At 53.2% G+C, this 107054-nt stretch overlaps 2 protein-coding genes across 11 annotated transcripts; one reads left to right on the top strand and one right to left on the bottom strand.

The window, feature by feature from the left end:
* Positions 1-37805: 37805 nt before the first annotated feature.
* On the bottom strand, positions 37806-59614 carry ADGRG5 (adhesion G protein-coupled receptor G5). Of its 9 annotated transcripts, none has more exons than XM_047078472.1 (14): positions 59079-59612; positions 57887-58075; positions 52976-53077; positions 52698-52776; positions 52218-52307; positions 51911-52067; positions 51231-51347; positions 50620-50733; positions 49003-49155; positions 48142-48263; positions 47628-47887; positions 42337-42454; positions 39426-39703; positions 37806-39044 (listed from the first exon to the last, which is right to left on the bottom strand). In XM_047078472.1, exons 3-14 carry the CDS (start codon positions 53037-53039, stop codon positions 38944-38946), a joined length of 1653 nt encoding a protein of 550 aa, XP_046934428.1. In that variant the 5' UTR covers positions 53040-53077; positions 57887-58075; positions 59079-59612; the 3' UTR covers positions 37806-38943. The 9 variants fall into 9 exon arrangements, with proteins under 9 accessions (XP_046934428.1, XP_046934429.1, XP_046934430.1 ...); XM_047078473.1 differs by having other exon boundaries at positions 57887-58071; XM_047078474.1 differs by having other exon boundaries at positions 57887-58053.
* A 5035-nt stretch (positions 59615-64649) lies between these two features.
* Positions 64650-87270, top strand: CCDC102A (coiled-coil domain containing 102A). Of its 2 annotated transcripts, none has more exons than XM_047078471.1 (9): positions 64650-64929; positions 72997-73735; positions 75860-76086; positions 79021-79129; positions 81602-81718; positions 82078-82287; positions 82668-82838; positions 83864-83967; positions 86173-87270. In XM_047078471.1, exons 2-9 carry the CDS (start codon positions 73151-73153, stop codon positions 86300-86302), a joined length of 1653 nt encoding a protein of 550 aa, XP_046934427.1. In that variant the 5' UTR covers positions 64650-64929; positions 72997-73150; the 3' UTR covers positions 86303-87270. The 2 variants fall into 2 exon arrangements, with proteins under 2 accessions (XP_046934427.1, XP_046934426.1); XM_047078470.1 differs by lacking the exon at positions 64650-64929 and adding an exon at positions 67678-69538.
* Positions 87271-107054: the final 19784 nt, after the last annotated feature.

The following is a 107054-nucleotide window of genomic DNA, read 5'->3' as shown; positions in this document are numbered from 1 at the left end:
TGTAAGATGCTCTGTTCTATGTGGATCATTCTCATTTCATCCCCCCCAATACCTGTGGGCTGGGTGCCACTGGTATTTTAGAGACGCAGAGTAATTCCGCGAGGAAAAGCCTGGTTTGGACTCTAAGGATTTACACCGGCAGTGTGGACAGAGGGCAGGTCTGGTGGGGCGTGGAGAACATGGAGGCAGAGGGAGGTGTTGGGGGGACACTTTGATCCAAGAAACCAGAAGCAGGGCTAGGACCCTTATCCCACACACATGAAGACAGAGGGAGAGAAGAGATGTTAGGAACTGCCTTGAAGATTGGGCGGGTGCTGGATGGGGTACAGAGCTGGCAGGCAGGGAAGAGGCTGCCCTTGGATACGGCAGAATGGGGGTGCCCCTGTGACATGTGGGGAAGCCTTCCAACAGGCCCCTGGAAACACATCGCTGGGGCTCAGGGGCTCAGGGCTGGGATCCCCTAAGCTCAGAGAAGGTCACGTGCATTACTGACTGGTGACAGAGGCCAGAGGAGGGGGAGGGAGTGCCAGAAGGTGAAGGTGCAAAAGGGTCTTCATTTTGAGGGATGGAGGAGAGGCTGGAAGCCCGGGCTCTGGGCTCAGGCCAACTAGCTTCTCCTCCCGGCTCCGCCAGCTGGGTGACTCAGGCACCGTCTCTCCAGCCATCCACCTTCTCCCCTATAGAGTGGAGACAATGCTGATAATAATTAACAAGGCCACATGCATAAAGCAACACAGCCCAGGCACGAATGAGCACCCCTGATGTGTTTGCAAGGGCTTGACTATCCAGAGCAGGCTGAACATGAAACAGACACAGGGCTGCGACCACGCGTGGCCCCCAGGACAGGGATAAGCCGGCCGAGCTCCACGGAGCCCACTGTGACAGAGCCGGGAGGAGAGGCTCTACCCTTCTCCGTCTCTCAGCCCCCAGCCAGGGCCATGTGAGTGGGCCTTAAAGACGGTGAAGAGCTGTGCCCACCTGTGGGAAGGGTCACGGGCAACCGTCACCTGCATGGCGGTGGGTTTTTATTGGACAAGAGCACTTGCAGCCCAGGCTTCTCCCTTTGCAAGCTGAGTGGCCTCGTCAAGCATTGAGCACCACGCCTGACCGTAGTAGGTGCTTGATAAATAATGGCCAATGTCGTTGCGGTTATCATAAGGTCAACACAAATGCCAAAGGCCTGGCCCTCCACAGTTTGTGAAGTCCGCTCACGTCCAGCATCTCCTCTACAAAACAGTGGAGATTGTTCCCATTTAACAGAGATGGAAACGGAGGCTCAAAAAGAGAACCTTCCCGAAGCCTCACAGAACATCAGCAGCAGAGCCAAGACTTGAACCTGGGGTCCCGGGACCCAGACCATGTGCTTTGTGGCCAGTACTCCCAGACACCTCCCTGTTCATTCCCGTGGGAAAGCCTCCTGGCCACAGGCGCGGGGGCAGCTGTAGCCCCATGATAACACCATCTCCCGTCACACCCGCCCCAGGGCCCGGCAGGGATGGCATTGCCCATGTGACTCAGCCGCCCTCACAAAGGGAGCTGTGTGCCCTGTGCCTTAGGCCTGCCTCCCCGACCCGTGCTCATCCCCTGGCTGGAGGAGGAACAGGGAGTCCGACATAGCCAAGACTCGGGGAGAGCAAGGGGCACTGTAGGCCATCAAAATGTGACAAATCTAATAGAGATTCAAGCCCAGGCTTGGGATGTAAGAGGTCGGTGCCAGCTTCCAGAGGGAAGGCAAGGCCAGGCACACAGGAGGGTAGAGACCGCCCAGGTTCCACGCCTGTTTTTCTGAGACCTTATTTGGAGCTCCAAGAACAGACTCAACCCAGCTGGCTCCCTTGGGGGTGGAGCTGAGGCACCTGCCCACATTTACCTGCATCAGATTTCAAAAGCTCTGGAGCTTGTGGTCAGGGAAAAGACACTCCCCGATTGCCAGCAGGGCTCCTGAGTCTACACCTGTCCCCAGCACTGCTCTTTTCCCACCCCTTCCCCCAGAAGTCTTGAGACGCAGAACCCATGCACCCCTACTGAGCACGGTGTGCCAGGCAAGTGACTTGTGTTTTCCTCCCACAACTCTAACAAGGAGGCCTTGCCCCATGTGCTGGAGGAGGAGACTGAGGCTCAGAGGGGAAAGGGAGCCAGCCCAAGGTCACACAGGATTTGAGCCAGGATCTAACTTCAAGGCCTGAAACTCCTCCAGTCCCTCCTTCCTGGTTCCAGTAGCATCTTGACCTCATGCGATCAAGAAGTGGCCTTGGGCCCAGCACAGACAGGCAGGCAGACAGACAGCCCCCCACCCCCACGGTCACCCTGTTCCTGTCCTGCCGGGAGGGGACCGCTACAGAAGGCAAATGCTTACAGAGTGCAGGCTGGCTGGGCATCCAGGGACCGCCCCTGCTGACCTCGCCAGGAGGCAGGCACACCTAGGTGCCCAGCGGCCTGAGACAGAAGGTAGACAGAGCTGCCACCCCCTCTTTCCAGGCATGACGGAATGTCTGACCTCACCCAGCCTCCAGTCGCAGTTGGCAAGAGGGTTGGATCCAGCCAGAACAGGCCTGGAAGGTCATTCTGGCCACACTCCCGCCTCTCAGCTTTCAGAAGCCCCTGAGCCCAGGGCAAGGATGGGCCCACCAAAGGTGGACCCCAAGCTCTCTCCCCACCCCACTTCCATGCCCGGCCAGCCCAGACCACTCTTGCCATGGGAAACAGGTGCAGGGACAGGCATGTAGAGGCCTGGATTCCTCAAGGGAGGCCCTAGCCATCTGTAAACATCAGCCCCCCGCCCCTTTGTAGCTCCGGAGGTTGGAGCTAGGTGGGCTGGGTGGCGCCTTCCCACTTGGCCTCCGGAGCCAGCAGTACAGCCCCTCCTCAGAGTGACAGCTGGGAGGGACCGCTCTTCCCCTTGGAACCCCGGGTGCCCTGCTCAGGCCTGGGGGAGACCCAGCGACTGGGAGGCTCCAAACTGCCCCTCGCTCCACCTAGACGCCTCCCAGCACGGTCCCAGAGTCCTTCAAATAGCACAGCACGAAACCCAACACCAAATTGTTCCCCTCTGAGCTTTCTGTGCCTCAGTGTCCCCAGGTGTAAAATGGGGACACCAGGCCTTCTCACAGCAACAACAGGTGTTGTCACTACCCCAGGCTCTCTTTTAAAGGCAACTTCCCTCAATGGGGTGAGGGGTAGTACCCGGAAGAGACTTCTAACTCCTCCTCCTCCCTGTTCAGACGGGAGGGCTGGGACAGGCCACCAGCTGATGTCTCCACGGCTGTGCCCCTTCTGTCAGCAACCCCCTGGGCCCTGGCCTGTGAGGTTTGGGCGGCAGCTGCTTGGACACCCAAGACTTAAGCCAGAGGCCTCTGGTCCAGCAGTGAGGCATTGCAGCTCCCGGGCCAAGGGAGGCAAATGCGGCCCGGAGAGGTCTGGCGAGTACCCATCAGGTGGCACGGCAGTGTACAAAGAGGCAACATTTGCTTTGTCTTGACGATGACTACGTGCCATCTCACTTGACTGCCATAGGGTCCCCAGGGCCCGGGATCTCGCCTTTGCACGGGGCTGTGCAACGGTGCTGGCTGCAGGAGGCCCACCTGGAGAGTCCACAGGAGGGGGCCGCAGTTTCCTCACCCGGGAATCCGGCTTGCACGGCTTCTCTTTCAGTAAAACAAGGAGCCGGGGTTGGACGTGTTTTGTGGACAGCCCACAGAGCACCCCACAGTGCCTCCCGGGAGCACCGCCTTCTGCACGTGCCTCCTTCCCAGCAGCCAGGCAGCTGCCGGGGTCCCCCCTAAGTGCGGGGGCGCAGCTGGCTCAGGAGGCATAATGGAGCACAAATGACAGCCACTCACTAGTGAGGGCTGGCTAATTAACAGAGGGCTCGTGGGGGGCCCGTTTTGCCGCCCACACACCGCAAGGGAGCAGAGTGGGTAGGAGCAGAGCTGGCCAGGAGCCAGGCTCCTCCCATCTGCAGCCACCGGCTTCTTGTCTGGCTGATGTGTGGGGCTGGGAGACCGGGAAGGCTGTGGGGTGGGGGCACGGGGTGGGGGGGACCTGCTCCACTCTGTTTTCAGACCGTGGCCCTTGCCCAGCCCCCTTGCCCAGCCCCCCTCTGGGTGCAGAAACCACCCAGAGAAGGAAAGCCTGGACCTAGAGCCCAGGAGGCACAGCGGGGCCGGGGCCTTGCCTCCACGGCGGCTCTCCTGTCCCCGTGTATCCTCAGCCACCATATAGGGGTCTCATCGCAGAGGCCTGAGGGGTCCGGAGAGAGGCAAAGAATCCTGGGCGTGGGCCCGATCCCCTCCACTCAGCTGACCAGGGCGAGGCTGCCTTTCTCTTCCTTGTCAAAAGTCACATAACCTGGGCCAGCCTGCTCCCAAACCGGTTTCCCCTGGGATCCCAGGAGGAAACAGGCTGTGGGTGGCTGGAAGCAGGCAGAGGCCCTGGGTGCAGCCTCCTGCCTCCCCACATAAGCATTAGGGCTCCAGCCTCACCTTGGTCCTCAACCTTATGTAGTCGCCCCGCCAGCTTCACTGTGCCAAAATGACCACCACGCCTGCCCGGCAAAGGTTGACCTCAGGACAGCCAGGGCCTCCGAATCAACCCAGGACCCTGTGCAGACCAAGGGCCAGGCCTCCCACATGTCCTCAGGGCATTGAACTAGACCTGAGAGCCTGCCGAGGTCAAGCAGGCCAGGCTGGGAGTCAAACTCTGCTGAATTTTCCTGTCCCGTCCTCCACCATAAACAGCCAACAGCAGCTTCTTACCTCTGAGTCTGGGCACGCCAGGCGCCAATGGCCGGACTCTGCCTCCTCCCCTTCCACCTTCTCCTAGGGCTCACGGGCACCCAGCGGGAGCCTGTCTGGGCAAGCTGTCCCAGGTAAGGCCCCGCCTGCCTGTCTTGCCATTTCCGGTTGGCTGCCACCTCCCTCTGTCATTCCTGGATTTCCCGGCAGGCGCTGACCTGGCCCCACTGGGTGCTGAGCGCCCTCGCCCCTGGCCTCAGCCTTCCGTGGGTTTTCGGCACTTCTACTGAACGCGTGGGCTGCTGGCCCACCCATGGCCCCCGGACGAGCCTGGGGGAGTCACCTCTGGGGGATACTGCCCCATCATATGTAATTACCACCTCTGTGAGTTCCCTCCTGCCTCCTTCCTGAGCTCAGGCTCCACCTGAAGCCTGGGCCAAGGCTCACCTGCCTATAATAAAAACAAGTCAGCAGACCGAAGCTGGCTGGAGGCTGGAGGTGAGGGGGTGCGGTGGGAGGATGGGGAATGGGGTACACAGTCTCTACTCTCAGAACATCCAGCCTCCTGCAGGACACAAAGCAGGAACTGAGTCAGACAAAAGGTGGGGGCAGGGATGGGAGCTTCTTCCTAAGGAGTGGGGGGCAGCTGCTCCAGATACCCACGGGGGTACAGAGGCAAGTGGTCCAGGCAGGCTCTGCCCCATCTAAGAGGCTCCCATGGGGGCCCTGGGAACACCCCTCCCAGCCTCCTCCTGGACCACTGGCCCCTAGGCCTGCCTGGCCAGCCCCAGCCCCAGCCCCAGCCCCAGCCCCACCCTTTGGCCTCACCTCAGACCTCCAGTTCTCCAGGCACGGAGGTCTTTTCAAGGTTCTTACAGCCAGGAACCCCTTTCCCCAGGTGACTTCTGATTCCAGCCCCCACCTCCGGTATCCTTAGTATCGAGACCTGAGCCATCACCTCTTCCAGGAAGCCACCAAGGCATCAACTCACTCAACAAAGCCTGTATGCTGTGCCGCTGTGGACTGCCCTGTGCCCTGGGAAACTTCCCTCGCCTCTCCCCTCCTCTCTATCTGTGTGCCCTGCCAGGTCACCAAACCCGAGCCCCGGCACAGGCCCAGATGCAGAGAAATTCTGAGTGACTGGTGGATGACAGAGGAAGTGTGGGAAGATGGAATGGCCGATGAGCAGGTGGGAAAGCAGACAGGTGGATGGACTCAGCCATGCATTTAGCGAGTGCTTATTGAGGACCTGTTGCATGTTGGGCACTGTTCTGGGCTCTGGGGATACATCAGTGAACAAAATGCAAAAATCTCTGCCCTCTTAGAGCTGGAGGGGGAGATAAAGAATTAATTAATAAGCAAATAAATGTGAAATATATCCAGTGGTAAGAACTATGGAGCAAAGTAAAGCAAGTGGAGGGGAAAGAGATGGAAGAGAAGGCTTGGTTTCACCTCTCTCTGAGCACGGGCTGAACATGGCAAGGGAGGCCGACTGCACAATGTCTGGAGTGAGAGCATTCCAGGTGGCAGGGACAGCACATGCAAAGGTCCGGTGGTGGGTGGGCACTTGCTGTACCTAAGGAACAAGGAGGAGGTGGGCAGAGCTGAATGAAAGAAGCAAGGTAGACATGAGAGGAGGGAGGTGAAAAAAAGCCGGATAGACAGATGGACAGAAAGGGAATGGGGTGGAGCCAGGTCTGGACAAGTGTTAGAGAACTCCAATCCCAAGGGTTAGGCCCTATTGGCCACAGCTCAGACCCACTGGAGTTCCTCAGATCACCCCCTCACCTCTCTTCCCTGGGCAAATTTCCAGCTGCTATACCGCCTCTGCTCTGCCCATGGGCACACACGCATGCCTGCTTTGCTCAGCAGGAAGCTGCGGGCCCCTGCCACCCCCATGGGCTGAGCACAGATGAGGGGACACTAGAGAGACAAACAGGCCTGCAGGAAGACGGCCTGACTCTCAAAGCCCCAGGATTTCCCCAGGGCCCTGAACGCTGTACCCACAGCCCCAGAGATGCCATCCACCCTGATAAGGACACCAGGGGAGTCCCAGTGACTCCTTGTATACCCGTTGGTGACTCCCCTACTCCCGACACCCAAGCTCCATACCCGCACCCTACTCTGCCCTCAGGCCCCCTGACAATGATGCAATTGCCAAGCCCGACCAAGACAGATGGGGCTGGGACTGGAGCCTTGGGCTCCACCCTCATTCGCTGGCGCACTGGGTAGTTGCTTAACCTCTCTGTGCCTTAGGTCATCTATTAAATGAGAACACATGCCTTTGCCCTGCTTGCCTTCCAGAGGAAAAGGGATGGGGTCAGCAACGTGCCCTGCCAGAGGAGGTATCTGAGGAGTATGTGTGGGGCTGGGGGCTTGGTCTCAAGGACTGCCCCACCCCCATCCAGGACTCTTCCTCACTCCACCCTATGAGATAGGACCCACTTTTTACTGCAGGTTTTACAAGTAAAGGTGAGGGGTAGGGGCTGGGAAGTATTAAGTAACACATGTGAGGTCATACCCAGGAGGTCCGATCCAGGACTGGGAGCCTTCATCTGTCCCTGGGTAAGCCCAGCCTCCCTTTGCTCCCCCGCCCCAGCCCTGCTCAGTGGGGAGCCTCAGGCAGTACCGACTCCTTCTTTATCTGGGCATGTGGGAAGTGTGGAGGGGCATGAAGGGCTCCCCAGCTCTGACATCTCATGCTCTAGGAGGACCATAGGCTTAGCCTCCACACTCCCTGTGAGAGCTAATGCTGCCCACAAAATCAGGAAGTGAGCTCTCCATCTCTGGGGGGGACCAACGAGGTGCTCAGCTGGAGTGTCACAGAGAAGACACCCGCCACATCCCTGGGGAAGACTACATGGTCTCTAAACTCACTTTCTACTCACAGGTTAATTCACATGGGCCATTTTTACTACTTCGTGTGTTTGCTCACTCAACTGATAACGACCAGGTGCCAGCACCTTCTGTTTTGGGACACACAAGGCCCACAGGGCAGGCAACATAGCGGCAACTGGGTGCTGCCCGGGTGCTGGGGCCAGCTTCACTTGCCAGTCACGTTACCTCCCGTAGCCTTGCTTTGCTTGTCTGCAAAATGGGATGACACACAGAGTATCTGTCCACGAAGTTGTTGAGAGGAGTAAATGGGAAAATGTTCAAGTGCTTCCAACGGCGGCTGGCATGCAGATTTAAATTCCAGACTTTTTTTTTTTTTTCTTTTGAGAGAGAGCAGGGGAGGAACAGAGAGAGTGAGAGAGAATCCCAAGCAGGCTCTGCACTGTCAGTGCAGAACCCCCACACAGGGCTCGAGCTCAGGGACCGTGAGATCATGACCTGAGCCGAGATCAAGAGGCTGACACTTTACCGACTGAGACACCCAGGTGCCCCTAAGCTCCGGACCTTTTTAAAGCCCCTTCTGGTCCTTGCTGTGGCCCCTCTGTTGAGTGGAGTTGGCCTCTGCTCCTCCCATTAGAATGAGAGCAACACTTACCTCCATGTTGGCCACATCCGAAAGAAGGTGATCTCCAGAGCCGGATGTGAGGGTACAGGCCCACAGCTCTTTAGCCCCGCCAGCCTCACTGTGCTGGGTGGGCTCCCGCTCTTGAGAAAGGAAGTGGAGAGACAGCCAAGGGCATTCTCCTGCTGCCCTCTGATGAGTTCGTTCTCCACTGCCTGCATCATTTTAGTCACTCCCACCTTCTAGGTGCCTCGCCCCGTTCTGGAGATCAGCTCTGGGGCTGCTACCCACCGGCCGTATGCTGCAGAGCAGGTCAGGGCCCTCCTCTGAGCCTCGGTGTTCCCCATCTGTGAAATGGGAAGAATAAAAGGACCCATCCTGCAGTGTTTTCAAATGAATGACATGAGGAGCCAGGGCAGAAACCATCTGAAATGTACTATGCCAGCCAAGACTCATTTCACTGTCCCAGCAACTCAGGGGAGTGTCCGCCCCCACTTCACGGGTGAGGGGACTGAGAGCAACCCAAAGAGTCAGCGCAATGGCCTCAGGCCACATCCTTGGCTTCCGTGACATGTGGGAGCCATCCTCGTGCAGGTCTGCCCCGTGTCAAACTGACTCGGTTCTACCAGGGTTGGTAGTGGGGCAAATGAGTCACCTCCTCCTGGGGCATTTTCAGACAGGCCTCCCCATGTCTCCTCAGAGTCAGCCTTCATTGTGTACAAACCAAACACAGGAAATGGGTACAAAGGAAATGTCAAGGCCGTGGGGGCAGGGAGGCTGCGGGCTGAGAACAGGGCAGCTCGAAGCATGAAGAGCATCTCATCCAGCCCCAGGGTAGGACTGACTTGCCCATGGGTCTCTCCCTGGGACCTGGTGTCCCTCCTCTCTCCAGACCTCCCACCCCCATCCCTGCCTAGAGAAATTTCACTTACCCCCTTGTATGGCCCATTTCAAATGTCCTCTCTTCCAGGAAGCCCTCTTGGAGTTATCCCATCCTTTCCTACAGGAAGTCAGCCTCTGAGTCTCTGAACCTTGGAAGTCTTGCACTTTACCTGCAAGAACACTAACACCCAGCTCTCTTGAGCGCCCCCGTGCATGCCAGGCTCTTTCCTAAAACTGAATGGATTCACTCATTGAATCCCCATCGCCATCTTATGAAGGAGGTACTGTTATTACAGAACAGAGACTGAGGCCCAAAGGGCTTTAGTAACGCATCCTAGAGCACATCACTAATGAGTGCCAGAGCCAGGGTTTGAACCCACATCTCTGTTGGAGCGTGACGTATCTGTGTCATCCAGCCCCTCAGTAAATGTATTTGATTCATTCACTCGGCAAACTTTTTCCAAGGTCTCATTAAGTGCCAGGCCTCATGCTGGTTTTGTGGACAGGAGACGGATACCACCTCTGCCTTCATAGAGCTTATATTACAGTGTGATGGAATGAGGGATAAAAAAAAAAAAATCAATGAAGTCATTAATTAAGCAAGTAATTCAAGATGTCTGAAGACACATAATGACATATAATGCAAGGACAACGAAGAAACCAAACCAAAAACCAAAAGGACAAAGCTGGCATGCAACAGGGAACCTGCTTTAGCCAGGTAATCATGGAAGTCTTCTTGGAGGGGGTGACATTTGTAACAAGGTCCTGATGGATAAAGAGAAGCCAGCCTTGGAAAGGTTGGGGCCTGGGGCACAGAGTGGGCCTGGGGCATAAGGAACAGCATATGCAAAGGCATGGAGAGGGGAATGAGCTCAGAGAGTTGGGGAAAGAGGCAGCTGCTAAGTGTGGCTGCAGCAGGGGGGCAGGAGATATGGGGCCAAAGAGCAGGACCGTGAAGACAGGGATGGAGGTGCAATCTTCGTCCCCAAGAAGGGGGACGCCATGGGCGGGTTTAAGCAGGAGTAAAGGGATCAATACACATTTCAAGGGAGAGTAGCTGAAGGACTAGACTCTGCCCTGATTAGGTCAAGGCTCTTGGTCAAGGCTGGGTCAAGACGGGACCCGGTGCTTCCGGGTCAGCCTGCATCCCAGGCCAGCCTGCATCCCAGGCCAGCGCTGCTCAAGAGTTCAGCTGCTAACATTACCACAGGAAGCTAAGAGAGAGAGGTACCAGGCACTAAGCAGGAACCCCGCAGAAGTACCCTAGGGCAGTGGCCTCCCACGCCCTCCGTGCGGGAGACACTGACTCTAGTCCAACCACAGAGCTAGAAGGCAAGCAGCCATCCATCCATCAAGCAGTCTGTCTGTCCATCTACCCATTAGCCCTCTGCAGCCTTGGGCCCGGAGCTGGTCTTCCAGCCCCCACCGGTGCTGAGCTGCTAAAATGTAACAACTGGCTCTCTGAGTATTGTTTGCACGCCAACACTGACGTTTTCCTTTACACCGCCAAGACAAAAGTGAAATGACAAAGACATGTCAGAACCCCACTTGTCCATCAAGGTCATGAGTGGTGTTTTTTGCAGAACTGGACAATAGTCTTCAAATACTGGAATACTTGCGGATTCTGATCATGGCTTTTGACACACTGCTGAAGGGGAGAACCGTTTTCAGTCTTTTGTGCTATTCATGATGTAGTGACCACAGACACGACACTGGAACGAATGTGCCTGATTTACATTTCCTCCGCCCCCTGCCTTAAGTCTAGCTAGACAGCCAACAAAAGGGCAACTCAGGGCCTGATCTGTAGCATTTGCAGGTTTCTGTGGTGTAAGTACTCCACGTGGCCAGTGTCAGGATACAAGCATTGACCGTGGACTTGGGGCCACAGCTCAGCATTCTACGATATTTCTGCCATACCAGAACCATAGGCGTCAGTAACCTCAGAAACACGATCAGTGTGCTGGGGCCGCTGTGACACAGCAGCACAGACTGGGCGACTTAAACAACAGAGATGTAACGTCTCAGAGTTCTGGAGGCTAGAAGTCCAAGATCAAGGTCCCCGTAGGATTGGTTCCTCCTGCAGGCTGTGAGGGGGAACCTGTGGCATGCTCTCCCCTCACCTCTAGTGGTTCACTGGCCACCTTTGGCGTTTTCGGCTTTGAAGAAGCATCCCCCTGATCTCTGCCTTCACCTTCAGGCAGCATTCTCCCGCTGTGTCTATATCCAAATGTCCCCTTTTATAAGACACCGGTCATACGGAACTAGGGCCCACCCTACACACCTCATAATAACTCGATCACCACTGTAAAGACCCCATCTCCAGGTAAGGTCACATCCTGAGGCACTGAGAGGTAGGACTCTGCCACATGAATTGCAGGGAGGGACACAACTCAACCCTTAACAACGGATGTAGCAAAATGTGGCATAATAATTAGAAAGTAATACACATGTACATTTAACATATATTAAAATATATTTTTTAAATTTTCTTAATGTTTATTTTTGGGGGGGGCGGGGCAGAGACAGAGAGGGAGACACAGAATCTGAAGCAGGCTCCAGGTTCTGAGCTGTCAGCACAGAGCCCGACGCGGGCTTCAAACTCATGAACTGTGAGATCATGACCTGTGCTGAAATCAGACGCTTAATGGACTGAGCCACCCGGGGGCCCCACATGTGATTTAATTCTTAATAGTGGCTGTGTTTGTTGATCAACTCCTACGAGCCCGTACGAGCAGGCTCCAACACACCACAGGCCCTCGCCACTGACCTCAGCCCTGTCCCAATTTCCTGGCTGACCCCCTCTGCAGACTCAGATGAGGGACCGGTCAGGAGAGTGGGGTTGACTCACGTACATCTCCACACCCAAAGCCCATCTTCTCCCACCCGGGGAGGGGTTCCTGAGGGAAGAACGCTCAGTGACGAGCCGTGGTCACGAGGCTGCCCAGTCTGACCAGCCAAGAAGGGAAAGAGTGCAGGGGTCCAACACCAGGCAATGACTAGGAAAGCACATTGTGCTCTGTGCCCCTAGGGTGACCGACTGTCTCCATTTGCCCGGGGCAACAGATGGACTGTCCCTGCTTTAGCATTAAAAGCTCTGCATCCCAGGAAACCGAGGCAAACCGAGACAGTTGGCCACTCTCACCTCACGGTCATATGGCCGTGACCAAAATAGCTCTTACTGCTAAGTTCAGTGAAAATCAGCAGAAAACGAAGGTGATGTCTCTCCCCGTCTCAGGAGTTTTATGTCTCTGCTCTGAGGCAGGGCTGGCACCAGGGGCTACTCAGAAATGCTCCTGCATGGAGTGAACGGTGGGGTCGACGTTATGTCCAGCCTAAAGGTGGCAGGGGTGTAGGGGAAGGAGAGGGGTGGGGCGAATGCAGGACACCGGAGCAGGCTCAGATCTTACCTTTATCACATGCTAGCTGTGTGACTTGAGGAGATGACCTGACAGCTCCGTGCCTCAGTTTCCCTATCCGCAGCCCGTCCCTACTTCACTGGCCGGTCGTGCAGGTTCAGTGAGAGCAGCCACGGAAAGCGCGGTGCGTGACCCACGGCAAGTGCTTCAGCGATGCTGCCGGGAGGCGAAGCCAGCGGCTAGGATGGTGGGGGGCTCTTCCCATTTTCGAATTATTTCCATGATGGCTATTCTAACGTAGTTTGTACAACAAAAACAGAACAGAATGAACACCTTGGTATCTATGTGCATGTGTATATAAACAGAGCCTGAAACCCAATGTTGGACTGTGGTGGAGGGGGTAGTGGGGCCTGCTCCTGGGACGCTGTGGCCGGCCCCAGAGCCGCCACTCCTGGAGGGGTTACCTTTAGGACAGCTGACAGACACTGTGATTGGTGCGTCTCTGAACTTATCCAGTCCGTGTCAGAACTAAGCCTGAAAAGACAGCTCCACTTGAGGAAATAGGAGGTACGCGGTAGAAGCTCCTGACACAGAGAGGGCGTCTGTGTTTACAGGGCAGCCCAGCACGGACACGGCCACAGCTAGCACCGTGGAACTCCCCTCCAACTTGGGGCTGTCCCAGCCCCGGAGGCGGGGAAGCGGGGGGAGCCCATCTTTTTACACAGACGGGGGCAGCCGCGCCCTCTCAGTTGGCTTTTCCACTTGTCTCTGAGCTCTGTCCTGAGGATAAGTACGTCGTGTGTGTGGTGGGGTGAGGGAGGCACCTAAGGTAGAAAATTTAAGGAGGTGCTCGCTGTCAGATGCCAATGACCCTGCAGCTCCCTCTAACTCTCCACGAGTCTGTCAGGCAGACTGTTCTTATCCCATTGCATAGTTAAAACAACAAAATAAAGGGCTCAGAGAGCACAGGTTACTTGCCCTGAAGAGTGACAGAACCAACATTTGAACCCAGGCCTGCCATGTTCTAGCAGCTACTTGTTTAAGCACTGAGCCATCCTCCCCGCCGAGCACAGGGGCACTTGGCTAAGCCTCAGCAGACCGGCGTGGCAAAAAGCACCCTGAAGCTGAGTTTGCAGGCTGGGAGCTAGGGTCCCAACTCCGGCCAGGCTCACTGGGTGACTCTGATCTGTTCGGCCGGCCTCAGCTTCCGGGTCCGCAGAAGCTGATGGCTGCGCTGGGCTAAGAGTTACAAATGTAGTGCCCTCAGGGGCCAGCCAAGCCAAGCAGTGAGAGCAGGTAAGAAGTGGGGCAGGGAGAATATGGGCCCATGTTCTCAAATGACGCTCGACTGGAACAAACCATCACTTGAAGGGCTTTGGGCACCGTAGAGCCTGACTCTTCAGTTTTTCAAGAGAAGCCAGAAATCTGATTTTTTTTTCTTTTGGTGACATCTACATGGTTAAAAGTTGGGAATTCATTCAAATGGATTTAAAGCCCTTTGAGAATCAATCAAGACCCATTTAGGGACAGACACGATCCATGGGCCTCCAGCTAACAACCCCTAGATTTCAAGTCAGATGGTTTGGGTATTTGCCAAGAGCCACTGTGCCTTCTAGAGGAGGGACCCATAGCTCCTCAGAATATCATTCCCTAGTTTCCCTTGCTGCTTAGTGTGGCCACAGAACCAAGAGCACCCATCTGCCCGCCGTGGAGATCATATGACAAAGACGAACGTTTATACGGGCCAGGCGCTATGCTAGACGCTTTACTGCATTAACTCCTTAACGTTCACAACTGCCCCCCAACATACACACTACGGCCATCCGCTTTTTCCAGGTAAGGAAACCGGGGCAGACACCCCAGTTCACACAACCAGAGGGGAACGAAGCCAGGATTCTCCCCAGGTAAACCGACCTTGCCGTCTCTGTGGGTCCTGACGCCCTAGCGGACCATGGGCTCGGCAGTGGCAGGGATGGGGTTTGAGACAGGGGCACGTGCCCTCTGGCACCCAGCGCGGAGCCCGGTCTGGTCGAGGAGCCCCCTCCTGACTGAGGGGCCAGGAGAGCACGGTGGACGAGATCTCGCACTCTGCAGCCCCAAAGACCAGCACTTACTCATGGGTAAGCCTCCTGTGCCTCAGGGTCCTCGTCTCTCAAGCAGGCGCACCAGGGGCACGTGCCTCACAGGAACGAAGGGTGTGCAAAGCGCGGAGCCCAGGGCCCAGCGGGGTCTGAGGCCGGGAAGGGCCAGGATGTTCCGGCCCCGGCCAAACCACTGGGATCCAGGGAGAGTTGGGAGGTTAAGGGACCCGGGCAGGTGCCTCAGCCCACCTGTGCCCGGGCAGGCTGGCACCCGGCAGGGGTCACATACTGGTGTCCCAAACTCCTGCCACACCCTCAGCCCTGCTCCCCAGCAGCCCGGGCCTGACCCCAGAATCTGCAGGGCTCCGCAAGGGCCTCGAGGAACTCCTGGTGAGGCACGCCGACCGGCGGAGGGTAAGCCTGGAGAGGCGGAGGCCCAGCCAGCCCCTCCCCGCTGTTCGAGGGACCCCTCTGTGCCAGCCCTGCCCCACTTCCCACTCGCCATCTGCCTGGTCCCTGGGCGCCTGCGTCCCTGATGATGTGCTCACGTGATGCCCCATCTGCCGTGAATCAGAAGGCAGGGTCCACAGGGCCTCCCCGAGGACGGGACTGCGGGTGCCAGGCCCGCTCGGGCTCTGGTTCAGGGGGAGGGGCGGCACTGGGCTTCGGGGCTGTGTTGCCACATTTTCCCATCTCCCCACCTGCACCCCGGACACCCCCACTGCCTCCTCCACGCCCTGCCTCAGAGCCCTGCCCCGACTCTTCCCCCCTGCCGTGTAGAAGCACACCTGTGCCTGCATCCCCCAAAGGGGCACTGCCCCCAGCACCCACCACCCAGCACTTACCACCCACACCCACACCCACACCCACACGCGGCTCTTGCTGAGGATGAAGCAGCTGGAGCACGGTCCACGTGGCCCCTTCGCGGCTGTGCCTGCCCCCCCCACCCCTCCCGTCTCTGTCCTGCCCGGCCCTGCTAGGAGGGCGATCCCCGCAGCACAGAGACCCCACCACCGCTCTGCTGCCTCTTTCACCCGCTGTCCCTTCAGCTGAGCGGCCACCTCCCCCTCCGTCCCCACAGCCACGAAGCTGCCCCAGCCCTAAATTTCCTCACTGCCCCCACTCAGCCTGCTTCTCTCCAGGCTAAAGAGGCCTTTGACCTGGACTGCTACGTACTCATCCCATGGTTGCTCCATGACCTCGGTACATCTCAGCCTTCTCTGGGCTCCTCTCCATTCTAGACCCAAGGCCTCCCACCACAGTTCCTGATTTAACTGGTTTGGGATGATGCCCAGCACTGGTCATGTTTTTTTCACAAGCCTCTCCAACCGGGTGACTCCAGAGTCCAGGAATGGGAGTGTGGTGCTTTCTTTCCAAGGGTCTTGGGTATTAGGTGCCCAACCCTTCACCAGCCTGTCACTGGTTCAGCCTTTCCTCTGGAGGTATCAGGTACACAGGGGCAGGGATCTGGGCCCCTGCACAGGGGAGAATGGAAGCCTTGGCTGGTCAAACACCAGGAGGCCGCACCTGCTGCTCGGCAAACACACCCGCTGCCGCCTCTGAGCAGAGGACACCGGGGGGGCACTCAGCCAGGGCCACCCAGCTCCAGCCTTGCCGAACCTTGGCAGAGTGAGAAGGCAGGGAGTGCACCGCTGTCCCCCATGGGGTGAGCCGGCCACAGGGCGTCCCAGAAGCATCCAGTCCCTGGAGATACACAGGCCAGGGGTCTGGTATCCCTCCATCACCACCTTGAAGTGACCTTGGACAAGTAAGTCCTTGTTTGGCTGTGAGCTTCAATAGACCTCGACTTAGCAACAGCGGGATGAACGGCTCACCCCAGGGTCCAACGCAAACAGCAGCATAACAGGAAAAGAGAGAAAAAAAGATAAGCTGATTCTTTTTTCCAGGGCTTGCAGAAGTCAATAGATAATGCCCAAGGTTAATAAATCAAGAAATAGCTGTATACACATGTTATTTATTGCTCTGGAGGTAACGGCCACATGAACTAAAACTGTCTGAGGAGGGCGTCTGCAGGAAACTGGGCCTTTTGATAAGGTTTTCTTTTTACCAGTTCATGTTTTTTAGTGTCTGTTTATTGTAAGTATTTATTAAAAAGTGACTCAGCCTCTCCAGTGCTGTTTTGAGAGGTCATCGTTGTTAACAGAACTATTGTTGGCCTTTGAGGCCAAAATAAAATCAAATGTTCCAGTTGTGGAGGTGGGCTGCGGGGGTTCAAATTCCGGCTCTGCAACTGACCAGCTGTGCCACCTTGGACGAGTAACTTAACCACTCTGTGCCTCAGTGTCCTCATCTGTGGAATGGTCATAATAACCCCGTGCTGCTGACATGGACAGTACACAGTTTTTTGAGTTATTATTATTTTAGATACTTGTCACTCATATATGCAATTGTTTCACAAAGATATGATTACTACGTTATATATAGTTTTGCAACTTGCTTTCTTTTCTCTTGCCCAGATATGATGGATGTTGTTCCAGATCAGTAGATAGAGTTCTAGTTCATTCTTTCTAATTGCTGCAGGAATTCCATTGTGCAGAATATAAAATTTATTTTTCCATAAACCCCTTTTGAAGGAAATTTAGGCCGTTTCCAATTTTTAGTAAAATCTATTTTCCAGTAATTAACACATATTTTGGGGCACACAGGTGGCTGTTTCTGATGGATAGATTTCTAAGAGAGAGATTGCCAGGTTGAACTGCAGAGAATTTATGCAGCTCAACCTTTTCTAGGTGCTGCTAAATTGCAGTAGCTATACTTTAAGGTAGTATCTTAAGGGGCATCTGGGTGGCTCAGTTGGTTAAGCGCCCGACTTTAGCCCAGGTCATGATCTTGGGGTTTGTGGGTTTGAGTCCCGCATTGGGTTCTGTGCTGACAGCTCAGAGCCTGGAGCCTGCTTCTCATTCTGTGACTCCCTTTCTCTCTACCCCTCCCCCGCCTCAAAAATAAATAAACATTAAAAATTTTTTAATATTTCCCATACCGTATCAATGTTTGTTTGTTTGTTTGTTTGTTTTTGAAGTTTATTTATTTATTTTGAGAGAGACAGCATGAGAGGGGGAAGGGGCAGAGAGAGAGGGAGAATCCCAAGCAGGCTCCACGATGTCAGCACAGAGCCCGACGCAGGGCTCGAGCCCACAAACCGTGAGATCATGACCTGAGTCAAAACCAAGAGTCAGGAGCTTACTGACTGAGCCACCCAGGCATCCCTCAATGTTTTTTAACTTTTGCTACTCTGGAGAAGGGTGACATTATTGTCTTAATGTTCCTATCTGTAATTGTGAATTGTAATCATGTAATTTCATAACTTCATCGTCCATTTTTATTTCTTCTTGTGTGATGCAAATGTTCATATCCTTTACCCATTTTTAATTGGGCTTTTTGTCACTTTCTTACTGATGTATAGGACCTTTTTACATATTAAAATCCTCATTCTCTATTACATATGAGGCAAGGCACCTGGGCAGCTCAGTCATTAAGCATCTGACTTCAGCTCAGGTCATAATCTCACGGTTTGTGAGCTCGAGTCCCACATCGGGTGAGCTCGAACCCCACTTCAGGTGAGTCCTGCTTCTCTCTCTCTCTCTCTGCCCCTTGCTCACTTGCACCCTGTCTCTCTCTTACTACTACTACTATTACTAATACATATGAGACAATATTTTCTGCATGCCTTTTAGTCAAATTCCTAGTGTGTTTGGTCATAGAAAGTTTTCCATTATTATTTAGTCAAATGTAACGTTGCCTTATGATCTTTGACTTTCATGTTTTGACTTTTTCTGGTTGTGTTTTATTTTTAAAAACCCCTCTATTTTCTTCTAATACTCTCAAATACTCTTATCATTTTCTTTTAACATTTAATCCATCCATCTTTAATCTATGTGGACTCTTTGTGTGTGTGTGTGTGTGTGTGTGTGTGTGTATGGTGTGAGGTAGGGATCTAACTTGATTTCCTTCTAAATGGAGGGGCCAGTTTTCCCAACACTATTTATTAATTAATCAATCACTTCATGTCTGACTTGTGACATCTTTTTGCCAAATGTAATTCTCTGACATTTTAAGCACCTTGCTGTGACCGGGGCATGACAGAACTCTGTAAATGGTGGCTTTGGGAGCAGCTGAAATGATAGCTGACTGGGAACCAGCATATACTCTAGTGCAGCAAAGTACAGCCCTCAGAACTCAGACGTAGCAACAAATATTAGTGGCCCCCAACATAAATGAATATTTGTGGCTTTGGTTTTAAGTTTGTTTTCAAATCAGCTTTATTTACCTATAATACGATTTCCACATTTTAAGTGTATAGGCTGATGACTTACAAATGTGTACACTCATGCAACAAACACCCAAGTCAAAGTATAGACCATCTTCATCTTTCTAGAAAGTTCCTTCCTGCCCCCTTTGCAGTCAACCTCCCCTCCATCCCTGCCCCCAGGCAACCATGATACTTTTTAAACTATGTGCATGTAGTATCTTGATAACATTTGCAGAGAAATAAATAACTCACTGCAGCATGAGCCTGATGGCTCAGGAGGAAGGCCAGCTTCCCCTCTGGGAAAGGACTTCTCTCTTGAAACTGCCAAACCGCTCCCTGGACTTGTCTGGTTAAGAAGAGAAGGGATAACCCAGACCAGGTCTCCCCAGCTTCAGGCAGGCAAGTTCATTCTCACTGTTTTTTTCCAAATCTAGAAATCAAATCTGCCAAATATTTACCTAATGTTTTCTTTTAGGTCTATTGATTTTTTTGAAAATGTAATTCAAAATGATAGATTTTCAAAGAAAGTGCAATATCATTGTGTTAAGTGACCAGAGTCACATGCTGTAATTGAAGGATATGCATAAAACTAGGGACGCCTGGCTGGCTCAGTCAGTACAGCATGCCACCCTTGGTCTCGGGGTTGTTAAGTTCGAGCCCCACATTGGGTGGAGAGATTTAAAAATAAAATCTTTTTAAAAAATAAAATAAAGGCTATACATGAAACAAAAATTAAAATGTAATCTTCCTATGCCATCTAAAACCACATTATCATTGCCTTGTGGGGAGAACCACAGACAAGGAAGAGGTAGGTAGTGAGAAGCAGAGACAAATCCGGAACTTGAAGATTGGACCTGGAGGGGACCAGCCAGCCTCAGCATGTCTGAGGTCCTGAGGGCTTTCTTCATCACTAAAGCAATGGAGTTGCTACGAAAACAGACCTGAGTCCAAACAAGTCTTCCCTGCAAGGCCATGAGGGAGTTGGTCAGCAGCCCCTTAGCTTACAGGTTCTGGAGCCTTGCATCCATAAAAGGAAACTGGTGTTTGAGAGGCCACTCAAGGGGAAAATACCTTTGGAGTCAGACCCACTGGGATCCATTTGTACTAAGTTATGTGACCTTGGGAAAGAGAATAGCCTTTCTGAGCTTCAGCTGCCTCACCTATAAAATGAGCATAATAATAGGACTTCGGGGACACCTGATGGCTCAGAGTGTTAAGCACCTGACTTCAGCTCAGGTCATGATCTCACGGTTTGTGAGTTTGAGCCCGCTTCCAGTGAGCTTGAGCACAGCTACATGCTGACAGTGTGGAGCCTGCGTGGGACTCTCTCTCTCTCTCTCTCTCTCTCTCTCTCTCTCTCTCCCTCTCTCCCTCTCTCTCCGCTTCTCAAATAAATAAATAGAAATAGTACTTCACTATAAGACTGGATGAGGTGGGATTTGCACACCACACCACTTGGCACAGCACTGACTCTGTATTTCCTCCCAGCATCTTGGAGGATGCAAATCCGCAGATATCAGCCTTTGTCCAAGTGACTAAGTGGTTAATAAAATCAGTCTCTGTTGAAAGAAGTTGCTCTGGAAGTCATCGGTTTTATCCATTAATTGTTCATTAAGGTCTTCCTGTTTTGCTAATGGGAGCAATTAACTGCCTGCAGACTGGGGGCCCTAACTAAATGATAACTAATTTGGGGGTTGGCCTGGAGGCCCAGCAGGATATGGAAGCCCTGGCTTCGGGAAGGAGACTCCAGCACCTGCTCTGGAACTGGGGCCAAGGCCTCTTCTGAGTTCTGACTCCCTCTGGGATGGAGGCCTGGGGCCTGCAGAGGCCTGGGAACGGACTCCAGCCCGAGGCCTGGCAGAGGCAGGGAGGGGCACTGGTGGGGTGGGAATTGCTTTCTGTCATACGGAGCACGGACACTGTGCCAGGCCCGGGGAACCCCGCGAGCCCCGCCATGTGGGTGCTGCTCTCCGTGCCCGGGTGAGGAGCACTGACCCTCGGAGAGCTCAGACCATAGGGTGGTCTGGCCGGGGTCCCTGTGCTCACACTCAGCACTGCCTTTCCCCTGCAGTGGCGGCCGGTGGAGACAGGGCCACATGCTAGGAGGGACAGTCACACATGCCTGGTGGGCAGGTCAGGTGGAGCCTTATCTACGCTGTCCCCCATCCCATTTCTTTCACGGGGGACTGAGGCCCAGAAAAGGGCAGGGACTGATTTGAGGCAGAGTGCAAGGCCCGAAACCTGGTGTCCTGCCTCAACCCACGGAAGGCAAGACCGAAGTCTCAGAGGCCCAGAGAAGGCCTGCCTGCCTGAGGCCACCTAACCAAAGGGCTGCAGCAAATTCTCACCCTGAGCCGTGGCCCTGTCACCTGCCCCTCCCCGTGGGAAACTGCTTACTCAGGCCAGCTGGTGGGTAACACCTTCATAAATGCTCTAGGTATGGTAGCAGTTGGTTTGAGGCTACAGGCTCTCAAGCTTGTGGATTCCCAGAAGGCAGCTTCCACTCACCATTCCACTGCACGTCCTCAGCACCTGTGGGTCCTTGAGTGACCTCAGCAACTGCTAGCCCCAGACCTCCGAGCACAAGCCTTGGGGCTTGGTCATAGTGTCCCCCACTGGTCTGATGGAGCTGGGAGGAGGTGGAGGAATGACCAGCCTTCCTTGTTGGTTCACCAACAGGGAAACCGAGGCCCAGAGAGAACAGACCAGGCCACGGTCACACAACCAGTCACTGGTGACAGAGCTGGGCTAGAACCCTGGAGCGCTGCTTTCCAGGTCAGGGGGCCAGTGGCCTGCTGGGTGGCCTTGGCTGAAGCTCTGCCCTCTCTGGGCCTCAGTTTCTCATCTATAAAGTGAAGACATCACACTAGATTAACAGAGCAGGAACAGCAGTAATATTGTGTCCATGGGGCGCCTGGGCGTCTGACTCTTGATTTCAGCTCAGATCATGATCTCATGGTTTGTGGGTTCCAGCCCCATGTCAGGCTCCGTGCTGACAGTGCGGAACCTCCTTGGGATTGTCTGTCTCATCCTCCTTCTCTGCCCCTCCCCCGCTCGTGCTTGCTCACTCACTCTCTCTCACTCACTCAAAACAAATAAATAAACATTTAAAAAATATATTGTGTCCACGATTTCAGTTAACCTGCAGAGGTACATGAGACAGTTTTTATCATCCCATTTTTTAAAACAGATTTTATACCACTTGGCACACACCAGGCACACTCTTAAGAACGTTGCATTTAGTAACTTGTGTGTTCTCCTATTAACTCCATGAGCTAGTTACCATTATGACCATCCCCATATTGCAGATCTGGAAACTAAGGCATGGAAAGGCTAGGTAATTTGTCTGCTTCCTGGTAGTCACGCCTTTATGCCATCCCTCCACTTCTGTCGGCTGTATTTGTTAACTCACTTCGACTGAACGGAATGTGGCAGAAATCATGCGATGTCATTTCTGATATTAGGTTATTAAAAGGCTGTGGATCCCATTTTAGGTGCTCTCAAATCTCCTGTCCAGGGGAAGCCAGCTGCCATGTTGTGAGACAGCCCTATAGGTCCCCTCCACAAGTCAAGCATTCAGCCCCAGCCACCAAATTAATAGCGATTTCACAAAAGACCTTAAGCCAGAGCCATCCAGCTAGGTACCTGATTCATGAAAACTGGAGATGATAAATGTTTCTTATTGTAGCCACTACTTTTTGGGGTGATTTGTTACATATCAATAGGTCACTAATACAACCACCATGTATAATATTTCAAAATATACCAAGTACCTAGAAATAAATCTAACCAGAAATGTGCAAAATCCAGCTAAAATTCTAAAACTTAATTGGGACATAAAAAAACAGACTGGGGTACACACACCAACGGTCCCACACATATGTGGCTGCCTGGTTTATGACCGACGTGGCATTTCAGAGCAATGTGGAAAGAGCTGACTTTCCAGTAAATGGTGCTAGGACACTTGGGTGTCCATACAGGAGAAAAAACCAAAATTTTACCTTAACACATACCAGTCACGAAAACCAACTGCAGGCGAATTAAAGACCTGGCAGCAACAAACTATGAAACTTCTGGACAATAATATAGAAAGATGTCTTCCTGACTTTGAAGCTGGGAAGGAGTTCTTAAACACAAAAAGCACTAACCATAAAGGAAAAGTGTAATTCATTATATTAAACTAAAGAATTTCGGTTCATCCAAAGACTACAAGGGGGAAAAGTGAAAAGACAAATCACAGACTGGGAGAATACAATTGCAATAATATAACTGACAAAGGACGGGTGCCTGGGTAGCTCAAGTCGGTCGAGCATCCGACTCTTGATTTCAGCTCAGGTCATGATCTCACGGTTTGTGGGTTCGAGCCCTGCATCAGGCTCAGCATTGACAACACAGAGCCTGCTTGGGATTCTCTCTCTCCTTCTCTCTCTGCCCTCCCCCACTTGGACTCTCTTTCACTCCCTCAAAACAAATACATAAATTAAAAAAAAAAAACTGACAAAGAAGTTGTGTCCGGAATATATAAATATCTCCTACTGATCAAAAAGAAAAAGATGAGAAGTAAACCTGAGACAAGGGCTTGGGTGCAACAGTGTATCTAGAAGATGACACCAGAGGTAGGAGTGGAGGTTGGAATGAGCAAGACAGGGTAAGCAGACACCCCAATATAAGGGCATCATCAGGTCTCTACTGAAGGCCATGGGGGCTCCACAACCCCTAGGGAGCACCAGACTTGTTTGCGAGAAGGTCGGGAGACCGAACTACCTCTCCAGCTATCATCCTGCCATTCCAGTCTTTTCCACAATGCTGGAGAAGACCCTGAGGTAGAAGTGGGAAGGCTGGCCTTCTGACAGCGGGAGGTTTGTTCACCACAGAGTGGCCGAAGTCAGAGGGACACTGGCATCCAGTACGAAGACAGACAACCCAGTAGAAAGCAGCCAAAAGATTCGAATAAACACTTAAAAAAAAAAAAAAAAGGAAATCCAACTGACCCATCAATGCATGAAGAGGTGCCCTATCTCATTAATTGCCTTAGAAACACAACTTGTAATACCAGTGAGATATCCCTCCATGCCCAGCAGATGGCCAGAAATTAGCTATGCCAAGTGCGGCATTGGGAGCAATGGGAACGCGCATCCAGGCTGGATGGGAAATTTGTTCAACCACTTCAGAACACCGGTATCACGCAGTAGGGTTGAAGATACATGTGACCTGTATTCCAGAAATTCCGCTCCTAGATGCATAGCTTGGAGGAAAACGTGCGTACGTGTGCCACCACCTACGTAGGAGAAGGCTCCCGCATCCTTACAATAGCGGGAAATCTCAAGCAACGCACCCAGCAAGACGCTACTGGGTTCATGACTTGCAGCAATGAGCATGCGCAAACTATCTACGCATGCGCAAACTGTATCTACCGACGCATGCATGCGCAGTATCTACGCATGCGCAAACTGTATCTACGCAAACTACACACAACAAACAGCACGGGTGAATCCTACAAATACAGGTGAGTTGAAGGACTGTGGGCTTTTGTTTAGGTAAACTTGCCAAACAGGCAAAACCCAAACTATTGTTTAGACATGCAGATACAGGTGGTAAAACTATCAATACAAGTGAGGAAGCGATTCTTTTAAGTGTCAGAATGTCTCTCTCAGGGAGGTGTGTAATGGAGAAAGGGGGCGGGGGGGGGTTTCTGGGGGCGGTGGTTACATGGGGATAGGCTTTTATCATTTTTTGTTAAATTGTGTGTACACGGTGTTTTGTAAGGTTTAAAAATGATTAAATCAGTAAAACTGCCTCACACACAACCTGCTCTCCCGTCCTGTGCGCCCCACCGCAGTTACAGACAGGCCACTCCAACCACCCAGGACCCCCAGGTATCAGCTCTGATGCCTCCCAACCCTAAACGACATCCAGTCAGGCCTTCTACCCCGCGGGTCCTCCTTGCAACTCCTCTCAGAGCCTCACCCCCTCTCTGTACCTGTATCAGCACCACTGGGGGTGGGGAGGCCCAGCATCATCTCGGGTCCACCCAAGGACAACCGGAGACAGCTGCTCCTCCCTGGCTGTCCCTCCAACCTGTCTCTGCCCTTTTGAAGTGACCTTTTTGAAACACCACTTGATCAAGAACTCTCCTGGTCAAAGGCCTTCAATATCTCCCTGCTGCCCAAGCTCCGTGACCGAGCCCCTTCTCCTTCCTCTGGTTTCCCTCCTGCCTCTCTCACTGCCACCCTGCCCACTAAACCCACTTGCTTCTCTCTCTCTCTCTCTCTCTCTCTCTCTCTCTCTGTCTCTCTCTGTCTCTCTCTCTCTCTCTCTCCTTTTCACCACCCCCCCCCCCAACCTCAAGCCTTTGGCCAAAACACCTCTTCCCCTCCTCCGGTCTCACCCTATTCAAGACTGAGGTCTCAGCTAGAAGCCCCCTTTCACAAGAAGCCTCCCTCCCTGCTGGATTACACCCCCACCCTGCCCCAACACCCTGCCTAAGGAAGCAGCCAAGCCCACAGGCTCCAGGCTCGGGGCCATGGGGAGGCTGGTCTTCCTGCAACCCAGGCACCTGGTACGAGGGAACGAAGCCAGGACTTGCCAGAGACCAGAGGCTCCCACTGTTGGGGACAGCTGGAAGGAAGGTCTGGGGTGCCTCTGAGATGCAGCCTGTCAGCTTCCGTCCAGCAAAGCTTTCCCTGGGCCAGAAAGCCTGGGGAGGGGCAGGGAGAGAGCCGATAGAAGAGATTCCATGCGCTCCAAAACAAGGGCTCCAGCAGTGATGATGAAGGGTGAAGGTCTTTCCCCCATTTTCTTTTAGGAGCAACATAAGCCTCCCAGATTTTCATTGAACTCAAGGGCCTTCTCCACAAGTGACAAACTGAATGTCCCGCCCAGGCAGGGGAAGGGGGTATTAGGGTCTAATGTGAATTAAAAATTAATAATAACGAAATGTGACATTTTTGCCAAGCCCCCAAGTCTGTCCACATACATCATACTATTTTATCACTGCCTGGTTTGTCTTCTGTCCCACCACATGGTGAGCTTGGCAGGGGGGTGCTGGAAGCAGGAACTGTACCTCCTCCCTTCATGGGGAAACCCAGGACTGAGCAAGGTCTGGCTCTACACAAGGTCTCAGTGCATGTGGGATATACAGTGGGTAGATGGACAGATGTTGGATGGATGGATGGATGGATGGATGGATGGATGAAGGGGCACATGGGTGAATAAAAGCATGATAATAGACAGATGCACAGACATTAGGATGGACAGGTGGACAGACGGATGAATGAAGGACAGGTGGATGGCTAGATGGTCCGGTGGATGGCTGGATGAGGGGGCAGATGAATGGATAGATGAACAAATGGAAAATAAAGGGAAAAAAATGGATGGATGGACAGACAGAAAGATGGATGAACAGACAGGTGAAGACAAAGGGACAAAGGATTGGTGGATCAGAGACGGGTAGACAGACCCACAGCTGGATGGGCAGACTTACCAATTTTCTTCTTTAACGGAGGTATGGAAGCCAAGTAGGTCAGGGCTTCAAATGCACTCTTTTTGCCAATGCCCCACCCTGCAGCTAGCAGGAAGGTGGCTGCCCCTGCTGCCCTCTGCAGGCCACCTGAGGGAGCTGGGACCAGGGAGAAAGGCAGACACGGCCAACCGTGACCCCTGGTGGTTGCCATAAGAATGACCACCCCAGACATCCCGGAGACTGGATGACTCCGTTGGTTAAGTGTCCAGCTTCAGCTCAGGTCATGATCTCACGGTTCCTAAGTTTGAGCCCCGCATTGGGCTCGCTGCTGTCCCTGCAGAGCCCACTTCGGATTTCCTGTCCCCGGTTCCCTCTGCCCCTCCCCCCCCTCTTTCTCTCACAAAAATAAATAAAAACAAACAAAAAAAGATGTGAAGAGGCACAAAAGTCAAACAGTAAACATTAAAAAAAAAAAAAAAAAAGAATGACCACCCAAGAGCCTGGCTTGGCCACCCTGGCCGTGACCTGCCAGCTGGGGAGCCCACCTTCGCCCTCACCCCAGACCCTGACCTCCTGGCTCCTAGGCTGAGGCTCCCATCAAATTGTTCTTAGACACAGCCCGCAGAATCTATGATGTGTCCAGTGGTGGACCAGGCGTTCACTTACACTGTGGAGGGCCTGCCATCTGCCCAGCCCTGTTAGAGATTGCCTGGAGAGAGTGCCAAGGACATCTGTGGACAGGTGACCAGTAACAGCCCACATTTAAGCACTTAAGACCAGGCCACTCGCAGCTTTTTCTCTCTGATCCCTCACCTCACCCCTAGAAGTAACAACTTGAGCAATCTCCATTCTACAGGTGAGAAAGCTAAGTCTCAGAGAGGCCAAGGGCTGTGGTGAGTGAGTGAGTGAGTGAGTGGCAGAGCCAGGATTTGAACCCAGGTTGTCTGGGATTCCCCCATCCTTGCTCCCTGCCCCTCTGACAAACCCTGCTGTGACAATAATTGTGGTTGACTTTCTGACTATCCAGGGGGGGACCACAGCATGAACACACACATACGGCCTCCGCCACAGCAGGACTTGTCACCTGGTTGGGTCACTTCCATCCCCTCATTGTTCAGCACAGGCTGGTTTGGATCTCAGCTTCAGCACTGAGTAGCTGTGTGACCTTGGGCGAGTCACTTAACCTTTCTGTGCTTAGTTTCCTCATGGATGTAACAAGTATGATAATAACCACGTACCTCACTGGCTTGTTAGGGAAATTAAATGAGCTATTACACATAGTGAGCATCTGGTACACATAGTAAAGGTTTCCTCTCACCATTATGAGGGAGAAAATGGGGCTCAGAAAAGGAAAAGCCTGAATATTTACAGGTGTGACAATTCCCTGCCTCTACACTTACCTTCCTGTGTTAAAAACAAAAACAAAAAAAAAAACAAAAAAAAACTTTGGGGCACCTGGGTGGCTCAGTCTGTTAAGCGTCCGACTTTAGCTCAGGTCATGATCTCACAGTTTGTGGGTTCAAGCCCCGTGTCGGGCTCTGCTCTGACAGCTCAGAGCCTGGAGCCTGCTTCAGATTCTCTGTCTCCCCCTCTCTTTGCCTCTCCGCCACTCACGCTCAGTCTCTCTCCATCTCTCAAAAATGAATAAATGTTAAAAAAAAATTAAAAACACAGTACAATCACATCAGCCTTCTCCCTGGAAACAAGTCCCATCCTGTGTTACCTTCAAATAAAATCCAAATTCCAGAGCCCCCCTCTTCTCTTCTCCCTCCTCACCTCTGCACCCCAGAGGCTTCCTGAATTTTGTGGGTTTCATCCACTTACTCTTAGTATGGATACACGCATGGATATTATTTACTTTTGTTGGTTTTACACTTTATAAAAAGAGCATCAGACTCTATCTAGTCCCTGAGACTTGATTTTTTTACTCAGTATCACATGTCTTAGACTCACCCACATTATTGCAGCATTTCTGCAATTGTAAGCAGTGCTATCATGAACATCCTCAAGCTGCATGTATCTCTAGGTGCACCTGGGAGGCTTCCTCTTCGAATCCAGGGGTGGGGGCGGGATTCCTAGGACACAGGTGTGCAAGGGTCCATCTTCACAAAGAAATGTCCCACTGTCTTTCTATGGTGCTTGAACCAATTTACTCTCCTACCAGTAATTTTCGGTTTCTGTTGACCCACATCCTCGACAACATTTAATAGCACCAGACATCAGACTTTTTACCAGTCAAATGGGGAGAAAGTAATGTCTCATTGTGGTCTTCATTTCCAGATCCCTGGTCACCAGAGAGTATAAGCCTCTCACTGTGTTTTCTGACCATACCTGGTTCATCATTGGTGAAATGCCAGTTCACATTTTGTGCATTTTTGTCTTGAGCTGTTTATCCTTTTCTATTAGTCCTGCTCTTTTTGCTGTTATTGGTGTTTGTTTATTGGTTTGAAGAGGCCCCTAGTCCAATGTGGGGCTTGAACTCATGACCCTGAAACCAAGAGTCGCATACTGTACTGACTGAGCCAGCCAGGTATCCCTAGTTTCTGTTTTCTCCTTCCTCAGCCTTTTAAAAAGCTTTCAATGTGTTTTTTTTCCTATCCTACCTTTACCTCTCTGTTGGAGTGAAATGTATAGATTCCAGTTTTATTTTTTTAGTCATTATCCTTGAAGTTTTACCATGCACATTTAATTAACAATACCTAATGTTAAACAATATATTGATGACCCCCCCCCCATTCCTCCCAAGTGCAAGGTCTTTTTTTTTTTTAATTTTTTTTTCAATGTTTATTTATTTTTGGGACAGAGAGAGACAGAGCATGAACGGGGGAGGGGCAGAGAGAGAGGGAGACACAGAATCGGAAACAGGCTCCAGGCTCTGAGCCATCAGCCCAGAGCCCGACGCGGGGCTCGAACTCACGGACCGCAAGATCGTGACCTGGCTGAAGTCGGACACTTAACCGGCTGCGCCACCCAGGCGCCCCCCAAGTGCAAGGTCTTTAGAACACTTTAGCCTTGGTCTTACTCTGCCCCCCAATGGGACCGATTCCTTGATTTCTCTGTCTGTTGCTTCATTATTGGTGTGTAGGAATGCAACCGATTTCTATGCATTGATTTTATATCGTGCAACTTTGCTGAATTCATGAATCAGTTTTAGTGGGGTTTTGGTGGAATCTTTTGGGTTTTCCATATAAAGTATCTTGTCATCTGCCAAGAGTGAAAGTTTGACCTCCTCCTGGTTGATTTGGATGCCCTTTATTTCTTTGTGTTGTCTCACTGCTGAGGCTAAGACTTCCAATACTATGTTGAATAACAGTGGCGAGAGTGGACATCCCTGTCTTGTTCCTGACCTTAGGGGGAAAGCCGTCAGTTTTTCCCCATTGAGGATTATATTAGCATTGGGTCATTCATATATGGCTTTTATAATCTCAAGGTATGCTCCTTCTATCCCTACTTTCTTGAGGGTTTTTATCAAGAAAGGATGCTATATTTTGTCAAATGCTTTCTCTGCATCTATTGAGAGGACCATGTGGTTCTTGTCCTTTCTTTTATCAATGTGATTAATCACATTGATTGTTTTGTGGATATTGAACCAGCTCTGCATCCCAGGTATAAATTCCACTTGGTTGTAGTGAATAATTTTTTTAATGTATTGTTGGATCCAGTTGGCTAATATCTTGTTGAGGATTTTTGCATCCATGTTCATCAGGGAAATTGGTCTATAGTTCTCCTTTTTTTAGTAAGGTCTTTGGTTTTGGAATCAAGGTAACGCTGGCTTCATAGAAAGAGTTTGAAAGTTTTCCTTCCATATCTATTTTTTGGAACAGCTTCAAGAGAATAGGTGTTAACTCTTCCTTAAATGTTTGGTAGAATTCCCCTGGAAAGCCATCTGGCCCTGGACTCTTGTTTTTTGGGAGATTTTTGATTACTAATTTGATTTCTTTACTGGTGATGGGTCTGTTCAAATTTTCTATTTCTTCCTGTTTCAGTTTTGGTGGCTTATATGTTTCCAGGAATTTGTCCATTTCTTCAAGATTTCCCATTTTATCGGTGTATAATTGCTCATAATATTCTCTTATTATTATTTTTATTTCTGCTGTGGTGGTTGTGATCTCTCCTCTTTCATTCTTGATTTTATTTATTTGGGGCTTTCCTTTTTCTTTTTGATGAAACTGGCTGGTGGTTTATCAATTTTGTTAATTCTTTCAAAGAACCAGCTTCTGGTTTCATTGATCTGGTCTACTGGTCTTCTTTTTTGTTGTTTTGTTTTGATAGCATTGATTTCTGCTCTAATCTTTATCATTTCCTGTGTTTGAGGTTTTATTTGCTGTTCTTTTTCCAGCTCTTTTAAGTGTAAGGTTAGGTTGTATATCTGAGACCTTTCTTCCTTCTTTAGGAAGGCCTGGATTGCTATATACTTCCCTCTTATGACCGCCTTTGCTGTGTCCCAGAGGTTTTGGGCTGTGGTGTTATCATTTTCATTGGCTTCCATGTACTTTTTAGTTTCCTCTTTAATTTCTTGGTTAGTCCATTCATTCTTTAGTAGGATGGTCTTTAGTCTCCAAGTATTTGTTATCTTCCCAAATTTTTTCTTGTGGTTGATTTCGAGTTTCACAGCATTGTGGTCTGAAAATATGCATGGTATGATCTCAATCTTTTTGTACTTGTTGAGGGCTTATTTGTGTCCCACTATGTGATCTATTCTGGAGAATGTTTCATGTGCACTGGAGAAGAATGTATATTCTGCTGCTTTAGGATGAAATGTTTTGAATATATCTGTTAAGTCCATCTGCTCCAGTGTGTCATTCAAAGCCATTGTTTCCTTGTTGATTTTTCTGATTAGATGATCTGTCCATTGTTGTAAGTGGGATGTTGAGGTCCACTACTATTATGGTATTGTTATCAGTGAGTTTCTTTATGTCTGTGATTAATTGATTTATATATTTGGGTTATTCCACATTTGGAGCATAAATGTTTACAATTGTTAGGTCTTCTTGGTGGATAGACCCCTCAAGTATGATATAATGCCCTTCTTCATCTCTTGTTACAGTCTTTATTTTAAAAGTCTAGATTGTCTGATATAAGTATGGCTACTCCGGCTTTCTTTTGTTTGACCATTAGCATGGCAGATGGTTCTCCATCCCCTTACTTTCAATCTTAAGGTGTCTTTAGGTCTAAAGTGGGTCTCTTGTAAACAGCGTATAGATGGATCTTGTTTTCTTATCAATTCTGTTATCCTATGTCTTTTGATTGGAGCATTTAGTCCATTGACGTTTAGAGTGAGTACTGAAAGATAGGAGTTTATTGCCATTATGTTGCTTGTAGAGTTGGAGTTTCTGGTGGTGTTCTCTGGTCCTTTCTAATGTTTGTTGTTTTTGGTCTTTTTCTTTTTTTTGGTCCATCTTTTCTCCCCTCAGAGAGTCCCCCTTAAAATTTCTTGCAGGCCTGGTTTAGTGGTCACAAACTCCTTTTTTTTTGTCTGGGAAACTTTTAATCTCTCCTTCTGTTTTGAATGACAACCTTGCTAGGTAAAGAATTCTTGGCTACATATTTTTCTTATTCAGCACATTAAATATATCCTGGCACTCTGTCCTGGTCTGCCAAGTTTCTGTGGATAGGTATGCTGCAAACCTGGTTTGTCTTCCCTTGTAGGTTAAGGACTTTTTTCCCTTGCTGCTTTCAAGATTTTTTCCTTGCCTGAGTATTTTGTGACTTTGACTATGATATGCCTTGTTGATAGTCAGTTTTTGTTGAATCTAATGGGATGCAACATTAGATGAATGTGCTTTCTGGATTTTGATGTATGTGTCTTTCCCCAGGTTAGGAAAGTTTTCAGCTATGATTTGCTCACATAACACTTTTACCCCTTTTTCTCTTTCTTCACCTTCTGGGACACCTATGATTCTGATGTTGTTCCTTTTTAATGAGTCACTGATTTCTCTAATTTTTAAATCGTGCTCTTTTGCCTTAGTCTCCCTCTTTTTTTCTGCTTCATTATTCTCCATAAGTTCGTCCTCTAGATCGCTGATTCTCTGTTCTGCCTCATCCATCCTTGGTGCCATGGCATCCATTCAAGATTGCAGCTCAGTTATAGCATTTTTTAATTTCATCCTGGCTAGCTTTTACTTCTTTTATCTCCACAGAGAGGGATTCTAATCTGTTTTTGACTCCAGCTAGTATTCTTACTATCGTGCTTCTAAATTCTGGTTCAGACATCTTGCTTGTATCTGTGTTGATTAAATCCCTGGCTGTCATTTATTCATGCTCTTTCTTTTGGGGTGAATTCCTTTGTTTTGTCATTTTGAAGGGAGAAAAGGAAGTAATAGGTAAAAAACATAAAATTAAAAAATTAAAAACCACACACACACACACACACAAAATCAAATAAATGATGCTAGATCCTATGTATGCTTTGCTCTGGTTGTTGAAAGGAGCTTGATAGATTAGAGAAAAAGGGGAAGAAAGAAAAAGAAGAAAAAGGAAAATATTTGAAAATTTGAAAAAAATGAACACACTGCAATAGAATAAAATGAAATGATGGAAGTAAAATAGAATTTGAGAAATCTACAAAAAAAGTAAAAAAATATAGTAGAAAAAATAAAGAAAAATATTTTTAATAAAAATTGAAAATAAAAGTAAATTTTTTCTCTTTCTGTATTCAAGGAAAAGAAAAGAAACGAAAAAGAGAAAAGAAAAAAAGAAAATTGAATAGATGGACAAGGAAACAGACCGAAATACGATTGATATTACATCGTTTTCCCCTAGAAGTCAAACTGTGAAGCACTTTACAGTCTGTAAACTCAGCAGGTGGAGAGACTTGTATTCCTGAAGAGTGAGGTTGTCCCAGTTGGGCCGGGCTTAGTGTAATGGCTCCAGTCTCCACTAGATGGTGCTGCTTAGCTTATTGGGAAGGATTGTTGTGGCGCTTGTAGGTGCGTATGCGCATGCGCGGGAGCAGTGAAAATGGCGTCACCCAGCTACCCAGTCTCTAGTATCAGAACTCTGGTTTCCCGGATCAGTAATTGCTCACCCATCCTCTGTCTTCAGCTTTCGTCCACTCCCTGCTTTTTCACTGTCCGTGAGCCATCAGGCTGCCAGGCAACACCTCCCTCCTGAGTTTTACCTCAGATGAGTCTGTGTTTCCCGACCCCTTCTGAGGGACTGCGTTTGGCCTGCTCCGCCCCTCCGCGGGAGGGTCTCACTGAGCAATGGCCGGGTGCTAGCTGCACCCAGGAACGTTCCAGGGACTGTGCTGCTGCCGCTGATGCCCAGACTGCGGCCAAGTGCCAGCCCGCCCCAGAAAAAGTCCATGCAATCGCGTGGCAGCAGCGTTTCAGGGGTTGTGGCAAATCACAACACGTATCTGGCACCAGGCTTCACCCCCAATGACCTTGTTCCAGCACCAGCGAATGTGGTTGTTCTCCGGGGTCCGCTGACACCTTTGCCTGTGGGGGCGGGGGCCACACAGCCCCTACCCGATGTCCTGCCAGCAGGGGAACCACCACTCCCCATGTGGCCCGAGGACCGCCCAGACTTCACTCTGCTCCTGGGGACTCGCCCTTCCCACCAGAGCACCGCCAGGTATCAGCTGCGGAGTTTTCAACTCTGCGCTCCCCCTGTTACAGAGTCTTAGTGGAATTGAAACCCTCTCCTTTCTCCCTTCTCTCTTTTTAGTTCAGTCCCTGCAGCTGTTTCCACTTTTCCACTTTCTCTCCAGCTGCTTTTGGGGAGGGGTGCTTTTCCCGTATTCTCCTCCCCTGTCTCTGTCCTCTCTCCGCAAGCAAAAACAGCTCCCTGCCCTCCACAGCTTCTCTCTCCCCCAGTTCACCTCTCCGCACCGTGTACCTGCTGAGTTCTGTGGTTCAGGTTGTGCAGATTGTTATGTTAATCCTCAGATCAGTTTTCTAGGTGTGCAGGATGGTTTAGTCTTGGTCTGGCTATATTTCATGGACGCGAGACGCAAAACAAAACAAAACAAAACAAAACAAAAAAAACCCAACTTCCATGCTGTTCTGCCATCTTCTCCAGCGTTTTCACTTCTGTTGTGGTTGTTGAGAAGTCAGCTCACGTTCTGTCATCCCTTTGGAGATGATTTGTCCTTTCTCTCCCACTGTGTTCAACATCTCTCTGTGTCTGGCATCTGTGGTTCCAATAAAATGTCTGTAACCCTTACATTTCTTTTTGTTTATTATGCTTGAGATACTTTGAGCTTCCTGGTTCTGTGGATCTGTTTTTCACTGCTTCTAGAAAATGTACAGCCATTAATGTCTTCAAATGCTGCTTTTCCTCCATTCCCTTTTTTCTTCTACTTGTGGGGCTCCAGCATATAAGATCTTCTCATTCAATTCTCTGTATCTCTTAATCTCTCATTCATATTATCCACCTCCTGAATTCATTATGTGCAACTTCTGGTCCACAAATTCTCTACTCAACTGTTTACCATTGATTAAATTTTTTGATTTTGAAATTGTGTCTTTCACTCCTGGAATTTCCATATGGTCTTCCCCCAAATCTCTCTCTCTTCACCCTTCTTTGTTTATATGTTCATCTTTTCTTTTTTTTAATGTTTATTTGTTTTTGAGAGAGAGACAGAGCATGAGCAGGGGAGTGGCAGAGAGAGAAGGAGACACAGACTCCGAAGCAGGCTCCAGGCTCCGAGTTGTCAGCACAGAGCCCGATGTGGGGTTCGAAGTCATAAACTGTGAGATGGTGACCTGAGCCGAAGTCAGGTGCTTAACCTCCTCTGTGTAACTATTTTTTAAACATGTCATACGTGGCCACTCTGTATTCTGACCCTGGGGGACTCGTGTGGTGCTTCCTGTCTCTGCTGTCACTCATGGTAACTTGTCTTCTTGTGACTTGGTAAGGTTTGAATTTAAGCTCATCAGCGAGTCTTACTCTACAGGGGTCCTCCTGGCCCACCTGAGGGAAGCTTTCCTCTGCCTTGAGTTTACTTCTGCTCCTGCCAAGAGCCGAGGGCTTCCCAACCTGGGACCACCTCACCAGCCCCCCTTCAGAGTTTTTCGTCACAACAGATACAAGTTCCCATCTTCCCCATCCCTAGATCCAAAGCTCACTATCACCATGTGGCAAAACCTCTAGAGGACTCTGGCCTTGGGGCTCCCCAGGCAACCAGCCAATCAGGCCAGCTCTCTGACTCTCTCCTACCCACCCCAGCACCTCTGGATTCATTCTCTAACCCCCTCTGCTGAAACCCGAGCCCCCGGCCTCTGTATCCCCTCTCCCTCCTTTATTTTTCTAATCGCATGAGTTCCCACTAATGATATCCTATTTATTTGTTAAATGGCTTATTATATGCCACCGTCAGCAACCTGCACAGTGTCTGGATTGTGCCTCACAATTACGTGATGGACATATAATAAATGAAGGAGTGAATGAGGCATAGTACCTGTCCCCCAACTGCTCTCAATCTGGAAGCTGAGACAGACCAGGAGACAGAGAAATAACTGCTGCTAAGGGGAGAGGGCAGGGGCCGTGGAGCCGAGAGAAGACCCCACCCTAGATGCTGGAGGGCAGGGCCAGCTTCCTAGTCCAGACTCCAGGAGGTCAGGGGAGGGTGCAAAGCGGAGATCTCAGGGTTGGCTCTCATCTTTCCACAAATGAAAGCACTGAGGGACAGTGTTCTGGGAAAAGAGAACAGCTTGTGCCGAGGCCTGGCAGTGAGAAAGAACCTGTTCGAGGAACTGAAAGGAGTTGAGTGTGGCAGCTGCTAGGAGGATGAGGAAGGAGTGGTGGGTGATGGGCTGGAGAAGAGGGCAAGGGGCAGACCCCCAGGGCCTTTGGAGCTCCTGTGAGGAGTTTGTCAAAAAGGAGGAACAGAGTATAGAAGGGCGTGATCAGACTGCAGGGTGGAAATTCCCTCTGGCTTCTGAGTGAAAGGAGGATGGGAATGGGGAGACAGGGAGGCCGGGGAGGAGGCTCTGCAGGGATGGAGGCTGGGCCAAGGTTGATAGCGGGGGAGGGGTGCAGCACAAGGCCGACTCCTTGAGCGCCCTCTCGGCGACCTTGGCAGGTAAGGGGAGCACCGAGGAGAAGCCTGGCTGAGTCAGCCCGAGTGTGCAGGGTTTGTTCAGTGGGCAGAGGGGCTCCCCAGTCAGCACACCTGGGGTACAGTTGAAGGGTAAAGAGTGCATACCCTGCACTCCCAAGCCGATGCTCCTTTGTAATAGGGTTGCCAGACAGCCAAAGAAAGGGGGAGCATGATAGACAGACAGTTACAGGATTCGCAGCTAAACTTGAATTTCAGGTAAACAGTGAATAATTTTTTAGTATATGTCTCTCAAATTGGGCATTCTGTATTTTATCTGGCAACGCTGCTTTCAAACCCCACCCCGTCACGCACACACTGTGCCTTCCTGATGCGGCAGCATTTAAACAACACAGACACCTCTAGTTTGCGGCCCCACGGCATCCATTTGTCATCCTACCCGGTCCATCTCCCCACTGGCCTGCAAGCCCCCGGAGATCTGAGCCCAGTCCCCAGGCTGGGCCAGGCCAGGACCCTGCTGGGAGTGAGGGGAGGGCAGGGAGGTCCAGCAGGTCTGTTTCATCCCTGCCCCCACACCCGGGAGGGGCATTTCTGGGAACTGATCCCCATGGTGCTCAGGGCCACATGCCTGGGCCTGTTTTCTGGAACGACCAGAACGACCCCTTGTCACTGTGGCCACATCCTCCCTTGGGATATAGCCCTGGGCTTGGTAGGGTCTAGAGGTGGGGCCTGAACTAGTGGGGTGGGCCAAGTCACAGGCAAGGCCCTTGTTCACTGGGCTACAGACCCGGAGCTGTCTGAGACCAGGAGTGGGAACCTGCCCTGATCCCTCAGCACCCTCGTTAGTATGAGAGCCCCCCTCCCCCAGGCCTAAGGAGCCTGGTACCACTCAGGACTGGGCCAACCCCAGGCAGGGGACTTGGATGGGGACCCACATCACCCTGATAGAGGTGGGGGGCCACTCTGAAGTCGGAGCAGAGGCCACTCTAGGGAAAGTGGGGGAGGAGGTGATGAAGCTGAGGGACAGCAGGTTGTGCCTAGTGATGGCATGCCCTCTCAGTTGTCTCTGTTAATAATAATAGCAAAAACACTAATGATAACAATGATAACCATTTATTGAGCACTTACTACGCGCTAAGCCTCTTTATATGTTTTTTTTTTCATCTTCAAAATAGGCACCCCTACTACTACCTCTATTTTACAGATTAGAAAACTGAGGCACAGAGAACTTGAGTGGCTTGTCACATAGCTGGCAAGTGGCAGAGCCATCTGAGCCCAGGCAGTCTGGCTCTAGAGACCACAGTACTCACCACCCAGAGAAGGGCTATTTGCATCAAGAAATGAGCAGAGGGCAGAAGATCCCCCCGGGAGAAAAGGGATCCGGCTCCAGTTCCCTCGCCACGCCCTCCACAGCCATTATTACCTGTCTGACGGCCTGGGGCGGCGCCCTGAGAGCCTACCCCAGCCCACGGCTTTAGCGCCGGATATGCCCAGAAGAGCCAGAACCGGCAGCTGCGTTGGGAAAAGAGAGAAATGGCCATGTAAACGGTGTGAGAACTCTTTCTTTGGTCCCTCAGCAGGAGCAGTTCTGGAAGCAGGGCCTCTGCAGCTCGTGTGTCAAGTCCACAGACAGGTGACATTTCCAGATGGATTTTGGAGCCAACGGCCTCTGAGCACAGGCCAACAGCGCCCTCTGGTGTGCATCCTGGGAATGCAGCTGGCTTCGTGAGCCCTCTCCCTCTTGGTCTGACGGATAGGTCAAGGTAGGTCTCTACAACTGTGGCCTTAGCTTGGGTTTAGAATCCATACCCTCACGCCTACCAGGGGAAATTCGATCCTAACCGATCATCAAATACCCAGGTCACAGGCCCAGCTGGCTCAGGTGGAGGGGAAAGAGGCTCTGCCCTCCTATCCCCAGGAAGCCCTATCGCCAGCTTCTGTTCTACATGGCCTATAGGGGTCTTGGGAGCACTGGAGGAGGAGCTTCTGGGAAGGACTGGACTTCCTGATCTTTAAGAACAGGCCTGGAGTTGTGGGTCATCATAATTTGGGGGGACTGAAGGAAAAGCAGCCTCAGGCATAAGCTGGTGAGGTCTCAGACACTGGGTGAGACTCAGCTCTGGGCTGGGGACCCTGGGCCAAGATGTGGTCTGGCCCTCCCCAGAAGGAAGGTGGCAGGGCCCAGCAGGAAATATCCAGGGCAGATTGGCAGAGACCCCGCCCCCAGCAGGCAGTTGGAAGTAACGGGGCCCACTAAGACCTTCTTCCCTGGTTTTACTCGGTCTTCACAAAGCTCTTGGGCTAGGCAGGACCGAAGCCATCTGCCCCATGTCACAGATGTGGAATCCAGGGTCAGGGAGATGACAGGCCCAAGGTCATACAGTAAGACTCGGAGCCAAGCCTTGAAATATGGCCTCCTGACTCCCAAGCCAGTGCTCTGCCCATGGGCCTGACCAGGTACCCTGGGCCCAGGCACCCCAGTAAAGTTTGCTGACCCCCAGCGGGGTTGCACCTGTCCCGGGGCAGAATGCCCTGCCCTCTGGGCCCGGGGAAGCCATGGAGGTAGGGAAGCCTCCCTGGAGGGCACAGGGGCTTCTGGTGTCCAGCAGCTGGCCTGCCACCTTCTCTGGTGGGAGCCAGAGTCTCGGGCTGCAGGCAGCCAGAGAGGCTACGGGTTCTGGGCCAGCGGACCCAGACTACGGCATCGTCTGGGAGGAGCTGAACGCCTCCATCTCTGCCTCCGCTTCTGCCTCTGAGCGGCACCTCTGGGAGCAGAACCACAGGAAGAGGAAGAAACCTGCAAGCAAAAGACTGGTCAGGGGGACACTGGCAGGAGCAACGTGGCGCCCCACCCCGAATCCAGGGATCTCCTCGCTGGGGGTGAGCAGAGCTTCCTTGAGGCCCAGGAGTCATTCTGAGGGCCCCTTACTGTTGGAAGCCAGAAGGGGCAGAGCGTAGAAGCTGGAGGACCAGCCACCACTAGGCCAGAAGGTGCCTTTGTGCCAATTAGAAGGACATGCTCCTTCCCATGGGCAGAAGGAGCCCCCAACCAGCTTGGCAGGGGAGCTGGATTTCGGCCCCTGACTCGCCCCCTTGGCCTGAAGCCCTTGGGGCTAAACATCCACCTGCCGCTGTGCACTCCCCTTGGGGCTTCTTCCACGCCTCCCGCGGGCCCTACCGTACAGCGAGTTGAAGGTGGTGAAGAGGAAGAGCTGGGGCAGCAGGAAGACACCAAAGGAGAAGAAAGCCAAGGCCCAGGTGGTGCCCAGCAGCATGGTGAGGCCCAGCACGGTGACGCTATCTCGGCAGGCCCGGGTGCCCGGCACCTTCTCCTGCGCCCGCAGCCTGCGCACGGCCCGCAGCGCCCAAGCCAGCACCACCAGGTTGAAAAGGGATGTGAGGCCACCATAGCCCATGACCAAGATGTTGTGCACCCAGGGGCTCCGCACCCAGCATCTGTAGAGGAGGGGTGAAGTTCAGGGTCGGTGTGGCTCCCAAGGCCAGGGTGGGGAGGAGATCCTGGTCTCTGGGCCTCTGGATGGGCTCCCGAACCTGGGCCTGTCTCCTGGCCCAGACCCGTCGTTTCTTTTCCGACCACACGTGTGGTGAAGTTCTGGGCCCAGCTTTCCAGCCAGGCCACCACATTAGGCCCCACCTGCCACCTCAGCCTCCTGCCTCAAGCCCCCCAAGCTCTCCTTTCCAGCCACACAGGGCTCTCTCATGCCTCCATGCCTTAACCCACCTGAAAACTCTTCCTCTCCTTTCTACGTCTTACCTCTCTCCCCTTCCATGGCCAGCCAAACTGCCAACTTGTACGATACTGTCAGATCATTGGCCCGGGGGCCCTCTTTCCTCCTCCCACCCGCCACACGGTCATCACCATCCAATCAGCATCTCTGTGCAGTGGACCCCTCCCCACCTAGACTGGGCCGACATGCTGGGCTCTGAGCAGCAAACAAGCTGTTGCAAGTCGGGGCAGCCTGGTGGCGGGGCACTCACGGTGACATGTGGACCGAGGAGCAGAGAAGAAACAGCAGGAAGATGCCACCGAGGACTGAGGAAAGAGCAGAGGCCTGGCAGTGGCCCTAGCCCTGTTCCTAGACCCTCCCTGAGGGCTTCATGCCCTTTGCTTCCCCAGGACACCTGCAAGACAGGTGGTACCTTTTACCCACTCAGACACCGTGTCCCATGCTTTCCGTGGATTAGCCCATTCAGTTCTCATGATGACCCCATGAGGCAGGTGCATCACCATCCCCATCCTGCTGTTGAGGAAACTGAGGCTCTGGCTTAGGAACATGCGCTAGTAAGAGGCAAAGGTGGGATTTGAAGTCCCAGGCTCAATGCCTGTGTCCCTGTCACAATCGCCTGCTCGAGCCCCTGCTGCGGCAGCCACCATTCTTGAATGTGATCTTGGGGATTTATCCAAGGGACTGAGTGTGGTCATGGATCATTCCTTTTCACCACAGTGTGGCAGTCCAGCAGGGGTGGCTCTATCGCAATTTACTAACCAGTGTCCCGTCAGCGGGAGTACGTTCAAGGTTGGTTTTTTGTTATTGCTTTTTGTGTTCAGGAACACATATCTACATAGGAAGGGTCTTTTAAATGCAGGAGAATAAAAGTCACGAAGCCAGATGAGAGGGAAAGGAGAAGGAAGGAAGAAGCTTTGGGAGAAGCTGGTCCTTAGAGTGGGGAGTGCTCTGACAGCCCAGCAATAATGTCCTTCCTGTCCCCACTGCAGGGCACACAGCACATATTATATTAAAACTCATGGTGAGGGGCACCTGGGTGGTTCAGTCGGTTAGGCGTCTGACTTCAGCTCAGGTCATGATCTTGTGGTTCATGAGTTCGATCCCTGCATCAGGCTCTGTGCTGACAGCTCAGAGCCTGGAGCCTGCTTCAGATTCTGTGTCTTCCTCTCTCTCTGCCCCTCCCCCACTCGTGCTCTGTCTCTCTCTCTCTCCCTCTCTCTCTCTCTCTCTGTCTCAAAATAAATAAAAATTCTTAAAACATTTTTTAAAAAAACTACATGGTTAAGGAGCCCCAAGTCACACCTCCTCTGACGAAGCAGCCTGACCCTTGCCGTGAGGAATGAACCCCACTCTGCTTCCACTCGGTGCCCAGAGTCCTCACTTCCTGGAGGCTGGGGGGCCGAGCTCTGGAGCCATCCTGCCTGTGGCCAAGTCCCAGCTCTGCCATTGACCATCTGGGTTTCCTTGGGCAGGGTTCATCAGCTGTCTGTGCCTCAGTTTCCCTAACAGTAAACAGAGGCTGACAACAGGACCCACTCCTTGCTGCAAGGTTTAAACAGGATAATTCATGAGGCCTGCCACAGAGTTGGCCCTCAGCAGTCCTGAGCTTGTGTCAGCCAGGATAGAAAGCAGGATGGACAGCCGAATACTGGAGCTAGGTCGACGGGAGGTTATTAAGCTATTCTCCCTACATTGGCTGTTAGAAACTTCATAACAAGAGAAAGGTTAATGTCCGAGAGCACAGGAAGAAGCAACAGAGTCTGGCCCCCAGACCCCCAAGCCCCCCAACACACACACACACACACACACACACACACACACACACACACACACGTGAGCCCTGTCCTTGGGATGTCCCAGCCCTTGCAGCACTCTCTCTGACCAGGAGGGTCTGTGGGCTGGCAGTGCTATGCCAGGCACAGATCGGGAGGTGCAGGAGGCTGAGTGAGCACAGCAAGGTGGTGGGAAAGGACAGCAGAGTCAGGCGCAGGCTGAGCTCCCCCAGTGAGGTCTGAGAGCGGGAGGGGGCACTGGGCCGACCTCTGTGCTGCCAGGAGGTGGAGGGCCTTCTACCCGCACTTGGGAGGTCCATGAGCAAGCACCAGAGTTCATGCCAGGGCTCCCTAGGGTTAGCTGGCCTAGGACGAGAGCCTGCCTCTGCAGGAGGCTTCAGGGATCCAGCAGAAGGTGTGGCAAAGGCCCCTGGAAACCACCCCCTCTCTGAGTCCTGGTCCCCTGCTTGCCCCACAGCCAGTGTCCTGCCTACAGCACACCCTGTTCAGAGCCCCTGGGTCCTCCCACCAGAGCCAGAGAGCCTGCCACAGCCCTGAAGGTACTCACATGGAATTGTTCTGGAAACCCGTGCCATTTCCCCGGCTGTCGAAGAGTGGGATTGTGTGGGGTCCATACACTGAATTCTGGTCAACAAGAAGGAGCAGCACCAGGAGGGCTGGGACCCCTGAGGGATGAGAGAGTTCTCAGCATCTGTCAGGTGACCCCAGAGAAAGGTTTGTCATGGGTCCCTGGGGCTGCTAAAACAGAATCCCACTGAGCAAGTGGGGAGGGAAAGGGACTGTTCCGAGTCCCCAGCCCCTGCCATATTGGCAGCTTCAAAGCACGTAACCCGGAGGTCTGAGAGGAGACAGCTCTCCAAGATGATGTTAGTGAGGACTCTAGGGTGGGATGGCAATGGCAGTAGCAGTGGGGAGATCGAGCTAATGGGACGGAGGGTTGGGAGAACTTGTGAGGAAACAGAGATGCTAAAGAAGGGCTAGGATGGCGATAGAGGTGCCAATGATGGTGATGCCAGAGATAGTGGTGAAGACGAGGATGAGGATGGTAGTGATGGTGGAGGTGGTGGTGAAGATGTTGGTAGAGTCAGAGGTGGTGATGGAAGTGGTGGTGGTGGAGTTGATGGTGTTAGAGGTAGACATGGTGGAGACGATGGCACAAGTGATGGTGGTGTTAGAGGTGGAGGTGATGGTGGAGGTGTTGGAGGTAAGGTGTGGAGGTGATGGAGGTGGGGGGGATGGAACTGTTAGAGGTGTTGGAGGTGTGGAGGTGTTGGAGGTGTGGAGGTGATGGAGGTGTGGGGGTGGGGGGAATGGAGGTGTTTGAGGTGTGGAGGTGATGGAAGTGTTGGGGTAGAGGGGATGGAGGTGTGGAGGTGTTGGGGTGGGGAAATGGAGGTGTTGGAGATATTGGAGGTGTGGAGGTGTTGGAGGTGTTGGGATGGGGGAATGGAGGTGTTGGAGGTGTGTAGGTGATGGAGGTGTTGGGATGGGGGAATGGAGGTGTTAGAGGTGTGGAGGTGATGGAGGTGTTGGGGTGGAGGGAATGGAGGTGTTGGGGTAGAGGGGATAGAGGTGTTGGGGGTGGGGGAAATGGAGGTGTTGGAGATGTTGGAGGTGTGGAGGTGTTGGAGGTGTTGGAGGTGGAGGGGATGGAGATGTTGGGTGTGGAGGGGATGGAGGTGTTGGGGGTGGAGGGAATGGAGGTGTTGGGGTAGAGGAGATAGAGGTGTTGGGGGTGGGGGGAATGGAGGTGTTGGAGATGTTGGAAGTGTGGAGGTGTTGGAGGTGTTGGAGGTGTTGGGTGTGGAGGGGATGGAGGTGTTGGGGGTGGAGGGGATGGAGGTTTTGGAGGTGGAGGTGATGGAAGTGTTGGAGGTTGAGGGGATGGAGGTGTTGGAGGTGGAGGGGATGGAGGCGTTGGGGGTGGGGGAATGGAGGTGTTGGGGTGGAGGGGATGGAGGTGTTGGGGGTGGAGAGGATGAAGGTGTTGGGGGTGGAGGGGATGGAGGTGTTGGAGGTGGAGGAGATGGAGGTATTGGGGTGGAGGTGATGGAAGTGTTGGGGTGGAGGGGATGGAGGTGTTGGGGGTGGAGCGGATGGAGGTTTTGGGGGTGGAGGGAAAGGAGGTGTTGGGGTAGAGGAGATAGAGGTGTTGGGGATGGGGGGAATGGAGGTGTTGGAGATGTTGGAAGTGTGGAGGTGTTGGAGGTGTTGGGTGTGGAGGGGATGGAGGAGTTGGGGGTGGGGGGATGGAGGTGTTGGGGTGGAGGGGATGGAGGTGTTGGGGGTGGAGAGGATGGAGGTGTTGGGGGTGGAGGGGATGGAGGTGTTGGAGGTGGAGGGGATGGAGGTGTTGGGGTGGAGGGGATGGAGGTGTTGGGGGTGGAGCGGATGGAGGTGTTGGGGGTGGAGGGGATGGAGGTGTTGGAGGTGGAGGGGATGGAGGTGTTGGGGTGGAGGGGATAGAGGTGTTGGGGGTGGGGGGAATGGAAGTGTTGGGGTGGGGGGAATGGAGGTGTTGGAGATGTTGGAGGTGTGGAGGTGATGGAGGTTGTGGGGATGGAGAGATTGGAAGTGTTGGGGGTGAAGGGGATGGAGGTGTTGGAGATGTTGGAGGTGTGGAGATGTTGGAGGTTTGGAGGTGATGGAGGTTGTGGGGATGGAGAGATTGGAAGTGTTGGGGGTGAAGGGGATGGAGGTGTTGGAGATGTTGGAGGTGTGGAGATGTGGAGGTGAAGGAGGTGTGGAGGTGGAGGGGATGGAGGTGTTGGTGGTGGAGGAGATGGAGGTGTGGAGGTGTTGGAGGCGTTGGAGGTGGAGGGGATGGAAGTGTTGGGGGTGGAGGGGATGGAGCTCTGGAGGGGATGGAGGTGTTGGGGATGTTGGAGGTGTGGAGAGGATGGAGGTGTTGGAGGTGGAGGTGATGGAGGTGTTGGGGATGGAGGTGATGGAGGTGTTGGAGGTGGAGGTGATGGAGGTGTTGGGGGGGGAATGGAGGTGTTGTGGGTGGGGGGAATGGAGGTATTGGGGGTGGAGGGGATGGAGGTGTTGTGGGTTGAGCGAATGGAGGTGTTGGAGTGGAGGTGATGGAGGTGTTGGAAGTGGAGGGGATGGAGGTGTTGGGGGAGGGGCGGATGGAGGTGTTGGGATGGAGTGGATGGAGGTGTTGGAGGTAGAGGGGATGGAGGTGTTGGGGTTGGGGTGAATGGAGGTGTTGGAGGTGGAGGGGATGGAGGTGTTGGGGGTGGGGGGAATGGAGGTGTTGGGGGGAATGGAGGTGTTGGGGGTGGGGGGAATGGAGGTGTTGGGGGGAATGGAGGTGTTGGGGGTGGGGGGAATGGAGGTGTTGGGGTTGGGGGGAATGGAGGTGTTGGGGTTGGGGGGAATGGAGGTGTTGGGTGTGGGAGGGGATGGAGGTGTTGGGGGTGGAGGGGATGGAGGTGTTGTGTGTGGAGGGGTTGGAGGTGTTGGGGTGGAGGTGATGAAGGTGTTGGAGGTGGAGGGGATGGGGTGTTGGGGGTGGGGGGAATGGAGGTGTTGGGGGTGGGAGGGGATGGAGGTATTTGGGGTGGAGCAGATGGAGGTGTTGGGGGTGGAGGGGATGGAGGTGTTGGGGTGGAGGTGATGGAGGTTTTGGAGGTGGAGGTGATGGAAGTGTTGGAGGTGGAGGGGATGGAGGTGTTGGAGGTGGAGCGGATGGAGGTGTTGGGGGTGGAGGGAATGAAGTGTTTGGGGTGGAGGGGATGGAGGTGTTGGGGGTGGAGGGGATGGAGGTGTTGGGGGTGGAGGGGATGGAGGTGTTGTGTGTGGAGGGGTTGGAGGTGTTGGAGGTGGAGGGGATGGAGGTGTTTGGGTGGAGGGGATGGAGGAGTTGGGGGTGGGGAATGGAGGTGTTGGGGTGGAGGGGATGGAGGTGTTGGGGGTGGAGAGGATGGAGGTGTTGGCGGTGGAGGAGATGGAGGTGTTGGGGGTGGAGGGGATGGAGGTGTTGGGGTGGAGGTGATGGAAGTTTTGGAGATGGAGGTGATGGAAGTGTTGGAGGTGGAGGGGATGGAGGTGTTGGGGGTGGGGGGAATGGAGGTGTTGGGGGTGGAGGGAAAGGAGGCGTTGGGGTAGAGGAGATAGAGGTGTTGGGGATGGGGGGAATGGAGGTGTTGGAGATGTTGGAAGTGTGGAGGTGTTGGAGGTGTTGGAGATGTTGGGTGTGGAGGGGATGGAGGTGTTGGGGGTGGAGGGGATGGAGGTGTTGGGGTGGAGGTGATGGAGGTTTTGGAGGTGGAGGTGATGGAAGTGTTGGAGGTTGAGGGGATGGAGGTGTTGGAGGTGGACCGGATGGAGGTGTTGGGGGTGGGGGCATGGAGGTGTTGGGGTGGAGGTGATGGAGGTTTTGGAGGTGGAGGTGATGGAAGTGTTGGAGGTTGAGGGGATGGAGGTGTTGGAGGTGGAGGGGATGGAGGCGTTGGGGGTGGGGGAATTGGAGGTGTTGGGGTGGAGGGGATGGAGGTGTTGGGGGTGGAGAGGATGAAGGTGTTGGGGGTGGAGGGGATGGAGGTGTTGGAGGTGGAGGGGATGGAGGTATTGGGGTGGAGGTGATGGAAGTGTTGGGGTGGAGGGGATGGAGGTGTTAGGGGTGGAGCGGATGGAGGTTTTGGGGGTGGAGGGAAAGGAGGTGTTGGGGTAGAGGAGATAGAGGTGTTGGGGATGGGGGGAATGGAGGTGTTGGAGATGTTGGAAGTGTGGAGGTGCTGGAGGTGTTGGAGGTGTTGGGTGTGGAGGGGATGGAGGTGTTGGGCATGAAGGGGATGGAGGTGCTGGGGGTGGGGGGAATGGAGGTGTTGGGGGTGCGGGGGGATGGAGGTGTTTGGGTGGAGGGGATGGAGGTGTTGGGGGTGGGGGAATGGGGGTGTTGGGGTGGAGGGGATGGAGGTGTTGGGGGTGGAGAGGATGAAGGTGTTGGGGGTGGAGGGGATGGAAGTGTTGGGGTGGAGGGGATGGAGGTGTTGGGGGTGGAGTGAAAGGAGGTGTTGGGGTAGAGGAGATAGAGGTGTTGGGGATGGGGGGAATGGAGGTGTTGGAGATGTTGGAAGTGTGGAGGTGTTGGAGGTGTTGGAGGTGTTGGGTGTGGAGGGGATGGAGGTGTTGGGGGTGGAGGGGATGGAGGTGTTGGGGTGGAGGTGATGGAGGTTTTGGAGGTGGAGGTGATGGAAGTGTTGGAGGTGGAGGGGATGGAGGTGTTGGGGTGGAGGTGATGGAAGTGTTGGGGTGGAGGAGATGGAGGTGTGGGGGTGGAGGGAAAGGAGGTGTTGGGGTAGAGGAGATAGAGGTGTTGGGGATGGGGGGAATGGAGGTGTTGGAGATGTTGGAAGTGTGGAGGTGCTGGAGGTGTGGGAGGTGTTGGGTGTGGAGGGGATGGAGGTGTTGGGCATGAAGGGGATGGAGGTGCTGGGGGTGGGGGGAATGGAGGTGTTGGGGGTGCGGGGGGATGGAGGTGTTTGGGTGGAGGGGATGGAGGTGTTGGGGGTGGGGGAATGGGGGTGTTGGGGGGGGTAATGGAGGTGTTGGGGGTGCGGGGGGATGGAGGTGTTTGGGTGGAGGGGATGGAGGTGTTGCGGGTGGGGGGAATGGAGGTGTTGGGGTGGAGGTCGCCATGGAGGTTTGGAAGTAGAACCGACGATAAGAATAGCAGTGTAGAAAGTAGTGGTGAGCGTTGGCAGGGAAGATGATCAGTGCTCATGGTCGCTGTGCTGAGGAAGAGGAGAAAGAGAAGGGCAGGAGAGGGTAGACTGCCTGTGTGGCTGGAACCCTCAGGAAGCAAGAGGGGAGGGAGGCTCTGCTTACCCCAACCCACTGCACACAGCTTGAGCATATATCGGCGGATGTAGATGTTGTAGACGCGCACGAGGAGGAGGTAGAGGTTGAAGCCTTCGATGGCCATCCAGGTGAGGCAGCTGAGCAGCGCAAAGTGCAGGATGGCCGCCAGTGCTGTGCATGCTGCCCCGGCCCCGGCCAGCACAGGACTCAGCAGGAAGGCGACGTTCAGGAGCAGCACAGACGCATGCAGGTTCATGTGGATGTGTGTTGTGGAGTCACCCTGCTTCCTGCGGGTGGGAGCATGCCCTTCCGTGGCCTGGGGACGTCACCCAGGCAGTGCCACCCCCTGGGCTCACGGACACACAATGATGGGAACGCTGAGGTTGAGAGGTCGCGGGGATCCAACAGCAGCCACACAGCAAGGCTGGTCTCCTGCCCCCATCCCCTGGAGAAGTCCACCCCACTCTGGGGGATCAATTGGATAAGGAGGGGTGCTGAGCAGCAGCGGGTGGGCGGTCCTGGCACGGGGGCAGGGGAATACCTGGCTTGGAAGTGCAGCAGGATAGTGAGAAGCGAGGCCACGACGGAGATGCTGCAGCCCACCAGGGAGATGTACGTAAGAGGCGCCAGCAGCTCTGCGGGGATCGGGGCCGGGGAGAGTTGCTGCAAGAAGGAAGGGGGGATGGAGGACAGAAGCATGGGAATGCCCTCCCCGCACTCGCAGGGACCTGCTAAGATCTCCGCTCCAAGCTCCCCTGCCCCACCACAAAGCCTACCATGGTCCCGACTTGAAGGAAAAAGCTCTGGCAGATACGGTGGCTTTTGCCCCCCTCAACTCCCATCTCCCCTCTCTCTATGAGAACCTCCCCTGCCTTGCTGTCTATGCACATAGACATATATGGACACTGTGCGTGGACAGTGCCCCAGGCCTGACTTATCAGAGCCTTCCCTCCTCCTGCCCAGAGTGATTGATTGAGGGATGGGAATGTGACACACTCCAGGCCAGTGGGACTCAATCCCCAAACTAGCTGGCAGAATTGGGAAAGAGCCAGTTAGAGCCTACTGGCCTAAAAGCTAGTAGGAAACGAGCCAGGATCTGCTAGCAGCCGTATAATTATCCTGAAGGGAAATTCCATCTGAAGCCCAGGCCAGTACAAAGCAAACACAGGTGAGAGATATAGAGCCTTGTCTTGGTGATCTTGAACATCTTGATCAAGCCATGTCTGAAGCCCAACATAGCCTCTTCAGCCACAGGAGTTCATACGTTTCTCTTTTTTTCTCCTTAAGCCCATTTGAGTTGGATTGTCTGTCCCTTGCACCTGCCTATGCCCTGCTCCTCTTGTCTAGACATGGGGTCCTTTACAGCTTTGACTCCCATCACCCAGACTGGATGCACACATACCATGAGAACAGCAAAGTAGCTGAGGTGGTTGCAGCGGCAGAGCACCTGGGAAGGTGACGGCTGCTCTGTGCGACAGCCCTCGGGGCTCCAGACCCCCCAGTGATCCTTGCTGGCTCCTTCCTTCCAAAAGACACAGGTCGCTGTGTAGCCTTCCTAAGGGGAGATGGTGGAGTTGGGTATGGAGGAGGTACGGGGTAAAGGGTATGGGGGAGGGCCGTGGATCAGAGTCTGGAAATTGTGGGGGCCAAAGCTGATTCAACTGCACCCTTGTCAACTTCTTACAAGGCACTGGCTGGGCTTTGGCCAGACGGACCCAGATTCCAGACTCACCTCCACTATGGACTCTCAGAGTAACCTGGGCAAGTTGCCAAGCTTCTCTGTGCCTCAGTTTACTCATCTGTAAAATGGGATCCTCTATACACAGTTTCTCAAAGAGGGTATTAAAATACGGGCAATGAGGAATCTTGAGTGACCAGCTCTGGCTGGACAGTAGGTGCTCTACAATCAATTGTGCCCTTTCCCCTCCTCCTCATGGGGAACAACGATATTGCAGGTGCACTGCCCAGGGCGGGAAAGAGACTCATCCACAGACAACCCTGATGCTGAGCCATGGGGGTGGTGGGGTGGGAGGAACGACACAGAAAGTGCCATGGAAAACCACTGAGCAAGGGGTAGGGGAGTCCCAAGGAGGGAAGGGACGATTGGGGCACTGAGGTCTTTGAGGACACATCAGATCTCAGCAGAAGTGGAACGAGGGCAATCCAGATAAAGGGAACTGTGGGAGCAAAGGTTCAGAGGAAAGTAAGGGAAGGATGATGGAGAAAATGAGAGTGCAGAGCAGTCTCATGAAGCTGATGGAAAGTCAGGGCAGAATGTAGAGTCTCTGGGCTTTTCCGGAATGCCAGGGCCAGGAGAGCAGAGACACCAGGGCTTGTGCTCACCCAGCAGCCCTTCTCCCTCACTCCAGGACCAGCTTCTGAGCTTCCCTTGAAGACCCATACCTGCCCCATGGCAGATCAGATGAATCCAGCCCAGTCCCCAAGCCGTGTGACCCAGGTCTGGCCAATCCACACGTTCCATCCACCTGTGTGCAGTGATGGTGCAGGGATGGACACATGACCCAGCTGGACCCTAAGGACTCCATTTTGGAACCCTCGTTTGCACCGATGAGGAAGAGCCTCCTGGGAAGAGGGGCTGGAAGTCCAACACTTTTGCTGCCATCTTACCAGAGTAGAGATCCAAGATAGGAAACCATTGCTGAAGATGGAAAGAGGCTGAGCCAGAATGGCATTGCATCAGCCCCTGGATCCAGCCAGGCCTGAAGCTGGACAGCCCTGGACATTTCATCTGCATGAGCCCATCCTTTCTGTGTTTAAGCTGCCTTGACTTGGCTTTGCATCACTTGCAACTCAAAGAATCCTGCCTAATGTGGTAAGTAAAAAAAATTAAGCAAAACTTCTGTCTCTGATTCCTTTGACAGGAATTTTCAAACTGCGATCGATTTGAAACGGTTTGTTTTCAAAATGCTTCCACGGGTGTGGGTTTAGTTGAGCCAGAGTTCAACAGGAGCCACAAGGGGCAGGGGTGAGGTGGAAATGGGGGCACCCCCAACAGTACCAGGCTTCGGTTGTGCCAGAAGCTGATGTTGATCGGCTCACTGAGGTTGTTCACGTGTCCGTGACTCAGCTGGGCTCCCAGGACATAGTTATTGAGCAAAGATGAGTTGATACTCTGGAAGGACAGCAGAAGGGCTGACTGGAGAGGATGGATGCCTGGAGACCCCGGCTGAGGTCCGAGAGCCCCTTCCCCCGGGTGAGAACAGCAGTGTGCCTTCACATGTGGGCCAGCCTCCTAGCCTTTGCATATGCTGTCCCCTCCACCTGGAAAGCTGTCCCTTCAGCACTCACCCCCCACCTCTCCGCCATGGATTCAGTGCATTCCAGCCTGCATCTGTCCTCGCTCACTTTCAAAGCCAAAGTTAAAAACACCTTTGTCTGTCTCCCACCTAGGGACAGACACATCCATGGTAGATTTCTTGTAATTGCACCCCCAACACCATTCTCCTAAAACCAAGGCCCAGAAAGGACAGCGGCTGGCTCAGGTTGCACAATGGGCTGGTCCCACCTGGTGCTGGTCCCTGTGCAGAGGCCAGGCGATGGTACGGATGCCCGCAGTGCCCGCAGGAAGGGGCCGGCACCTACCCTGCTTGGCCCCCGTGTGGCACTGACCTGGAAAAAGTAGTCAGTGAAGAAGTAAATGCAGATGAGGCGCAGCTCCCTGGGGCGGGTCCTGCAGGCATTCTGGGTCAGCTCTGCCGGGAACTGCATGGCGTGCGGCACCGAGGCCTACGGGCAGCCATGGACGGGCTAAGCCACACCCGGCCCCAACACTTCCACTGCTCCCCACTCCTTGTGAAGCCTTCCCACCCTGTTCTTTCCCTGGGGCATTTCATCCCTAGGAGCCTCCACCTGCAGAGCCCTCCCCTCCCAGGCTGTACTTCCTCCCCAACTTCCTGAGATCCCAGGCCCTTCCTCCAGGCTGCCCCTGCCTCGATTTACCCCACCCAACTGGGGCCCCTGGGGATGGAGCTCGTCAGCCCTCAGCGCCCAGACGGTCAGCAGGAATCACACCAGAGTCTTCCAAGGACCCTGGCTTCCCTGGCCTCTCCCATTGCCGCCTCCCCTGGGGGACCTGCAGAAGCAGGAAGAGGACATTGCCCTTGAGGGGCCACAGAGCACCCTCTCTTTCCACCATTCACGTGAGGAATGTCAGCCCCATTTTACAGAAGAGGCAACTCACAGCTATTAGGGCAGACCAGATTAGTTGGGGGAAAGTCCAGACCGGAAGCCCCTGGAGGATTTCTAGGGTCGAGACCCTGGCTGCCCTCCATCTCCTGGCCCCCTCTGACCTGGGGGACCCGCTCCAGAGTCGCACTGCTCAGTGCGAGGCCAGCGAAGTCACAGCCCAGCTTGAAGGCCAGTGTCTGGATGCTGTGCGTCTGCAAGGTAAGGTTCTTGCCCTCGAAGCTGGTGTTCAACAGGCTGCACTCCAGGCCCCGGATAAGCCTGAGGGTGAGAGAGCTGGCCAGGGTCTAGAGTGGGCGTGGGGACAAGAGGGGCCCCAGACAGCCAATAAGGGCAGGGCCTCCCCCAGCCCACATCTGCTACCCCTACCTCCGGGCCTTTGCACACACAGTGTCCCTGGCACACTCTTACCTCTCCACCCCACTCATCCACATCTCCTGACTCAGGTCCAGGTCTTTGGACACCTCCTTCAGGAAGATTTTTCTGGACTTTTTCTGCTGACTGAGTGAAATGCCACATAGTCCCTGTGCTCCCCCTGGCCAGTCATCAGCACCATCCCCTCACCCAGAGCTGCGAGACCATTCGAGAGCTCGGTCCAGCTTTGCAACTCCTTCCCAGGAAAATGCAGAGACCCACGATTCTGCACCCGATTTCATGGCATCCATAGTTAAAGGCCCTAAACCAGACAGCAAACTTGATAAGGGCAGGGACATGGTTAACCTGCATCTTCCAAGCCTCGTGCTGGGCACACGGTAGGTACTCAATAACTGAATGTTGAATAAATGGATTAATGGTCTACACTGGACAACCCTGGACCACTGACTCAAGGCGCAAGCTGGGGGTGGGAGGCACAGCTGACTCAAGGGGGGCGGGGAGGGCCGCCCAACTCACCCACGAAGCGAAGTCCCATTGCGGCTCCTGGACATCGTCTCCAGGTTCTCCATCCAGCTCAGGGGTTCTTGGGACTCCTCTGCGGGGCAGGTCACGCCTCCACATCAGCCTCTGTCCCCACAGCCTCTGGGCCCTTCTACCACAGCCTCAGCCTTGCTGCTGCCCCGGGAGACCTCAGTGCCCTCTTTCAAGCTCCCTTGGTTTGGGTCGTCCCCCTTTCACATCACGGCCACGGGCCCGGGCTCAGATTGCCCCCCAGTTCAGCAGCACCCCCTTACCCACTGTATCACTGTGAGCAATCATGAGGCACAGGCAGAGGAAAAAGACCCTATGGTCATCCATGTCCTGTTCCCAGTCTCTTCCAAAAACTAGTTTCCAACCTGGAAAAGATGCATGCCATTGTCACCATGGTAAAAGAGTGAGCTCTAACTTCTAGGTGTCCGGCATGTCCCAAAGGTAGGACATCTAGCATGTTATATATATATTTTAAATGTTTATGTATTTTTGAGAGAGAGTGAAAGAGCACAAGCAAGGGAGGGGCAGAGAGAGAGGGGAACAGAGGGTCCAAAGCGGGCTCAATGCTAACAGCAGAGAGCCTGATGTGGGGCTTGAACTTGAGAACCATGAGATTACAACCTAAGCCGAAGGCCGATGCTTAATCGGCTAGCCACCCAGGCACCCCAGGACATGTAGCATTTTAATTAATCCTCCTTACTCCTGCATTTCACAAATGAGGAAACTGAGGCTCAGAGAGCAAGTGGGCTTGCTCTGCTTTAGGCTCCCTGAGCCTGGTCTCTGCGACTCCAAGAATCCCAGATTGTTTGTTCAGAAATGCCCACCATTACCAGCTTTGCCTGAGTCACTCTCCCTCCCAAAACAATGGTCTGTCTGGGGGCTTCTCCAGGGCGCTGACTTCACCCAGGGGGAAGTTGCTTGGGAGCAAGCAACAGGTAACCCTGTTGAGCTGTGTCATTAATTCATGTGTGACTTTGGGCAGGGGTCTGTCCCTCTCAGCCTTCATTTTCTGTGGTTTTAAAATAAACCAATAAACGTCTGCTTAACTATAGCAAATCTATGTCAACCCCCCGAAACTCCACTAAAATGAGAGTGAGTGGATAAACGGGCGCAAAGCCACAAAGACAGAAGAGGAAAGAAGTCAACAGCAGGTGAGAAATGTTAGCAAAACTTTGGAGGTTCCAAGCAGGTGACCGCCTGGTAATCAGTTTAGCCAACCGTAAAGAGTTGAGCCCCAGTGTCTGCAGGGGGGAGAGGTATGGAGTGAGGGAGGGGAGAAGGGGAGGGGACAGGGAGAAGGTTTAGAGCCCTGGGAGCACTTGAGAACCAGAGGCATCGAGAACCTCTAAAAGAAGGGTGAAGGCAAAAAAATGGGGGATTGATGGTGGTGAGTCTTTTAAATGACCAGCCGGGGCCCCAGATCTCCTCTGTCACCCGGGGTGCCCAGGACTGTTGTCACCACCCTACCACCCTCAACCGCATTCCAACATAAAGTTCATTCCCGGGAAACAGTGCATGCCAGAGGACCTGAGGGCAAGGATGGGATGCCATTCAGGGATAGAAAAATTAAGCCGTATCCCTTCCTCACCACTTCCTCCACTCAGCCTCCAGAAGCCTGCAGCAGCCAGGTGACGATGCTCTAAGCCAGGAGAAAACTCTTTGCTGAAGAACTGGCTATTCCAAGAAAAGTATCCTATAGCTACTGAGGTTTTGATGTTCCTCAGTGATATGGCCAGGACCGAACTCAGGTTGGAGCTTTCCCAGTTATCAGCCCTGACAAGCAATAAGGCTTTAGTGCTGCACTCTTAAAGGTGAGCGGTCAACCGAGGATCACGAGGTATTTTAAAACATACACCCTCTTTCAGAAAGCTGCTGGAGGACGCGCTCCAACAGAACGAGAGAGTAACTTGTGAAAGACAACACAGGACACAGGAAACCCTAGCGGAGAAGAGACAAAGCTATTCCCCCGGTTGTAGGTTGGACAGCAGGACCGGGTATATCCTGTCCAGAAGGGAGCAGGAGAAAAGAAGTTTCCAGGAGGAAGGCTTCACCAAATAGAAGGAGGAGATTATACAGATTAATTGGGTGAAGCACACACAAAATCTTTACTATTTTTTTTGCAGCCTCCTATGAATTTGTCATTTTTTCAAAAGTAGAAGTTCAAAAATATAGTACACTGGATCGCCACGTCACTATCGAAAGTTATGATGTCAATAGTAACATAAAAGAGGAACACAATATATTATTACGCATTGGAAAGAGCAAGTTGAACATAACACAATATAATCACATGTATGGAAATGTGTGCAAATATACATGCTTAAGCCTAGGAGGGCATCTAGAAGAAAGGTCAACAAAATGCTAATAATGTTTGGGAAGGAGGATTACTCTCTTTTTTATGTTTTCTGTATAGTTCACATTTTCTGCAACGAACATGTGTTATCTTCAAAACAGAAAAGCAAGTTTTTAATGCTTAGAGTTTTTTTATTTTTTACTTATTTTTTAATTTTTTTAACGTTTATTCATTCTTGAGAGACAGAGCATGAGTGGGGAAGGGGAAGACAGCGAGAGGGAGACAGAATCTGAAGCAGGCTCCAGGCTCGGAGCTGTCAGCACAGAGCCCGACGCGGGGCTCGAACTCACGGACCGTGAGATCATGACCTGAGCCGAAGTCGGACGCCCAACCGGCTGAGCCACCCAGGTGCCCCAACTTAGAGTTTTTTTTAATGCTCCAAATGACTAGCATTATGGAAAAAATAATGGTGACATATTGCTTATGTAAAACAAAAACCATGTTGCAAAGCAGTGTAATCCAATCCTTGTAAAAGTCATATTTTTTCATATATGCAAAATGTGGAAGATGCAGGGGTCACTTCTGGGTACTAGTTTTGACTGCCCGTATTTTCTGAAGTTACCCTGCGTTATAGTTATATATTTCTCGATCTTTATTTGCTCTTTGCTTTTGGAATTTACATCTTTCAAATATAAACAATAAACAAGCACACAAGCACATAAAATCAAAGTATCCCTGCTGCCCGTGTCACCCAACCACTCGGTTCCTCGTTCGTCACCCCCAGGTAACTACTATCATTAATGTTTTGTGGACTTTCCCAAGTTTCATATATAGATAAGCACACATGGGGCACTTGGGTGGCTGAGTCAGTTAAGTGTCCAACTCCTGTTTTTGGCTCAGGTCATGATCTCACAGATCAAGTCCCGTGTCAGGCTCTGTGCTGACAGCGTGGGGCCCACTTGGGATTCTCTCTCTCTCTCTCTCTCTCTCTCTCTCTCTCTCCCTCTCTGCTGCTCCCCTGCTCTCTCTCAAAAGAAGTAAATAAACTTTAAAAAATACATATAAGCACATATATATGATTCTCCTCATTTTATTAAAAAAAGCACACTTTTTACTGTTCTGCACTCTGTATTTTTCTCTTGAAAATATATCTTGGAGAGCTTTCTGTAACAGTTCCTAGAGCTTCCATTTTTTACTATTACAACTTCATAGTCTAACGTTGGAGGGATAAACCCTAACTTCTTCAGTGGGTGCCCTGTGAACAGCTAGTTGTGTTGATTCCAGTCTTTGGTTCTTTCCAAAGTGCAGCTGTTCTGATGTCATTTCCCACGTGTGCAAGTTCACCATCTGCCCTTTTTAAAAAAAAAAAAAAATTTTTCTTTCTGTTTGAGAGAGAGACAGAGACAGAGAGAGACAGAGTGTGAGTGGGGGAGGGGCAGAGAGAGAGGGAGACACAGATTCCAAAGCAGGCTCCAAGCTCCCAGCTGTCAGCACAGGGTCCGAAGCGGGGCTCGAACTCACAGACCGCAAGATCATGACCTGAGCCAGGGTCGGACGCCCAACCAGCTGAGCCACCCGGGACCCCACATCTGCCCATTTTTACATCAGGTTCGACTCTTCCTTATCTTCTCAAAACTCTTTACATAATAGGAAAATTAGTTCGTTGTCTACTGTGTGAGTTACAAATATATTTCCTAGTTTGTCATTTGCCTTTTTTTTTTTTTAAATTTTTTTTTTTTTTCAACGTTTATTTATTTTTGGGACAGAGAGAGACAGAGAATGAACGGGGGAGGGGCAGAGAGAGAGGGAGACACAGAATCGGAAACAGGCTCCAGGCTCCGAGCCATCAGCCCAGAGCCTGACGCGGGGCTCGAACTCCCGGACCGCGAGATCGTGACCTGGCTGAAGTCGGACGCTTAACCGACTGCGCCACCCAGGCGCCCCTGTCATTTGCCTTTTAACATTACACATGGTCCTTCTGCCGGTAGGAGTCTTTTTTTGTATGTATAATTTTTATGTAATCAGAATTAGCAGCATGTTCTCTTAGGTCTTCTGGATTTTGAGTTGTAGCTAGAAAGGCCTTCCCTGCTCCAGCATTACAAAGGAATTCTCTTAAGTTTCTCCTCGTCCTTCTAAGTTTTCATTTTTCACATTGGAACCTCCAGTCCATTTGCATCGATCCCGGAGTACAGTATGAGATGGGGGTGTGATGGTTTTTGCCGGGTAGTCGTACATGTGTCTTAACACTATTAATATATGTGTTGATTTTGAAAAGGGAATAGAGACTTTGGAGTCACAGAGTGCTGGGTTCTTATTCATTTGGCCACTTGGTTATTTATTAGGCTGTGTTACCTCGGGCAATTGACTTGCTCTCTCTGAACCTCAGAGAAGACAGGAGGGAAAACATTTGAGGGGACAAAGGAAGCTGCTGAATGAAACAATTTAAAACTTTTCAGATAAGAAGTCTGAGGACCCAACAGCGCAGACAGATCTCGGGTCATCTTGTCTACCCCCTCACTGTGTGAATGGAGGCCCAGACAATGGTGCAGATTTGACCTCTAGGGTCTGGACCGTAAAGCCAGCTCCCCAGGCCCTTGGCCACCCTGCTCTGTGTCTACAGAGGGCAGAGGGGCCTAACCCCACCACCAACTGGAGAAATCAAGGTCAAAGCAGAAGTGACACCTCTCCCAGACCCCTCAAATTGCTGTGGTTACCACTCCCTTTCCCAGGGGGCAAATCACAATCCTCACCTCTGCTTAACACACCCCTCTCCCCTGCCCTTCAGAGAAGCCACCGTGCAGCATTGCCCCACACCCTCACCCGTCTCACCGTGGCCCACAATTCATTATCTGAAGCTCCGAGGGAAACAGAAACCCCCTACCTGAGGTCCAAGACGGTTCCAGTTGACTGTGGGGAAACTGGAAACCACATAGGAGTTTGCCTGGGAGGTGACGGCAGTCCCGTGGTCAAGCCAGGATTCAAACCCAGGGCCCCAGGCTCCAAGTCCAGTGCTGTGTGCCACAGGCTCCCAAAGATGGTTGGGTTGCTCTACGGAAGAGTAAGCCTCTATCTAGGTCAACAGAGAGATAAGGAAACAACAGGGTGGAGACTAGAGCCTCTAGAAGATGCAAATTTGATAGCCACTTCCAGTATTCAGTGCCTGGGCTGGGACGTGGGGCAATAACTCTACTTCTCTGTGCTTGAGGGCTTCCCATCTGTAAACTGAAGCCAAGGACACCTATTTCTCAGGGAGAGAGACACATAGACATTTCCATGATCCCACTGCAAGTTTAGAGCTCTGACCCAAAGCCCCAGCTGGGGATACATCTGAGCATATGCCTTGGGAACCCCTGCCTTCCTCCCTGGGGCTGACCGTGCATCCCCCCCCTCCCCCCCCCCCCCCCCCCCCCGCAGCCTGCCCTCTCCCCGGCAGCACCAGGCCTGCTGAGCCAGCCATGCTCCTGGAGCCCCCACGGCTGGCCTCACCCCAGCCTGGGTGAGGACTGAACCTGTGGTCTCTGCAGGAAAGCCCTGACAAATACCATTATTAGCCCCATTTTACAGGTGGGGAAAGGGAGGCCACGCCAAGGCCCAACTTAGTCTGTGACTAAACCAACACTGGAGCCATTTCCCTGAGACATAGAGTCCCCGGGCTCCAGTCCAGGTCACTCTGAGAGGAATGGCACCAGCTCCCGTTTGCCCAGTACAAACTCCATCCAGGCCCTTCCCAGTGTCATCTAAGGTGCAGGCTACCAGATTAACCCCACTGTACAGATGAGAAAACTGAAATCCAGGAAAGTCTAATAACTTGCCGTAGGTCGCAGCAGGGAGCCAAGATTTGAAGCTAGTGCCTAAACACTCCTTCGTTTAAATTGCTCTCTTTTTTTAAAATATAGATTTCTACATTCCCAGGGATCTGGAGTTGCCCCCAGAGAGTGAAGGGAATGAGGAGTGTCCCCAGCTTGCTGCTCCCAGGATGTCACCAATCCTGGGCCCCGGCAGGCACCTGCTGGGGACCGGGTGGATAAGGACAGGTGAGGGAGTGGGGAATAGAGATGCTGGATGGGGCTGACCTGTGAAGCCGCTGCTGCTGTGCTGTTGCCACGGGCTCCCAGCTCTGGTCCACAGAACAAAAGGGAACTTGGATGTCTCTGCCGGCCGCCTCCTCTCTGCTCCCCTCAGTGCTCGGCACGGGCTCTCAGTCGTCCCCTTCTCTCTGCTCTCCTTGCCCCCACACGACACAACACAACACGCTCTCACTTCACTTCACTTCTTCTTTCACTGCAGCCTCTTGCTTCCTCTGGTCTCTGGGCTCAAAACACTTCTTGCTTTCACTCCCCAGCTCCTGCAGCACTTCCTGGGGATGGCAGTACCTCAAGGAGATGTCTGATGTCAGTGGGGGAAGGGGGGAGAGCTGGCCCTCGTGGCACCCCACAAGGTTTCAGGACCTGCCTCTGCTCTGCACCTCTTCAGCCTCAGTTTTCCCGTCTGCAGAAAAGGGAGAATGACCCCTGCCTGAACTGACAATCAATGAGAGTGATGATGGCCGGGACCTCAGGCAAAGGCTGGGTCGGATTGCCTGGGTTCAAATACCAAGCCTGCCATTTACTGGCTGGGGGACTTTGGGCAAGTGACTGAAACTCTCTGAACCTCAGCTTCCTCTCTGTAAAATGGAGATAAGACAGTACCACGTAAGGCGCCTGGGTGGCTTGGTGGGTTAAACATCCAACTCTTGATTTCAGCTCAGGTCGTGATCTCTGGGCTCATGAGATCAAGCCCCGAGTAGGGCTCTGTGCTAACAACACAGAGCCTGCTTGGGATTCTCTCTCTCCTTCTCTCTCTGCCCCTTGTCCACACACACACACACACACACACTCTCTCTCAAAAATAAATAAACACACTTTAAAAAGGAAAAGAGAGACATAGTACCACCTCACGGGGTAGTGTGGGGCTTATAAAAGGAAGTGCTGCGAAGTCACCAGAAGCGCTCCACAAAGCTCCCCTGTTTCACACATGGGGGAGACTGAGGTCTGGAGAGGACAAGAGCCTGGCCCGGAATTACCCAATGCAGAGCCCTCTGGGGCAGGGTCTTGCTCGGAACAGCGCTCAGAAAATGTGGCCAGACTTGGGGCTGGTAGGCTGGTCAGCCGGTCCTATTCCAGCCACTTCCTGTACAGGATCCTAAGGGGAAGGGGAAGTATCTGTGTATTTTGGTGGGAGGCAGGGTGCTCTCTCTTGTCCAGCCAGACTCCCTGGGCAAATTCTGGCTCAGGAAAGTATTTTTCTCCCCCCCGGGATGAGAAGGGGTTGCAGCAAGGAGGAGACAGGCAGGTCCCAACAGGGTCTCTCTCCTCTTTCCCCCAGCCCGTGGCCCTTCCAGCATCAACCCAAGTGCCACCCACAGGTAGCTCAGGCCTCTCTGGGAAGGGGGAAGAGAGCTGCCTCTTGGAGGGCAGCGAGATCTGAGGGGAGCACAGGTCCACGCATCCAGGTTCCGCACTCCCTCCCCCACTGCAAGAGGCTGCAGGGTAAAGGCTTTGCAGAGACACCTGTGCACTTGTGTCCTGAACCCTTGGCCACACTCTTGCTAGACGACTTGGGAAAGTCCTTGCCTTTCTCCGCACTTTGGTTTTCTGTGGCCACAACCCAGGCCATGACCTCCAGGCCCTTCATTTCTGAGGTCTCCTGGCCACCTCTATCTAGGGCTATAACACCAGCAGCCTTCCTCCTCGTGCTGTTTGCGAGCCCAAGAGGCTGCTCTCAGGGCTCAGGACGAGGCCCTGCTCACGCCAAATCCCCTCTATTTCCCACCTGGGATCTGTGCCAACCTCACGAAGCCTTGCCTCAGTAGCAGTGCTGGTTTTACCTCACTGTGCACTCCAGACCCTGGAAATCACCACCAAGATACTCCCCGGCTCAAAAGCCAGCAGTGGCTCCCGATTGCCTTCGTGGTCCAGCCCCGTCCAGCTTCCACCCAGCTCTGGATGGGCTTGCCACATTCGCATCCACCTCCCCGCTCTGTCCCAGCTGGGACGCACACGTACTGGGCAGGACCCCAGCTCTTCTCCATCCCTCAGGCGCTCAGGGGCAGCTCCCCGGAGTCCAGCTTCCCCTGAGAAGGCTGATCTGCCTCCAACTCCCCTATAAAACATTCCAGATGCTTCAGCTTTAGGAGGCGTGCCAGTCCCTTGCTCAGCCCCCCAGGCAGGGAGGAAGCAGCAAGCCACCTCCCTCTCCCCATCCTGGGAGAGCCACACACCATCCCTAGGGAAGCATCTCTCTCTCCCCATGGGGGCTACTCACCCCGTGATCTGCAAGAGGACGGTAAGTGGGACCCCCAACAGGACATTACCTAAACTGAGTCACACCGTGAAGAAGTCACTCGCTGTTCATTGTTTTTCAATCCTGGCTGCATCCAGGAGAAGCCTCCATTTAGAGCTGAGTTCTCTCTAACTTGTCTCTACTACTGCCTTGTGTCCTTATCTTTTCAGTTCTCAATCTTTTATATTGGACTCAGAAAACTAGATACCTGATTTTTAATAATTTTTTATGGTGGCAAAATATACATAAAATTTACCAGTTTAACCATTTTTTAAGTGGACAGTTCAGTGGCAGTAAGTACATTCACAATGCTATACAACCCTCACCACCATGTGTCTCCAGAACTTTTCCACCTTTCCAAACTGAAACTCTGTCCCCATTAAATAGCAACTTTCCCTACCCGCCTCCCTGCAGCCCCCTGGCAACCACCAGTCTACTCTGAATCTTATCACTCTAGGAAACTTCTAGAAGTGGAATCACACAATATTTGTCCTTTTGTGACAGGCTTATTTCCCTTAACGTAATGTCTTTACAGTCAATCCATGCTGTGGCATGTATCAGAATTCCCTTCCTTCTTAAGCCTGAGTAACTTTCCTTTGAATGTACAGACCAATTTCATCTATCCATTTGTCCACTAACAGACACCTGGGTGGCCTCTACCTTTTGGCTATTGTGAAAAATGCCCCTATTTAACAAAGAGCAAGTTTCTAGCTAGATTTTAGTAGCATTGTTTGTTCGCATGACATTAATTTTTATGATTTTCTTCTATTTATGGCAACTGATACAGATTTCCTGCTTACCCTAAAATACACATACATCCTAAAAAACGAAATTATTTAGAGGAAAAGAGCTATGTGTTGACGGCAAAAAGTGGGGGCAGAGGTACAAGACAGAAATGCTGGAATGTGGGGAATACCAATACAAACCTCAATCGAAGGCTGAGCTGGGGAAGGAACCCCTTTGGTGGGGCCACTGGGAGGCTGACACCAGATTAGATGCATCCAGAGGGCAGTCTGGGTGTGTGGTTTCAGAGACAGGGGTGACAATGGTAAGATTGAAAGAGTCAGATCTGGGTGCTGAGAGCTTCTGGCTCTGTGACCCAGGGCCTGTCACTTGACTTCTGATTCTTACTTTCCTATGAGTTGGTGATAACAACTCGCGGGATGGCTTAAAACTGAGATAATTCATGGGGCGCCTGGGTGGCTCAGTCGGTTGAGCGTCCGACTTCGGCTCAGGTCATGATCTCACGGTCCCTGAGTTCGAGCCCCGCGTCGGGCTCTGTGCTGACAGCTCAGAGCCTGGAGCCTGCTTCGGATTCTGTGTCTCCCTCTCTCTCTGACCCTCCCCCGTTCATGCTCTGTCTCTCTCTGTCTCAAAAATAAACATTAAAAAAAAAATTAAAAAAAAAACTGAGATAATTCATACGAACTGCCAAGCCTATGGTCAGTACCCATCTTGGTTCCATGACTGGGTGGGATCTCCCCATCCCCTGCAAGACACTCCTAGGACTACTTCCTTTCTTAGGAGAGAGGGCCCAACTGTGATGTTCTCATTGGAGCTCAGCTTCACCACTGACTCGACCTCTTCAACCTTCTTTATCCCTCTATCCCTACTGTCACCTCCAGAAACCCTGGGAAAGAACCAGGGGGTTCTTGGCCCATTGCTGTCCTTACCCGCTGTGGACTTCGGGGAAGTCTGAGCCAAAAGCCCCCCCACCCCCACCCCACCCGGAGCATTTCCTCAAGTTTAAAAGGGGGAAGTCTTGGGGCACCTGGCTGACTCAGCTGGTTAAGCAGCAAACTTCGGCTCAGGTCACAGTCTCAACAGTTTGTGAGTTCCAGCCCCGCGTTGGGCTCTCTGTGCTGACAGCTTGGATTCTGCTTCCGATTCTGTGTCTCCCTCTCTCTCTCTGCCCCTCCCCTGCTCAGGCACTCTGTCTTTCTCTCTCAAAAATAATAAACACTTTTTTTAAAAAAAAAAAAAGAGGGGGAGAATCTCTGTCCTCTGAGTACTTAGTAACTGACTCTCACAGGCCCAGGTACAAAGCAAAGCAAAGGCCAGCCTCGCAACATTTACGGACTAGATCTCTCTCCAACACCACATCCTCTCCCCAAATCTGTCTCCATCAGACATCAGCATTTAACCACGCAAGTAAGAAGCAAATGAACTGACAAGCAAAACTGCAAATGTTGCAAAAAGCGCAGGGCTTCATGAAGTTGGTTAAAGTGACATGGGACAAATGAAGGCATAGCTGTCCACAGAGGAAGAGAACATCGCTAAAGAGAAATGATCGCGTCCTTCCAGAGAGAATTGTTAGACTACCAAAGGATTCAGAGCAACATTTGCACGTGAAACTCTCAAATATATTTGCAAAAATGACCCTGTTTCAGTAAAGGACCAACTCTTCATTCTAATGTCTGCATGGTTGCAATCATAATCTAAATAGTGTTAGTGAGTTAAAGCTAGTCTTTCTTCATCATTTTTCGTTTCCTTTTCAAGGTAGAGTCCCAGTGTGGTCTTGTTGCCTCCACTCTCTCCGTGAAGTGTTGGTGATCTTTTCAGAAGGATTCATGGCAGGGGCTTTTCTGGCTGGCTCAGTCAGCGGACTATGCAACTCGATGTCAGGGTCATGAGTTCAAACCTCACAGGTGGCCTAGAGCCTACTTTAAAAAAAAAAAAAAAAGAAAAGAAAAGAAAAGAAAAGAAAGAAAGAGGATTCACCACAGTCGCCCTCCAGATACAGGATATGATGAGAAGCCCTCCTGGCACCCATCCCCCATCTCGCGGGCAAACCACAACCACCTTACTCCCAAGGGCGGAGGAAGTCCCACAGCCGCTGGGCGCACAAAAGAGCGCGCCTTACGGTAATTGCCTGGGGACAACTGCCTGCTCCTGTCCCAGGCTGGGCGTACCCCAGCACCTCGGAGAAAATCTCCCCCCGCCCCCACCGCGGGCCAAGTGCCGCACCACGCTTCTCAACATGCGTGAGGTTACTCTGGTGAATCCCTTTGTGGTACAAAGGGGAAACTGAGGCCCTGTGAAGGGCAGAGACTTGCTGCTCCACGGCCACTCGGTGGCAGAGCTGGCACTAGGAAGAATGCAGGTAACAAAAGTGAACATCTGATAAGCGCGCCCCACGTGCTGTCCCGGCACAGGCGGTGCCCACTTCGGCTGCGGGGCGCCTAGTGCGTCGTTGGCGCTCTGGAAGCCTGAGGCGGGAAAGCCGAACCCCGCGGGGGCCCCCAGACCCTGCCTTTCGTACCCCCCCCCCCACCCTCGGCCCCAAGCGGAGGTGGGGCCTCCGTCCGGGTCCCGCTCCCTCTCTAGCAGAGCCCGCCGCCCCGGCCCGTGCCCCTCGCCTCCAAATCAGGCTGGTGCCCCCACCCCGGCAACTCGGTGGGCCCGGGTCACATTGGGGCTGCAGCTTGCCGGGGCCCACCGCCCCCGCCCCGCCGTCTCCTCTCCCTCCCCTCCCTCCGGGAGGGAGGAGGAGACTCGGCGGCCCTCCCTCGGCCCTCCCGGCGGAGGCCGCGGCAAGCCCCGTGCCCGCTCCGCCCAGCCGCGGCGGGTCGGACGTCCGGAGCCCGCGGGTCCCCGGCTGAGGTGAGCGGGGGCGGCAGCGCTGGGGGCAGCTAGCCACTGCGTCCCGGGAACTCCCTCCAGGCCGCGAACCTTCCGCGGGAGGGAAGGGGTTAAGTTGGGGGGCGTGCTGGAGGAGAGGGGCACAGCGTCCGCAGCAACCCCCAAACTCCGAGAACTTCCTAGCCCTCTCCCGGGGCTCCCCAACTTCCCGGGGCCCCAGGCCTCGGGTGTAGAGGGGTTGCCGGGAGTGGGGGGGAGGGCAGGGCCGCCTTCGGAATGCTGCGGGCCGGGACCGGACGGGAGGGGGGCGGCGGGCGGGGGCGGAATTTGGAACTCTCCCGGGGGACCCAACGTGGTCACCATGGCGAGTGCGGGATGGACGGGTTCAAGGGCCAATCGGAGCGCGGCGCCACTGCCCCAAGCCCGCGGCGGCCGCCAATGGGGGCCGCGCGGCGGGGTGGGCGGGACCGCGCCGCCTGGGGCCGGGAGCCCCCTCTGCCCTCCGCCAGCCGCTAGAGGGAGCGGGGCGTCTTGGCCGGACCGGGGCTGCTGGGGAAGGGGCGAGGAAGTGAGGGTCGACGCGACTTCTGGCCGTGGGCGGGCAGAAAGCGCATTTCTGGAGGGAGTTGGGGCAGTTAGAGCGATGGCTCAGTGCGAGGAGAATGGAGTGGTCCTCAGTTACCCCACCGTTCTAATAGTGCCAATTGATGATAGCTGGCAAACCCACTCTCCGCCCTGGGCTCCTGTTTCTGTGTCTTAAGTGAGGGTTGTACAGACCTGTGTGGGGGTTGGGTTGGCTCTGGTCGGTTCAGGTGGCACAAGGTCTGCCCACTTTGTTGGACAGAGCTTTTAGGAATCTTGTTAGTGCCTCTCCCCATCGTACAGACAAGGAAACCGGCCCAGAGAAGACAGAGAGTTGCAGATATCACACAGCCTACCAGTGGCACAGCCCTGACTGGTGGGATGTCTGCTCTACAAAAGCGAATAGTTCAAGGAGTCGCCGAGAGGCCGGCCGGCCCCGGTGAAAGGCTCTAACTCTCTCCCATACCAGCTATGCTTGGCCACTTGGCCCGATGCCTGAGGACCCCCTCTTATAAGTGTTCCCAGGGGCATCATGCCCCTTAGGCAGACTTAGCCCAGGAGGGGAAGGATCCAATCCCAGCAGTCCAGCCCCACCCCCCCCACACCCCGCCCCCACTTTGCTGCTGGTCCTCTGGGTGGACGTGGGCAAGTCGCTGCTCCTCTGGACCTAAGTTGGTCCATTGTAAAGAAAGGAGTTCTAATCAGTGATGTAGGACATCTTTGTGGCTCCTCGTCTGAGATGGGGGTGCCTGGGATAGTCTGCTCCCCAGGGGCTCAGGTCTAGGTGGCAGGCCCTGCTTACCTCCCTCCCTCCCTCCCTCCTCTCCTGGCCATCCAGTGGCTGGAGCCCAGGCAGCAGGTCCGAGGGACAGGTGCCCGCAGTTTGTGGGCTGACCAGCCTTGGACCCTGCACTTATCCAATCAGGCTGTCCTCTGCGGTTTCCTGCTGGGCTCTGCTCCCTGCCCACAGCCAGGCCTGTGGCCATGGGCAGCTCCAGAGCGCCACCTGAAAGGTTCTGGAAGGACACAGCGGGGTTCTTGGCTTGAGGGAAGAACTAGGCCGCTGCGTAACCCCCAGTCCCCTCAGCTGGCCCCCATCCAGCCTTCAGCATTGCTCCCTTCTCTAGCTGGATAGTGAGAGTCATCTAAACATGCTAAAGACAAAACACAAAGTTGTCCTCCTGTGGGCCACTTAAGCTTAAGTAAGAGGCCCAATCCCTAACCTGGCCATGAAATGACCTCTGACTTTGACCTTGGCCACAGACAGGCTCACACACCTGCCGGTCTTGGAGTCTGGCTACAAAATGACTCTTTATCCTTAGGACAGTTCAACCCTCCCTCTTTATAAGGGGATCCCTAACTGTTGATCTTCTATCCATCAACCTAGAAAGTATTTATGTGTCATCTGCTGTATGCTGGGCCCTGTGCTGACAGCCAGAGATCAAGATTTCCTTATGACCATTGCCTAAGAACAGGGTGGTGTGCCAGTGCTTTGGAAACACTCGCGTGCTCTATTTGAGATCAGAGAAGGCTTTCCAGAGGAGGGGAAAGTAAAGGTGGGTCTTGAAGGATGTGTAGGAGTTCGCTGATGGAGAAAGAAGGAGGGAGAGACCTTCTAGACAGTAACACAAGCAGCAGGAACCACTGGTCACTTTCTGTGGACAGAGTAGATGAGGGCCTCGCCTGAGGCAAGTATTGGATCAAAAGATTCTAGTTTCTGTCCTAGAGTGAGCCCACAGCTTCCTGTAGCAGTGAGGCCGGCTGTGGGGCTGGGGTTCGGGAGCTCTGAGTCCCACTAAGGGGGACTGCCCAACTAACGGGATGCAAGGTCACAGTTGAGCCTTCTGCTCTCCACCCGCCAGCCAACTTGAAGCAAATCCTGTATTCAAGGCCTGTCCTAGAAGCTGTGGGTGGCACAAGCGTCCCGTCTGGGCCCGGGAAGCCTGCGCTGCAAGAAGAGAGGGCAGCTGGCCAAATGTGGCTGCGACGGTTTGTAGGGCTGTGCTCTCTGGGGAGGAGGAGCTGGAGCTGAGGAGATCGAGGCATTTCCTGGAGGTGGCAGAACTGAGCTTGAGGGATGGGTAGGGGTTTCGGAGACTGAGGGGCAGCGTTCCGAGCGGGGGAACAGCCTGAGCAGAAACCCTGAGGATTAGAGCAGGAATAGACCCGTCTGGCTGGTGGGAGGCAGGAGAGGGGAGGGTGGGGTGAGGAAGGCTCTCTGGGGCCTGTGGTGGCTGGTCCCTCCCCGACCTGCTCTTTGGGGGGTAGTGACACCCTAAGGGAAGCAGGAGGCCACACACACACACATACAAACCACACACCCTATGGGAAGAAGGCACTGAGCCTGGTGGAGAAGGGGCAGGAAGGGCAGGGCGGCGGCAGTCTGTCTCTGTAACTGTGACCTGAGCCTCTGTGTTGCACGACTCTGGGTGAGTGTGGTGAGCGTCCGTTACTAGGGCTCTGTGTGTGTGTCCCCGGGGCTGTGTTGTGTGAGTGGGATGGGAGTGAGGGTGAGGGGAGGTGTTGCTAGGCAGGGTCTGGCTGCCGCGGAATCTACGTGGGGTGCAGGGTTCCTGGTGTGCCGGGGGGGTGGGCTTCTCCAGAAAGCCAACCTTGGGGCCCCCACCCCTTTCCACACGTATGTACACACGGCCCCCAGGGGACTCTGGGCTTGCAGGAGGGCTGTTCAGAGCCCCTCTTTCCCCGCTGCTCCCCTTCCTCCTCCCCCAGCCCCCAGGAGAGACTGAGCCTGGCTGCTTGGAGGGGCAACGGGAGCTCCGTCTGGAGCCCACCCCTGCCTTTAGTGTGGGCGCCTGGAAGCCATTAGGGGCCTGGGTGGCGCCTGCCCTGCCCCTGAGCGACAGGCTTGAGATTCCTGGAAAGAGCCCACCCCCGCCCCCTCACTGCTGAGCCCCATGCCAGGCCTGGAAGCTCCCGGAGGCCAAGAGGATATGGCAGTGGCCCCCTCCCTGCCCCCCTCTCAGTTTAGGGGCTGCCAGAAGGGCCCGGCAGCCGGATCCTGGCGGACCTCCCCCCCACACCCCAGAACCAGCACAGGGCTGGCACTGGGATTTCCTGCCTCCTCCCCTCCCCCTCAGGCCCGCACATTGTTTCTCTTTTCCAAGAGCTTCTTCTCGTGGAGCTGGGCCAGGGAAAGGCGGAGAGGAGGAGTGTGTGTTTGTGTGCGTGTGCATCTGTCTGTCTTAGGGGTGAGTATCGGCACGTGTCTGTGTGTACCCATCGGTGTGTTTTCACGTGCGCGTCTTCGGGTGCCTCCGTGACTCTGTATCTACAGGGGAGCATCTCCGTGCATCCGTACCATGGTGCGTGCATAGGGGTCCATCCCTGAGGACACGTGCCTTCCCGTGTCACTCTGTGTCTGCGTTTAAGCGTGTGGGATTGCATGCGTGTCTGCAGATGTGTCCGGGTGTGCGAAGATGTCTGCGAATGCACGTGGTATCTAGGCCAGCCACCTCACTGCACACACAGAGAGCCTGTCGGAGGGCACGCAGCCTGCCAGGGAGGTGGTGGTGTATGGGGAACTGGAAGCTAGGTCCGTATGGCTGTGTCTGGGTGTGTGACTTTGTGTAGCTGTTATTGGCATCGAGACTTACACGTGTGTCTATATGAAACTAGGGGTGGTGACGAGGCATCACCATGTAGTCAGGTGTCCCCAACCTGGACTGTAAAAATGCAGATCCCCAGCCCCACACCTACTGACCATGAGGCTCTGGCAGGGCGTGGGGGAGGTAAGGCCCAGGAACAGCATTTTAAGCAAGTATCTAGGTGAATCCGAAAAATCCCTTGATCAGGAAGCACTGGTCTCCCTCACTCCCACGCCACCCGCATTCTACAGGCGGAGAAATGGAGGCCCAAAAAGGGGCAGTGGCTTACACGAGGTTGGTGACGGAGCTGGGCCTTTAGAACCGATGCCTGGTGACGGTGGACAGACAATTAACAAACAGCCAACGGACGAGAGAAATACAGGAGGATCGCCGGGCAGCACTGACACGCGAGCGGTCACGAACGTAAACTGCTCCACCTGACGGTAAAACCCGCGTGTCTGGCTGCACAGGTGGAGGCAAGACAGGCAGAGCAGTGGAGGTGACCTAGGTTGGCACTGCCTGGGGAGAAAAGAACAGGAGAGGGGCTGGGGCGCTGAGGGAGTTTGCCAGGGCGAGAGCAGGGCCGTGGAACGTGAGCTGAGTGAGGGGAGCAGGGCTGAGGGGCGGGGGGGGGGCGTGGGAGGCGGGTGGTGCGGACCACGAACAAGTGGTGGGATTGAAGGATTTTTGTGATTGGGACTCCTAGAGGGAGCGAGCTCGGACTTGACGCTAGAGGGGGGTCACCGCTATTGCCAACAACAAAGCGTGGCCAAAGGTTGGTGTTCTTTAAAAATGTTTATTTTAAGAGAGAGAGCGCTCGAGCAGGGGAGGGGCAGAGAGAGAGAGGGAGAGAGAGACTCCCCAGCAGGCTCTGTGCTTGGGTCGGGGCTTGACCTCGTGAACCTCGAGATCACAACCTGAGCTGACGTCAAGGGTCAGATGCTCAACTGACTGAGCCACTCAGGTGCCCCCACGTTTGCATTTTTAAAAACTCACTCTGGGGGCACCTGGGTGGCTCAGGCGGTTAAGTGTCCAACTTCAGCTTAGGTCATGATCTCACCGTCTGTGAGTTTAAGCCCTGTGTCAGGTTCTCTGCTGTCAGCGCAGAGCCTGCTTCGGATCCTCTGTCCCCTCCCCCTCCCCCAAAATAAATAAACTTTAAAAACAATTAAATTAAAACTCACTCTGGCTGCCACTGTTCAGAATGGATTTGAAGAGTGGCACGTGGGTGGCTCAGTCGGTTGAGTGTCCAACCAGCTCAGGTCATGATCTCACGGTCCGTGGGTTTGAGCCCCACGTCGGGCTCTGTGCTGACAGCTTGGAACCTGGAACCTGCTTTGGATTCTGTGTCTCCCTCTCTCTCTGCTTCTCCCACTTCTCCCACCCTGCTTCTCCCACAGACTCACACTCTGTCTCTTTCTCAAAAATAAAGAAACATTTAAAAAAAAGAAAAAAAAAAAAGAATGGATTTGAAGAAGGCAAAGGTGGTTCCAGGGGGAAAGCAGAGAGGCAGTGGCTGGGCTCACCCAGGTGGGAAATGATGGTGGTGGCCTTGACAGGTTAGCGACAGAGTAGGAAGAAGGTGGATAGATCCTTGTGACATGTGGCAGACAGACCGACAGGAGTTGGAGGTGACGGGATGAGGGGCGTGGGGAGAAAGCAAGATTCCAGAATGTACTCCACAGCATGAAGGAGTGAGGAAGTGCTCTTCTCCCAGAGGGGGCATCCAGAAGGACGAGCTGGTTGTGGAGGGAATGGAGGTGAGTTCCAGTTCAGCCAGGCTGAGTCTGAGTTACCTGAGGAACATCCTGGTAGAGGCGTGGGAGGTTCCGGTGGGGCACCTGGGCTAGAGAGAGAGATTCAGGGCTGGTGACGACATGGTGGGGTGGCTCAGGCCGGGTGGTGAGAGACAAGGAGCCCCAGGACTGGATGATGCCGCCACTCAACAGATGCACCCAGGTTGTCCCGGGAAGGCTGGCGGGAAGCAGTTGGAGGGTAGGAGGAAGACCTGGAGGGCACGGCGTCCTGGATGAGGGTGACGCAGGAAAGCAGGAGAGGCTGACGGTGCCCACACTAGAGAGGGTGCAGCGGCGAGGGCTGAGACTTGCCCAGTAGGTAGGTAGGGCAGTGTGGCCGGAAACCAGCCTGGCGTGGCCTGATGAGAGAGGGCAAAGAGACTGAAAGGGTGGACGGGCCTTGACAGGGAGGAGAGAGAGGAGGGGAGAAGGGGGGAGGATCGTGCCAGGAGAGACTCCAGCAGGGGTGAGGCCCCCTAGAGAGGGCATCATTGGCAGAGATGGGAGAAACTGGAGAGGGGACCTTTGACCCAAAGAGGGACAGCCCTTCCATCCTCTTAGGGCCAGAGAGAAGGGGGCCATGGGCCTTGGAACAGGACCTGGAGGGAGTGCCAATCTGATGGCTTCCCTTTTCACTGCAACTATGACATTAGATCACCTGCTGAGAGTGGGGGGTTAGAGGTGGGAGGAGGATGAAGAGGGGACAGAGAGGGCTGGCCAGGCAGTGTTGGGATTAGCTGGTGTTGAGGCACTTTGTTGTGGGGCTGAGTCCCGCCAGAAGCGCACTGGAAAGGAAGGGATGGCTATCGGGGCAGGGCCTTGGGTGAGGATTTGTGGGACACGCTCTGCTGAATGGGGAAGGAAGAGCATGATGTCCCAAGAGAGGCTGCTGCTGGCGGTCAACACAAGGCCACAATGGAGGGAGAGGGGGACAGGCTGGGGACAGAGAGAGGGCATGCGTCTCACTTTTCTTTTAAGTTTATTTATTTTAAGAAAGAGGGGGTTGGGAGGGACAGAGAGACATAAGGAGAGAGAGAATCTCAAGGTGACTCCACACTGTCAGTGTGGAGCCCAGCTGCAGGACTGGAACCCACAAACCCTGAGAGCATGACCTGAGATAAAATTAAGAGTTAGATGCTTAACCAACCAAGCCACCCAGGGGCCCACATCTCACTTCTTTTAAAGTGATGGGGCCCACAAATAGCAGAGTCCAGCAGTGGGACCGATCCCTCACCACGCCACACCCCCACACTGCATACGGGCTTATTTCCATCATACCACCAGAACATGTGTTGCATTCACCAAACCCTCACCAGTGTTTGCATTTGGGCTCCCAGACATAGTATCTGCGATCAAATCCGAGGCTTTAACCCACCTTGAGTTGAGCCTCCCTTTCCCCTTAGGTAAATGGCAGTCATTTCCCTAGAGTCTATTGAGAGGAATAAATGAGACCCTAGGCATGGTACCCGGCCTGTAGTCAGCCCTCCACAAATGTCATTGCCATTGTCATCATATGCTGGGACTAAAACAGTGGCCGAGAGACAGCCCCTGCCCTCAGCAAACTCACAGGATGGGAAGCAGACAGGGATACAGATCAATGGTAGGTGAGGTTGGTTAGACTAATGATGGAGACACAGATGGGGCTGGCCACCTGGCCTGAGGCGGTCCGGGAGGACTTCTAGGAGGAGATGATATCTCAGATAAACCTAAGGATGAGAGTTAGCCCAGCGCAGCAAGAGGCAGGGAGGGGACTCCTTCAGCAAGCACGCATGCTGCATTTGGGGTGGAGATGGGGAAGTAGTACCAGCCATCCACCTTGTGAGATTGGACTTGAAGGTCAGGGAGAGCAGATCAAGGTTTCAGATAAGCTGCCTCGGCTGCAGGGTGAAGGGACCATAGGGTGGTGTCTGGAGGCCAGTGAGGAAGCGGTTACAGGCCCTTGCTCACCACTACAGCCTCACTGGGACTTTCCTGAAGCAGACCGTTTCCCCCCTCCTGCCTTTGCTCATGCGGTTCCCGCTGCCGGTTTTGCCCTTCCCATGTCTGAGCTTATGGGTATGGACAGGTGGTAGCCACGACCTAATAACGGTTGTGTTCTCCCACAGGTCCAAGGAAGAAGCGTCCCCCACCCAGTGGCCAGGAGAGCGGTGGGGAGCAGTGGCCATCATGCACAGTCGTATCGCCTCCGCCGGGCGTCCCCCGTGCCGCCCCTGAGTCCGGCCGGAGTTGGGACGCAGGGCCCGCCCGCGCGGCCGCACCATGAGCCACGGGCCCAGCCCCCGACTGGCCGAGTCCCCGCAGCTGTCCAAGGGCAGCCTCCTGACCATCCTGGGCAGCCCCTCGCCGGAGCGCATGGGGCCGGCCGACTCGCTGCCGCCCACGCCGCCCAGCGGCACGCCCTCGCCGGGGCCGCCGCCCGCGCTGTCGCTGCCGCCCGCGCCCGCGCTGCTGGCCGACGGGGACTGGGAGAGCCGCGAGGAGCTGCGGCTGCGGGAGTTGGAGGAGGCGCGCGCGCGGGCGGCGCAGATGGAGAAGACGATGCGCTGGTGGTCCGACTGCACCGCCAACTGGCGCGAGAAGTGGAGCAAGGTGCGCGCCGAGCGCAACCGCGCGCGCGAGGAGGTGCGCCAGCTGCGCCAGCGCCTGGACGCGCTCACCAAGGAGCTGGCGGGCGCGCGGCGCGAGCGCCAGGAGGCGCAGGGCGAGTGCGAGGCTCGGGGCCGCGAGCTTGCGCGGCTGCGCGGCGCCCGGGGGAACGCCGACAGGACGCCGGACGGGCCGGAGCCCGAGCGGGAGCAGGAGCCGGTGCGCGACGTCGGGTCGGAAGTGCCCCAGGGCAGCCAGGTGCGCGGCGCGCGGGTGGGGCTGTGGGGCTGGGGACGAGGTGGGCTCCTGGGCAGGGCCTTGACACCGGGGTCCGGAAGGGAGCGCTGCGAGACTCCGAAAGGGGGATAAGGAAGGGCTTGGTGCCCTGGGAGGTTTCACTCCCCTGGGTCGGGCTCTGCTCCCCAGGGCCTCAAGAGGCCATTCTTCGGGGGAGAGGGAGATCGCCAGGGTGGCGAGGCCTGGGACCTGGTGGTCCCTCCACTCCCACATCTGAGCAGTCAACAGAACCATGAAATCGTCCCTTTGGGGCAGGAGTATGATCCAAACAGTTGCCTAGTAGGCGTCCATTAGCATCACAGCTGAATTCATTCATTCTTTCAGCTTGAATGGGGGGCGGGTAGGGGTGAACATCTATAACCCGTGTCATCAAAGCTGAGGGGATGGGGGATTGTCAGGGCAATAGGGGCACAGAGAAGGTCCCTGAACCAGGCTTTGGGAAGGGGGCTTCACAGCTTTCCTGGAAGAGGTCCCATTTCAGCTGAGACTAAACGGATGTGGAGGAATTAGCTGTGAAACGTGCAGGCAGACATCCTAGCCATGCAAAAGCCCAGAGGCTGAGAATAACAGGTCCCGTCATTCAGTGGGCACCTACACAGAGCACTAAACTCTGCGTGTGCCATATCTAGTTAATTCGCACAATCCCAAGGGGTGTTTGCTTTGTGGATGAGGACACTGAGGCGTAGAGAGATTAAGTACCAATGTCTGCCAGCTGGTGACTGGGGCGTTGGGTAGTTGAACCAGGTGAACTCCAGGACCCACTGTAATAATCAGTCTGGCTGGAGCATTAATGGTGGGTGTGGAGGGCAGCATCCCCTGACCCAGCAGGCCTTGTAGGAGCAGAGTCCAGACTCACATTCCTCCCAGCTCCATCCCCAGACAGGCCAGCTCTTCCAGCTCAGATTCTTGGCTGCCCCTTTCCCTCCCCTTCCATCCCTGCAGGCTGGAGTGGGCACTGCTGCCTCCTGGTGGCTGAAGCCCCGCCCCCCCCCTCCCCAGGCCTGCCTGGTGTTCGGAGGTGGCATTCATTGCTCTTCTTTGGGGCAGATAATGACAGCTCCTGTCAGCCAGCCTCAGGTGCTATTCCTGACCTGTCCTTGTTGTGGTTGCCAGTCACAGCCCCGGAGGCGGCAGTGCAGTGGCAGGAACCTTGGGATTACAGTCTGAGGTTTTTTCCTCCAGCCTAGCCAAGGGGCTGCTGGTGGTGATCAGGGTCTGGGTCTGAGACTCAGAAAAAGCCCCTTCCCTCCCTGTTTCCCTGTTTATGAAACAGGACTTTGGACCAGGTGGCGTCCAAGGCCCCCACCCAGACAGTCTGAGATACATTAGGAGTAGAGTCTCTCTCCCCAGGTAGTTCCCAGGGCCACTGTCCCAGTCCAGATAGGGAAACGGAGGGCCAGACCGGGAAGGAGTTGGCCTAGACTCATCTAGAAAGGTCACAAGGGAAGCCAGGCTGGAAAAGAGTCCATGGATGTCTCAGGTTCGTGGTCAGAGACAGGGGCAGGCTGAAGGCGCCAAGGGGTAGGGGGAGGCTGGAGGAGAGGAAGAGGGCTTGGCACTGAGTTAATAATCCCTCAGTGCTTCCTGTCTGGGAGCTGGTTCTGCTCACAGGGACTGCCTGCCTGTGCCTCTTTTACCATGTCACATATCTCCTGGTGCCTTAGTGTTGGCACGTGAAGAATGGGATATTCGAGCCGGAATTCCCTTTGAGAGAAGTTAGGTCTTATCCATTATAAGTGTCCCTGCTTCTGCTTCCATTCACACCAGTGTCCCACCATATGCTTGCATACTTCCAATGGCAGGGAGCTCACCATCTCCTGCAAAATCTTCTCGGATACATTGGTGGCTGACTCAATGCACAGTTCCAGGAAGTGAAGGGGGAAGCCCAGAAGAGGGGGTGTCTCTCCTTCTCCAGGGATGGAGAGGCAGGCTACGGAAGAGGAAATTGGGGCCCAGAAGGGCTGTGTGATTTGCCCAAGGTTACCTACAAGCTGATCCCAGACCCCGGGCCTGGGAAAGGCCAGGAGATTGGCCAAGAGGGGGGCTCAGCTGCCACTGGTCCATCCTCCGCCTTGGTCCCCACAGGAACTGGAGCTAGTGGAGAGCCTGCTGAAGAGCAGACCAGAGGAGCCCGAGGGCTGCTGGGAGGCACGCAGCGTGGGGGCCGGGGGCCCACGGGGCAGCTCCGGCCGCCAGGAGCGCAGCCGGCTGCCCTGGGAAGACACAGCCACCATCGAAGAGGGTGCATCCAAGTTGACCGCCCTGCGGCTGCGGCTAGATGAATCCCAGAAGGTGCTACTCAAGGAGCGAGAGTGAGTCCTGGGAGGGAAGCAGGGCCCCGGGGGGTGGACCCGGCCACACCAGGGCACCCTCAGAATCACAGAATGCAAGTCAGTGTTGTGGAATGTGAGGCTCGCTGCAGGTGAATGGCACTACTTAGGGCTGAGTCTTGGAACTTTAGAGCAGCGTGCTCTACCGGAGGACCCAGTGCAAGGTTTGGTTTATTGACTTATTTTAATAATTCATTAGTTAGATAATATGTATCGTGCATTTACTCTGGCAAACCCGTGCTCGGCAGTGAGGATACCGCTCTAAATACGACCAAACCTCCCCACCCCTGGCCTCACGGAGCTTTTCTCCTGGCAGGGAGAGGGTGCCATGGACAGTCAGGGAGGTTGAGGGGTTGCCGATGGGAATTCAGGTTTGGACTGGTTGAGTCTGAGATGACAGGGAGACAGCTGGGGACATGAGGAGTCTGGAGTTCGTGAGGTGGATCTGGGCTGGAGGTAAGAACTCAAGAGTCAGCAGTGAATAGGTGATACTGGTAAAGCCACGAGCCGGGTGAAGGGAGGTCAGAGACGGAGCCTTGGAGCCATCCTAGTTTAGAGATTAGAGGAAGAACCAAGCAGGAGACGAGACAGGAGAAGGGAGTCCCGGAAGGGACAGGGAAGCCAGGAGCACCTGTTTCACAGAGGAGGCAGTGAGCAGTTGAATTGATCAAGTAAGGAGAGGACTAAGTTCTGACCCGTGGATTTAGAACAGGGAGGTTCCCGGTGACCTTGATCAGGGCACAGGCCTGATTGCAAAGAATATTTTGTAACACGCTTTTCTGTCCAGAAATTAAATGCATAGATAGTGTGAAGACAGAGGTCAGTGTGGTGCTTCTATAATCACGGAACCCCAATGGTGGCCCACAAACTCCCAGAAGCGAGGGCACAGATTCCCTCTCATGGGCCTCAGACAGAACCAGTCCTCCTGACACCTTGACCTTGGACTTCTAGCCTCCAGAACTGTGAGACCATAAATTTCTGTTTAAGCAAAACAGACAAAACTCAACCTGTTTCATTAACTGAAATTTAAAGCAGAAATGAGGGGAGCCTGTCATAAAATATATGTATCGTGACATGGAAATGCTCAGGCCCAGCTCCCCTAGAAGAAATAGTGAAATGCAGTCGACCCTTGAACAATGTGGGGGTTAGGGGCACTGACCACCCCCCGTGCAGTTGAAAATCTGACTCCCCAGAATTGGACTCCCCAAAAACTTAACTAATAGCCTACTGTTGACCAGAAGCCTTACTGATAATGTGAATAGTTGATTAACACTATTTGATTAACAAAATGATTAACATATTTTGTATGTTATTCGTATCATATGCTGTATTCTTATAATAAAGTAAGCTAGAGAAAAGAAAACATTAAGAATAGGAAAGGAAGGGGTGCCTGGTTGGCTCAGTTGGTTAAGCCTCTGACTCTTGATTTCGGCTCAGGCCATGATTTCACGGTTCATGAGTTCGAGACCCACATCAGCCTCTGGGCTGCCAGTGCGGGGCCTGCTTGGGATTCTCTCTCTCCCTCTGTGTCTGCCCCTCCCCTGCTTGGGCACATGCGCGCTCGCTCTCTCTCTCTCTCTCTCTCTCTCTCTCTCAAAATAAACATTTTAAAAAAAGAAAAGGAAAGGAAAATATACTTACAATACTGTACTGTATTTATTGAAAAGTGTGCATGTAAGTCGATCCGTGCGGTTGAAATCTATGGTGTTCAGGGTCAAATGTAGTCAGCATCTGGTAACTTTATAAAGAATGATAGCGATGATAACCATACCAGCAAATACTCCGAGCCAGCCACTGTCCTGCAGCCTTATGTGTGTTCACTCAGGTAAAGTCACCTCCCAGGGCGGCTACAAAAACGGCAGGTGCAGGTGTGTGGGGTTAATAACGCAAATACACAAGTGCTGTCTCTTTGGTGACCAGATTTCCTGAGAGATGAACAGCCTTTGGTAGAGTTCTGAACAAAGCAGAGCGCGACGTTCCCTCAATTTACACAGCGATTCTGTTCCTGGGGACCACCACGTTATACCGAAGATACTTTCTGTTTATATGGGAATCAGCCTGAGGTTCAAGGCTCAGATTCTTTTCACACCCAGGGATGTCCAACAGGACATGCACGTGTTACAGGGATGCGGGACAGTTCCTGGGTGCACAAGATGTCCTGGACGTTGACTGCAGGACGTAGGCACGCCTTGTCCCTGCCCACTAAATGACCCGATCATGCGTGATTATCAGACATACCTCCTAGAAGGTGGCATTGTCTCCTCTGAGAAGCCCATGTTAGACATATGACACGTCAGGCTTCCGGAGAATGGCGGGGGGGGCGGGGAGGGGCAGTCGTGAGGCACAGCATGCTGAAGAGTGATGATAAGCACAGCTCTTCGTTGAGCACCTACTGTGCGCCAGGGCCAGGCCTTGTGCTCTTTACTCACAGCATCTCATGCATGCGCAGAGCAGAGTGCAGAGTGGGGATCACAGGAGACCCACCCAGGGATGATGACAGGAAGTGCCCCCTCCATCTAAGACCCACTGGACAGTATTTTCCAGCTTTTCCAACTCCAGAACCCTGTGTGCAAACCAAGCCTTACGGGGAACCCCAGTACATAAAACAGGAACAGACGTCATATTTGGCAGTTGAGCCTGAGACACTTGCCCAGGATGGCCACTGCCCTGGAGTCTCGGTCACCTCCCCACATCGTAAGCCGGGCACCCGTGGTTGTGCGTGGGGTTAGGGGTACCCCTCCAAAAGGAGTGCAAAAGCAGGGTGCCTGCCACAGTGTGGGGTGCCAGGGCCTTGAATGCCAAGGCAAGGACTTTGGACACGGACTACTCCTCCGGTGCAGACCACCGGTGAGGGCTTTCAGCAGAGGGCCTCAGTGAGCTCACCCCCATGTCTGCTTCTCCTCCTCCTCTCTCCAGGGATAAACTGGCACTGAGCAGGAACATTGAGAAGCTGGAAGGGGAGCTCAGCCAGTGGAAGATCAAGTATGAGGAGCTGAACAAGACCAAGCAGGAGATGCTCAAGCAAGTAAGTCCTGGAGCTGACGGTCTTCCTAGGAGACGCAGCACTGCGCTGCTGAATTTCAGCAGTGGGAGCAGGAGACAGGGAGTTCAGCCATTTCCTCGCCAAGCACTGGCTGTGTGCCATATGCTGTTCTGGGTGCCGGGGCAGGCGATGTCCCTGCCTTCAGAAGCTCACCTTGTGGAGGCCACGGGGTGGGGCCCGGGGGATACCGACAGTAACCAGGCAGGTACGTTCATAAGCTCTGAAGCACTCGAATGAGAGAGATGGGGTGGTGGGTCACGAGCGTCCTCTCTAGGGGCGCCTGGGTGGCCCAGTCGGTTAAGCGTCCAACTCCGGCTCAGGTTATGATCTCACAGCTTATGAGTTCAAGCCCCGCATCGGGCTCTGTGGTGACAGTGCAGAGCTTGGAGACTGCCTCAGGTTCTGGGTCTCCTTCTCTCTCTCTGCCCCTCCCCTGCTCGCACTCTGTCTGTCTCTGTCTCTCAAAAATAAACATTTAAAGAAAAAAAGAAAAAGAAAAAAAGAATGGCCTCTCTTGGAGTACCTGGGTGGTTCAGTCAGTTAAGTGTCCAACTCTTGATTTCGGCTCAGGTCACGATCTCACAGTTTGTGAGGTCGAGCCCCGGGTCGGACTCCGCGCTGTCAGCATAAAGCCTGCTTGAGATTCTCTATGTCTCTCTTTTTGCCCCTCCCTGCTCTCTCTCTCTCAAAATAAAGAAATAAAATATATAAAAAAAATGAAGTTCACAAAATCTTAAAACAAAGAAAGGAAGGAAGAAAAGGAAGGAGGGCAGGCAGGCAGGCAGGCCTGCCTCTCTAGGAAGGTGATGTTTGAGGCAAGACCTAGAGGAATTAGAAGCCATCTTTGAGACTATATGGGAGGAGAGTTCCTGGCAGAAGGCACAGCAAATGCAAAGGTCCTGCGGCCAGAATAAGCCTAGTGTGTGCAGGAAACAGGCCAGTGTGGCTGGAGGGTAGTGAGAGAGGAGGTTACAGGGGAGCCAAACCTCACTGGGCTTTGTAGACTGTGCTGAAGGGGAGGAGTCTGGATGTAGCATTCATCGGGCACCTAGTGTGTGCTCTCACTGATGCTTCGGGGGGGTCGAGGAGGCTGGACTCTGATGTCCCCATTTTATAAATGACAAAACTGAGACTCCAGCTAGCAGAGAGGGGATTCCACCACGGTAGCAGGGGGATTCGGGGTAGGCAGAGATCCCCCTGGGGGGCCGCTACTGCCTCCTGTGCAGGCCCCCATAGCCACCAGGGGGCGCAGCCACCCAGAGAAAGCCTGTGGATCAGCTGCATTTCCAGAAGGTGCAAAGATCCAGACCTCAGAGCCTGAAACTGCCCTGGAGGCGACTAAGGCTGGTCTCGTGGTAGAATCTCTTGGGAAATATCCTAAAACCCTCACTCTCCTGAAGCAGCATCTTTGGGGGATGGGTCCAGGAATCTGCCTTTTTAATCTTTTCAAATTATGAAGTGGAATCATTTGCAGAAAAGTGAATAAAACATGAATGTGCAGTTTAGCAGATAATTATAAAGATTCTCTTTTGTAACTGGCTTCTTGCCCTCACTATTATGTATTTGAGGCTCATCCGTGTCGTTGCACAGAGTGGTAGTTTGTTGGTTTTCCTGCTGTGCAACAGGGAATGTGCAACTCTGCCAGAATCACCCCAGGCGATCCTGACGTGGCCAGCCCCGCACCCATACGCAGACCCTGTTCGGGTCTATTGTGTGCATTCAGCCAACACAGGGTTACCCAGGGCCAAGACCATCGGGGATACAAAGGTGGGCAGACAGGCAAGCTCTCTGTCCTCCCAAGCTCACATTCCAGTGGGGAGTGGGACAGAGAGTAAAGGAGGCACCCCTTGTAGTTAGGGAGGAGGAGAGGGGCCTCCTTGAGGAGGGGGCATTTGGGCCAAAGCCTGAGAATGAGTAAAGTCAGTCCTGTAAAATACCTTGGAAAGAGTGCCCCAGGTAGCGAGAGCCGTATGTGCAAAGGCCCAGCGGTAGACAGGAGCTTGGTGTGTTTGAGGACTAGAGCCTAGAGCACAGTGAACTAAGGGGAGAGAGGTGGGAGATGAGGCTGAGGAGAGATGGACGAGGGTCCAACCACGCAGGGCTTCATGAGACCATAGAAAGGAGGCGGGTCCTTATCCTAAGCAACCCAAAGATGGAGGTATGATTGGATTTGTCTTTTTAAAGAGCTCCTTCTAGGCTACTCTTGTGGAAAGTGGGGTGACAGGGGCCACGAGTAGACACTGGGAGGCTAGCGGGTAATGAGGTCGGAAGCGTGAGATGCCAGAAATGGCACAAGTGGTGGGATTCAGGCTCTGTTCTGGATACTCTGTGGCCCACGTGGGCCCCACCTCAGACTCTTTGCAGAGCGTTCCTGCACCAGAGCCCATCCCCCAGAGCTGGTTCCAGATGCACCCAGGTGGTTCTCACATAACCAGGCTGTGCTGTATCCTGCAGCTCAGCATCCTGAAGGAGGCCCACCAGGACGAGCTGGGTCGCATGTCCGAAGACCTGGAGGACGAGCTGGGTGCGCGGTCCAGCATGGACAGGAAGATGGCCGAGCTGAGGGGTGAGGTGAGGCCGCGGCTGGGAGCCGGGAGAGCTTGGGACTGGGGGGAGCCAGGGGCATTGTCTCCATCAGCCGACCGCTCAGAAGAGGGCAAGAAGCAGGCCTGTGCCCTGAGGTGGGGACCAGCCACACCCCGGGCTCCAGCCTGCAGGGGGTGACGGGCCTCTCTCCCACACACAGACCAGAAGCTCCCTCACATCCTGCACACCGTGAAATCAGCCCAGGTTAATTATAGCTGCTGCAGCCGGATCTGCTTCCTGGAGCCAAAATTGGCTACAGGAGGAGACGGGGAGGGGGAGCATCCAGCCCAGACCCTGCTGTCCCTTGTCCCCCGGAACCCTGACCCCGTCCTGCCCTGTTGTAGATGGAGCGGCTGCAGGCGGAGAACGCAGCCGAGTGGGGTCGCCGTGAGAGGCTGGAGACCGAGAAGCTGGGCCTGGAACGGGAAAACAAGAAGCTGCGGGCGCAGGTCGGGGACCTGGAGGAGGCGCTGGCCCGGCGGCGGAGGCAGACAGCCAGCGCGCTGGACTGTGACCTGCGGGCCAGCCAGGCTGCGCTTTTCGAGAAGAACAAGGTGGGGTAGCGGGTGGTACGGCCGGGGCTGGGGCACCCCTGGGGCCCCGTGCAGCCAGGGCAGAGCGCCTGCTGGGTGTCCAGCTCCAGCCCACTGGGGGCCGGGGACCCCTGAAGTAACGACTAAGGACAGGGGTGGCAGTCGCCCTAGAAGCTGCTCGTCTTGGGTGCCCACCGGGGGCGAGGCTTACCGAGCACCTTACTGGGAGCCCGGCCCCGCGCCAGTGCTCTTTGTTCATTGTGTCGCTTAAGCCTCTTAATCCTCCAGATGTCCATCGGGCACCCGCTGGGTGCAGCCTTGTTGTGGGCACTGGAGGCACGGCGGCGAACAGGCAGGTGCCCTCTGACGCCGAGTCCTCCCCCGTCTCCCCTGCCCCGCAGGAGCTGGCAGACCTGAAGCACGTGCACGGCAAGCTGAAGAAACAGTTCCAGGAGAAGGTGGCAGAGCTGGCACACGCCAACCGGCGGGTGGAACAGCACGAGGCAGAGGTGAAGAAGCTGCGGCTGCGGGTGGAGGAGCTCAAGAAGGAGCTGGCCCAGGCCGAGGACGAGGTGAGCACCCGCGGGGGCCCGGAGGGCGGCCTCAGACCTCAGCCGGGGTAGGAGTGGGGCGGCAGGGCCCTCCTGTGTCACTCTGCGCCGGGCCCCCGGTGCCCGGCATGAGCCTGACTCTCGGGAGGTGCCCAGGGTAGAGCGGGATGTGGGCGTCCAACGGATGGTAAATAGATGCATGTGTAGCAGCGTGGGAAGAAAAACGGGCGAAGAGATGAGTAGTCGAATAGATTAATGGATGGATGAGTGGGTGGATGTGTAGGAGGCACAGGTACCACATAGATGTGTAAATGGAAAGACGAGAGAGTAACTCCGTGGATGGATGAACAGAAGTATGAGAGAACAGATGGACAGGTGGATGGGGAAGGGAGGGGGAGGAGGGAAGAGGGAGGGATGGAGAGGATGTAACGATAGATGTATGAAAGGTGAGTGGATGGGTGGGTGGATGGGTAGGTGATTGGATAGATGGATGGGTGGATGGGTAGGTGAGTGGACGGGTGGATAAATGACAGATGAGTGTACAGATGTGTGGAAAGACAAATGACAGTGCAAAGATGGCCAGATAACTGATTGGATCGGTGGGTAGAAGGATGAATGGACAGAGAGAAAGAAGGACAGAAGGATGGAAAGATGGGATAATAGGTGTGTCTGGGAGAGTGGAAGCAGATAGACGGGGCAGATGGGTGGCCGGGTAGAATAAGCAGTGGTGAGTGGGCAGGTAGGTAGGTATCTCCATGGACAGATGCTATTCCACGGCTGAATGGTCAGATAAACAGACCCACAGGGAGAGACGGGCAGGTGGGTTGATAGCTGCGTCAGTAGCTTGGGGTGTTGGAAGACGTGTAGACTTGGAAGGCAGGGGCGCAGCAGATACAGAGAGGAGCAAAGGGATGCTTCCTTGGAGGAGGTGGGCCTTGGTTTTGGCCTCGATGGACAGACAGGGATTGCTCTTGGGGAAGGCAGAGGAATGGCAGGAGTGGCTGGCCCAAGGTGACCCTCACGCTCTTTCCCTGCTCACCCACCAGCTGGACGAGGCCCACAACCAGGCACGGAAGCTGCAGCGGTCGCTGGACGAGCAGACGGAGCAGAGCGAGAACCTACAAGTGCAGCTGGAACATCTGCAGTCCAGGTGAGCCCGGCCTGCAGCAGGAGGGCCAGCGGGGAGAGGATTCCCGGCCGGGGCACAGAAACAGGGCAGAGAGACTTCCTCCCGGTCAGGGTTGGAGCCCCAAACTCCCGCTAGAGGGGAAGGCAGTGAAGGAAGAGATCCAAGACCCCTGGGGCCAGAATCCTGTCCCCTCCAGGCAGGAAGGGCCAGGGTCAGGAAACCAGGGAAGGGGAGTGCAGGAAGTGAGACCAGCTGGGAGCCCTGGAATCATCTCCTGTGACCTGCTGGCAGGCAGGTGGGCGGGTGGTGAGAGGGAAGGAAGGGCAGCCAAAGAGGTCGGGTCCTAGGTGGGGCAGCGGGCAGGGACAAAGGGTCTGGAGAGTCATGGCCAGGAAGAACAAGCAGCCCCCAAGGTCCCCGGGCTGGGGTGACCACAGGCCAGCTGGGAGCTGAGGAATCGGAAGGCAGGGAAGCATGGAGGAGCCCCGGCCCTGATGGTAGACCCAACCCATCAGCTCTGGACAGGACGCGACCGCGTTAGTGAAGGATGACCTCAGGGTCTCTGGGGCACCCAGCTAGCACTCTTCATCCCTTCCCTGACCACCCCATCCCTGGACTCTGTGCACTCTCCCCGGGGCCATAAGGTAACAGAGAGCCCAGCCTAAGCCCCTGCCTACTTCGTAGGTGCCCCCCCAGCCAAGGGCATCATGACCACTATACTGACCAACTTCCTGTGCCAGGCCCTAGCCAGGCCCTTAGTGGCATCCTATTACTTCACAGAACAGAGAGATACGGGCTCTGCAGCCAGGCTGCCCGGGTGGTGGGAATCTGCACTTAGTAGCTATGTCAGTGGTCAATGTGGTCTTGCTTGGGTCACTTGCTTAAACTCTCTGTGTCAGTTTCCTCCTCTGTAAAATGGGGATGATACAGTTCTTACCTCGCGGTTATTGTGAGTTAAATGGGCTTATAAAAGTACCTGGCACATAGTAAGTGCTGCTACTGCTGTTATTGCCTCTGCCCCCGGGGAGCCCCTCGGGGCTGTTGGGGGGGGGTACTTATATTTGGGACCCATGTTGTGCCTCAAGAACCATGCTCCTATGAGAGAAGGGAAGTAGAAGATATTTTGTTCTAGGGAGCTGGCAGACGAGGAAACTCAGGCCTAAGAAGGTAGGTGTCTTCACGGCCACACAGTGGACCAGTGTTCTGGCCAAACTGCCCCCTGGCCATCTGTGCCCTGATTTACTGAGCACGTGCCATGTGCTGCCGTGTGTGGAGTTTTCATGGCTGGGAATTCAGGCTATGAAGCCAGACCTGAAGCCATGTGACGTGGCCAACTTGGCCTCAGTTTCCCCGTCTGCCTGGGACGAGACCCATAAAGTGTTGTGCAGGGGCCCAGGCACCAGTCCAGGCATGGCTGGCACTGGCCACTCTACCCCCACAGCACACACCCCTCAGAGGCCGCCTAGCCCCGGGCTTTCCCGCAGTGTTGGCCACATTCTTTGGGAGCCATAAACTCCCCAAATGGACAGGCAGGCTCTACCCAGCCTCTCAAGTGCTTCCAACGGGGAGGGCAGGGCTGCCCAGGACCGCTGCCTCGTTTTATTTTCCAACTTTTTGTGCTTTAATGTTCCGGGGACAGCTCACTAAATCACGGCCCAGTAATGGAGGCCCCCGCCGGGGCCCCTCCCTGCCGTGTTAATAATTCATGCCTTCCAGTAAGATGCAGCCAAGGCGGCCACTTGCTGGGGGATGGGCATTTCCTCCACCAGCCCTTGTAAATTTTGGCTTTAGGAATTTGAATGTGGGGAAGAGCGAGGGCGGAGCACTTTCTCACTGTCCCTGGGGGGGTAGGGGACTCAGACCCCCAGCCCCAAACTCTCTGCCTGTGATCTTTGGAGCCTGACGTGGGTTCAAATCCCAGCAGTATGACCCTAAGCGGCTACTTTACCTCTCCAGCCCCAGCCCACCGTGGAGCCCAGCCTCACTCACTACTGTCCGGGGGACTAGGCAGATTACTTGGCTGCTCTGTGCCTCAGTTTCCTAGTCTGCCAAACGGGGATGAAGTAGCATCTCCCTCACCTCCGTGGTTTCTGGGAGGATGATGGGTGATGAGGTGATGGATGAAAAAGGCCCAGCCTGGGGCCTGGCAGCAGGGAAGTGCTAGGGAAGGCTTGGCCGCTTGCAGCTGACAGACTCCCCTGACCGTCCTGTCACCCGGTCCCACAGGCTCCGAAGGCAGCAGCAGAACGCCCCCCTCTTCGGGAAGATCCGAAGCGCTCGCTTCGGCACTGAGGAAGCCGGGGACGGAGCCAGCGACCTGGATGAGGATGAGGACCTGCAGATCCAGGTGGCCTAGAGCTCCCAGGGCCGGACAGGACTGGCCCGTGGCCACAGGCCCCTGGGTGCCTAGGCGGACCGGCCGCTTGGACTGGTGCAGCCACCTGTGTTCCCCGCCACGGCTGACTTCCTCCTCTCCCAGGGTGGGGGTCGACCGTCCCACCCTAGCAACACCTCTTGGAAGGGAAGCCATCGCCTGTGTTTTATACATGTATATTTTATGTATGTGCGCGGGGTCCTTGGACCCATCTGACGTTATAAAAACAGGACCGCTCCTGGGCCCGGTCTCCACACCCCCATCCACCCAGGACCTTCATGCAGGGGCGAGGGGGATGGCGAGGGGGACTGTTGGGGCCTCGACCCAGGCTGTGTCTTTGAAGCTTGGGGGTCAGGTGGAGCTGTTTATAGTACAATGTGATAAACTCAGCCTTTTGTAATAAACCGAGTTTGGGTTCTCAGGGCAGAGTCCTGAGAGTGTGGCAGATGTGGGCAGCTGGTGTAGGGGACAGCACCAGCCTGCACCTGACACCTAGCCCGAGCTCAGGAATGTCAAGTTACGTAACGAATGACTGAATATGCAAAAGAACGAATGAATGAACATCTGAGCTGCTAAATGGTCGGGAATCCGGCTCCCATGAGGGGAAGGAAGAGGTACAGTGTGTGTCTAATCTGAGAAGAAGAGACTTCCATTCTGCTGTGGATGGATTCAGATCTCTGCCTCTGCCCCTTCCTGGCTGTGCAACCATGGGGAAGTACCTGACCTCTCTGAGCCTCAGTTTCTCCATCTGTAAATTAGACATCTCATACAGCTATCGTGAGAATAAGATGAGTTCATCTGGAGCTCAGTAGAGGTTAGTTCTTATTGAAATACGTGAAGGTGTGCGCCAGAGAGGGGGGATTTGCCCGCTGGGTTCTGCCGCATGGGATGAAGTTCAGGTGACCAGAGGTAGGTGTAAACACAATAAATAATAAATCCTTGTATCTTTACCCCAGCCCTGCTCTAGGTAATGAAATTGCAGGTAGTTTCCATGTTATTTTTGATACTTAATGTCTAAACCCTCTATAACCAGCAGATTTATGTTAAATCTGGTAGAAACTTACTCAAAACACAATAGCATACATTTTTGAATCTGCAAGTCTAGGTGGCATTGAGACACCTGCCCTTGGATGAATTCTCAGCAGCAGGCCTGCTTTCTGCAGAAAGAGGCTCCGTCAACATTGTGTTTTAGCAGGCAGAAGGGGTGAGTTCCCTGTGCTCAGGGGGTATGCAAGGAGCAGTTGTGGCTCTGAGCAGGGGCCTGGCACCAAAGAGGAGTTCGCTTCAATTGGGAAAGAGACTCTGTGGCTGTAGTGGGGAGCTGCACCCCGTGCTTTCTCTCTTGTGGCCCAGTCTGAGGGGGCCCCCAAGGCCCCAGTGCTGGGCCGTAAGGGGTGTCAGGAGCCCAGCTGGTGATCAGTGACCTAGCAGTGCTGGTGAGGTGGGATTTGCTATCGTGGCGGAGAGGCCTCAGGTTCCCTCCTGGGCTCCAAGGGCAAAGGAAGGAGTGGGTGAGACCCAGCCATGGGGAGCCCCCCTCCCTCCACCATGGGTCTTTCCCCACAGGCCAGAGCCAGCGGAAAAAGCGCTGTGGGGAGAAGGGAAGAAGACCCATTTCCTGCTGGGGCCTTTCTGTTTTCTCTCCCAAACAGGAAGTCAGTCCCAGAAGGGGCTGAAATGCTGCCTGCCCTTTGACCCCCAGGAGCCAGGCCCTCACTGACAGCAGCCCTGAGAGCCGCCTCCCCAGGCCCCGGGCAGGTCTGCCGGTAAGGCCGGCTTCCCCAGACTCCCTGGCACCCCTGGAGAGAGTGTTGAGCAGGGACCCCATTCCAGCCCGTCTGCGGGCAGGGCCGCTCCCGAGTGAGGAGAGGGTCTGGCCTCCCCCATCAGCCTCCAAGGGAAGATCAAAGTCTCGGGGGGGGGGGGGGGGCAGACGCGGAACTGGGAGATTCTCCAGGCCTGTAATGTGCTGCCTCCCTGGTCGCAGCCCGTTCGTCCTGCGTTCGCGGTGGTGGCGGCAGCAGCTTTGGCTCACGTGATACTTTGAAAACTATATTAAATGCATTGCTAATATGAGCAATGGGAAGCTTCTCAGAAAAATGAGGGTTTCCTTCTCATGAGGAATCGGCACATCGGACCACGTCGGGTTCACGCTCACACGTGACTGCAGCCGCTGGGCGGAGGGGCAGGTGCTGCCTGGCACAGGCACCTGGGCGGGCCATAGTCCCCACCGCTCCCTGCAGCCTTACTCTTCGTGCACCTCATTCACATCACTGCCCGGCCCCCGGAGGCACCTGAGGGTTTTTCCTCTGGTCCGGTCCAGTCTCTCCTTGAACAGGTGAGGGAACTGACCAAGAAGGGGAGACACTGGCCCAGGGTCAGGGTGAGGTATAGTCAGTCCAGGGACACGCGTCAGCCATGAGCTCGGAACTCTTACCGGCTCCTCGTCAACACAGGGGTGACTTCCGAGAACGGGTAACCGTGTTGAGCCACGCCGTGCACTTCACACCCACTGAGGCAGGCGCTACCATCATCTTCCCACTTTTCACCGAGGATGCAGAGCCTCAGAGGGGGCAAGTAACTATCCCAAGGCCACACAGCTGGTTGGTGGTGATGTTGCCATTCCAGGTCCGATGGATCCGAGGCCAGAGTCCGAGCTCTCGAGGACGGCTCCCTACCCCACCTCTCCAAGGCAAGGCCCCACGTGGTGCAGCCCCTGCCCTCCCCCACTCCACTTCTCCAGAGACCCTGCAGCTCCAGCCAAGTTGCACCCCCTACTGCCACCAGCCTTGCCCCTCCCCCATCAAAGCCCCACCAGTCCTTCAAAGCTCAGCCTACTTTGTTCATTCTTAGAGTCTTAAGGGGTTGTGTACTCGTCTGCTTCTCCTGCCTGCCCCACCAGATGCTCCTGGAGGCCAGAGAATCCTGCCAGCAGCCGTCACGGTAGCCTGGACTGAATGGGCATCTTTGAAAGAGGGAAGGGAGGAAGGAAGGAAGGACAGATGGATGGAAGGTATGGTAGAAGGCTGGAGCTGGAACAGGAAAGAGAGGGAGGGAGGGAGAAGGATGGATGGTTGGATGATATGATAGAAGTCTGAAGCTAGAACAGAAAGGAAGGAAGGAAGGAAGGAAGGGGAGGAAGGAAGGGAAGGGAGGGAGGAAGGGAAGGGAGGGAGGGAGGGAGGGAGGAAGGAAGGAAGGAAGGAAGGAAGGAAGGAAGGAAGGAAGGAAAGGGAAGGGAGGAAGGGAAGGGAGGCAGGGAGAGAGGGAGATGGATGGCTTGGTAGAAGGCTGAAGCCAGAACCACCCCCCAAATCCAGCCCCACTGTAGTACCTGCAGGACTGGTCCTGGATGGGACTCTGTGCTGGTCAGATAAGAAGTCTCCCAGGGCAGAGGGCCGAGTACGAAAGCAGCAGCAGCCCAGGGGTGGTGGTGCCAGGCCTCTCCTCACAGGCCTGGGGTGCCCAGACAGGCTAGAGAACCGGCTGGGCCAGACTGCCCCACCCAGCCCCTCCTCCCCCTGCAGGGACAGGCTGGGGGCTCTGGAGCCAGTCCTCTGAAGGCTCGGCCTCCTGACGTCATTTTGCCAACCAGACTCTACTGGGCAGCCCCCGGGGTCGCCTGCATTGAGATCCGTACCCGTACCCGGGAGTGACCCTCCCCCCTGCGCCCCAGCCCTCCAGATAAACATGGTATCGGGCCCCAGCTCTTTCCAATTGGCTGTCTGCTGGCTTCTATCCCTCTGGGCTTTCATTTCCCGATCTGAAAATGAGGACAATAGCACCTGGGTTGTCCAAACCCACGTCCAACAATACGACTTTACTGTTAGTATTGTTTTCCTGGCTTTCCCTATGCTCTGCATTCCCTCCCAAGAATCCAGTGCCCTGTCTGCCTGGGGCCTGCCAGCCACCCTGGGCACCCCTCTGGGGCAGCGGGAGGGACCTCGGACGCAGAGGCAGCACCCATCAACCAGCTGCAGCTCTCGGCACCCCCCCACCACCACCCAGCTCCTCCGCCTACTAATTGCAGGGTTGCAAGATGCCAGCTGCCTCCCAGGCCCCAGGCGGGCTCCTCCCAATGGAGCGGGGCTCCCCGGAAAGCCTCCCAGTTCTCCTCCAACCCCACAGACCCAGCTGCATTGGGGGTTGTCTCCACGGTGCTCGGCCCACCCCCACTTCCGCAGGAGGTAGCCTTCCTCTGTGGCTTTCCCCTTTCCCAGGCTTCCTGAAGTCAGAGAGGAGCATCCTAGCCTCCCCTTCCCCCACTCAAGAACTAGCCGTGGCTCCCCACTGCTAGACAAATACAGCCTCGCTCCACATCCCGGCCCTGGGAGTGCTCTCTACATGCCCTTAAGCACGTGCCCCAAGTGGCCTTGGTTTCAGGTCCCTGTGACTCTACGATAAAGTCCGGACGGGCCCCTTGCTGTGGCCTCTCTCCCATCCCCACTGGCTTTGCCAGCACTGTCTCCACACCTGCATCAGTGGCCTGGGACTGCGTGACAGTTCCTGGCAAGCTGCTCACACCTGGCCCTCCAGCTCTGAGGGCCCAGGTCCTGCCTCTGGGAATCTGGATCTCCCCAGGAGGGAGGGAGAGGGTCCTTCAGAGCTGACGCCCTCCGCCAGCTGTCATTTCATGTTTATATAGGTGCACAAGGGCATGATGGGGAAAACGAGGCCCAGAGAGGGAAGGGACCAGCCAGGAGAGGACAGGGCTGGGACTGGAACCCAGGCAAATCTAAAGGCCGTTGTTCTCAGCTACAGCCGTCAGCACTGGGCTGAGCCGGTTCAGAGCAGGCAGGAGGGAGGCAGGAGGGAGCTAATGATGGAAAGAACCTCTGACATCAAGCCCTCTTCCCTTCAGAGACTCTGCAAGGCCCTCTCTCATCCAGCAGCCCACTTCATCCTCTAAGGTAGGCAGCTCGGAGTTGGGGATCTCACTACCTGGATGGGTAAACTGAGGTTTAGAGAGCGAAGTGTGACCTGGGACTCCCTGGGCCCTTTTAATAGGGTTGTGACCCTTCACTCCTTTGACCTCCTCCATTATTATAATAACTCGAGACAGCACAGCCAAACAGATGTGCATTCACCTTTACCACTAATAGGCAGGAAGCTCTGCCTCCCTGGGCCTCAGTTTCCACAGATGTACCATGGGGTGCCGTAGGGATTAGAAAGCACGTTTGCCAAGCTCCCAGCATGAGGTTCAGCTCCCAGCAGGACTGTTCGCTTTTGTCCCAGGACCCTGCCACGTCTGTGTGGAAGGCCAGTGCACTTGTCCGTACGGGGTGGGGACCTTTGTCGGGGATCTGCCTCTGCCTGCATGTACCACCCACCCAGCCATGCTCCGCTCCCCCCGCCCTCCGTCCAATCTCAGGAAGTTCCACCTGACCACCCACCCAGTTGCCCAGGTATCTTGATTTCAGGATGGAATGGGGTTCAGCGGGGTCGCACTGGAAAGCAAAGGCAGCTTTGTCTGTTCCTGGACCACAGCCTCCCCGCCACCAACCCCACCCTGTTGGCTGAAATGATGTGTGTAACAAAATCCCTGGAGATTTGGCCGGTGGGCGTCTCTTACCAGATGAAGTTTATCTGATCACCCCGTTCCCCCCAAGGGCTGACCAGAGGAAGCTGCCAAGCTAAGGAGGACAGAGAAAAAAGGGGCCACACCAGGCAGTCGGCCTCTTGTTTCTTTTGATGCTCATGGCAGCCCAGTGAAGCATCACAATTATTCTCCCACCTCACCGGGTGAGAAAACTGAGGCTGAGGCCCTCAGCAGCTTCCCCAGGTGTCACAGCAACTAAGAGGCAGGATTTGAACCAGGGCCACCACTGTCCGGAACAGACGCTGGGACCTCTGTACCAGCGGCTCCTGGTGCACTTTGCAAGTAACAGGTGCCCCTCCCCGGCCTCCGGGCCCTCGGAGGTCTGCGTGGCGTCCCCCTTCCTCTCTTGCCATGTCCCTCTCATTCACTGTGTCCCAGCCCACTGGCCGCCTGTTTACTCCTTCAGCGCCCCAAACCCGTTCCCATCTCCAGTCTGCAGGCACGCTGTTCCTTCTGCCCTGAAACATCTTCCCCTCCTTCATGTCCTTCCCTGGCTCCTCTAGCCACACAGATATTCCCTCTCCTATGCCCATTAACCTCCATCCCAGTCCCTTGACATTGATTTTTCTGGATGACTTCTCCTTTTGTAATTGCCCATTTATTCACCTGGCCGGTGCTGACTTCCTGCTCCCCTGTCAGCCCGTGAATTCTCTGAGGGCTAGAATTCTTGGTCCTTTTAGTCACCTTCGTATCCCCCAGTGCCTACGCCTGCCACACAGCAGGACCTCACTGAGTGTTCAACGAACGAATGAATGAATGAGTGAATGGAGGAACGAATGAATGAATGACCTTCCATGCTCCGTCTCAGGTGCCTGCTCTGGGTGGCCCAAGGCCAGTCCCAGAGGTTCAGGTCGGTCAAAGGCAGCAAGAGATGAAGTTATAAACCAGAGCAGGCAGATGGAGTGTGCAAAGTTTTTTGAGAGGAAACTCAAAGATGCGGTGCTATTAAAAATTGATATTTCAATGAGATAATCCCGCTCCTAGGCTTTTAATTGATTGTCTAAAAAGCCTTCCTCTGTTGTTATGCTTCTTTATTTGCAGGGACCATTAATTTTTCTATGGACGATCAAACCCAGATAGAGTGGAAGGGCTACCGCACAGCTGATCCCAAAACAGTAACCAAGGCGCCAGGGACAAACAACATCTGGGGGTCGACCAGGATAGGTGAGATGGCCATGGCGCTGGCCTTGGCTCTAGATGCTGGGAGAAGGGGAAGCCCCTGCACGTCCTGAACACACACGTGCACCTGCCACTGCCCCTGGCCCCCCGGCGGTTTGGGAAGGGAGGAGGAGCAGGTAGGGGCTCTGCAAGGATGCTGGGCAACCACCGTGAGGCAGAGCCCGCTCTGGGAGTGGGGACCCCTGGGATTCCCCCCTTGCCACCGGTGGCCAGTCCCCCACCACCCCAGGCCTCTGTTCCCCCTCTGTCCCTTGCAGGGCGTGGCTAGAGGTGGACAAGGAAGAGCGGGAGGGTGGGAGGCAGGACATCTAAGGTCTGTCATTTCTTCCCTAAAAGAGTGACAATGGCACCGGTCTCGATGGGAGGCTTTGAGGCCCAAGCACAGAGCCAGGAAGGGCCACGGTTGCTCACACTGTTGTTAACCTCAGCATTCCTCTCCTGGCTCTATGGGCAGCCCTCAGATCTGCACCCCCTAGCCCACGGTGACCTTGGCCACCGCCTTTCCCTTTCCTCTGGCTCTGAATCAGCCTTTGTGCTCTTCTGCAAAGCTTGTGGCCGCAAAGGTGTTCTGTGCGCACCCGTCTGCCGGATCTCTGGCCGCGTCTGCTTCTTCCCCCCGCCCTGTCCATCCACTCCGTCAGCCTGCCAGGCAGCCTCGGAGAGGCCCCAGAGGGTCCCAGCTACAGTGGCAGTGAACCAGGGCTGGGCTGGGCTGCGCTGGGTTATGCTGGCCCTTGGCTCTTTCTTAACTGACACAACCACGAGCTGGCGTCCCTCACCTCCTTTCTGCTGCTCCATACCCCTAACACACCTCTTTTCTAGACGGGAGAGACCGCCAAGGAAGGCTGGCTTCATGGGCCTGTGCCCTGTGCAGTCACACTGGGCTCTGTCCTTGGAAGGACCTCATGCTTGCTTTAATTCTCTGTTGTTGCCAGCTTGCAATGAGCAATTCTAAAGGGAGCCCCACATTTTCATTTTGCACTAGGTGCAGGGAACTTGTCGCTGCCAAGGGACCAATCCGCTTCAGGGAATGGCCAGGGGGTGGGTCCCCAGGACAAAGCACCCCTGCCTTTAGACATCACTGAAGGTCCGGCCTTATCCCCACATCTTTCCCCCGACCTTACCCATGTCTCCCCCACTGAGAAGCCCTCCTGGCTCTCACCACTCCGCCAGAGGACGAGCACAATCGTGGGGAATGACTTCTCCAGGCATCTCTCCGTCTCCGACTGGGGGTGGGGGCTCACAGAGAGGCAAGGGGGTCCTCAAATCTACGTGTTTCCCCTAGATAGGTATGACTGCTGTCAAGCGGAAGCACGGATGCCTCAAGGCAGACGAGGCACAGGTTCATTTAAACGATTCGTGGAATTCATTATAGCCTTTGGTCAATATGCGTTTTCTTCAGGCAGTGGACACAACCGTGTTGGCCTTACGTGTACTGGGAAAGTTTTCTCCGGTGTATGTCCCCAAGGGGCAAAGGGGTAGAAATCCTCCGCACGGCAAACGGGCACAATGCAAGAAAAACCGGTCACATGTAGAACCCTATCCTAAGGAAGGCTGCAGGGTGAGTGAAAAATGAATTTGAATGTAGCACACAACATGGGCTTGGTTTTCTCTCCGCACGTGTGGAAGAATCGACACCATGGTGTTAGTCTCTGAGTCTTTCTTTTTTCTTTTCTTTATTTTATTTACGTATGTATGTATGTATGTATGCATGTATGTATGTATTTATTCATTTATTTTTGAAAGAGAGAGAGAGCAAGCATGGCAGGGGCAGAGAGAGAAAGGTAGAGAGAGAATCCCAAGCAGGCTCTGCACTGTCAGCACAGAGCCCGATGCGAGCTCAATCCCACAAACTGTGAGGTCGTGACCTGAGCCGAGATCAAGAGTCTGACACTTAACCGACTGAGCCACCCAGACGCCCAGGTTTTTCTTCTTTTTTATCCCTGACTCTCTTGGCTCCCAGTGGCTAGTCACCAAGGAGTCAGAGACGCTTGACTTCCTGAGGATCCCTCAGATCTGTCCCCTGCCACCACCCCTCTCTCAGTCCCCTAGCCATACCACCTCTCACCTGCAAAACTTGTCTTCCCTTCCTGTCTTGCTCCCCACAATTCCATTCAGGCCCCTCCATCTATCCTCTCAGGGCAGCCAGAAGGATTTTTTTCAACATGCAGATTGGATCCTGTCTCCTTCCCTGTTTGAAAAGCTTTGACTTGGGACGCCTGGGTGGCTCAGTTGTTTCAGCATCCCACTTCAGCTCGGGTCATGATCTCGCGGTCCATGAGTTCAAGCCCCGCAGCAGGCTCTGTGCTGACAGCTCAGAGCCTGGAGCCTGCTTCGGATACTGTGTCTCCGTCTGTCTCTGCCTCTCCCCTGCTCATACACTCACCCCCTCTCTGTCTCTCAAAAATAAACAAACATTGAAAAAAGATTTTTTTTTAACCCTTGACAAATTCTCCATTTCTATTAAGATGGACACCAAACCCTTGAACTGGCCCTCAAGACTCTGTGTGGCCAGCCGCACCTAGCACCACACTGCCCCTGTTCCCTCTGTGTTTCAACCACTCTGGCCTCCTCCCACAGTCTTATACAGAGCAGGAGCTCTTGTGCCACAGGGCCTTTGCATGTGCGGTTCCGCCCGTCCCAGAACACCCTCCCTCCCCTCTTCACCTAGTTAACTCACTCTTTTGCTTTCATCACTTCCTCTGTCCTCTGTACACCTTCCTAGACATGTCAGCTCTCCCCATCTCTTCTGGCCCCAGATAACCCCTCCCTCACCGTCTCTGCCCTTCCCACAGTTGCAGCTGTGACTGAGTTTTAGATCAATGCCTATCACTTTCACTAGACCATGAACTCCTCAAGGGCCAGGTTGTTCTTGTTGTGTCCAGTGCTTGGCACAGAGTAGGTGCTCACGTGTTTGTTGAATGAGCCAATGAACCGGTGAGGGAGGGAAGGCTGACCCAAGCACTCAGCCTCCCTCCATTGCTGGCTAGCATGCCTGTCCAGGGAACAGCTTGTCAGACCTATTAGCATATCACACGAGTGTTCAGAAGGCGGCCCAGAGAGAAGCGGCCTCAGACAGAGCTGTGCACGGGGAGGCGGGGCTGGAACTCTGCCTCCTTCCTGAGAGCAGCTCTCTGCATCCATCGGAAATCGCCCCTGGCCCAGCCTCCTTTGGAGGAAGCGGAGGGAGCAAGGGGGCCCCATCTCCTTCCTCTCCACCACCCTCCTCATCATTCCCCTTTGATGTGAAGGTTCCTGGGGAGGCTGGTTTGTGTCACTGTGGAGCTGGGGGAGAGAGACAGTCTGGGGCCTCGTCTTAACTGGTGAACTGGCCCAGATCTTCGTGCTCTCCTACAGCAGAGAAGCCGGGAGTTCCCACAAATGCCATCCTCCCCCAACAACATTTGAAAAGAATCCACCAATCTGATGACGGTGGTGGTTTGCCTGGGGGTTCCGGGGACTCCTCCAGCCTCCAGATCCCATCTCGTAAGAGACTGGCTCTGCCGAGCCCACCCTTTCCCCCCCCCACCACCAGAGCAGACCTGGGGATGGGGGTGGGGTGGGGTGAGGGACTTGCAGGTGGTCCCCTGGGGGACCACCATGGAGCAAAGACTCCCATCTTTCTAGGTCATGTCAAGGCCCCAAGAAACAGAGACCCCACAGTCTCTAGTTCAAGTTCTGACATGGCTACCTCATCTTGAACTGATTCCTCTATTTACCGGGCCTCAGTTTTTCTACCCGGGAAATGGGGACTGTGATTGACACTCTGGATTGCCACTGTGAGGTTCAAAGGCTAGTATGGTGTTTTCCCCAGTGTCAACGCACATCACCACAGCGAACAGGATGATGTGGGTCACACTCGGCTAAACAGCCCGAACCAACATGGGTTGTGCAATGAGAAAGCAATTCTCTGCTCATTTTTCTTTTCATCCTTTGCCGACTTGCCAAGGAAAGTCTCAGACAAGTGGTAGGTAGTGTGGGTTCAGTACCAACTTGCTCAGCTCCTTTTTAACAGGAGCCTGTCAGGCAGGCAATGCGAGCCAGCGCACATTTAATGCGTTTGTTTTATTTTTGAGGTATTTTATCGATACCGATTGTTCTCAAAGCAAAAGAAAAATGTGAGTGGATTTCAAATATTGAGCAAATAACAGTACAGGAGATGCTTGAATTGGGCCCAAAATCACGTGGTTGGAGTGGCTGGGGCTGGGGAAATACTGCGGTAGTGTGGATGGAAATACTCTGTAAGCTGTCAAGTGATGTGCAAACACGGAGCAGGGGCGAGGGACCCGGAAGGGTCAACGCCGGAGAAGGGCTTTGCAGTTCCTGGGAGAAAATCTCAGGGCACTGTTTATGATTTAAAAATAGTAACACGTGATAACATTCTGGGCACCAGGTGCTGGGCAGATACTTCCACAGATAGTATTTTATGTAACCTTCCATTCGGGGGGGGGGGGTGCGGAAATTGAGTTTCCAGATGGTGAAGGGTCTTGCAACAGAGCCGGGATCGTCCCCCAGGTGCTTCCCTGCCTCTGTCCTCAGGATTTCCAAGTGTCTTGGAATGCTCCCTCCTTCCTGCCCGCTCCCCACCAGCGGGCACCTGGGTCTGGCCCTGAAGCCTGGGTTGTCCCCGGCACCCAGATGGGTAATCAGAGTCCAGTGGATAAGTCTCCCAGAGCACTGTGCCCACACCCCGCCCCCAAACAACCCACTCGAAGCGCGGGCGGGGGGAGGGAGTGGCAGAGGGAATAATCACATCCCTTAATTCCAACTAACGGCTTTTGTACTTAAATAATTTTTAAAAACTTTTTTTAATGTTTATTTACTTTTGAGAGACAGAGTGCGTGCGAGCAGGGGAGAGGCAGAGAGAGTAGGAGACACAGAATCCGAAGCAGGCTCCAGGCTCTGAGCTGTCAGCACGGAGCCCGATGTGGGGCTCTAATTCACAGACCACGAGATCATGACCTGAGCCAAAGTCAGATGCTTAACCGACTCAGCCACTCAGGTGCCCCTGAATTTTTCAATTAAAAAATTACCGGGGTGCCTGAGTGGCTCAGTCGGTTAAGCATCCAACTCTTGATATCGGCTCAGGTCACGATCTCACACTTTGTGAGCTCTGGCCCCACGATGGGCTCTGTGTCAGCACAGAGCCTGCTTAGAATTTTCTCTTCCTCTGTCTCTGCCCCTACCCCAGTCCTGCTCTCTCTCTCTCAAAATAAATAAACTTTAAAAAAAAATTTTTTTTAAAAAAGAAAGAAAAATTCACATGTGGCCATTGTAGGAAACTTCAAAAACTAACAGGCAAAAATAAATACTCTGGACGAGGACTATAACCTGTTTGAGGAACACCCCACGGGCAGGATCCTGTTCCAAGGGCTTTGTATGTATTTCCTCAGAATTTATCACCCCCACTGTACAGAAAGCAAAACTGAGGCACAGAGAAGCTAGGGAAGTTACCCAAGCAGTGAAAGCAAAGCTTGAACGAGTTGGTCGGTTCCAGAGCCTACATGCTTAAGCCACGGCCCTTCTCTGCCTGGGGCCCTCCTGTGCAGAGAACAGTCTCTCAAGCAGGCCATGTGGGGTTTGCAACCCCTCCCCCCCATCACTCTCCACTGTAGCGGCTCAAGTTCATTCCCTCCCAGACACACTGGGCCACGAGCAACTGAAAACCCTGATGATGCTCAGACAAAAAGCAATGCTCGTCTCCCAACCTAGAAAGAGTGTTGGCTGCAGAATTAAAAAAGTCAGAAAACAAAATCAGTCTGCCTGGTGGGGCCAGAGTGGCTGGTGAGCTCAGCAGGCTTTGGGCTAAAGGAGCTAATAAAGCCAACACAGCAGGAGACCAGGATGCTGCCCAACCCTGCCCCGGCCCCAGGCCCAGCATCGGAGCCCACTGAACGGGGCTGGAGAGCTGTGCCCACTTGTGTGCCACCCTCACTGAACCTCCCCTGGCCGACACTGGAGGACAGAGCAGGGCATTCACTCATAAATTTGATTTTAAGCGTGAGGGCCATCAGGTTCCGGGAGGGGAAAGGATTTGCCAATGGCCTCACAGCCAGAGGTCTGCAGGCTCCATTTAAAAAAAAAAAAAAATCTTTTTTTAACGTTTATTCATTTTTAAGAGACAGTGAGCAGGGGAGGGGCAGAGAGAGAGAGAGACACACACGCACACACAGATTCCGAAGCAGGCTCCAGGCTCTAAGCTGTCAGCACAGAGCCTAATGCAGGGCTTGAACCCACAAACCATGAGATTGTGACCTGAGCCTAAGCCAACGTCGGAAGCCCAACCGACTGAGCCACCCAGCCACCCCTGTAGGCAATATTTAAAAAGGCTTTTCCCCGAGATTCACAGCAGCCCAGCCTCCCCTACCTGCACCTACCCCCAAGGGTTGAACGAACACCTCCTTCAGACAACGTCTGAGTTCAGATTTGGAAACTTGATCTTAAAAAGATTGTTCAGAGTAGTATTTTGCAAATATGTAATTTTAGGTAGCATGTGGATGAAACAGTTGCATATTTTGGGATGTGATATATATATATGTGTATGTGTGTACAATCTGTTGTGAAATGTTCTATTGCGATATGGGTATGTGTGTGTGTTTTTTTTAATTTATTTTTTATTTTTATTTTTAATTTTGGAGAGGGAGAGAACAGGAGAGAATGGCAGAGGGGGAGAGAGAGAGAGAGAGAGAGAGAGAGAGAGAGAGAGAGAGAGAGAAAGAATCTCAAGCAGGCTCTGTGCTTAGCATGGAGTCCAGTGTGTGGCTTGATCCCACGACCCCGGGATCATGGCCTATCTGAGCTGAAATCAAGAATCAGATGCTTGGGGCACCTGAGTGGCTCAGTCAGTTAGGCATCTGACTTCAGCTCAGGTCATGATCTCCAGCTTGTGGGTCTGAGCCCCATGTCGGGCTCTGTGCTGACAGCTCAGAGCCTGGAGCCTGCTTCAGATTCTGTGTCTCCCTCTCTCTCTGCCCCTCCCTCACTCACACTCTGTCTCTCTCTCTCTCTCTCAAAATATAAACATTGAGAAAAAAATTTTAGAATCACATGCTCAACCGACTGAGCCACCCGGGCACCCCTGTATGTGTGTGTTTTTGTAATCATACGATATATATTCTTTTTTTTTTTTTGTCTGCCTTCTTTCATTTTCTCTTAGCATAATTATTTTGAGATTCGTCCGTATCATTGCCTCTATCAGTAGTTTGTTCCTTTTATTGCTGTCTTATTTCACCCTATGTATATATCTATAAAGTTAGTAAAAAATGCAAACTAATATAGAGTGACAGGAAGCAAACTGGGGACTGACAGGCATGGAGGAGGGGCAGAGGAGGGATGAGAGGAAGGGAAGAAACTGTGGAATGACGGACATGTTCACTGTCGTGGTTGTACTGATGAGTATACCTATGTCAAAACGCATCACACCATGCGTTTTAAATATGTGCACTTTGCCGTGTGTCAGTTACACTTCCATAAAGCTTTAGCGTATGCAAAACACACAATATCTACATATATAGTATTATATATGAACTGGCACTCATCAAATCTGTGATTTGATGAACAGTATTACTTAGTTCAAGGGCAAAGCAGGGATGGTATTTATGGTTTTTTACCTTTAGTGAGTTGGCACTTTTGCTTCTGGAAAGATAAAGTAGTTCCACTTTTCTCTATTCCTCCCACTAAGTATAAGGAAAAACCCTGGAACTTATATGTAAAATAAATACAAGAAGACTCTGAAAAGCAGCAAGAAGAAGGCGGACAGGCTTGGGAAGGTGGGATCCAAGCAAGAACACAGTGGTGAGTTCCCTGGATTTTCATTTGGCCTCGTACATTGCACACTTGGAGCTGAAGAAGTCAGCAACCCGGAAATGCCAATGGGCACAAACAAACAACCAAAAACTCCAACAAAAGCCTACTCTGTCTAGCGAAAGGACCAAGAAAGGGGCATCCTGCCAAGACAGAAAACTTTGAGACAATAACCATCTACTCCAGCCGAAGACAAAAAACAAAACAAAAATCCTGTGGCCCCACCCTCACCCATACCAGTAAAGGCTCAACTCGGGAGCCTAGTCTTCAACCCTCAGCAGTCTCCCCCAGCCAACAATGGGGCTCCCGGCTGCCGTGCCAGTAGATACCACATGGGGAGCCTCAGCTTCCACTTGACCTGGCAATATCGAGGCACCCCTCTCCCTTTTCTCTGGGGCGGTATCAGGAAGTCTAGTGCAAAGTCACGACTTTCACCACCACCCAGTGGCAATGAGGCCACCTCCTAACTGCGGTGTCAGTAGAGGACAGCCCTGCCCAAGAAGAATGAGGACTCCTGCACCCCCACTTGCCAACAGAAGCAGAGCAGACAACCTAAACTTCTATCTTCACCTGGCTGTAACCAGGTGGTGGCCGCCCCCTGCCACCTCCCCACCCCTCTGTGGGAGCAGAATCAGACAATGCCAGCTAAGACAGAAAGCTTAAATAAAATCTAGAGTCTCATACTATGAATGTGTCCAGATTTCAAAACGTCACTCATACCAAGAATCAGAAAGGTCACAGATGAATAAGAAAAGACAACCAATGAATTTCAACACCGAAATGACAGAGATGTTAGAATTGTCTGACAAAGCTTTTGAAGCATCCATGATTTAGAAAAAATGGTTGAACGAACAATCACAAATACACTTGAAACAAATGAAAAAATAAAAAATCTCAGCAAACAAACAGAAGGTGTAAAGAAAGCTAAATGGAAATTTTAGCTGAAATAAAATCACTGAAATAAAAAACTGAAATAAAAAGTTTTTTATTTCAATCACTGAAATAAAAAACTCAGTGGGTGGACTCAACAGCAGAATAAAGGAGACAGCAGAAAGAACCAGTGAACTGGAAGATGGAACAATAGAAATTGCTCAATTTGAACAACAGAGAGAAAATAGACTAGGAAAAAAAAAAAAGGCAACAGAGCCTCGGGACTTGTAGGACTGTAACAAAAGATTTAATATTTGTTTCATCAGAGTCCCGGAAGGAGAGGAGAAAGAGGACAGGTCTGAAAAAGTCACTGAAGAAATGATGACTGGAAACATCTCAAATTTGGTAAAGGATGTAAACCTACAGATTCAAGAAGCTGAATGAATGCCAAAGAAGACAATCCAAACACAGCCACACTCCAAAATTAAACTTCTGAAAACTAAAGATGAAGGGAAAAAATCTTGAAAGCAGCCAGAGGAAAACAACAGCCTAGGTATAGGAGGGAAACAATTGGAATGACAATAGATTTCTCAACAGAAACCATGGAGGTCAGAAGAAGAGGCAAAATATTTTTCAAGTGCTGAAAGAAGAAACTGGTAACCCAGAATCCCATAGCCAGTGGCAATGTTCTTCAGGAATAAGGGAAAACCTAGACATTTTCAGATGAAGGAAAACTAAGAGAATTTATACTTACCGTGAAAAAAAAAATGACTAAAGGGAATTCTCTAAACTGAAAGAAAACAATAAAGGAAGGAGCTTTAGAACATCAAGAGGGATGAGGGGCGCCTGGGTGGTTCAGTCGGTGGAGCGTCTGACTTTGGCTCAGGTCATGATCTCACGGTTTATGAGTTCGAGCCCCACGTTGGGCTCTGCACTTGGGCAGCTCAGAGCCTGGAGCCTGCTTTGGATTCTGTGTCTCCCTCTCTCTGCCTCTTCCCCAGCTCACACTCTCTCTGTCTCTCAAAAATAAATAAACATTTTTTAAAAATTGAAAAAAAAAAAAAGAACATCAAGAGGGATGAAAGAACACGGTAAGTAAAAACATGGGCAAATACAATCATCTTTCTCTTCTTGAGTTTGAGTTTTCTAAACTATGTTTGACAGTTAAAGCAAAAATTATTACACTTCCTGACGTGGTTCTAAAATAAAAGGAAGAGAAAAATTGAAAGGCAATTAAATTATAAATGGAGGAGGGTAGAGGGATCTAGAGGGAGGTAAGCAGCAAGCAAAATCAGCAAACTCAAACTCAAACTCAAACTGGCAAACTCATCTGTGCCAGTAGACCGTGGTAAGTTACAGACATGATGTAATACCTAGAGCATTCACTAAAAAGCTATACAAAAAGACACACTCAAAAACATAATAGGCAAATCAAAGTGGAATTGAAAAATGTTCAAATAACTCATGAGAAGCAGGAAAAAGAAAACATAGACATGAAAAAAGGAGCAGACAAAACAAAAATTGAAGTGGCAGATTGAAGCTCTACCATATTAATAATTACACTAAATGCAAGTGGTCTAAATACATCAATTAAAAGGTAGATATTGCCAGACTGGATTAAAAACCATGAACCAAGGGGCACCTGGGTGGCTCAGTCAATTAAGTGTCTGACTTTGGCACAGGTCATGATCTCACAGTTCAGGGGTTCAAGCCCCTCATCGGGCTCTCTGCTATCTGTCAGCTCAGAGCCCGTTTTGGATCCTCTGTCCCCCTCTTTTTCTGCCCTTCCTCTGCTCATTCCCTCTCTCAAAGTAAATAAACTTAAAAAAATCACAAACCAAATATATGCCATCTTCACAAGATTCACTTTGAATACAATAATATAGACAGTTTGAATATTAAAAAATGAAAGAAGATATATCATGAAAACACTCGTCAAAGGAAAGCAGGAGTGCTATATTAATATCAACTAAAGTAGACTTCAGAAGAAAGAAAATTATAGAGACAGAGAGGGACAGTATATACAACTAAAAAGACCCTATAAAGAAGACATAACAAATTCTAAATATGTATGAACAAAAAAACAGGACTACTAAATATATGAAACAAAAACTGATAGGCCTGATGAGAAATGGACAAATCCACAATAATAGTTGAGGACCTCAACAGCCCTCTCTCAACTATTGACAGACAACTAGATAATCAGCAAGGATATAGAAAAACTCAACAACACCATCAGCCAGCAGGATCCAAGTGATATTTATATGACAATCCACTCAAGAAATTGAAAGCTTTTCCCTTAAGACCATGAACAAGACAAAGATGTCAGCTCTCACTACTCTTACCCCATATGGTATTGAAAGTTCTAGCCAATGCAATAAGACAGGAAAAGGAAGCAAAAGGCATACACGTAGGAAAGGAAGAAATAAAACTGCCTCTGTGTGCAGATGCCATGATTATCTCTGTAGAAAATCTCACAATGGTGCTGGAACCATTGAACATCTACAGTCTAAAGGGAAAAAAACACAACATCAACCTACGTCTCATACCTCATACAAAATTTAACTCAAAATGGATCACAGACTTACATGTAACACATAAAAATTTCGAACTTTTAGAATAAAACATAGGAGAAAATCTTCAGGATCAAGGGCTAGGCAAAGAGTTCTTAGACTTAGTACCAAAAACACAATCATCAAAGGAAAAGTCAATAATTTGAACTTCATTGAAATTTTATAATTTTACTTTGTGAAAGATCTTGTTAAGTGGATGAAAAGACAAGCTACAGACTGGGAGAAAATATTTGTAAAACACATATCCAAAAAAGGACTAGTATCTAGAATATATAAAGAGCTGTCAAAATTCAACAACAAAAAAAGCAGATAATCAAACTAGAACACGCACAAAAGACATGAAGAAACATTTCACTGAAGGAGATACACAGATGGCAAATTAGCACATGAAAAGATGTTCAACAACATCAACCATTAGGAAAATGCAAATTTAAATTGCAGTGAGATATCACTACACATTTATCAGAATGGCTTTAAAAAAATAAAAAAGAAAAGTAGGGACGACCGTAATGCTGGCAAGGTTGTGCAGAAACTGGATTATTCATACATCACTGGTGGGAATATAAAATAGTATAGCCATTCTGGAAAACAGTTTGGCAGGTTTTTGTTTTTGTTTTTAACTAAATCCAATTATCATATGACCCAGTAGTTGCACGCCTAGGCATTTATCCCAGAGCAATAAAAACTTATGTTCACACAAAAACCTGTACATGAACGTTGATAGCTGCTTTATTCATAATAGCCCCAAACTGGAAACAATCCAGACGTCCTTCAATGGATGTATGAATAAGTAAACCGTGGTACATCCATCCATACCATGGAATACTACTTGGCAGTGGAAGGAATGAACTATTGATACATGCAGCAACTTGGATGAATCTCCAAAGAATTATGCTGAGTGGAAAAAAAAAAAAAAGCCATTCCCCAAAGATTACATACTTATGATTCTAATCGTAGAACAGTCTGGAAATGACCAAAGTATAGAAATAGAGAATAGATTGGTGGTGGCAGGGACGATGGGGGGAGGGAGAGCTGGTTAAGGAGGGGTGAGAGTGGGAGGGAAGTGGGTGGGGCCATAAAAGGGCAACAGGAGAGAGAGAGAGAGAGATCTTGGTGCTGATGGAAATGTTCTGTACCTTGTTTCGATGTCAGTGTCTGCATTGGGATGCTGTGGCACAAATGCCACCATCGAGGGAAACTGGCTACAGGTACGTGGATCTCTCTGTATTGTAGCTTCTAATACCACGTGACTCTTCAAATATCTCAAAATAAAACATTTAATTGAAAAAAAATTTAGGCAACAACAATGCAGACGGAGACTGCATTGGGGGAGATGAGAGAAAGAAGCTCTTTATGAAACCCCGCTCTAGAGAAGATGCTTGCTTATTGTGAATACTCTTTTGTTGTTGTTGTTGGCCAAAAGTTCTCCAGAGGTTTCTGGTGGCAAACACAGTTTGCCGTGATGGATCAAGTGCTGGAGGGCTTTATGGGCTGTGGTTTGAAGCAAAGCAGGTGGGGTCAAGTTTGGGAGCTGCATGGGGAGGTCAGGAGGTCAAGACCCAGGCCAGCTTGGCCGGCAGGGACCGTTGCAGCTGCTTCCTCCCCTGGCAGTGAGGGGCTGCTTAGCTGAGGCCCAGGGTGGGAGGCTCCTGGGAGTCCTGGGGGCACCACAATGACTATCCAGGGAAACTTTCAGGGGAAGGGAAGCAGCCCCCTAAGAAGCTCCCAGGCAAGCCTGGGTAAGGTTGAGGCCCGGCGTCTTGGAGGCAGGGGCAGGGACTCCATGGGTGAGTGCTATGATTCTTGGCCCCTCCAGGTGTTAGGCCTATCTCTCTGATGACACCTGGGCTTGGACTTGGAGGTGTTTTCATTTCTCAGGGTTTTGGTTGTTCAGGTGCGTACTTTTGTTTCATTTTGTATATTGGGTCGAAAGCAGGGGATAGTGTGCATCAGAATCACCTGGGAGCTTGATAAAACACAGATTTCCTTCCAGGGGCTACTCTGAGAGTTTCTGATTTCATAGGTCTGGAGTGGGGTGGGGAAGTTGCATTTCTAATACATTTCAGAGTGATGCTGGTGGTGATTCCTCTGGCCCAGAAAGCACACCCAGAGAACCACGGATGTAATGGGGTGCAGACATCACAACCGGAGGGGTGAGACAGTCCCTCCCTGGGAAGGCCCTAGGGAACTTCCCCATCCCTGCCTGGAACAGCTGAGGAGGCCTGTGGGTTGAGATTCCAGCAGGGCAGCGATGGGATGAGGGGCAGCGAGGTGAGTGTGTGTGCTGCAGGGAAGGGGGGGTGACCGAGAGGAATGGGGTTTGGACTTAAGGCCGAAGTCTCAGGGGGGACATAGAATGGGAGTATTGGGTGTTTCCAGGGTGGAGTGGAGGCCAGGGGAGGGAGAGGCTGGCAGACTGCTAGGGGAGCAGACCTCTGGAGTTGGAGGCGCTGTAGCGGGTACCCACCAGAGTGTGTGAGGAGGGTGCGGGGTACCGCTGAGGTCTCGGGGAGGCTGGGCTTGGAGGGACCAGGGAGTCGTATAGGGATAGAGGAACAACGTGTGTGTGTGCGCGCGCGTGTCATTCCCGAAGGAGTTAAGGGTTGAGATTTGGGGGCTGAGGGCTGTCGTTGGGTTCAGCTTCCAGGGGCTGAGAGGCGGTAGGAGGCTGGGACAGGGGTCCAGGGAGGGACGGCGGGGCTGGGCCGGT

The sequence above is a fragment of the Lynx rufus genome, unplaced genomic scaffold (genome assembly GCF_022079265.1).
Source record: "Lynx rufus isolate CCGP_SWC_20201006 ecotype Redwood Valley unplaced genomic scaffold, mLynRuf1.p SCAF_16, whole genome shotgun sequence".
Lineage (NCBI taxonomy): Eukaryota > Metazoa > Chordata > Mammalia > Carnivora > Felidae > Lynx > Lynx rufus.
The sequence above is the reverse complement of the archived record's forward strand: the minus strand, read 5'-3'. Positions and strand labels throughout refer to the sequence as shown.

Bases quoted from the DNA above. Each gene is read 5' to 3' on its own strand.
- CCDC102A (XM_047078471.1), top strand. From the start codon at position 73,151: ATGAGCCACGGGCCCAGCCCCCGACTGGCCGAGTCCCCGCAGCTGTCC. The intron at 76,087-79,020 runs GTGAGTCCTGGG...TCCTCTCTCCAG, and splicing joins GTGCTACTCAAGGAGCGAGA to GGATAAACTGGCACTGAGCA. The intron at 79,130-81,601 runs GTAAGTCCTGGA...TGTATCCTGCAG, and splicing joins AGCAGGAGATGCTCAAGCAA to CTCAGCATCCTGAAGGAGGC.
- ADGRG5 (XM_047078472.1), bottom strand. From the start codon at position 53,039: ATGGATGACCATAGGGTCTTTTTCCTCTGCCTGTGCCTCATGATTGCT. The intron at 52,777-52,975 runs GTAAGGGGGTGC...CCTGCCCCGCAG, and splicing joins TGCTCACAGTGATACAGTGG to AGGAGTCCCAAGAACCCCTG. The intron at 47,888-48,141 runs GTATTCCCCTGC...TCCCACCCGCAG, and splicing joins CTGCTGCACTTCCAAGCCAG to GAAGCAGGGTGACTCCACAA.